At 41.2% G+C, this 109089-nt stretch overlaps 9 protein-coding genes across 11 annotated transcripts in view; 5 read left to right on the top strand and 4 right to left on the bottom strand.

Annotated features, from left to right (window-relative positions):
- Positions 1-21811: 21811 nt before the first annotated feature.
- il17c (interleukin 17c) lies at positions 21812-23303 on the top strand. The gene is made up of 3 exons (XM_072695829.1): positions 21812-21817; positions 21963-22213; positions 22962-23303. The coding sequence occupies exons 1-3, from the start codon at positions 21812-21814 to the stop codon at positions 23230-23232; spliced, it is 528 nt and encodes a 175-aa protein (XP_072551930.1). The 3' UTR covers positions 23233-23303.
- Positions 23304-24569: 1266 nt separating this feature from the next.
- tango6 (transport and golgi organization 6 homolog (Drosophila)) lies at positions 24570-49171 on the top strand. The gene is made up of 18 exons (XM_072695687.1): positions 24570-24647; positions 25086-25744; positions 26322-26432; positions 26574-26736; positions 27030-27136; positions 27922-28084; positions 28354-28439; positions 28748-28860; positions 29433-29609; positions 29690-29816; positions 30544-30738; positions 31504-31638; positions 33104-33733; positions 34794-34851; positions 37922-38080; positions 42559-42710; positions 45571-45684; positions 48261-49171. Exons 1-18 carry the CDS (start codon positions 24596-24598, stop codon positions 48435-48437), a joined length of 3378 nt encoding a protein of 1125 aa, XP_072551788.1. The 5' UTR covers positions 24570-24595; the 3' UTR covers positions 48438-49171.
- Positions 49172-51977: 2806 nt separating this feature from the next.
- has3 (hyaluronan synthase 3) lies at positions 51978-62101 on the top strand. The gene is made up of 4 exons (XM_072695018.1): positions 51978-52731; positions 56863-57492; positions 58149-58250; positions 58361-62101. Exons 2-4 carry the CDS (start codon positions 56863-56865, stop codon positions 59288-59290), a joined length of 1662 nt encoding a protein of 553 aa, XP_072551119.1. The 5' UTR covers positions 51978-52731; the 3' UTR covers positions 59291-62101.
- An 83-nt stretch (positions 62102-62184) lies between these two features.
- On the bottom strand, positions 62185-64467 carry chtf8 (CTF8, chromosome transmission fidelity factor 8 homolog (S. cerevisiae)). Its single transcript, XM_072695574.1, has 3 exons — positions 64247-64467; positions 64034-64151; positions 62185-62736 (listed from the first exon to the last, which is right to left on the bottom strand). The coding sequence occupies exons 1-3, from the start codon at positions 64267-64269 to the stop codon at positions 62503-62505; spliced, it is 375 nt and encodes a 124-aa protein (XP_072551675.1). The 5' UTR covers positions 64270-64467; the 3' UTR covers positions 62185-62502.
- Positions 64468-65269: 802 nt separating this feature from the next.
- tbc1d15 (TBC1 domain family, member 15) lies at positions 65270-75794 on the top strand. Its single transcript, XM_072695550.1, has 17 exons — positions 65270-65354; positions 66738-66836; positions 67164-67238; positions 67360-67489; positions 67744-67948; positions 68986-69088; positions 69199-69396; positions 70636-70764; positions 72110-72213; positions 72335-72429; positions 72610-72726; positions 72934-73034; positions 73232-73331; positions 73509-73606; positions 73738-73854; positions 73954-74040; positions 75196-75794. Exons 1-17 carry the CDS (start codon positions 65331-65333, stop codon positions 75397-75399), a joined length of 1986 nt encoding a protein of 661 aa, XP_072551651.1. The 5' UTR covers positions 65270-65330; the 3' UTR covers positions 75400-75794.
- A 4544-nt stretch (positions 75795-80338) lies between these two features.
- tph2 (tryptophan hydroxylase 2 (tryptophan 5-monooxygenase)) lies at positions 80339-87259 on the top strand. 2 transcript variants are annotated; one of them, XM_072695032.1, is made up of 11 exons: positions 80339-80515; positions 81288-81428; positions 81929-82112; positions 82298-82437; positions 82534-82601; positions 83510-83706; positions 84738-84873; positions 85078-85204; positions 85759-85854; positions 85934-86067; positions 86220-87259. In XM_072695032.1, the coding sequence occupies exons 1-11, from the start codon at positions 80414-80416 to the stop codon at positions 86392-86394; spliced, it is 1500 nt and encodes a 499-aa protein (XP_072551133.1). In that variant the 5' UTR covers positions 80339-80413; the 3' UTR covers positions 86395-87259. The 2 variants fall into 2 exon arrangements, with proteins under 2 accessions (XP_072551133.1, XP_072551134.1); XM_072695033.1 differs by having other exon boundaries at positions 80364-80515; positions 82337-82437.
- Positions 86912-90877, bottom strand: LOC140574943 (apoptosis facilitator Bcl-2-like protein 14). Its single transcript, XM_072695034.1, has 5 exons — positions 90430-90877; positions 90262-90348; positions 90080-90141; positions 89691-89963; positions 86912-87652 (listed from the first exon to the last, which is right to left on the bottom strand). Exons 1-5 carry the CDS (start codon positions 90626-90628, stop codon positions 87614-87616), a joined length of 660 nt encoding a protein of 219 aa, XP_072551135.1. The 5' UTR covers positions 90629-90877; the 3' UTR covers positions 86912-87613.
- A 6636-nt stretch (positions 90878-97513) lies between these two features.
- On the bottom strand, positions 97514-99748 carry LOC140575315 (uncharacterized). The gene has a single exon (XM_072695579.1). The coding sequence runs from the start codon at positions 98529-98531 to the stop codon at positions 97536-97538; it is 996 nt and encodes a 331-aa protein (XP_072551680.1). The 5' UTR covers positions 98532-99748; the 3' UTR covers positions 97514-97535.
- Positions 99749-101091: 1343 nt separating this feature from the next.
- Positions 101092-109089, bottom strand: part of LOC140575142 (uncharacterized) — an 8469-nt gene continuing 471 nt past the window's right edge. The window contains exons 1-5 of one of the 2 annotated variants that reach the window (XM_072695321.1): positions 108673-109089; positions 103675-103869; positions 103386-103542; positions 102094-102282; positions 101092-101930 (exon numbers count right to left, since the gene is read on the bottom strand). The exon at positions 108673-109089 is cut by the window's right edge and continues 471 nt beyond it. In XM_072695321.1, coding sequence (XP_072551422.1) covers positions 101735-101930; positions 102094-102282; positions 103386-103542; positions 103675-103869; positions 108673-108835 — 900 coding nt within the window. In that variant the 5' untranslated portion in view covers positions 108836-109089 and the 3' untranslated portion in view covers positions 101092-101734. The remainder of the gene's footprint in view (positions 101931-102093; positions 102283-103385; positions 103543-103674; positions 103870-108672) is intronic. The other variant, XM_072695322.1, reaches the window with a different exon arrangement.

Raw genomic sequence — 109089 nt, 5'->3', positions numbered from 1 at the left:
TTGCCAGATTTTTTTTTGTTTTTCTTCCATCAAATTGTAGCAATTTGAAAATACAGTTTTGGCTGAGAATTAGCAATTTGTGGAAGTAATGCTATTGAAACGTGGCAGCTGACAAGGTCAGCTCTAGCATGGCAAAAGTTTGAAGAATTGACTTGTTGGAAAGGTGGCAGCCTGTGATGGTGCTGCAGCCAATGTTTTTCTTTTAGGCCTTTTCTTAAACCCTAAAGTAGCAGGAAGAGGTTTCTCGGCACTCAGAATTTGAAATTCTTAGTCTAGGATTAACTTTGAGTCTGGGAAACCAGGTTATAGTATATATAGGCTCTGTGTTGTTAACCATATCAATTTCTGTTCTTTTTTTAGTAGATGCACTTAAGCCTCCAAATTACTAGGTGGTTAATTGGCCAAGTGGCAATATTCGGGATACATCCTTAATGACACAGACAACAATGGCTACTTATTGTTTAGTTGGTTTGGATGCACGTCTGTGAGCTTTTTCACAAGATGTGTGCTGTATTCCTGTTTCCACATTTTGTAATAACTGTGCACGTCCTCAAGAACTAAACCATATTGTGAATCGTTTTTTCCCTGAGGCCTGCTTTTTCTTTTGTCCTGTTTCCTCATTTCCTGTAAGGCAGTCTCACCAAGCTGACTGTTGTATATTAAGTCGGTAGTTCTGGGCTTGATGAGGTGCCAGTGTCCTATTGATACAACTAAAAGAGTCCTGATTAGTGTGTGTAATGGAAGTGGTTAGTCAGTGGTTTTGTTGATACTTTGCCACATGTCACTGCTGTGCTTCAGTACTAGTAATATTTATGGGAGAATTGCGTAATAGTTTTTTTTTATGATGAGGGTATGTAAAAATAGCTTAACATTATGCTGTAATGTGTGAGAAGTCACAAATTCATATGTATTGTGCACCATGGCATGAGTAATTATGAATATACATAAGAAAAGAGTAAACATTAATGTAATGTAATAGTTAAGGATGGGAAAAGTGTGGAAATATAATATATATATATATATATATATATATATATATATATATATATATATATATATATATATATATATATATATATATATGGATGAGGTCTGGGTACTATATCATGGCCTTAGTATCTTGGCCTTCCTCCAAAACTTAGGTCGCAGGTCCTGCTCTTGACCTATACTATATGGACACAGGGCAGTGGCAGTGGTGGCTCAGCAGTTAGAGCTCCGGGCTATTGATGACAGGGTTGTGGGTACCCAGGCTCTGCAAGCTGTTGAGCAAAGCCCTTCCCCCTCTCTGCTCCCGGGGGGCCTCATAGAAGGCCACTTCAGGATAGTCCAATGTTTTCCTCTTAGCCATTCTTGGGTGTTTTTAGCTGTGTGTTTTGGGTCATTATCCTGTTGCAAGACCCATGACCTGTGACTGAGACCAAGCTTTCTGACACTGGACAGCACATTTCTCTCTAGAATCCCTTAATAGTCTTGAGATTTCATTGTACCCTGTACAGATTCAAGACACCCTTTGCCAGATGCAGCAAAACAGTCCCAGAACATAACAGAGCCTTCTCCATGTTTCACAGTAAAGACAGTGTTCTTTTTTTAATATGCTTCATTTTTCCATCTGTGAACATAGAGCTGATGTGGCAAAAAGTTCAATTTATGTCTCATCTGTCTACAGGATATTCTCCCAGAAGCTTTGGGGCTTGTCAACATTTAGTTTGGCAAATTTCAGTCTGGCTTTTTTATGATTTGTTTTCAACACTGGTGTCCTCCTTGGTCGTCTCCCATGAAGTCCACTTTGGCTCAAACAACGACGGATAGTGTGATCTGACACTGATGTTCCTTGAGCTTGAAGTTCACCTTTAATCTCTTTAGAAGGGAGGTTGGCTACAGTCCCATGGATCTTACATTTCTGAATAATATGTGCAACTGTAGTCACAGGAACATCAAGCTGCTTGGAGAGGGTCGTATAACCTTTACTCTTAACTTGCTTGTCTATCATTTTCTTTCTAATCTCCTGAGACAACTCTTTCCTTCGCTTCCTCTGGTCCATGTTGAGTGTGGTACACACCATGTCAACAAACAGCACAGTGACTACCTGTAGCCCTATATATAGGCCCACTGATTGATTACAAGATTGTAGACTCCTGTAATGCTAATTACTGGACACACCTTGATTTAACATTATTTTCAGGGGTACTATCATTTTTGTCCAGTTTACTTTTTAAAATAGTTCTGTTAAAGCTGGTTAAAAATCAATGTCGGATTTTTATGTGTTCATTTTCATAGAATTTTTATTTATTATTACTTTTGTCAAATTCAAGTTATTTCTGTGACCATTGTGGGTTTTTCTTTCATTAACTGAGGGGTATCAACAATTTTGTCCACGTGTGTATACTATACTGGTATAGCTAGATTACCAGCACAGGGTATGTTTTTGCTGTCTGCCAGCTTTTCAACCACCTTGACCATCAAAGACCAGCTTAGACCATTTAAAACCAGCTACCAGCAAAAACTGATCTTGAGCTGATTTTTTTTTCTTATAATTAATTAATTAATTATTATTATTATTATTACAATTAATGTGCATTTTGCATTTGTCTAGCTAACAGATCACTATATTCATGGTTCTTTTTTTTTACAGGATATATTCTCAATGTCATGCTGTTCTTCCTGGTAATCATCACCTCAGTAGTGGAAGTAAGTGTTAAATGCTTTTGTTACTAAAACAATACTTCATTGTGGGTTTACTGTTTGTTTAGCGCTAGAGGGTTGATGAGTAAATGCTAGAGGAAATCCATTACTTATGCAATCAAAATCATTATATTATTTTAGTTGGATTTTTCAGGATAGATGATTCAATCCAGCTGAAAAATCCAGCTAAAACCAGATTATACTGGAAGCTGCCTGATCACTCACACTGGAAACACTGCTTACTCTACTCCCTTAAAAACAATGTGTCAAGCTTTTGTTTAGTTGTGTTGCCTATATTCTTTGTTCGCTAATGCAGACCAGGTATGAGGTAGAACAGGAGGGCGGACTCTTGAGTGTTTTGGCTTGGAGTCCGGCTTGGCTGGGCTGTGGGCAGCGCATGAAGCCAGGCCCCTCATTGATGTGGTGAGTGAGGAAAGAAAAGGAGGAGATGGGTGTGAAGTTTGCTCGAGAAGTGGTTGGACTAAGAGGCAGGGGTATCTTAAGGGTAAGAGGGTCAAGAGGAGTTCCGGGCGTGGTCCTAACATAACTCCACTTATTGTCACTTATTGACTTAATCAGCTACAGTGCTGTGAACATGTATTTCACAATTTCTTCACAATTTCTTTTATTTTTTGTATTTCTGTCATACAATTTCTTTTAATGTCAGATAAAGACAATGCATATATAATCAGACAACAATTTTTAAATGATTATTCAGTTTATTGAATTCAACACTTTTAGCACCTCTGTGAATAGGTAACCCCCACCCCCCCCCCCTTCAAAACTTAAAAATAATAACTGCTTGGGACAAATATGCAAAACTAGGAGAAATTGGAAAGTGGTACTGTGTACTTAATTAATATAAACCTTAATACATTTCTTAAACTGTTGATAAATCTCACATACTTTCATATTAAACAAATATCCCCATCCCACATACACACACACCCATACTATTAAAGTGTTCAATCATTTATTAATGAATGACTTTCCCCAACTATTGTCTCATCAACACACCCGTGATAACGGGAAGATTATTTCACAATATATTTTGGGTTTCACCACAAACATCGTAGTTCATGATAATCCTCATGATCATCATGAACCATGATCATGAGGAGGTTATGCTTTAGGAATTAGTCCTAAATTCTATTCATTCTTTCCATGACCTAGATGATGTATGAATGAAGAGTGACCATCCCATGAATGCAATAGCCAGTCACTCACCATACGGTCTTTCCACAGTTTAGGTCATAACTGCAGTGAGGATGTACAAGAAAACCATAAAAAGGTTCTGTGACACTGACAATATTGACTCCTTAATTGGACATGATTTTCACCCAGGCTTTCATGAGACATGATTACCTTATGCATATTCATAATGACTCGTGATTAATATAACAATGACTGCATCCTCACACATGACTTCAGACATGAAGTACTATTGTTGTTCCATATGCCTTTGTGGTAAAATGCTACTGTTTGAGTATATGTGTTTATGAGCTCACTACTTCCTTTATTCAGTTTCATATCTGAATGACGTCTGGGAAGCAGGGAGGTCACTTTGTGTTACGGAACTGTAATTGTTTTTAAGGTAATAAATAAATAATTTACTAAATAATTCCTAGTGGCCACTGAATAAAGGTTGAGCTGAACAACAAGCCTGCAGTGTAAATGATTAAAAACAGTAGGTTGAGGGCATATTCAGAGTTTGAGCTTTTGCTACTGTGTGCTGAAAGTCCCTTCGGGTAGATTAGTACAAAGTGGAGCAAATGTTCGGACACATTAGTCTGAATAAAAGAGTAATATACTGTCTGTGACCATATTTTGGTTTTCAAAACAGAGGGCACCGGGGACACACAAGCGTTCACTGTGGTTGAGTCATGGTGGTCAAGGGGCTTCCAGAAGGCCTAAGTTGTGGTTTTGCAAATTAGGCTGATTAGCACGATTTACAAACTTTCAGCTGTTTGCAATAAACCAAGCAAACAAAACTGATTAAAATATCTAAACATAATTAATAGAACAGGTGCTTGCTCCAAATTCAACATTAAATGACACTTTTAATGACGACTACAGTCTCAAAATTATCCAACCTCAGCAACCACCTTCTTCAAATACCACCAAAGATTTACTATGGGGTTTTTAAGTCAGGTAGCTGTGACGGCCACTCTAGAATCTTCCAGGACTACTTCTGAAACCAAGCCTTGGTGGACTTTGAGGTATGCTTGGGATCATTGTCCTACTAGAGGGTCCAATCATGCCCAAGCTTCAACTTACTCACAGAGGGCATGATGTTTTCTCCTAGGATTCCTGTTTTCTGAGGATTCATGCTTCATTCTTTCTCCTCCAGACATCCCGCTGATCCATAAGTCTGAAAAGTTCCTGAGTTGTTTTATTGCTCCACAGAACAGAATCCCAAAATTGGGTAATAATTCGGGATAAATCGAACAATAGAAATGCTTTCAATTAAATCAATTATGTGAAATAAACTTTTATTTTACATTGACTTCCATTCAAAGTTTTGCCATCTCCTGTAAAGTCACCATTTGTTTTTTGTTTTTTTATTGGACAGCGGTGATACGCTAAATTCTTTACATTAAGATTTAGGTTTTTCTGGGATAGCTGCATTTTCTGCCTGGCTAATGCTGAGATGTTCATTTTTCATGTTTCTGTAGTCTTTTTGTTGGAGAAACTATGTTTACATTAGAACACAGGATGGAATTTCTAGTTAATAATGTTTTTTTTTTATTATTTGATAACTGCATAATGACATATCCATTCTTCATTAAACACATATTAAACAAATATCAATATCAAAATAAATCACTTGAAAGTATGAAGTGAAGTGATTCAGTTGTAGAATGTAGAATTTAAACTTGCTAATATGCTACATTTTTATGTTTTTTGACCTTTTCCTGTTGCTGATGTCCATTAAACTTGAACCCCTTAGACCCTGCATGTCCTCTCTTTGTCGCTCTCATAACTATATTGCTGTTGTAATCAACAACAGTCAACAGGCCCCAAAAATAGAACCCTGTGGGACTCCACAAGATATTCTGGACCAAATGATTACTAAGAGTTTCTGAATTGAAAGGCCTCAAGGGGTATCCTTGAGCTTGTTTTGTAATGAATTAGCTTCTATTTCTTATGTACTATTTTCATCATAAACATTGAAATCTTTAAGTGTTAATAACATGTATCATTGCAAAGCCGAGCTTGTGCCTAATCAGAGCATCTCCATTTATAGATCAGTGCATTGTATGGTACGTCTACTCATTCATGCAATTATCTAATCTGTCAGTCATGTGGCCAGACTGGTTTCAGCTGACAGGTAGGTTACGGTTACTCAGATAAACGTTTTCTTGGCACATTCCAATCAATCATCACTTGAAAATGACAGCCTATTAATACAAAATATTAGGCTACCTTTTAGAAAACGTGCAGACTTTCTAGCAGCAGTTTCATTTCAAGTGGAAATCAAGTGCTTTTCTGTTTAATGTTTTACTATTTGATTCAGTTGTGTGTGTGTGTGTGTGTGTCTGTCAAATATTTTATGTTCATCATTAAGTCAAAAGGAAAAATCTGAAGTAAAAAAGGCAGCAAAATACGTTCTTTACTAGTAAAGCTATTTAACCTCTTAATGCAGAAGACCTTATTACACACTAAGATGTATTATGCAGAAACTACAGGGACTTCAGTACAAACTGGTGGGGCTATTCTTTGGCGGGCAAATGTCTGTTGTCTGTTGGGACACATTAAAATATTAAGATTTAAAGTGGAAATAGTATATTTAATGTTTATTTATACCCAGTTAATAACAGTTCAGTCTTTCTATAAGATGTTAAACTGCACTATGGTGCCCTAGAATGAAATAGTAGTTGTATGAGAAGAGTTCAGTACATCGACATAGCATGAACCTCAAACCTTTAAAAGAAAATTCAGCCACCAAAGCTGGAAAACGGGAGGTCTTGTCTCATTTTAGATACACCCCCATAATGTAACTACACCCAGCCCACTCTCACTTTTGGCACTTCAGGAGAATATAGTGGTCCAGTTAAAACAATGGAGAGCAGCACGTCACCTTCAGACTGCTAGTTATGGAAGTACAGGTTGCTACAGTCAGCCTGGGATTTGGGCCGCATGAAAAGATTTGACACTGGGGCCCTACAACTCTACTGATTCGGCCAAAATACTCTTAATATTTCGGGCGTACAGGTTGGTTTAAAGTAGCAGACCAAAGTAGGGTGGAAATGGGCAAAAATCAGATACACAAAATCAGATACAAAAAAAAAACCATGTATTTGTTTTGGTGCTAAATACAGAGGTCTTCTCTACTATACTATGCTACACAGCTCTTGTGAGCTGTCACCATGTTGAACACCAACCAATCAAAGCACAGCTCATCATTTTTGCACGTGCACTCCATCAAAAGCAAAAACAGCCTGTTTCATTCTGAGGTGAAATAACAGGGTTGTAAATAGGCTTTTATGGATTTCACAAATCACAGACTTCCTGTTTATACATCTAGAGGGTTGGTGTCCAGCACAGGTTTGGGGGACATTGTGAAGGATTTGTTAGAACTTATTTGTTAGTATTCCAGCAGAAAGAGGGGGGTGATTACAACAACAAGACTTTTTTAACCATTGGTAAGCGGAGTATTGTCGACATGTCGCATTACACAATCTGGTGTGTTGCTAAAATTAAATTTGACCATAACATACAAAGGGTCAAATAACGCTATTTTTTACGCTAGTTTTGCTTTGATTTCATATGTTTACTAATTTCTTTATATTTGTTTGCTCTATTTTTGTCACCTTATATCTTTAAAATATTTCCTATTATCTTAGGTAAAATATTACACGCTTCATGAAACACTACTTGTGGAAAACATAGATTTTGGAGGATGATGTAAGTGGCTCTGCCAGGTGTTAATGCAAATATTGTGTTTACAGTGTTACTTCCTTCATAGCATGTTTATTCCTGAGTTTAATCATTTGCTCCCACAGCCAGTCACTAAAATGAAAGAAAACAGGACATTGCATTTCCAAGAGAGCCACTTTACATTTCTAAATACAACATGTTTTTTTCATAAAAATTTTTGTCTATTTTTAGCACCTGTCCTCTGCCTAGGCTGTTTTTATTGCATCATCCAGGAGGAATTTCTCTCAATTGCTGACTGCTTGTACAGCTGTCGTGCCCTTTGGTTCTGGCACCTTTACAAACTGAAAGCAGTGTTTTGTGTTGCTCCTTTTGTAGGAGGTTCTCCTCTTACCTCATAGAGGCTATTGTTATTGTCACTTGCTCAGACTATTGTTCTGCTTTTGTCAAAAGTTAATGTGCTGGGAGTTGGTTTGAGGGCCTACGTGGTTTACGTCCTGAATAAAAGCAAAAGATATATAGAGCAGCAGTCTATGCAGCCTGCATAAGGTCATGTTTCTTTCGTTACAAGGACAAACATTTGTTTATATAAGGAAAATGCCTAAAATGTCTTCGCTCCATCCGTCTTTTACAAAGGCCTTCCCCGAAGTAGCAGTAGACTGGGTTTTTTTCTTCTTCTTTTTTTTGGCAGGCCATATCAAATCAGATAAGCTGAGCACATTTACTAGCATTACCTTATTTCTATTCCTTCTCACATTCTGTCACTGTTACCTTACTGACCAGAAATACAGTGCACTGGCTCACCTGACTCCTAAACCAGGAAGGTTAAGATTATTACAGAGTTGTACAAAGCATTCCTTCTGACGGTTCCTCTACAGAATCCAGTGTGTTAATTTAGAGCCCCCAAGGAAAACCTTAAGTGTGCCATCTTCTCAGGTATGTAGGTACGTGTGCTCAGTGCTAGACAAAGCTTTGTTTTGTTGACCTTAAAAGCTGCTATATTAAATCTCACCAGTACCCATGAGCTATCACCTGAACTCTGAACGCCTTCTGGTTTATAGAAAGGTCACATCCAAACAATGATACCCAGTCAGAGTTTGGTTGTATCAGTAATTGTGGCACTGTTAACATCATCTCCGACTTCACAGCAGTCATCTTGCAGCATTCTTTCGGAGGGAATGTCATAATACAAGTACACACAAGCGTATGATTGACTGAGGTGTGCTTAAGGCCAGGAAAGAACCCTAAACGAAGCAATACCGGAAGGCAACAAGCACGTCATGATTATTGTTGCATTGGCGCTTCCCAGATGTTAATTAAATAATTGTTGCTTTTTAAGTAAGAGCCTATTGGTAATAATATAGTATTCTGTCATTGAATTGTACTAGACAAGTTTAGTACAGGAGCATTGGAGAGTGGTAGAATTATAAATGTTAATAGGGTCAATATAGGGTAGAGCTTTAACCCCTTATATAGAGAGTGTAATAGGGCTTTCAACATTGATGGGGGCTACGCTAGCACTTTCTAGCACTTTAACCCAGATAGCTGTCCCATTGTCTTCTAGTCAGGGTCACTACTTAACAGCAGATGTGGAGAAAACTTCTCAATCTCCAAAGAGTTTGACCTCCAAAGTTGACAGGCCAAACAAGACTAGAACTCTGGATTTCTCAGGCCTAGAAAAGCAAGAACTAAAGTTCACAGGATGTTGAGATGTTGAGAAATTTCACAACCTTTTGCATTTCAATCATGTTTACTGCATACAAGCAAGGCTGTTACAGGCTTGAACTGGACTGGTAGGAGGAACCACAGGCACTTTAGGGTCCCATCCTCGGCACCATGACATCAGCATGACATCAGCAGGACATCACAGCAAATGTAAAACACCCCCCAAAAACAAAGAATTGAAGGAGGGAGTGGCTGGTGTAGCTAAGCAGGTATCAACAATGTCCTTCTCGTAGCAGACGTGGGGTTTAGTTCCCTGGGCAAGCACATCCTTGTGCAAGAATCCTAATACTACATTCACCTCCCTGTGAAACATGTGAGACACGGCATAACATTTTCATTAATATATTTACATTTACGGAGTTTAGTGGACACTTTCATCCAGAGCGGCTTATAAAAGAGCTTCACTCTTGTTTACTCCAAAAATACCCTTAGCTAGTTTGTATAGACTAGGATCATAATACTCGACACTAAACTTCGCTCAAGTACTCCTGGAAGAGGTGGGTCTTCATTCAGAGTTTAAAGGCCGCAAGTGACTCTGCCGTTCGGACACCCAGGGGAAGTTCATTCCACCACTTCAGTGCCAGGACAGAAAACAAAGCCTGGACTCTTGTTTTTTTTCTCTTAAAGGATGCCGGGTCGAGCCGAGTTGTACTCAAAGCTGGAAGGGCTCTTGGTACAGATTGGCTTTTGACCGTCGCCATCAAGTATGGAGGGGCTGGTCCGTTCTTGGCTTTGTAGGTCAGGGTTTTGAATCTGATGTGGGCAGCAGCTACAGGATGCCAGCGAAGAGAATGCAGGAGAGAAGTTAGATGGCTGAAGCTGAAGAAACCCATGCTGCTAAGTATTTGCAGGCCTGGTGTCTTTTGTGTTTGTGTAGTCCTAAAAATAGGGGGCTACTAAGGGTTCTTTAAGATAAGATAAGATAAGATAATCCTTTATTAGTCCCAAAGTGAGGAAATTCTCAGAGTCACAGCAGAAAGGGATAGCAAGACACTCAGTTACAAAAAATGTAGATAAATAATTTACACGAATTTAAAAAGCAATAACAATATTATTTACAGGTTATTGCAAATTACTCTTAATTGCACATGTATGTATGTGTGTGGGGGGGGGGTATTGCACATAGTATTGTTACTTTGAGCAATCCCATTAAAAAAAAACAGTTCCATTAAGAGCATGTTTTTGTAAAAGACATGTGAGAAACATGTGAAGAACCTCAGTCTTTTTTCACAAAAGTGAATCGTCTATGGCACCCTTTTATTTGTAAGAGTATACAGTAAGAAAGACATTTTGTGTGAGTGTGTGTGTGTGTGTGTGTGTGTGTGTGTGTGGGTGGGTGGGTGGATGTGTACTTTGCCATACAGAGGATTTATCTTCCACTACGTGTATTTTTTTTCTTTCCTCTCACCTAGTAGGTTTGTTTGTCTGAACATGTGTTGGGTTGTGTGTTTATGGATGAATTTGCATGAGATCCAGTGTCTGTCTAGTGAGACAGAACACAGCTTTGTATTTGTGGAGTGTAGGTGTGTGTGTGTGGAATACCCTATGTAGGCGGTCCATCCTGGTTTTTCAGATCTTTGGAATAAAAAGCTTTTATTGTTTGTTTGTTTTTGTTTTTTGCTAACAAAGCAACTTGGGTCGACTTATGTCATTTTTGTAACCTTTGATGAAGACTTCCCTGAGGAAACTCCTGAATCCCCTTTACTACAAAGTATGAGGTTTTATGTGGGAGTTCAGTGTTATCCTGTAACACTAAATTGTTGACACTAAATCTTATGTTGTGCATTAAATAGACTGGGCTAGCTATATAGTAAAATCTTGATGTCAGTGAAGGTCATCCGTTGTGGGTGAAGTGAAACTAACTGCCATTTCTAAGCAGAATATGAAACTGGTCTCGATAACAACATTTGAATGGTATTTTTCAAGTGATGCAGATGCAGATTTTACCCCCTGGGCAAAAGAAAGGAATCAAGGCCTTCTGGAATACACTTCAACCTGCGTCATCAAGCTGACTTCGAAATCTTACCTTTATCTTTATGGAGAACAGGACTAGTGTCGATTGCAACATGACTAGAACTTGACCCTGAGAGCCTGAAGCTATTTTCGCACTGAACATGGAAAATGCACCGCTGTGAATTCACCGCTTTTAGACACATTAGTATTTTTAAATAGAGGCGCAGCTGAAACTCCGGGTCACAAGTTCAAATGTTTTCAACTTTTGCGAACCGGCTGAGTCTCGGCGCGACCAATAGACGAGAGCTTCCTTCAACATGGAAGAAACCAGCCTGAAAACCTATCGTGACTTATCATAAAAGGTCAGCCCAAGCGGGTCTTCCACCCGAAGACTACTACAGAGAGGTAGCCTCTGGAATAAACGTGCAAGCTAACTTGCTGTCTCCAACTAGCCAGTACAGATTTTTGAGACCCTCCCTTGCTACTGAGAGTGTTTCCCACTCGACCGGCAAACACAGTGCACAAAGCTTTCAGTGTGAAAACAGCTTCAGAATGGCTTCATTGACTCCTATTAAATATTCCACATCCAGTGGCTTTCTGATCTCATGCACAATTATGCATTGGTTATAGAGTTCACTGGCATTTTAGTCGTCATCTTTATCAACATCGTTATCACTAGGTTATAAGAAGAGTGAGAAATGGTGTCGTCATAAGAAATATTTTAATGAATTAATGTTGTTCCAAGTGTCTGACATTTAGATCTCTAGGCTGAGAGTGTCACTGAAACTCTCTAAAAGAAAGTGTCAATCCTCCACATCTGAATGTATCAGAGGTGTGAAACAAACTTCATTTGTCCAGTATAGGAGCAGGAAAGCTTTATAGAGTCGTAGGTGGTTTCACACCTCTGGTCTTTCCCATGCAAAACATTTATTGACTTAAATCATAAAATACAATGCTTTGTTTGCTTCTCTTCTTTTGAATAGAGAACTTCCCCTGTCCTAAGCAATGGATGTGTGCTCTAAACCAAAGCACTGGGGCCTGAAATTTCTTTTAGTTGCATATTTGTGATTTGTTGCTTGCATGACATCTTTTAACTGTAGATGATTTGCAGCATAGTCCTTTCTGCAAATGAGAAAAGCTTCTACATCTCTCGATTCACACAGACAGGAGGTGGATGCTTCTTGAAGCAGGGATGTACCTGATGCAATGATGAAGAGATGTTACTGTAACGTTCATGAGCAAAGGGCCCGGACACTCTCCTGTCTGGTAGAGGTCAACATCGTTTTGGAATTGTATGACCTTAGGACAGAGACCCTTTCAGTTGGGCAGTCATTGTTGGGCACTCACTTTTCTCCAGGAGCTGATACAGGAACCCTAACTGTATACTGTAGCTGATCTATTGTCCAATCCATCCAGCCAACTATCCATCTTCTTATCTGTTTCTTCCTGGTTAGGTTCACAATGGCTCCAAAACCTACCCGGAATCATTGGGCGCAAGGCAGGAATACCCCCTGCAGAGGATCCACACAGGATACTACACACACCCATTTACTCACACTTATATCTAGGAGCAATGTGGCATATCTAATTTATCCATCATGTGTTTTTGGGAAGTGGAAGGAAAACTGGAGTATCCAGAGGAAATGCCGTGGCACTGTGACATTAGCGCACCAGTCGGCAGCCTTGCCCAGTATCAGTACCACAGCATTAGGATCGCTACTGCGGCATTAGCATCGCTACTGAGCCGCATGTCAGCCTCACCCAGCACCATGGAGTTAGAATTGCAACCACAGCATTAGCATCACTGCTACGGTGTTAGCGCCACTTAGACCAGCATCGCTACCATGGTGGCCACTGGACTCACCCAACTTTGCAGTCTCATTGTTAGCCTCGTCCAGTAACTATTTTGGTCCCAAACTCACCATTGTTAAAATGCCATTGACAATTCTATGCAGCCAGTGGCGGTCCTTCATACCCAGGCCTATGTCTTTTTGTGGTTATCAGGAATTTTGCACTAGAAAACCTCAATTGAACTTGGGCAGTTTGCAAACACCTCATCGATGGGTCCTCCGGGAGCATATGGATTACATTAGGGCATAATGCTTACCCTGCGCAACAATGAAACAACTCTATTTAGTGAGATTACTTTCATGTCATTTTATACAAATGTCTACCATTGGAACTGTTGTCCTACATTGTCCTACATTTGAAGCAGGAGGCAGACAATGATAAGAGGCGCCTTCCTAAAGCCAAAGAGACCCAAAACATCCCCTCTTAGCAAGATGGTAACACTATCTCCAGGCAGATGTGAGAACTGCTAGTGAGCAATCATTTGAGCATAAAAGGTCATGCACTAAAAAATACATCAAAGTTCAGCCCGTACATTTTGGGTTCTCCATACAGACGTGCATGCGTACACAATGTGGTTAGGCAACTTTTGCTTGCTTCTTTTGCACTTTTGTATTTTCAGTTCCTTAATCATAGGCCATAACAGGATGCCTGTACCCCAATCTTCCACTGGTAGAGACAGGAGAATGCCTGGACATCTCCTATTCTCACCAAGAATGAATCAGTCTAGACCTCAGTCTGTGCTCCCATAGGGTGAAAAGGGAACACTTTTGTATGTACAACCTTACATATAAATATAACCTTGTATATTTGCTCTTATAATCTTAACATTTACATTTCACAACATTGATTATTAGCAGGTGCACTTCAGACATTCAAAGCAACTTACAAAAGTGCCTAGTTGTCCGCTCAGACAATCTCAACTAGTGTGAATAGACTAGAGAGTCCAGAGAAACCTTTGAGCTTAGATACAAAGATGCACAACAATGCCCAACAGCTAGATACATGCATTTTACTGTGTCTGATTCCTAAATACAATACCAATGTCTGCAGAAATAAGACATTTAAGTGCAATTCAACTCCATTCAATTACGTTTTCCTTGAAATAGATGGTTCTTCAGTAGGCGTTCATGTCATTCTGGATCAGAAACAATTGCATACATGATGGCATACATAGGTGGGAAGTTAATTCCTTAAATCCTGTACATAGGCCAACACTTTAGTTCTTCACCCCATAACTGCATTATTGTCATCCTCAACATCAATTTCGAAGACCCTGAAATAGAACCCTGTGGGACTCACAAAATGTGTCAACTATTACCAAATAATTCACAGTTATTTCTGCATTAAGATTAATAAACTTAGGATTCAAAAGGTTAGGAGGGAGTTGCAGTATTAGCCTGTACTGTACTTATTGTAGTTAGCATCTGGGTGGCCTCTGGATATTGTCAAAAAGAAATCTGCATCCTTTTATCATCATTTAAGTAGTATATATATTTTTAATCTTTGCTACACTGCTATGCATCTCTCTCACATAAACTCAATAATTGTGATGAATAAAAAAATTCTTACAGATATATTTATGTATTGTGCAGCCATAATATACATTTTGACCTTTTTTGACCATTTTGACCATTTTGGTCTAGGTCAGGGTCATGGTTGGCCACTGGTATTATTACTATTGCTATATAGCCGTTAATTGTTTTACACATGAGATTTTGTCCTACACTCGTAGAACACCCCACTGTTATTCAGACTGTGCACACCTTGGTGGTCCTTTTATAAAACTTCCAGTGTAGGCCCACATCATCTCTCCGACATTTGGTTAACTATAAACCACCAAGGCCAGAACAGATGATGTAGTCAACTTAGTATACTGAATTGTTTGTTTACAAATGTAAAAACATTAGTCTCTATAGGTTCCCCTTTTTTTATTTTTTCCATTTATACTTAAAAAAATGTCTCCTTTGTTTAGAACGTGGATTGTCACTGAAAGGGAAAACCCAGGGATATATAGGCTACTGTGTGTGCATGTAAACCTGGTGTCTCGCACGGCATGTGTGGTCATGTGCATGTGTGATGGTAAAATAATACATATTTTGTTGTTGTTTTTTCTTATCTTGGTTCACTTTTTCATTTCCCCCCACACAGGCAAACAGTAGACATCACTGCAGAAATGAACTCTATTAGATCCTGCATTCAGATCTTCCATAGTTGGCTTGCTGACTGTAAAGCTGCTAATGTTTTGCTAAAATGTTTACATTTCACTACAAATGCTGAATCTATCAGAGATTATCTGATAATACAGTGCATGGTTTAACCCTTCCAACACAATAACTACAAAGGTAAACATAAACAAAAAGAGAACAAAGAACTAAAATAGATAAGCTGAAGCTAAAAGGCCAAACTAGGCCCTCCGGCTGTAGGCTAGAAGCTATAGCTAACAGCTATGGCTAATGACAGATAACACAGCGTCTGGGTTAAGATAAGCCATGGCTAATTTAAGGCCAACGTCTAAGCAAATGCTAAATACAAACAAGACTAGGAATCCAAATAGCACAGGGGAGAGCAGTAGTTTGGGCTTTAAATGCTACATTCCCTCGCTGCACATGATCCAGCCCATAATAATGTGTCTTTTACAAAAACTTATACTGTTATAACAACAAAAATACAATGATGTGCAGCCATTAACACATATTCATATACTGCATAGCCTTCAATGCAAGGTTATGTGTTAATGCCTGTTACCAGCTTCATATAAATAATGTATGCTCAATCTTTAGGTGTTTAATAGATTGTTACTGTGCACCAGTGTTAACTTAGTGATAACATGCTATTAGAAACCCCATAACGCACCACTAGAAATTAGCATTATCACATTATTTAATAAAGAGTGTTTGCCACTGGAATTCTTATTTTTGTGGTGTGATGATGGCGGTATACTGTACTATATTATATTACAGGGCACTATAGAGACCTGTTTATTATCACTCCAACCAAAGACTCTAAGTAGACAGCACATTACATGTGTAACGGCTAGACACAGAAATGTGAATGGTGTGTGTGTGTACTTACCTAGACACCAATAGCAATGGTGGTGATGCTGTGTATCCTTTTGTAGGGGACCAGAGTAATCCTTGGCAATTCTAGGAAGGGGGGGGGTTGGGGGGGGCGTGGGCATGGAAGCTGATGTAATCTCAAAGGCTACATTCACACAGCAGGTAAAAAAAAAAAAAGAGGCAGAAATCTGATCTTGTTCGTCATATGTGACACAGATGTGTTATATGTGTGAAAGTGTGAATGGAAATTAGTTCTGATTTGGACCGCTTTCATATGTGGTATTAAAATCTGATATATAAATATATATGTGATACACTGCAATGAGATCGGAATTCTCACGACTTTTACATAAATCCAATACAATGCTGTTTTGGGCATGCGTGTCAGTTTAGGGGCCACATAAAAAAAGTGTGTAAACAGCCTAAAAAACTATGATTTGGTGAGAAAATCAGATTTGGGCCACTTTGCCTGATGTGTGAATGTAGCCAAAAAGACAAACAATGCTAATGTGAGGTTAAGAAAATATACATTTGATAAAAGGGGAATGGTGTATAAATGTATTAATGGTGAGATGTTTTGAGATCTCTCTGTTGTATTAGAGCCAAACAGTATAATCTAGACCCTAACTACTATAATAATATACATCTAGTATAATATTGAACCAGAGGCTAGTAGTATTTAACTCTACAGGGTGTAGATTTGATGTGATGGCTGAGTAAGATCTTTGATAAGATTTATAGAGTTGGTGTGATCAGCTCTAGGCTGTTGTTGGAGTATGGAGGGTCAAGTGACTGCTCAAGATAGTAAGTTCATTTAACAGAAAAACTTCATTTTATCCTTTTCTCAAGAGTATAGATTATATATCATGTTCTTCTGTGTTTTTGTTCTGAAACAAAAAACAACTGAAGCATACTGGGAGAATTTGTGCTGTCCCATGGTTGTAAAACCACCTATTGTGTTCACGCAGGTGTCCTGGAACATCATAAACTTATACAACATGTTTCATTGTATTTTGTTTTCATGGCCTGTTGGTGGGGATTCACAAACCACCTGGAATTCAGGAGTCTGTCCATTTCAGCCATTGTGTTGAACTTTAAAGGGCTTTACAACCACTGAGATCAGCATCCACAGATCCATCTGTATTTCCATCCTTTTAGACAGTGTATATACACTGATCAGCCATAACATTAGCACCACTGCCAGGTGAAGTATGAACATTGATTATAATCATTTACAGTGGCATCTGTCAAGGGTTGGGTATATAATGCAGCAAGTGAACAGTCAGTTCCTGAAGGTGATGTGTTAAAATCCTTAGAAATGGGACACTTTGACAAGGGCCATTGTGACGGCTAGACGGCTTAGTGAGAACATCTCCAACACATTTTCTGGTTTTCTGGTATGCAGAGGTCAGAACCTATCAAAAGTGGTCCAAAAAGGGACATGATCACCTACTCATTAAAGCTCATGGAGGCTTCACCTCAAAGCTTACAGGACTTAGCAGGACGTATCTGCTGCTAATGTCATGGTGCCAGATCCCACAGGACGCCTTCAGAGGTCTTATGGAGTCCTTCCCTCAAATGGTCAGATCTGTTGTGGCAGCACAAGGGTTCCTGCTCAAAACTGATTGGTAGCCAACCTGAGGATTATGCATATACACATTCATAACTGGTCTCGCTCTCTTTGGGTGAGTAGGATGTCCTTCCCTCCTCCCCAATTAAAAAGCTAGTCCGGGTGGGCGTCTGTTAGAGGATTGAACAGTCCTGATAGTTAGTTCTCTCCTCACAGCGTGATCGGTCCAGTGACTCAGAAGAAGCACATGCAGGCCTTCAGTCTTCCAGTGTGGGTAGCATCATGACAGGGGGAGTCCTAGCTAGTGGATGGGAATTGGAAATGACTGAACTGGGGAGAAAATGTGAGAAAAATCTTTCCCAAAAAGCAGAAATTTGGCTTCAGACACCCTCCCACACTACATGACTACCATGTTTAAAGGTTTCTGCTGAATCTGTTAATATAAAGACGTACGACTTATTAATAAAAGTAATAAGATGGACTAAATAAGAAGTCCATGAAGGCTTTCTAGGCCTTACAGGTTACATATAAGTATAAGAATTGAACTGATTGAATTTAGTGGTTGTTGCAGCCCTAGTTTAACCAGGTTTAGTTCTTTGTAAAATTGCAAAATTTGAGACATTATACTAAGCTGGTGTTGCTAACAGTTGTTCAGACAGATCTGTGCTACTACAAATGACCTCCATTCCAGTCTTTTCAGGGCTCACAGCTGTCCTTCACACAATCCATCACTAATGCAGTAATACAGTGTTCTCCAACGGTTGTGCTATTTTATTCATATTATGGTCAAACCTGATAAAGAGCAGAATGGGTGTAGTCTTTCCACTGACCTGGAACTGCCACTGTGCTCTGAATGCCGGAATGTTGCAGGGAGTGACCTTGTTGATTTCCATGGTAGTTTAGTCTATATGAGTAATGCAAGTTACTGTAGCAAATATAGCCTGTGTTTTAGCTAGCAATAAGTGAACATTTACATTTCCCGTTCCCACACTCTCCCATTATATACAACATTTTTATTTTGTAGCTTCATCTCAGAGAGAGGCTGTCAGTGGGGTATGCAGGCTTCTTTGTGAGGACAGGTTTTGTGACTGAGAAAGCTTCTAGATGAACTATTTTGATAGAGATAGAGATTAGATTTATAGTCTTTTTCCTTTGTGAAATAAGAGGAAGTGCAAGGGTGTGCTGGTAAAAGCAAAGGCTTTAATAAAGATGGCTCAAATCAACTTTTCCTCTCTGGCTAAGTTTTGTGCTCTAGACTGCTTATCATGACTAAATTGTACACAACACTGACTGTATGTTGATTGCCACCAAAACAGCTCTGGCCTATGGAAGCATGGACTCCACAAGACCTCTGAAGGCTGTGTAGATTCCTTCTCTAGATGGGAAACCAGATAATTGAAACCAGATAATTAATAATTACTATGGTATAAATATAACTTATTATATTTATACCATATCAGCCATAACATTAAAACCACTGACAGGTGAAATAAGTGTAATGAATTATCTGGTTATCTTGAAGGTAATGTGTAAAATGAGGCAGGGGAAAATGGGCCACTTTGAAAAATTGGGCCAAACTGTGGTGCCTAAACGACTGGTCAGAGCATGTCCAAAACATCAGGTAGGTCTTATGGGGGGTTTTCTGGTGTGCAGTGGTTAGCGCCTACCAGAAGTGATTTGGTAGGTGACAGATCTGTGGGCAATCATGGCTTACTGATGCCCACGGAGGCCCCACCTCACAACCTACAGGACTGAACACAGGATTACAGGATCTGCTGCTAACATCTAGGTGCCAGATACCAGAGGATGACTTCAGAAGTCTTGCCGAGGTAGATATGCCTTGATGGGCCAGAGCTGTTTTGGTGGCACAGGGACGTACGGGGACCTACACAATATGTTTAGCAGGTGGTTTTAATGTTGGGTTTTAACAATTGTGTTCAATTGTTTGTTGCTGTTCAGCATATAGCAACAATGTGAGTGTGTGAGGCTGGAAAAAGAAGATCATCAATGCTGTCAGATACAAGGAATCTATTATCAATAGCAGGGTTTTCTGGTTTTACGTAGAAGGTGATGATGAAATGGTGGATGATGTGCTATTGTGTTTCATAGTAAGATGATCATAGAGATGATCAGGCCTTGAATACTGACCATCCGTGGGTGGATCTGTGGAATTTGTTTGTGTAACGTGAGGAGTAGGGTAGACGTTCACTTCTGCGATTTGGATTCATGAAGATACTGCTTCTGCTGATCTGATCTGTTATTGTGCTTGGCTTTGTTTTTTAACTGAAAGAAGTTAGAGGACTTGATTGAAACCACATATTCAGCCTAGCATCAAACACAATGATGTACAAACACTATACAACATATGGCAAAAACACCTAATGGGATGGTACTGCTATACATGTAAATTGTCGCTGTCACGCAAAAACCTTATATCTCCAAATAAGAAAATTTACAGCAGGAAAAACCTGGAAGTCAATGTAAAAAGATTTACTTCCAAGGCATTTTGGAGCATTTCTATTTGTCCAATTTTGACAATATGTAATAAAAAAAAATAAATAAAAACCAACTGTCACCAAAAAGAGAAAATTATCAAAAATGGAGATACAAGTTTTTTGTGTAACAGTGATTATATAGTGCTTCAGGTATATATAGTGCTTTTTTTTGTCCTAGCTTCTCACATTTAGCTTAATAGGTGAGTCAGGGTCTATTCTTGATGCACTGAAAACATGTAAAGGTTTATATTCCAGCATTATGCTGCTATTTTGTTTGTTTGTTTGTTTTTATTTGGAAGAAGTCCCAAACCACAAAAGTACCAAATGTCTTTCTAATAAAAAAGGGAAATTTTAACATGTAGAACAAAAAACAACAAAAACAAATATTCAACACTTTCCAAGAACAGCTATTTTTTCCATAGCCAACTGTATTTGCTTCAGTGTGTGTACTGGTTGTCAATAATCTGATCTAATATAATACATATGTATGAGAGGATTTCTGCCTTTTAATGGACAAAACTGACCAACTGACATAAAGAGGCTTTTCTTCAGCATTTCCTTGAGGGAAATCACAGAAGTGTTTGTGTGTACATAGAGAAAAAGTATGTAGAGCCTTTGGAAGCTTTTGTAAAAAAGGCAATCATGAAAGTCTGAGGTTGTGTAATGTGGGGGGAACGTGCTGGAAGCACAGTGTGGATTGGACATGTCCGAAGTGTGATATGACAAAGGTAAGCGAGGGCTGAGGCAGAGCTAAATAAAACTGCCCTAAATAAAAGTATGGCCTATGGCCCACACTAATCACCTCAGCACCTTGGGATAGGGGGAGCAGTTGGGGGTTAGGCGACTTGCTTAAGGACACCGCAGCCCTAAATATTGAAGCAGAAGAAGAAACACCTGGTGGATTGAACCAGCAACCTTCTGCTGCCCTCATACTAAACTTTGAGGAAAATATTATTTACCACTGTCATGCTTTCCTAGGACTCACCCCATCCCCTCCCCACCCCAAGTCCCCATTCCCATTTCTATTCCTATTCTAATAACACCCATAACCATAACCCCACCCCATCCCCACCTGGGGTGCATCCTAGCTGTTCCACCTGTTTGTCCCTAGGCTCATTCAGATTCCCACGCTGAATCCATTGGGGATGTTGAGGATCTGAGGATCTGAAAATGATGGAAGCAAAGCAAATACAAGAGCAATGAGGTTTAGCATTGACAATGACGTATGTGTGTGTGTGTGTGTGTGTCTGTGTGTGTGTTTATCTGTAGTAGTCATCTCGCAGGTTACAGGACCTCCAGTCTCCTCCCCACCCAGCTCCCAAAAATCCCAAAAATCCCACATTTTCTACTTTGATTCATTGCTATGTTCCGTTGTGTGTTCAGGTAAAGCCAACCTTCTCATAAACACGGCAGATGCTTTCTTAGCTTTATGATGCTCAGAGGAGGAAAAAGGAAGGACTGATCTATTTCCTTCTACAGCGGATTTTCCCAGGTGAGCTAGGCTAGCTATATAATGCCGGTTTGGCTGGCTGGCTGCTCAGGTGTGAAGCACTCAGCGCTTGGATTCAGCAAATAACTAACAGTGACAGCTCCAGCCGGCCATGTGGGTAAGTAGGCTGTAGTGGGCTTCACCTGCTGCAGCAGAACCTCAGAGGACCCTCGACTGGATTTCGTTTCAGGCGCGTGTACTGAAACCGTACGCTCGTGTTAACGGTCCGGACTAACCGTCTCTGCTGTCTCTTTGCTTTCCAGTCTCCTCTGTTCTACGGAGTTGTGTCCCTTCTCTTCGCGGGCATCGCTGCGATGTATGACAGCAGTCTGATCTCCTGCCTTCCTGAGGATAAACTGGTCAGACGTGCAAAGAAGCTGCTGGCGCGCTCTGGCGGGAAGGCAGCTGAGCGTGTAACGGGGGGCGCTGCTGGAGCGCAGTCCTGCTCCGAGTTCAGCCGCATGCACTTCTCAGCTGAGCCCAGGAACCGCTCTCTGTCGCCCTGGGTCCTGATGTGAGTAGTTTGAAGTCACACAGCTTTTTCGTGTGGTCTGCAGACACTGATCAATTTCTCCTCCTTAAGCTTTACGGTGGGATATTTTCAACTGGTGTAAAGCTTTCCTCTATAAATGAACAATAAATTAAATAATACAACTAATTATCATTTTCTAATTATATTATATTATATTATATTATATTATATATGTATAATTTGGCGTTTTAAATGACAATAATTTTTTTTTTTTTTTATTATGTTTTTTTAATTAATATTTTAAATATTTAATTAAAAATAATCGTAATATAATACATACACTAATATAATCAAGAAGAATATTAATTATAATTGGCCAATCACAAGTCTTCACTTCGTTGCAATGCCAGCTTCCACTGCACTGGCTTTCAGTCTTAATAGCACCAGTTACTATACGTGTTGCTGATTGGCTGCCTAAATGACATACAGTATGTATCAGCTAATTAACAGCTATTTAAGCCATTCCTGACTTGAAGGTGATCTAAAACAAATGTGCAAGGCAGGGACCACTGCTTTAAAACATACACTATATGACTTAACTTATAGGTTATATTGGTATATGGTAATAAAAAAACATTGGAGTCAGGATATCAGTATTTGATGAGCAAATGGACTATTGCCCATCTCAACACACCTGATCCACCTTGTAAAAAGGCCTATTATGGCAGGGAAAAGCTGAAACTGTGCAGGGTTAGCAGTGTCTGAGCAGTGTCTGTCTGTATGTTCACAGCCTTAAGGATGTCTTCCCTCTGTTTTGCAGATCTCACCCCCACCCTGACACGTTCCCTGATTCCTACCAAGTGGCAAAGTGCCTGTGCTCTGGATGCATCATTAATGGCATAGAAAACATGGACTACAACTCTGTTGAGGTGAACAAAACGATGATGTTTCTGAAGAAGGTCCCGTGTGAACTTAATAACCAGGGAGAAAAAAAATATTCCTTACAGATCGAGTATAAAACATTACCTGTAGCGTGCACATGTGTGGTGCCCAAACAGTGACCTCTTGTGGAGGTTAACATTTCCTAAGACAAAAACTGTAGAGACATGTCTCATATACTGGTTGTGTTTGTTTTAAAATACAAATGATGTTATTTTGTTTTCTAAATAACACTGTTTGATATGCTTTTTTTTCAGCTTAGGTTTTATAAGCTGAAAAAAAACAAATAGGTTCTACATTCATTTTGTAGGTGAGAGAAACGTAGCAAGTCTTCCATATATGATGTTGGCCTGATTCTTCAGTCTGACACACACTACTGTTTATTTATTTAATAATTTATTGACTATTTATTTAAATTATTTGTTTTTGATGTGTATTGCATTGGATGTATTATTGTATTTTATTCATTTTAATATAATATATTTAATGTATTATGAATTGACTTAATTTAAAGCATTACCAGAGAAATGATGAGTTAGTGTGAATGTTGTAAAAGTGATGACAGAAAATCCTCTTTTCCTTTGCTATGACTTGTGCAAATACTGTATTTTTGATTCAATAAAATTTACATTTCCGACACTTACCTCTCCATGTTGTGAATAGCATAATGATTCAGGAAATAATATAAACACAAAATTTGACTGTAGAGAAACAGTCTCTGGTGATTTCTCTAACATGCTGAATGTGATCAGATCGCCCCCTGCTGTCTGCGTTTAAAACATGGGATAATAATAAATTGAAGAACATTGATACAATAATGAGATACTATTATAAAATAATATAATAATGAATTAATAATACTACTTCTATACCTAAATATACATATTTAGTTTATACGTCTTAACACATATGCATAAATGTGGATAATTCATGCTTTCACTTTTAATGGATTAAGATGTAAAAGTGCAATAAATAGATATTTTTGTACACCAATAAATAGATATTTTTGTTCTTATATTTTGAACATTAATTATTAATTATTAATTAATATATCAATATATATATATATAAAATAAATAAATAAATAAATAAATAAATAAATAAATAAATAAATATATATATTACGTACAAGTGTTTCCCCAAAACGGACTACAAAGTCCGTCGCGCTGATGACGTCAAGTCCGCACATTCGTGGGAGCGGCGTCGGCACCACGCTGTGGGGATTGTAGTTCTGTTGTAGTTTCACCTTCAGCAAACTACAATATGCTGCTATTATATTTGCAGCTGTGCTTTGCTGTGTGGTAAAAAAAAAAGGACGGTTTTATTTCCCAATGGCAAAATGAATAGCAATTACCCTCCCTATAAAAGCTTTAAATCACATGGATATAATAACAGTAGGACTTTTACTTTGCCCGTCAGTCCTACGTCACCAGCATCCAAAAACAGGCGACTCGTTGGACAGTGTGGAGCGTTGAGGTGAGGGAAATGAGTGCTGCACTGATAAGCGCCCTGGGTCTCCTCACCAGACCTGTCCGAGGTATGAGATGGACACGTTTAATAGCCACATGTTTTGTCTCGGTAGTTAAACCTAACTGTGGGTGTTTTATGGTGTTTAGTGGAGCATTAGCACACTTTGGGAAGCACAGCAACGTCATGAGTACGGTATGATGTCATGTTATGTCATGTTTTTACACAGTTTGATGGTTAAACACTTAAATCTTATGTGAGTTTTAAGAAGGGAGACCTGATTTGAAAAGCAGAGTAACAGGAAGTGGAGAATATGGGTTAAACAGTGCAGAAGACCCCAATACCAATGAAACCCTCCAAAAATCAAATGGGACAGCACAAATTCCTCTGCTCCAGGAAGCTAGAACCCATTTCTGTTACTTGTTGTGGTTGAGTACATTTAAAAGCATTAAAACACTGAAGGATTTGTGTGCTTTGTCTATCCCTGACTATTACTGTGTTTTTCCAGAGGCCCATCTGAGTGGTGCACATACGACGCAGCATGAAGCACTTCTGTCTGCCCTCCAGAATAATCTGTCTGAACTGAGGGAGCGCCTGTTGGCTGGTGGAGAGCTGGATCAAGCCCGCCAGTTACTGGAGGAGGTCAAGAAGGAGGTGTCCTGGTTCTGCACTGACACAGAGGACCTGACCTGGAGCTTTGTGCAGGAATGCCTCCTGCTGCTGCTCTGCTTGTCACGCCACCTGACCAGTCTCCTAGAAGCCTTTAACCACGACCCGAGCCGTGCCACTCCAAACCCCCGCACCCCGGAAGCAGCCCCTCCCTTACCTCCAGATGTCCTCGGTGTGGCTCAGCAGAAGACTCTGAGCACTGTGCTGCAGTTCCTCGTCACCCTAGGCCTTTGCCCGTATTTGGCCCCGGGTGTAGGAGTGGGCCTGGATCGCCGGTCTGCGTTTGGAGCTGCGGTAGAGGCAGCAGTGCGTCGTGAGGTTGCTCCTTCCTGCGAACGCAGACTGCTGATCACCACCACTGTTCTAATGGAAGTGGCCAGGCTGTCATCACTGGCTACTCTGGTCTTTACTCGCCACTTAGGTGATCTGATGGCAGCACTGTGCCAGTTAGGCTATCGACCCCATCGTCCCGAAGGAGACGGTGCCGAAAACAGCAAGGTATCAGCAAGGTTTATACAAATGTTTACCAAATGTAAATCCACCTATGTTTGGGACTGGTCAATTTGTGCACCATCTATTTGAGATTACCTTACAGTCCTGTACTGTTTGATGCAACAGTGAGAAAAAGGACCTGCAAATGTCTTACAAAAACCTGGCATAATTGGCATAATGGGGGCTTAGTTCAGTGGACTAAGGGGCTGCCTCTATGATCTGAGGATCGCTGGTTTGAATGGGTCATGCTGCTTGCCATCGGCAGCTGGAGCCCAGGAGAGTACAATTGGTCTTGCTCTCTGTCAGGGATGGATTGATGTTACTTCCTCCGCATAGGTGTTGTATCAGAGCTGGGGAGCTGCGCCTTCCCAGCAATGCTGCATCAGCAGCAGTTAAAAAAAAGGCAGTGGCTTGCTTTACATGTGTCAGAAGAGACGTGATAGTCTTCACCCCCTAGTGTTGGGGACATTGCTAGAGATAGGGGGAATTCTCATGAATGGAGATTTGTTGTATTTCTATATAACAAAAAAAAAAGTGATCTAATGAGCAAGTGTTTTTGTGTGTGTGATGATAACGAACACAGGGCCTCACTGTAGAGCGGAAAAATTGCAAACAAGAATTGAATTGTCTTCTGAGAAGAGTTTATCAACCAATTGTCATCAAGGAGCTGCTAGTTCTGCAAGGTGGGCCAAAGGTGTGTACTTCTTCTCTTCCACTTTTTCTATTTTTTCTCTACTGTTTCTGTTTTATTATTGTGTCATGTCATCCTCATATATCATAATGTTCCATTTTTCTTTGGCATAACACGCAAGCTTACACTGGTATATGCCTCAAGGTGTCTCCAGGTTCAAGTGCTGGGGTTGGTGGAAGAGGAGGCAGGACCCTCACTCAAGCTCCTGCCTGGCTGAGGCGTCTGTGTGGTCAGCTGCTGTCTGAGAGGCTGATACAGCCGCATGGGGTCCAAGCTGTGGTCAGGGCCATTTTGGAAGGGGCTGGAGGTAAGGACTCATGTAGGTGATGTATGTTAATGTGGTTAGACTGAAGGACACTTCCAGAAATTACTCAAAGGGGTGGTGGATGGGCAAGGTGAAACATGGGCTTGCTGATGCATGGTGATGTATGAAAAATCATAAAACATTTGAGACATGGGTAAATGTTTCATCTTTGTGACAGACTACTGAGATGTAAGGATTGAGAACAGCAAGAAATCATGCTTAATATGCCCAAGGCCACAAACTGGTCCTCTGGTTAACGTCTGACATTGCCTGTCTTTAAACACTTTGACCACTAGGTGGAGACTCTGACTGGAGGAAATGTGATGCTGTTGCTAAGATCGTGGCAACCTGCCCACAACAGTCCCTCTCTGCAGAGAGTTATTACAGCCAAGTGTGCCCACAGGTAAGGAGTAGCGTCCAAAGCTGAATTTCTATGGCAGTGTGATGGGAAGTAGGTCTGGGCAATATGATGATATTTAATATAGCATTAATATGACAAATTATATAGGTAATATGCTTTTCTGAGTATATCATGGATTCTGTAAGTATTTCAATGACATTGACCTTTTTTTATAACTGTTTCGATACAGTAATTACATGTTTAGTCCTGGTGAAAGCCATTTGTACTCATAGTTGTCATAGATCTTCACTAAGAATGTTGTTAATGGCAATTCCTCAGATATTTCTCAGATAAAACCTCTCAGATATCCTCCCAAGGAAGTAATTTAACAGCAATACACAATATTTTAAGACCAGTTTACAATACTTAAGGATCTCTGAAGATCTTGAAACCAATCATTATAGAGGCTGAACCTCTAAACTCTTACATGAGGTGTAAGAAACAAGCATGAGGTGATTGTAAGGATATGGAATTTATGATTTTTTACTACCAGGAGTTTCTTGGAATTTGGAAAGTGAAAATCTATTTTATAGAAAAATGTTATGTTTGAAATGTATCTTAAGTTTGAAGTATGAAGAAAAATATCTAAAAAAAAAATATGTAAAGTTTTTTGTTGTCTTTTTTTTGTTGTTTTTTTTTGTTGTTTTTGTTTGTTTGTTTTTTTGTTGTTTTTTGTAAAGGTACTTCAGTCCAGCCTCAGATGCTTCATTTTAGTAGTGAACAGCCAGACTGGAATCTCCTAATGTGTATATTGTGTGCGTTTGTTTTAACCAAGTTACTGTTTTTAGGTACTAGAGCTTCTGCATTTCAAGGACAAGGTAACTGCGCAACAGTTCCAGCGAGTGGCCAGCACAGTGGCACTGACACTAGTGCAAGATCAGCCTGAGTTTGCCCAGCGTTTCTTGCTGTCTCCTCTCCTCTCACCTCTACAACATTGTGCAGCAGTTCCAGGTTTGTGTGTGTATATATGTGTGTGTGGAGGGGGGTGGGGGGGGATACTGCCGTTCTGCTTGATCAGCTCTCAGTGGACTGACTGATTGAGTATAGATCTCTCTGCTGTTAAAGTGTCCAGCAAAGCCTGCAGTCACTTGACAGATGGAGCTGTGTCATCAGGTTTCAGTTTGGTAAACCGATACTGGAAAGGGCTCATCCTTGTCCCGAGTCTAAATGTAACATTCTTCTTGGCTCTCAGCTTCTTTTTGTACCATTTATCTATTTAGAGGTGACCCGTGTTGCAGGAGAGGATGTATCCCAGGAGACAGTGCCTGAGAGGGAGCTGACCCGCTGTGTGGAGGATGTGTATAAAGTAAGGAACTGCTCCATGCTGAAGCACATTAAAGATGCTGAAGAATGCATTCATTGAGTATTAAAGTTGTAGTTTGATATATAAACAGTAAGTGTGTGAGTAAGTTAAAAAAAAAAAGGCAGAGATTCGGTATGAGATGACCAATAAGCACTTTTATTTTGCCTGAATGAAACGCATTAGATCTAGTCCGAGGTCAGGTCCACACTGCTGTAAAATTACAGTTTCTTTGATTATTTTGAAATGTTCTTATTTGCGGAAAATGCATTGGCTGTCTTTTAATTAAGGGCTTTGTCTCTCTCTCCCCATAGATCTATGTGGTGGGTAACAGGCCATCAGGAATGCTGCTGGATGCTCTGGCAAAAGTGGTTCCCACCATTTTCAGCCTGTTTTGTTTTACAAAACAAAATGTCTCACACCTACGGTGAGTAATATGGTTTAAAGGGATGGCTCAGCAATTTTTATAAGCAATTCTTATTTTTGTTCATTAAACCAGTGCTTTAACGGGCCTATGACCAGGGATGCTGCCATGGATTTTGTGCCCCCAAAACTCTTCTGCTAAAACACTTCATTAGTATTAAGTATTAATAAATTAAGGCCCTTATCAGTTACAAGCCCTTAGAATCGTCCTAAACCCTGCCTATGACATTTTTAAAATATCCACTTTCCACTACAGTCCATAAATGGAAACTTAATTGTTTAACCCCGCCCATTCACGTTTAAGTTCTAAGGAGTGTTTCAGCCTGGACTGCTTTTTGAACAAGGCACAATAAACGGCAACCAACTATAACAGGGGTTATTTTCATGCATGAGTCTTAAAGACACAGCGCCAAAAAAAACAGCCTGTTTTTATTATGTTTTATTCTGACTGTTTTTGGTACATAAAACTCCACACATATCATAAGTGGATCTCCTAGAAAAAATGCAAATGCATGAAAAATGTAGACTAGAATGCGAGAACCTTCAATAGCAGTTGATGTTGATAATGCTCCACAGTGCCCCCTGTCAGGAGATTCTGCTGTGGTACCTGTCTCATGCTGAACCCTCTTCAGCACTCTCTCTGCTCAAGGGCCTTTGTGTTCTGCAGGCAGATGGGGGCGGGGTCACACCTGGCTTCCAGTTCTCACCTGGCAGTGAGGGCGGGGCCAGGCTCATCCAGCGAGAGCTAGTCAGGTAACTGGCATGCACCATTATCGTGTAACATCATTTCATTCAAGTAGATTTAAAATGACTTTCTCTCCCGGGTGACTTAGAGATGAGGACGATGCTCTGTATGAGAAGGTGTCAGGAGAACAGTGGAGAGTGGAGTGTCTTGTGCAGCTGTTGTCTGAGATGAAAGACAGTGACCTGCCAGGAGACTTATTCCTCTTGCTTCTGCAGGTACGTAAACTCTCTCTGTTTAGCAGCGTTATGGCTGCATTCGCTTTACAGTACAGGTTTACACAGGTTTGTTGTTTACATTGCAGGTAATGTCCAGATCCCCCGTCCAGATCGATCTTTATTATTATTTGTACTTCCTGAAGCACAGACCACTTACTATAACATCAAAAATGCCAGTTACAGTGGTTACACCTAGTGTCTCATCTAGAAATACAAGCACATTGTGTAGGTCCCCCTTGTGCCACCACAACAGACCTGAGCATTGCTGGCATGCACTCCACAAGACTTTTGAAGTTGACGGTAGTATCTGGTACCAAGCCGTTAGCAGCAGATTCTTGTCCTGTAAGTCCTGTAAGTTGTGAGGTGCAGCATCCATGGATCGCATCAATGAGCCATAGGTGCCCCATGACCCGCTAATTTTGTACCCTAACACTTGATAAGCCAAACCTGGGGAAGAGAGTGGACGCAAGGTTAAAAGCTAACCGGCTGCAGGCTCTTCAGCTAGCTAACAGCAGATCAAGTAGGGGTTGTAAACCCTAAAGCTCCGTCTAGTGGAATTGAAACATCATTCTTCCTTTTCTCTGTTATTGTGGGTTAGAATCGCTTTATGACAACAAACAAAAGCTGTTCTGAAAAAGTAAGGGAGGCAGTGAAGTCTGCCTGCAGTCTCCCACCAGGTGCAACCCCTCAACCAGGTGATGAAATCTTCCATTATGTCTCTATGTAGGATCTGACTGGTTTGGCAGCAGAGCAGCAGGAAACAGAGGAGGAAGTGGACACATCATCCATGACACTACTTGAGCTAGAGCAGCACCTGGTGGGGTGTGTGCGTGGCCATGGCCAAAGGCTGGCCGTCCTGCAGACCCTAGCAGTTATGTGTGAAGGGCTGCCACACACTTTGCTGCTGCACAAACCTACACAGGTATGTGTGACTGTTTTTTTTTTTGTTTCCTCTGCTCAGGGCTTGGTTTGAAAACCAGAGCATTAGCAACTATCTAAATAAAACGATCAGATATGTGCATCGGCTCGCAGGCGTAATGATCTAAACCTGCATTTTAAGCATAACTTAGATAATTAACTGCTCCAGTTCTGGCCGGACTATGACTCAATCAGAAGGCCAAATCCTCTGGGAACACTTTTAGTAAATCTTGACCTTATTTGGTAGCAGCGGCTTTACTTGCCCTGCTCCTCACTGTTAAGTTTGTTGGTCTTTTAAACTCCTAGCTGGAGACTCCTTATCTGTATCTGCCTGTCTTCATCTTTGCAGCCTGGTTCCATTGAGAGTTCCTGTTTAGAGAATATGGGGCATGACGTGTCATACTTTAAGCTGTCTAAGAATAGCACACACTATCTTTGATTTTGCTCACCAAGACGCTCATAAATTCTCTTGAAGGCTTGGAGGAAAGGCATATCGTTGCTATTGTATCATTTTTGCTGGTTTTCACTTTTTGACTTAATTTAAATCTGGCAGTTGACAATTTTGTGATGAATGGACCAATAGAAATGCTCCAGAATAACTTTCACTGAAAGAAAGTTTTTGTTCATCTCCAGGTAAAGTTGTCAGTTTGGAGATTGCAGTTTGCAGTGTATTTTTATCCTCTATTGATTTAAATCACTGCTATTTTCTGTGACTATATTTATGGTAAACTTGTTTTCTCATTCATCTTTCATCATGCTCTGTTTCTAGGTAGTGGCCTTTATAGAGTCCATGCTGCGGAGGGCATGTGTAGGTGCAGAGCATGGTTCAGAGAATGCAGTTGAGAGTCAGACTCTCAGTATGGGGATGGGCCTGATTGCCACATTACTCTCTGGAGCTGCACAGGTATAACACACCTAAACACATCTACTGCAGTAATTGCTACCTCATCCTAGGATGCTCAGTATTTGGCTGTTTGTGTGGTTAGATTGTCCATGTTGAAACATTTGAGGATACCTAGCTCTTCAATATTTTTGTTACTGTACATGTTTTTGTCACATTTTACTTGTGTAAATCATATTTGGGTCAAAAGATGTTATGTGCTTATGGGCAGCTATGGTTGGCCTGTGGCATTTGTGAACTTCAAATACTTGGTGTTGATATTTCTACATGAGTACACGAATGCAAAAATCAAAAATCACCCTCAAAATCACCCTTAAATACATTAATAAATAAGTTATTAATGAATAATCAAACCTCAAATACCAGATATTAATGAATACTGGCCATTAAATGCCAATTATTAATGAAGTCATTCTTAAATGCCTGTTGTTAATGTATAATCCCCAATAAATACTAGCTGTGAATGAATAATCAAACCTCAAATACCAGATATTAATGAATAACCACCATTAAATGCCAGTTTTTAATGGAGACATCTCAAAATCACCCTTAAATACTTTATTAAATAAATTATTAATTAATAATCAAACCTCCGATATATAATAATCAAATATCCGATATTATGAATTATCACAATTAAATGGCAGTTAGTAATACACTCAACCTTAAATACCAATTATTAATGGTCACCCTTAAATGCCTGTTATTAATGTATAATCCCCAATAAATACTAGCTGTTAATAAGTAATCAAACCTCAATAACTAAATATTAATGAATAATCGCCATCATATGCCAGTTATTAATGAAGTTATCCTTAAAATTCAGCTACCAGTTAATAAAGGCTATGTAACATTGAACACATTTCTTAAGCATTTTTAGTCTTTCATCTGAAGGAACAGAGACACTTCCATCAGTGTTTCAGCCCAATAAAGCTACCATGCACTACACACACACATGCTGCACACATGTCCATTTTTATATTATTATTATTAGTAGTAGTAGTAGTATTAACTCTATAAAGACCCGAATCTTTATAGTGTGAACAAAATGTCTAACATTTTTTCCATACATTAACAACAATAATTGTTCTAATAATACAATTTTAAAAGATTTAGGCAGATAATAATCAAAATATGTATTATTAAATGGCACAATAACATCACATTTATGCTTTGCTAGTTTATTAATACTAATATACAAATACTAGTATAAGAGAATTTCATACAGGATAAAGTGTATGTAGCTTTAAAAAGCAAAGCTTCTGACTGCAGAGGGCGTGTGTAGGTGCAGAGCATGGTTTAGAGAATGCAGTTGAGTGTCAGACTCTCAGTATGGGGATGGGCCTAATTGCTGATTTACTAATCCAAGGATGCTCAGTGATTTACTGTTTGTGTGGTATAATAGAAAGTGTGTCATTTCCGAATGGGGCTAACTGCCTGCTCAGTGGTTGTATCTGATCCCTCTCAGCTATCTGCAGAAGACTACTCCTCCATGTCCAGTCTGCTGGCTCCCCTGGAGCGGCTTTCCCAGCAGCACCCTGATCCTGTCATCCAAGAGCTGGCTTCAGACCTGCGGGCCACCATCGCTACACATGGGGCTTACTGCCCAGGCTCTGTGATTAACGCCGCCGGACAGTACCGCCCTGGTGCCTCCACGCAAACGCTAAATCAGCCAAAGTGTCAGAACACAAGTGTCAGAACTCTTTCCACCCATGTTGACCCCTCTCATCCTGGTCAGCCATCATGCATTCCACACTCCACCTCAAGCACTGCAGCCTCTGGGCCATCACCACACCAGCAGACATCAGACCACAATACAGCTGTGTCAGTTGATGAAATGAAGGAGCAAGCTCAAGGTTCTGCATCTTGTCCTCAACACAGACCTGGAAAATCGTCCAGACCTGGAATTGGTGGAATGAACACTCAGAGACCTGCATACCTTACCCCTGCCCCCTCACCCAAGAAGCCCTTCTCCGAGTGGCTGCTGGAGGCCTGTGACCCAGATGTCCCCAACCGGGCCATGGCGTTGCGGGCCCTCACCCATATTCTAAGGGAAGGAGACAAGGAGGCACTACAGTCCCGGGACAAGCTGTTATCGGTAAGTCTGGGATTAAGTAGTGGTTGACTGTGAGGCTTGGTTCCTTGCAGGACTGCAGAATGTGTATACTATATGTCCAAAAGTTTGTGGACACCACTTTTAATGATTGTAGTGGCAGCTTAATTGTTTATTTATTTGTTTTTGGCCCATTGAAGCCAGTGTGCGCATTAGTAAGTAATATTATTCAGTGTGTTGCAGTAATTACATTAATGTAGTAGGTGTGATGTTTTTAATGGCACAGAGGCACGTTTATGTCGACCTTATATTAAGATCAATAAAACGATACAGTTAAAAAAGTCTCTTTTTGGTGCCATAACTGGGACATTTCTAACTGGTCTGGATTACGGCTTTGTGTAGTGTCGCACACACTAGCGACATCCTTTAGGTATGAGCACCCTCTTCAACCCCCACCCACTGACTCTACCGGTTGGTAGAGCACATGTTTTATGAATGAGTAATAATGTTTGGTGTCTAGGACCCCTAAGCCACACAAAGGTCCTTGGGGCATTCCTTATGATCTTGTTACTCATCTAATATTCTTTGTCATATGCCTCCCCCTTGGGTGCACACACTCAGACACCAGTGGGGGTGTTGGTGCATTAAGCTTCTCTTTGGAGTTTGTCTGCATAGTTGTCTGCCTGCAGATAAATATCTGCAAGAATACAGTCGTTTTATAGGATGTAGATCGTTGGTATCCTCACTCCATGTCTGTGAGGGATGAGTTATTAGAGATGGTATCGGTGGTAAAACGGCACTGGTGTATTGTTGTATCTGGTTAATAAAATATATTCTTGTTCCTGTTCTCACAAAAAGGAGTGAATCACAGCTTTGACTTTGCTGGAAATCACATTATAATCTGCTGTAGCCTCCAGCCATTGACAAGAACAAGTAGAACCAATTCAGTGGATTTAATTTGCATTCATTATTGAGTTTACCTTGAAGATATGCTGAGAACTGAGCTGGTGCCCTCTTGAATTGTCCCAGTAATAATCAGACAAAGGAATTAATTATCCCTCTCTTATTTTTGTCTCATGGTCCTGACACATTTTTTCCCTTGCAGCTCTTTTTGGAGAACTTGGAGCATGAAGACTCCTTTGTGTATCTTTCTGCTATCCAAGGTAGGATGTCAGTAACACAAGAATGAACCCATTTTAACAGTGTAATTGCAGATAACCTGTCTAATGTAGGTGCTGTGCCTAGGCAGGGTCGTGTAATGCATTCATAACTGACTCTTATCTATCAGGTCAATCGGATCTTATCTTTTCCTATAGTTTTCCTCTTTCTTTGCATGGCATGTAAACGTTTGAGCAACCCTGGTGAGAAATTTGTTACTAGGAATTAGGGCTACAGTGGTATACCAGTTTTAGGTATACCATGGTATGAAAACTGATGGTTATCATACAGTGCACATTTGCGCAATACCAGTATTACAGAAAGATGCATCTGAACAGAGAATCCCACCAATGTCTTACTCCTTGAGTTTGAAAACCAAACAGTCAATTGATTGATTAATGTAGAACAAATTCGGCAGATTAATCCATAATTAAACAAAATGGTTCAAAAAGACTCAACCTCACAAAGAGAGACATTTTACTTTCATTGTACATTGTACTTTCATTAATAATTTGTTTTAATGATAGTAAATGTTGTGTTCAACCTTTTAAGGGACAATGTATAATAATAATAATAATAATAATAATAATACTAATAATAATAAGGAGAAGAAGAGGAAGAATTGTGAATTACTGTATACTGTAATCCTGTACTGTAAAACTAATCATTTCTGAGACTGTTACCGTACTGTACAAATAACTTCATGTTGTAAAAATTCTACTGTGAATAGTTAAGTGAGTAAAAGATGACCTGATTACCAAAAAAAAAAAAAACACCCAGCATGATCAATACTTAGTAACAGTGCCCTTTGTCAAGTATCACAGCTTTTTGCTGTTTTTGCAGCAGCCAAGAGCTTTTCAAGTCATGTTTGGGGGATTTTTGGCAATTCTTCCTAGTAGAAAACATATAGTTCTGTGAGATTCTTGGGCCCTCTTGCGTGCACTGCTCTTTTTTTTTTTTTCCATGCACGGGTTGTCAATGATGTTTACGTCAGGAAAACCTGCTATAAGAAAGACCATGAACAAGCCATATTAATAACGAGCTAATTAAGCCCTTAGACCTTGGTAAAAGTTATTGGAGAGCTTAAATCTCTTCATCCTTTACTTACTCAACAGAAATTTAGACCAGACCTGGGGTGCCCAAACTTTTGCATGCAACTGTATGCTAAATAGCATCAGCATATTTAAAATAAGAGAGAGGACATTTTGAACATGGTGAACCGCCAGAACTTTTCTCACTATAAGAAGCGAAGGCTTATGAGACCTGATTGTCTTCTACTATCTGAAGATCTGGGATTCAGTGCCCGCTCTCACTTAGCTTCTTCCAGTGCAAGATTATGAAAGCTGGAAGGCCTCTGTTATGACAAACTCACTAAGTCCCTGACTGACCATCTCAGATTTGTATAATACTTCCATTAATGTCATTGTGTCTAACCCTAGTGCAGTGATTAAGATGGTATCGTCATTAGTTTCGGAGCTGTAGAGAGCTTTAGAAAGTGTGCAGGAGAGTTTTAGGAAAGTTGCTATCTCGATCCTACAGACTTTCCTGGATTCTGTAGGAGTGTCTTATCATCCCAGTCCGGACTTTGGCTTACTGTGTTCTTTGGGACATATCTACCCAGCTTCAAATAGCAGTGAAGTCACTCTTTCTCCTTCTTTCTCACAAAGATAATGTGAAGAAGTCTGGCGACACCCCAGAGGTACAAGGCTTGAACACAATCTGTTTGAATTGGCTTTGGCAGCGGAACCAGAGCAGCCCAATCCTACATTATATGTCCAAATGTTTGTGGACACCCCTTATTATGAATGCATTCAGCTACTTTAAGGTGCACCCATTGCTTACACTAATGGCAAATGTGCACACACACACAGCTTGTCTAGTCCCTGAAGAGAGGTATTGCCAATAGAATAGGACTCTCTGGAGTATTGAGCTGTGGAGCCGTGGAACTGTGTTCTCTCTATGATGATGATTCTCCATCCAATACTTTTAGCATGAGTTGGAGAATTGAGGGTGAGGTGGGGTGCTCGCTTACGCTTACCCTTACAGCAGTGCTCCTTTTCCAACCCCTCTTCATGCCTTACTGTTTAGAACTGAACAGACAGTTTTTACTGTGCCTTTTAAGGATGCTTAGACCTCTGTTCTGATTGGATGGCCTGTATTGGAATGTGTGTCCTTTGGAAAATTGCAATGATTCATCTGCTTCCTGACAGCCAAGGGCAATACAGTGTTTAACCTAGGGCTGGGTGATACGGTAAAAATAAAAAGGACTTTTCGCATTACACAATATTCATCACAACACATGTAATCACAGACTAAACACATCAGTAGCGAAAGATTCTTATAAACTACTATTCAGCTACTTTCCCGTACTAAATACAGTGATTTTTATTCAACATCTGCTGCTCTTCATCTAATTAAACCATTCTAAGTATACTGTTTGCAGTGAAACCTGCAGCTGATCAGTGTTTCTTAAGCACTAACAGTACTAACTTAGAAGAGCATATTGTTATCACAATAACAAAATTTATCACAGTACAATAAAATATCGCCATATTGCCCAGCTCTAGTTTAACCATTTTCACCCAAACCTTTCAGTCGCACAAAGGTGTGCTGTAAACCATCTGCAGTAACAACACTAGCATTAATGGCCAATAACATGTAAACATGGTTGTGGTAGTGTCTATGCAACTGGAGAGTGAGCGGCACTCTTGGAAACATGAACATGTACACCAAGCTCTTTTATTTTGAAATGTTTCCCAAAAGATTCCTTGAAAAAGACCCTTAAGCTCATTCTTGTATCCTCCAGGATCACTGGTTTTTGATGATTGAGGCAAAATAGCATTATTTTTTTGAGCGATCAGCTATACAGATATACAGTGCAATACAGATGTACACACAACCCCACTGTCCTTGAGAAGCCACTGGGGACCAGCTGGCATCTCTTTCTCTATCTTTGTTGTAGAAAGACCTCTGTTTTGCTCTGGGTAGTTGTAAAATAGAGTGGTTACACTTATTTGAGGTCATTCTCGTTGACTTTGAGTGATGTTGTGACCTATTTTCCTCCTGTGTGTGCAGGGCTGGTGGTGTTGGCGGACTCGTTCCCTGAGCAGATCCTGCAGAGGCTGTTGGCCGAATACCAGGGAGAGCTGAGTGCAGCTTCACCCAGCAGGGAGCGATCTCTAGAGACACGCCTTAAAGTGGGAGAGGCTCTGATGAGAGCCAGCAGGGCTATGGGTGAGTAGCCATTCAGCTAGATCTTTGGCCCAAAAAAATCTGGCTGATTTCAAATGTAGAAAATATAATTATTTGTGTATTCATAATTGTAAATTGTAGCACTATAGTTAGTTAATAGTTAATTCCACAATTGTTTCCTAAAGAGAAACAGGTTAATTGAATCATTGTATTCTCAAAGTAGTAAATATTGCCTCCTAAATCTGTGTATCTTAGCTGCCATTGCTCTGGGACTTGCAGTGTAGACAATGTTGATCAAACACTATTTTTCAAATTTTTCTAAAACCCTTTAAACCCTGTATGTAAGCCCACAGCTCATTACTGTCTTAATTTACGTCAGTTTCATAGGCCCTAAAATAGAACCCTGTGGGAGTCCACAAAATCTGGTAAGCTAAACAGCTATACAACAGTTTTCACTTTAGGATTAATGACTGAATCATTAACCTAGGGTTTATGGGGTTAATTCAGAGCTGGAGCTTCTGTTCATGTTTCTCCACTCAGTTCCTTCTGTTCCTATCTGACAGCTCAGGGTAGTGCCAGGTCCCCAGCTCAAGCATGGGTTTATATGTGGGTCTTTGTGTCTGTGGGTTATTCATTCTGGCCCTGGGGTGTCTGAGTTTGGCCCTGCTCCTCGCAGCTAACAGAACATGCTCTCAAAGAGTCCAACAGCTGCTTCGCTCGCTCCCAAAAACACACACACAGTCAGTCCCTCATCAGTTCCCTTACACTGCACCAGCAACCCACAGACCTCTGAGCCTTGCCGCACACTCCATCACCACAGTGGAGCTGTTGCTCCTGGCACGATGGCCACAACTCATAAGCATTATCTAATGAGTTTGAGGTTTCTATTCCTATCGCTACTAATGCAGCTGAGAGTTATAGTCGATAGCCATTTAACCACAAGATGATGTTGCTGCCCTTTCACATATAGTCTATTATTATGATTATTATTAAATTGTCTGCACATATTTGTCTTGATTAGGACTTCTATATAAACCTTTAGCTAATGAAAAGGCACAGACAGATGGTGACCGTCAGAAGGTGCAGGATCAAAGGGGAGATGGTACTCTTTTGCTGACTCCTTCTATTTTCTAAACACACTCCTAAACGTACACCTGCTCTCCACTTCCCTTTAACCTATAGTGGATAAAACGTCCTTGTGTCATGACAGCTTTTGAAGGTTACATTCTTCTCCTAAAAAAGGTCTAGCTGCAGGGGTCCTGAAAGGTTGTGCCAGGTCTAAAAGCACCTCCTACAGCTCTCTATGTGGCTAGGCCAGTGTAGTCAGCTGGCAGTAACAAATATGGTTTGGGCAAATGACCAATAAAAGGTCAAAAATATAAATACACCACAGTTCATATTTGGTTAAATGTCCCTTAGCGCGTTGTACCTTGACCAGGCACTTTTGGTAGTCACCTCAAGTTCAGTTAGATATGTTGTTTTCCTAGCACAGAGCTGACGTTTAGGCACCACATGTTTTTATCTATTCCACAACCCCTTATTATGTGTGTTTGGGGTCACTATCCTGTTGAAACGCCCAATTGTGACGTAGTTTTTGTATAGGTTACGGTTTGAGATTGTGCTGAGGAACTCTGACGTAGTCCTCTTTCTGCGTTATACAAAGTACCAGTTCCACTGGCAGCAAAACAGCCCCAGAGCATGATGCTACCACCACCATGCTTAACAGATGGTACAGCGTTCTTAACTCAGTCAAGGTTGAAGGTATTGGATTCTTGATTGAGGTTGTTTTATGCATTTGCTGACTAACAAGAAAAATAAATAACTTCATTGTTTTAAATATAGTCACTTTTATGCGAATATATAGAATAAACTAAAATAAAATATCAAGCAAATAGATTTTCCTTTAATCATTTTTTTCTGTAATTTTTCAGATCCGCCAAAAAGAAAAAAGGGAGACACATTTGAGACAGTAATTTTAGCTTTCAGTTCGAAAGTATTTTATGTTACTGTTATGCTTCTATTAGTGACTTTTCTTTTGACACGGTCTGGCTGGAGCCACTCTTCCACCTCTACTGGCATAACCAGCAAACTGATTGGTTGCTTTTGTTGAAGGGTGAGATCTGTGAACAGACGCCGATCATCACAAGAACGGCCATTTAGATTTTAACCAGTGACCGCTCTCCTCGTTTATAGCATCTCTGGGTTTACTTACTGTTAGAGTCCCTCACCTCACAGAGATAACCCTACACTGCTCTCACACACCAGAGTGATGGCGCTGCAGATGTGTGGGGGTGTTGCCTAATGACTGCAGTTGCCTAATGTACCAGTTTTATCCACATGCTCAGTTCACGTGACAGACAGCTGCTCCGGCTGTATGTTTTCACACTGTAATGGTTCAACTTTGCCGATTAATCAACAGTTCACGCGGGTCCTGAACCATTCCTAGTTGGCGTGAAAAACATGCATGATGATGTCACCAACTAATCGACTGTTAAATTAGTTGCCAACTAATCTGGTTCTCAATTAGTCGTTGCACATATATTTGGAGTAGGGGCTTCTTCCATGAGCTTGTTCCCATGTTTGCGACAGCTGCTCTTGCAGCTTGCAGTTGTTTAGCAATGGTTTGAAGAGACTTGTGTAAATCTACGATCATCCTTCATCCCAATCAGATAGCATTCTTCTCTCAAAGAGGTCTCACCACAGGGGTCCTGGAAGCTCGTACCAGGTCTGAAAGCACCTCAAACATGCTCTCAAAGAGTCCAACAGCTGTTTTGCTCGCTCCCAAAAACACACACACAGTTCCTCATCAATTCCCTTACACTGCACCAGCAACCCACAGACCTCTGAGCCTTGCCACACACTCCATCACCACAGTGGAGCTGTTGCTCCTGGCACGATGGCCACAACTCATAATGGCTTTGAGAGACTCGTGTGAATCTACGATCATCTTTGATTCATCGCAATCAGATTGCATTCTTCCCTCAAAAGAGGTCTAGCCACAGGGGTTCTGGAAGCTTGTGCCAGGTCTAAAAGCACCGCAGACGGGGCTCTCTAAGGTCAGGCCAGAGTAGTCAGCTGTTGGGGCCCAAGCCCACTGAACCCACCTGGGTTGACTCCCATTCAAGGTGGCCAAGTGCCAGACATTTAACATTGAATCAAAGCTGCCTCAGACTGATGAGCACATGATGGCGCATAGACTTGCAGGTAGTTGATGCAATACTGGCTTGCATCAACATCTGCTTGTGAGCATAGAAGCACTAATGCCCATTACACTGAGGCCTGTGAAAGCATGTATAGTCATTAAAAATGTTAGTTAAATGCCCGGCTTGTTACTATGCAGAATTATGCTGAACAACTCACAGAGTACCAGTTTAGCCTTTAGCTCATGCTTCAGGAATGCACCTCAGTCTTTTTCAGACTTTCACACAAAGATGGAGAGATTGAAAGAGGAGTGGTGATTTCAAAGCTGTGTGTGTGTGTTTGTGTGGTTAGGCGAGACAGCTCTCAGCACCTAAGCTGTGTGATATGTGACGGAACTGGAACCGTGGCTCTCTGAAGGATCAGTGTGTGTTAGAGCTGATGTAGTGGAACAGCGCTGAGTGTGAGATAATGGAAAGGCTTTTTTTTTCTTCCCCCTGAAAAAAGGCCACTAAATGATAAGCCAGCTGTGGACTTCACAGAGGGCAGGTCTTTTAAAGATGTGGAAACAAGGAAGAGAATGATTAGTCGTTGTTGTTATTATTAATGTTAAATAATTTGGGAGACTTCGGACAACTTGTGGAGTCCAGTTAGGAGGTATTGGTAGTTATCTGCTCCTGCTGTTTAGCCTCTGTGTTGTAGAGCTTCAGCAAAGTGCTGGGCGAGATGACATCAAGTCAATATCAAAATTATTTTACTGAAAGACAGACACAGCATTTTTCTGGAGTTGCTCACATGACTACACATGTGGTAGTATGTTCTTAAGGGGAGCATGCACAGTGAGGACAGTATTAACAGCAGGGCTGGATGGAGTGAGCACTCATTTGCATCACTGGATTTTTCACGGTGCATAAGAGTATAAAGTTAAATAAAAATTAAATGTTTGCTGTGAGGATTTGATTGAATTTGATGAAAAAAGCGTTAGTGGGGTCATGTTGTTGGATGATCACCACCCCACCTCATCCCCAACTCCACAACTTCTTCCAAAAGTACTGGATGAAGCACCATCATTCCAGAGAACACGGTTCCGCTGCTCTACAGCTTAGTGCTGGGGGGCTTTATACCCCTCTAGCCCACACTTGGTATTAGGCATAGTGCCAAAAGGTTCAAGAGGTCCAGAGAGTCCTGTTCTATTGCCAGTACTTCTCTACAGGGCCAAGACAAGCTGTGTGTGTTTGCATTTGCATGTCTAAGTCAGCAGTGGTTGCAGCTTAAAGTAGCAGAATGCATTTATTAGAAGGGGTGTCCACAAACATTTGGACACATTGCGTATGTTTTACTTGTTAATTGAATTTGAAGCTGAGCTGTATCTCCTTATTCAGGTGACCTGGCGCCACATTATGGCCGTCCTCTGATTGGTGTTTTCCTGAGTGGCACGCGGGACGAGGACAGCAGCGTACGCACCAGCTGCCTCTCCAACCTGGGCGAGCTGTGCCAGCGCCTTCAATTCTCCCTCAGCCCCCTGGCACAAGAGGTAATAGCCAACTGCTCACCAAAAGCCAGTAGTCCCGCTTCTGGACAGTAGATTAGATTAGTTATTTTGTAAATAATTTGTAAATATGGATTTGTTAAGATATGCAGTAAGTCAAGTGACAGGGGCTTTTTATACCCCAGTGTAAAAACTGTATGTCCAAATGTTTGTGGACACTTTTTGTATTAAATGCATTCTGCTACTTTAAGATGCACCCATTGCTGACACAAACGTGCAAATCTACAAACACAGCTTGTCTAGTCCCTGTAGAGAAGTACTGGCAATAGAATAGGACTCTCTAGAGCAGATAAACATGAGCTCATTGGCACCATACCTCCTAATCCCAGACATGGGCTAGAAGGTATCAAACCCCCCCGGCATTGAGCTGTGTTCTCCGGAGTGATGGTGCAGCATCATTTCCTTTTGAGATGAGTTCTTTTTTTTATTTTTTATTATAATACTCTTTTGGTAAGAAACAATGAATGAGCAGGCGTCCCAGTACTTTTGTCCATACAGTGTATGAATACAAGGCACAGACTCAGGCCCATATTAAGACATCATCATTGTATTGAATGAAATTTCAAAATTTCAGTATAATTTAGGATCTTTATATATATTACAACCATTTTAAAGGTATCATCACGATCCAATAAAAAAAAAAAAACATGGTGACTTTTCAGGAGATGGCAAAAACGCCCTTAACTTTGAATGAAAGTCTATTTCTATTGGTCTATTCATCCAGAAATATTTACACAGTGTCCAGAAGCAGCTACAGGGTTCAAACCATGGAGAAAACTAAAAACAGACAAACACGGAGATACATGGTTTTCATTGGACGGCAGCAGAATGCAGCTATTCGACCTGCTGTTGCATTTGATTATGACACTTTTAGTCCTTATTGAAGAAGATTAGCCTGTCAATTTAGAACTGGTTTATTATATTGTCAGTCAGTCTGCTGTCGCTGTCAGCTGATCTGTCACTAGTCATCATTGAGTCTTCAATTCCAGTTGAGGTTGGCCAGGTAAAGCTGCTGTCTAGACTGTGAGTGAGGGTCAAGGCAAGGTCAGGTGGTCAGCAGGTGTGAGCAGCAGGCATGCCTTGATCATGAAGGGATAAAATCATGTCTCAGCTCTCACACATCAGCTTGCATATTATATAATATTATCCCCCCCCCCCCATTTAGGTCCCTCTCTTTATAGAGCCTAGTGACGTATTAGCGGGTTTTATTTAGTGATGTAAACATAGCATCGCTACTTTTGAGCTTGGAGGGTGGATTGTTACTTTATTTATTCTGAAATATGGATTCAATCTCATAACTAACTTTTATTCTTTCACCCCTCCCTCATCTCCCTCAGATGCTCCCCTCTTAGCTCTTAGCTTAATCCAGCCCAATTACTGCTCAGTCATTTCCTTTATTAAAGCTTCTGTGTCCGAGCTTCGTCGTGTTTGAGGCTACAGTTATCTAAACTACACTAAGATATTATTAAAAAACCTCCTCAATACAGTTTATTAGACACATTTTAACTTGTGAGTAATCAGAATTAATCACAGAATATTATTGTGATGGACGCAATTCAACTTTTTAATCCTTTGACATCACTAATGGAAATAAATAAATAAATAAAAACTACAGCCATGTCAGTTTTTCCTAATAGTGCAGCCCTAGTAACCAGAACCTTTTTTTTTTTGGTGAAGAAAAGGGGCAAGGGTAATTGTGAACCAGTCAAATTTGACTGGTTCCATCAGTATCTGAGCTGGAGAAACCTCAGAATATAAGTAAAGTGTGAATATGTAGGTGAGCAGGCACAACCTAATGCAGTTAGTCTTTGGTAAATAATTGTAAAAGTATTTGAGAAAGATTAATGCAGATTACGCAAGCTGACAGTACATATCTGCTATTTATTGGCAATTTGGTTGAATTAGGGGGGCGTTGTTACGGACTGAGGGGATAGTTGTAACAGTCACTAAAAAAGGATGGCTAAAACTATTCAGTTTTGTTTTGTATAAACCAGACATGCATCCCAACCTCAATACATACAAATAGGGCTGGCTGGGCGATATGGTAAAAATATTATATCACCCTTTCACCCTCATGACCACAACAGCCTAGCAACTGCCTGACAGTGGGAAGCACTTAAGCTGTGCAACACTTCTGCTCTTCTGTTTTTCATTTAGGAAATGCACTTTTCTAATTGACATCTATAATGATTTTGACATATTGGTGCATAAAAAGTCCCATAAATCCCACTGTTGCATTTCCTCGGTCATTGGTTATCCCAGGAGGCTTAGTTATAACCCTGCATAGCAACAAAACCCACCAGTACCTTAGCCTGGCTAGCTCTTACTGTGTGTTCTTTATATGCTTCAAAATTGTGCTGTATTGCAGAATGTGATTAATGTACCACCAGTTTGTGTCCTGCTCTTCCAGCTATATTTGCCTCTTTGTGAATGTATGATCAGATATGTTCATTTAGTTGTGTTTGTGTGTGTGGGTGTGTGTGTATATATGGTATGTTGTTAAATGTGGCTGAGGTACAGTTCGAGAAGGGTGGGGCAGCTCTGAGCTGTTCATGAATAAGCAGCTCTGTCACTATTACTAACAGGGGTGCTTATTCATGAAAAGAGAGCAGTCTGCAACAGGCTGCTTCCACACACACACACACACACACTGTTTGTATGTTCGCTGGTGTGTTTGTGTACGTGTGAGAGTGCTCAATCATCAATCGACTCAACATTGCATCAACATGGACCACAGCACTGCAGAGCACTGCAGTCTGTACTGCACACATACAGTCATGACTTATCTCCAAGGTGTGTGTGTGTGTGTGTGTGTGTGTGTGTGTGTGTGTGTTGTCTCTTACAGTTGAGCACATGTCTCACAGCCCTGATAAAGACTGAAAAAGAGGCAGAGGTGCGGAGAGCTGCAGTTCACGCCATTGCTGTTTTACTGAGGGGCCTCAGCGATAAAACCACTCAGGTGGGTACAACTGTATGTGAGTGAGTGTGTGTGTGTGTGTCTGTGTGTGAGAGAATGAATGTGATCATTCATTAGATGCATTAAAAAAAAAAAAACAAGGGTTGGGGTTCAGTGTACTGGTGCCTTTAACCCCTATGACCAGCACACGTGGTTCAGAGGGAGGAATTCAGTGGGCAGCTGGAAACGTGGACGAGGCAGACGTGTGGAAGGGGGGCTGTCATTTACTGCTCTCTTATTTAGTCTAGCCCTCACTGAAACAACGTGTATTTTCTGCAATTGTCCTCATCTGTGTTTAGTGTGGTTCCCATGGTCCAGTGTACTCCCCAAGTCAGCACAAAGCCACACCCACTACAGTATCACTGCTGGATTACAGAACCCAGCAGTAGAGCTGCAAGTACTGTATTGCATTTGAACTATGATTTGCAATGTAACTGGATTAAGAAGACTGGCCCGGACCTAATCTATTTACGTTTATCAGATCATGTAAATGCCTTCATTTAACAGTCTGACGGAAGACTTGCATGAAAGATGTGAGACTGATGCCTGCAGCTAACCTTGGGTCAATAGTTGCTATTATTGCATATCTAGATAAATGTCATTGTCTTTTACATGCAAAGTGCATTTTATCTTATATTGCTTTCCCCCTTATTTAACCATTGCCTTAGTACAGTCATTCTAATATATGGCTAGTTAAAAATGTACACAACTATAAAATAATAATAATAGTAATAATAAAAAAAAATGGATGTTATGAAATAACCAAAATTTCAGGAGGAGGAACATGCCTGAAGTGCCTCCTCACAATCTAACATCCTATAAATACCATCTTCATCATGTTCATGTGTCTTTCACAAGTCTTAGCAACCCTCAATTACCCCAAAAAGTGCAAAACAGCAAAATCGGAGCTCATACTAATGTACCAGTACTATAACGGCAATGTATACTTTGCTTAAGGGCCAGAAAGGTAAACAAAATGGGCCAGGGTCTGGAGATTTTGGGATGATGTATGAAGCAGGGGTTGATCTCATGGCCTGTATTGGCGCGACTGAAGAAGACAGCTGTGTCTGTATTTTTTTATGTGTAACACATTTAACCAAGACTGGTACCCAGACCCATTACTGTGAAGTGATTGAAGTGGTTGACTTCTGGGCACTTAACTGGCATTCCAGTCTGGCAGACTAAAGTTATTCTATTACATTCAGGTAATCCTGTTACATAGTAAGCATGTGCCTGTGTGTTAGTGTGCTGATTGGTGAAAAATTCTGGTTCCTAGGTTGGGAGTATCATCTCAAACATCTCACATTTATTTATTTATTTATATTTTTAGATTTATTGATTCAGTATTGAGAACTTTTGGTTTCTAAGCCTTCAGAGTCTGGTAAACTCAGATGCCTCGGATTACTTCTGTACTCAAACATACTTTCAGTGGTGCTCTTAGCTTTCCCACAGTTCCTGCTGTTGAAAACACCATGTAGTTTGTGTCAGTTAATAGTAGAAGGTTGTTTTGATATTTCTGATGTCTTCATTCAGAGCTCTCGTCATGAGACAGCAGTTACGCATACTTCTGCGGTTACCATAAAGTGGTTCAAAGTGAAGCGATTAAAGCCTTGGCAGTTTACATTCCTCAAAATACTGCTTATCATCCACCAGCAACGTGTTTACTCCTTCAGATAGCCTTCTTTCTTTAATGCGTGAGGTCTTCTGAGTTAGTCTGTGGTCTGTGCAGTCCATGATACAGGACCTCAAGAACCTACCGGTTTTTATTAAGTTTCCATACAGTGTTATTGTTCCAGATGGCTCTTCTGGTATTACAGCTTTTGACAGAAAAGCAAAGCACCAAAGGGTCTTTAACAAGGCAAATGTCTTATACAGAGTGTATTTGTAAAGCCCATGGAGCCCTCGCCAAAATTCAGGTCCTATCAGTTGGAATTCTGAGGTTTCCTTGGGGACACCAGTTTACACCTGAAACACTTGCTCTTCAAACAGATCCACACTGACCTTCTGACCCATCCAGAGCCGTTAGTTTCTTTGCTATAGCATTGCTTCCCAGCATGAATCTCAAATAAGACCTTTCACCCTTCTGACCCTCTGATTTACACCCATGACCACACTTAACCACCCTCTTGATCCTTGGTATGGCAGTTTTGTATATTCTGTCCATACGATAGGATATTTAGCCAGTCTTTACTTTCTTTCTTTTTTTTTGTTTGGGATTCACGTTCCAAGGGCTAGGCTAAATAGGCTCTGCTTTGCAGGCACTGTCTGTTAGATCAATATCCGAACACTCATGAAGGACCTCCTGCAGTGAGTAATTATAGCTGTGGCTTTGCGACTGGTTGCAGCTGTTGCAGTAAGTAATGATACGGCAAAAGCAGGCAGGATGAGAGCGCTGGTGGATTCTAGTTTAGAGCTTAGAAACAGCTGCAGATTCAAAGTATCTCCTCCCCCCCTCCCCCCATTTTCTCTTTTCTCTTTCTTCCAGCTATGGGAGAGAAACAGTAGACCACCTGCCTGAGGGGGTGTGTAAAATTACCTGCCCTGTTTCACTGCCTGTTTATTATGCTCTCTCTTTGCAGGTCCTGGGAGATGTTCTGTTGGAACTCTATCGAGCTTTGAAGTGGGTGGTGCGCTCCGACTCTGACGAGGTGGCTGTGCTCCATGCTCAGCTGGCCCTGGAAGAGCTGGATGATGTCATGAGGAGGTTCATCTTCCCTCAGCAGAAACTGGAGAAGAAGATAGTGGTTCTGCCCTGAGTCTGGACGCATAACTGTTCTCGTTCACAGTTACATGACAGTTCTCAAAAGCAGGATATCTCTATTCTCTAGACAACACAAGCCAACACACGGATTGTCCACTAAAAGGTGAGCTAAGGTGAGCCAATGTTGGCTGAAGTAATCCAGGCTTGAGTTATCCAGCGAACCTGAGAAATGTTCAGTCATAAATAAAAATCATATACCATTGGGTCTCTCAGTTTTCAAACCAGGTGGTCCCGTCAAGACCTGAGAAACCAGCAAATAGCCTTTTGTCATAGGACACATAGGGCAAATAGTACACAGAGCAGACTGAGCAAAGCAGAGCACAGCATTTGCAATATTTGCCTCCCTCTGCACACACCGCAAGTCAGCATTCTACTCCGCGGCAGTAAAATAGTGCCTGTTTGCCTTTTTCCCCTCCTCACTGTTTGTGCTACATATAGAAAAAGCAGGGTTGTGATATTGCAGGAAACATTGTAAGACAAGGCAGGGCGATTTGTCACTCCTTGTAAAAGAACCATGCTCCATCTTGATGGTATTGAAAGTTTCCATGGCTGCAGTCCACATGCCTATGTCCTTCCTGCTGACCTGATGGAAGATATAGAAAAATGCTTGATTCTGAACTTTATCTATGAACATATCTGCTGTCTCATAAATTTAATTGAATGAGGGGGAAATCATTGTGCATTGGGAGTATGTAGGAGAGCTCTAAAATAAATATAAAATTTTCCAGATTTTTTTGTGCTTCCTCTTTTTCCTGTGTTTTTTTTCCATAAACGTACCCTGACACACACTGAGCAACGCAACAACCACATAACCATTGGAAGCTTGTTTTGGGTTGTTCTGCAGTATGATCACAGGTTTGGGGAAAAATCGTTCATGTATAGGCCGCTACCACCAGGTGCTTTGCCATATATTCATGTGAACTTGCTATATATTTACCAGTGGTTTGATTGCAGCATCTCTGAAGGTTGAGAATGACTCCTCTCATAGGCTTATGCAAATCATGAAAGGACAGAATTGCATGAAATCATACTGAGGTCAGATATTTAGACACAGGGTGCCATCGAACCTGGGGTCTACAGCAGTCATAATTGTTAATTTGTTCAGATTTTTTTGTTCATTTATTTCCTTTATTGCCTAGCCGGAATCACTGTGCATAGGGCAGGAATGCCCCCTGGACAAAGCACCAGTCCATCACAGGGTACCACTCACACCCTCACACTTTGGGTTAATTTAGCATGATCATGTGTGTTTTTAAAACCCAAGAGAAAATGCCCTGGGTCAGTGCACAAGGCAGACACGGGGAAAACATGGTAAACCCCTCACAGACTGTGATCGGTGGGAGGATCGAACCCACAATCCTAGAAGAACTCCTATACACTATATTGACACATAATTGAATTCAGGTGTTTCAGTCAATTCCATGGGATCCAAAGAATTCCAAAGAATGGGTCGCCTGTGCAACAAGTCCAGTTGTGAAAATTTCCTCACTACTGAATATTCCACAGTCAACCATCAGTGGTATTAAAACAAAGTGGAAGCGATTGGGATGGACAGTAACTCAGCCATGAAGTGGTAGGGCACGTAAAATGACAGAACAGGGTCAGCGGATGCTGAAGCATACTGTGCGCAGGGGTCGTCGACTCTTATGTGGCCTTCAGATTAGCTCAGGAACAGTGCATAGAGAGCTTCACAGATGGGTCTCCATGGCCGAGCAGCTGCATCCAAGCCTTACATCACCAAGCGCAATGCAAAGCGTTGGATGCAGTGGTGTAAAGCACGCCGCCACTGGGCTCAGTCGAGGCAAGTTATCTAGAGTGACGAATCGCACTTCTCTGTCTGGCAATCCGATGGACAAGTCTGGGTTTGGTGGTTGCCAGGAGAACAGTTCTTAAGTTCATAGGCAGGCGAGCGAATACTTTTAGCAATATAGTGTATAATAAAACAAGAAAAAAGAGCCAAGCCTAGTTTTGGCGGACCGCCATTGGCTGCATAAACTCAGCAATGGCACTGCAACAAATGGGAGTTTAGGACCAAAATATCTGCTCTTCATTGTGAAAATTAACTTTAAGCCTTGCTGTTAAGCCTTAACGTAAGCCTTGCCCTCAGAGTCTAAGATGTAGACCACATATTTACTAGTATGTGAAGGGCCAAGGACCTCATGAACATGGCTTGTGTCTTAACGGCAATGCTGGGCGAGGCTGGCAGTCGTCGCAATAGCGATGAAAACACAGTATTAGCAATGCTGTTTGAAGCTGACAGCCAGAACTGTAGCGATGCTGGGCGAGGCCGGTGTGCTGCTAATGTTGCAGTAGCGATATTGAGTTAGCCCTGTGAGTGCCATTATACACAATAATGCCACACTATGTCTTTGCACCACTTCCTTTTACAGTAATATTTCAAGTAAGGAGAGACAACTTAAGCTTACCTAAGATTTACTTAAAATCTCCTCTCGGCAGCGCAAGTACCTGTTAGCTTTTAGTCTTCAGACTGTCAGTATGAGAAAATGCCATTTCTAGGCAAACAAGTCCATCAGTGTCCATCAGTCAGTCAGTGAGCAGAATTGCCTCTTCTAGGCTGACCCACTAGGCAGTCCAGCAATAATATCAAAAATATTGAACAAAAAAAATGCTTACTTGTGGTTGCCCCTTGGTGACTCAGCCCTGAGTAACTGTGCATACATTTGTTTGTCCCCTGCTTGGCCCTGTTAACACATCTAATATATTTATTAATACATTTGAATACATTTTACATCATATATTTAATATTCCACAGTCCTAAAAGTATATCATCATGACTTCAAATTCATTTTGCCCTTAGTAGGAATTGACTTTGGTTCAGAGCCAAGGACATTCGCTCAACGTGGGGGCTGCTGTGATGCTGCTACAGAATTAAACCTCAGAAGCCAAGCAGAACACCCCCCCCCCTCACACCCCTCCCCTCAGTGACCCTGCTCTAGTCTTCACTGCTACCCAGCCAAGAAAGAGCTATTACAATAATTACCTGCTTGCCATGCTGCACAGGCAGGGAGAGAGATAGAGAGAGGGGAAAAGGTGATGATTTCTTGAGGGATCTATTTTAAAAACTGCACGTTTTTACTGGGCTAAAAATGGAGGTTAGCACCCAGATAGGAATGCTTTGGAGACAATGGTTCTCAGAGTGCATATTGATTGTCATAGCATACCATGTAGCCATCTCTCTCTCTCTTTTGCACGTGCTCTCTCTTTCACTCTCTCTCTCTCCTCTTTTCTTTCCTTTTATACCCTAATACTCTTTCTCTCATTGACTCTTTTCCCACCTCTTCATCAGCCTGTGTCAGACCTGCAGGCTGTCAGCAGCAGGGGTGCTGGGAGGAGGGATAGATAAATAAATAAGCCCATAATGGATGCATTGAGAGGGTGGGCGTGTGGGTGTGTGTGATTTGCCAAAGGGAGAGGGGGTCCGCTCAAACAGCCCTGAGTCTTGTGGTAGCTGGCTGCACTGCAGAGCAGGGCAGCAGAGGAAAGAGAGAGAGAGAGAGAGAGAGGGATAGAGAGAGGGAGTGCAGAGAAGTGAAGGGCAGGCAGGGGGGAGAGACAGAGAGAGTGAGAAAGGCAGGACAGTGTGACAGCAGAAACGGGTTTGCTGGGATTTAGGTTGTGCTGTGCTGCAGAGAGGTGTAGAGTGAAGGCAGGGAAGGTGGCACTGCAGTACAGCTCTCAGACTAAGGCAGGGAGAGAGCACCCATGAGCACCTGCGCCTGTCCTAGGCAGGACGCCTTTATCCGCAGGCATGCCGGGCCCAGGACAAGGTAAGTTGGATGCAGAGCAGATTCCACTTAAGGTTCTGGAGGTTCTGGAAGCTGCCGGCAGCGTGCTCCGTCTCGTTTCGCTTCCCAAGGACCAGATGAGCTGGAAGCAGTGCAGCACTCTCTCACAGACCTCTCTATGGTGCTGCCTTCTGGAGGGCTCACTGCTGAACTGAGAGGCCTTCATGCCTGAGGACTGTGCAGGGGGATAGAAGGAGAAGAGGTGGTAGAGGGAGAAGGAGGAGGAGGCAACAGGGAAGAAGAGGAGAAGGAGGAGGGTGAGGGTGCTGTATTTTTGGATGAGGGATCTCCTGAATTAAGGGCTGGTGGAATAAAGATGTAGTGTGAGCAGGAGGCAGAACAAGGAGTGCGCTGTAGTGCTGCAGCAGAGAAGAGTGGAGTCGGACAACACACACATATACACACACACACACACACACACCCTGCAAGTCTGACTCCGCCAAGGCAGAGGGAGCCCACCATCACCGCCACAGGGCTGGGAAGGTATGAAACTCATCAGCTGGACTAATCATGTGTGTGTATTGTGTCTGGGTTTTGGTTTTGGTGGGGTTTTTTTTTTTTTTTTTGGGGGGGGGGTACTGTTACATTGTCTGATGTTAGTCCTTATAAAGTTTATAGGAAAGCGTTTGATTCACAGTGTGTGGATTTTGACAGTTTGGAGGGTGTGCACGCTCAAGCTGGAACAAATGGGCTTCTGTAATCTTGTGTGTACAGAAAGGGAGCAGGAAAACCTGGGCAGACCTGGGGTTCTGTAATTGCTCTTTTGAAAATGGCCAGTTTTTGTGTTATACAGTGTCTAGGTATTCATGAAGGCATTAGTGATCTTGTTAGGGTGTTTGTCTATAGAGTTACTACATTTACAGTTTCTGTGATACGTGGCCTATTTCCTGGCACTCTTGTTGGTGTCCCGAGGCTGGCTTGCTAACGGCAGGAGCAGACAGGAACACCTCTGAATTCTGTTTGAAGATGTGGGACCTCTCCAAGGAAAATGCGGCCTGTGTAACTTTCCATGTCATGAGAGACTGACTTAACACAGGGGCCTGGTGGCCTTAGGAAAAGACCCTCCTGGGATTTACAAGTCAAGACATTAGATCTTAACAGCCAGGCCTGCCTCCGACATATCAGTTCATTAACAGTATAGCCCAGTGGGGGCTCGACTTTTCAAAGGACCAGAGACCGCTTTGATCTTGTCATAGCTGGGAATACCTTGGCGGTTACTCTGTGGTTATTGTTGTGTGGTACCTTTTGATTAGTCAGTTCACCTGGTCGGTTGTACGTCATTCATCTTTATCAAAAGGCATGCATTGATAACTTACTGATCTCCTTGCTTTCCTGAGAGAAGCTCTGCCATGCCTTTTTAGGACAGTCAAGTCATTATTTAGGCAAAACATCTGCATCTAACTGAACAGTAGGACAGTGGCTCAGAATATTTGATAAGACGGCCAAATGATCCAAAATGTTGGTCAGGCAATGCACATTTAGTCGAAGGGGTGGCAGACTGCAATTTGTTGTAGTTAGATGTTTCTGCACGTGCCTCCTAGTGGCAAGAAATGGTATTCTCAGGCATCCTGGCAGGATGAAGACTTCCTATAGAGTGCTTTTTCACCAGCTGCAGATTTCCAGTGTCTTTGTCATATCCTGATCAATTCTCTTCAGTTTTTGCCTTCCTGAATTGAGGATTATTTAAATGGTTGAGCCAGTTTCTAATCAGTGGATCTTCTAAAACTTACACAGTACCTCCAACTACCTCAGGTGCTCAAAGTTCATTTTTGAACATGGTACTGACAGAAAGCATCAACACAGTCTGAATCTCCAAAGGGAGTTGATGAATACCCAATCACATCGACCACCAACCTCTTTCCTGCCACCCCTCTTTTCCTCATCCTCTTGTTCTCAGCCCTCCCTCTCTTCCTCTCCTCCATGGGTCAAATGTCTTGTCCCACAGCCAAAATCCTCATTCACTCAGTCCCACACCTGTGAGACAGCCTGTGGAAAGGAAAGAAAAGGTTCTCCACCTGGGGCTTAACTACGCTACTCCCACTGATCAAATCTGAGCAGGGCAATTTGTACTGGATACATACTGGGCTTCGTGTTTATCGCAGACCTCCCTTCACTGGATCTGAGAACATTCTCATCGCTCCTCAAGCTGGATCTTCTTTCCTGTCGGATTCCTTAAGTTACTCATCTGAAGACCTGCGTACCTGTATCTTCTCTGGAGACTCCAGAGGTAACACACACTCTGAGACAACAGACAACACAGAACTGGTGAAATTAGACACTAGTAGATTTTAAAACTACATCAGTGATTGTTAGATACACTATATAAAGACAAAAGTATTGGGACACCTGCTCATTCATTGTTTCTTCTGAAAGCAAAAATCCTGCTTGTGTTGGGGTTACTGTCTCTACTGTCCAGGGAAGACTTTCTGCTAGATTTTGGAGCATTGTTGTGAGAATTTGATTGCATTCAGCGACAAGAGTGCTAATGAGGTCAGAATGTTGGAGGACCACCATCCCAACTCATCCTCTGGCCCATAGTGCCAACACATTCATGTTTATCTGCTCCAGAGAGTTCTATTCTATTGGCAGTGCTTCTCTACAGTGCCTAGACAAGCTGTATGTGTGTATCTGTGTTAGCAATAGTAGCAACTTAAAGTAGCTGAATGCATTCATTAGAAGGAGTGTCCACAAACATTTGGGCATATAGTGTATGTCTATGTCTGCACTATGTCCACAGCTGGATGTGCACTAGGGGCTTAACAAATGCACATATTTTCAGGTTCGACACAATGTTCAAATCTGAGGTCAAGGTTCAATTTGATTCCCAATACTTGGACATATAGAGTAGCTAAGCTCTCCTATTGTCTATTATGGTCAATGTGAGTAATTCCTTGCTGAATTACGTTAAATTATGGGCTGGGCCTTTTATCACATGTTCATTCTTATTATGTAGATGGTTAGCTCAGGGTGCTTGGACACCACTGAGGCTAGGGTAAGGTGCTGGGAAACACTAGGCAAGGTTGTCCTGAGGCATACAGAGTAGGCCGTTTTTTAAAGTGTAGACTATTCTTTACACGTCATCACTCAGGGTCTCTGTGTGTACAGCCTTTAGTAACAGAATAACTGTTGGGGTGCACTTGAGTATGACATGAGCTCTTTCTTCTTCTTTCACTAAAAAGCCTCAAGAAAAGCCAACCCTCTAATCAGGGTCAAACACACTCATAAGTGTTCCCTCTTCTGTCTATCAATCTTAAGGTTGTAAGCTTAGGTAAGCTCTCTGAAACAATCAGTGGGACTGTTCTCTTTTTATTAGCAACACCATGACATGCACGGTCCTGGCACTATTTTGACAACTGAGTACACTGCGGTTAATTGTCCACAATGATCCTCTGTATTTGAGTATATTTGACAATGCAAAGAAGGCCATTATTTTGAAACAACCCTAGATATCTGTAAGAGACCTTGAGGACAAGACCTTTGTCAGAGAAAACAATGTCCACTTTTGGAGCAGTTGGGTTTCATTTCTTCAGTCTGATCAATAGGATTGGCTGTTATGATATTAGGGCAGTGAGCAGTGAGTGAGGCTCTTTCTTCCAGTGGGCAGGGGGTGCAGAGAGAAATAAATGGGGGGATTGTTCTCTGCTCAGGATGCCACGGAGTGGCGGCCAAGCCCTTCCAAGCCTTTAATTAAGTTGTTAACCTGAGCAAGGGAGATGAAAAGATCAGCCTGATCGTTAATTCCATAGTCACTCATACTACATTCAGATTTCGGACATACAATAGCTATTTACAGAGAGACAGGCCATGAACGACAGCTGTGATTATGAGGAAGCTAGTACATAAAACTGCAAACAAAGGAAACTGTCTGTCATAATACGTTTCCCCTACAAAAGTCCAGTACATCCCAGAACGGAACAATGGCTGCATTAACGTCTTATCTATCCTCATTGAATTTAATACAGACGCTCTCTAACATCTCTATGGAACTTGAGCATCAAGTATATCAGTAAAACTGAAGCAAATTAATTCCATCAATCCTGAACACTTCACTTCACTTTCTTATTTTCTCATTAGCTTTCTGTCAGAATATACTGGATGCATTTCATAGAGCTTTTCCTCCTTCACCTCACCCATCTTTCTCTTTCCAGTTCCAAAACGTGACATTTTGAGGACATTTTGCATTTGTGTTTTTAGAAAATGGAAAAAGGGGCTCCGAGTTGCTGTCTACTGCGCTGCCTGTATGGCCCAGTGGTCACAGGTTCGAATCCTGAGCCATTGCCGGTTGGCCATCAGCAGTCAGAGTCTGAGAGAGCACATTTCACTGTGCTCTCTCCCCTCATTACTCTTGAAGCAATGCTGGCTGGCACAGGCGTCTGTTGGCTGTTTCTGCAGAGCTGGGGACCCGGGCTTTTGCTCTGAGCATGTTGGCGCCAGTTCAAAAAGAGGTGGTGGCTGACTTTGCATGTATCTGAGGAGACCTTCTTACCTCTCCTGGTGCCGGGAGCATTGCTAGTCCTAAAGGAAAATGAAAAATGGAAAGAGACTGTACAAGAGAAATCCAAATTTACTTTGAGGCCAGTCCAAACTAACCCCCCCCCCTCCAATTCTCCACAGATGCCCTCTCGCTGTGGCACAGCGGTGCGGATCTTCATTACCACCCTATTTGCAGCTGTGGTACTCTTTGCCATCCTGCTGGCCTATGTGACCGGCTACCAGTTCATCCACACCGAGCAACACCACCTCTCCTTCGGCCTGTACGGCGCCATCCTCTCGCTGCACTTGCTGCTGCAGAGCCTCTTCGCCTTCCTAGAGCACCGGCACATGCGGGAGCCCTCACGGCCGTGCCACCTGCGCCGCACCGTGGCCCTCTGCATCGCTGCTTATCAGGAGGACCCAGACTACCTGCGAAAGTGCCTGCGTAGCATACGCCGCATCTCCTTCCCCAGCCTCAAGGTGGTGTTAGTGGTGGACGGGAACCGGCCTGAAGACGCCTACATGATGGACATCTTTCGGGACGTGATGGGGGGAGCGGAGCACACTGCTTGCATGGTGTGGAAGGGGAACTACCACAGCGACGGGGCTGGGGGCACGGAGTCCGGCTCAGTGAATGCAGAGGAGGCGGCACGGGTGGCCAGGATGGTGCGTGGCTGTCGTTACTCCTGCATAATGCAAGAGTGGGGTGGGAAGAGGGAGGTGATGTATACAGCTTTCAAAGCACTGGGGAACTCGGTGGATTACGTGCAGGTGAGTCAAACTTTTGGACTTCAGAGAACAAAATGCTTCCTCAAAATAAGAGAGATGTATAAAATAGGCTGGGAAAACTGCATGAATTAAAAATAATGGTGGAAAAACCATGGCAGACTAGCACAGACCCTTACAATGACATTACTGAAAAATTCTGCAACAGCAAAAACTTTGTGAATAAGCTTAAATTTCACTACTACTTTGAGGTTAACCTAATCTATTCATTCATTAGAGCAGCTTAATTCCTGCTTTACATCCTGTGCTCAGGATCACTGTCATATAGGGGTCAAAAAGTCATTCCACTGCCTTTCCACCTGCGCTCTGCACACACCTGTGCACTGTCAGCAACCTCTCATTGCCCCTGCCCAGCCAGTGATCAAGAGCTAAAGAAAACAGATATACCTTCAAACATCTGCTACCAAACCTTTAGCCTCTCATAAGCTCTGGGCATTCTTAATTTAGATAATGTAAATGCTGAGTCTTTTCAAACGACCCTTGATTCTGGAAATCCTTTGGAAAAACTGCCCAAACTCACATCTGTAGTGAGCTTGAGTTACTGAAGTGAATCTTCACTTGGAAACCCCTTACTCTGACATCTTTGGGACATATTATTTCCATGTTATGCCGTTATGAGTCCCCCTTTTGTTTGTCCGTAGGTGTGTGATTCAGACACAGTCCTGGACCCAGCATGTACCATCGAGATGTTGAAAATTCTAGAGGAGGACCCAGAGGTGGGTGGAGTGGGAGGAGATGTACAGGTGAGAACTGATGAAAAGGTACACGCAATAATCAGTGCTGTGTTCTGAGACTGACAGAAGATCTTCATCCAATCAAAATATGTGACCATTCTCAAACTTGACTGTTTCAGATCCTGAACAAGTATGACTCCTGGATATCTTTCCTGAGCAGCGTGCGGTACTGGATGGCTTTTAACGTAGAGCGTGCTTGTCAGTCCTACTTTGGCTGTGTTCAGTGCATCAGTGGCCCTCTGGGTATGTACCGCAACTCCCTCCTTCAGCAGTTCCTGGAGCCCTGGTATCACCAGACCTTCCTGGGAAGCAAGTGCAGCTTCGGTGACGACCGGCACCTTACCAACCGGGTGCTCAGTTTCGGATACAAGACAAAGTTTACAGCGCGCTCACAGTGTCAGACAGAGACTCCTACTCGGTATCTACGCTGGCTTAACCAACAGACTCGGTGGAGCAAGTCCTACTTCCGGGAGTGGCTCTACAATGCTCTTTGGTTCCATAAGCACAGCCTCTGGATGACCTACGAGTCAGTGGTCACAGGCTTCTTCCCTTTCTTCCTGGTGGCCACTGTGATCCACCTCTTCTACCGTGGGCGGCTGTGGAACATTCTGCTATTCCTGCTTACGGTGCAGCTGGTGGGCATGGTGAAGGCCACCTATGCCTGTTTTCTGAGGGGCAGCCTGGTGATGATCTTCATGTCCCTCTACTCCCTGCTCTACATGTCTAGCCTTCTGCCAGCTAAGATCTTTGCCCTGTTGACTATTAATAAAGCAGGATGGGGCACGTCCGGGAGGAAAAAGATTGTCGTGAACTTCATTGGGGCCGTGCCTGTGACCGTGTGGGCGGTCATTCTGCTCGGAGGAGTGGCGTACACCATTTACTGTGAGACACAGGAGCCCTTCAGTGAGACCGAGAAGGTACTGCTCATAGCTGGGACCATTCTGTACGCCTGCTACTGGCTTATACTCCTGGTGCTCTATTTGGCTATAGTGGCCAAGCGCTGTAACAAGAGAGAGGAACAGTATCATCTGCCCTATGCTGAGGCCTAGCATGCCATTCAACACTACTTCAATGGTGCTGCCAGACAAAATCACTAGGATTGGTCTGAAGCTGCCCTCTTCTTTCTTGGTGCTATACTCATCCAGTTCATTAACGACAGTGTGTACACCTTCGGACTGCAAGATGGTTGAAGGTTGTCTTTTACCAGCAGTCACATATTGATGGCCCAGCCATGGAATTGTGCTTCCAAATATAAAAAGCACACATTCAAGAAATTTCCAGCAAAGGTGCTGAATTTATATAATAATATATATAAATCAAATATATAAAGACAGATTAGACACTAGCAAATCAAATCAATAGCAGAGTTGTACTAGTGCTTGGACATTCTGCATGTGAATCACACACTCAAGACTGGTCAGATGGGCACCAGCTCTGCAGAGAACCCTGTTTCAGGACCCTAGTGTAATCTAGCAAACATTAAATACCATTTTGTCATAATTTATTTAGTTAGACACTCCCATCATTCCTCAGTTCCCCTAATGTTAATGTACAATCAGCCATAACATTAGCACCACTGAGTCTAATACTGAGTGGGTTCCCCCTGTGCCACCACAGTAGATCAGACCTTTTGAGACATAGATTCCACAAGACATCTGAAGTGAACCCATGGTATCTGGCATCATGGCATTAGCAGCAGATTATTTAAGTCCTGCAACTTGTGAGGTTGGGCTTCCATGGATCACATCAATGAGCCTTATATGCCCCATGACCCTGTTGCCAGTTCACCGGTAGTCCTTACTTGGACCACTTTTGGTAGGTACTGACCTGGTACTGCATACCAGACAAAACTCACAAGTCCTGCCTGATGTTTTGGAGATGTTCTGACTTCTCACGTCGTCTAGTTATCCCAATCTGGCTCTTGTCAAAGTGGCTCAGATTCTTATGCTTGCCCATTTCTCCTGCTTTTAACATCTTTATCACCTTCAGGAACTGACCGTTCACATACTGCCTAATATATCCCCACAAATTCCCTTGAAAGATGCCACTGTAGATAAGGCTAATTAATAATTTTCATTTGACCTGGTGCTAATGTTATGGTTTAGATAAATAATAATAATGAACCACAGCCCACAGTCTATAGTTCCTTTCTAGAATAGCCTTTTTTCAGTTTCTGTGCCCATTTTTATTCTAGAAGAAGGAAGCTGGAGACAAAGCAGTTCAGGAATACTATCACAGAAGTTCATTAAGCACTCGTGTTCATTAAGTGCAGCGTCTATGGCGAGAAAAAATAGAGGGTGACTATGCAAACTGAAACTTGAACATGCAAAGAAGACACATAATACTGTATGTTTACAAGGTTTGTTCTTGAAGAGTAATGGTAGAGAACATGCCATTTTTTAATGAGGTAGAATTCCATTTCTAATAAATGCTGGTAGTTTTTTTGTATCTGGGAGATCAGTTAGATTAGCTTTTTCACTCTTTTCTTTCACAATTTAAGCTTCAACCTCAATTTGCTGGCTGTCCAAATGTCCATTCAGTATGTTAAGTATATAAACAAAGGGGATTCAGTATTAATATTTAGTTACTACTTCGACATGCAGTGTGTCTAGGCAGAGCAGAAGCAGACATAGAGCAGAGTACTGATGCTCATTTATTGAACTAAACCTCTGGTAGCTTTCTCAGTGCCAAATGTGTGGGTTTGCTGATTGCACCTCTTCATACATGCCTCCACACCTCCCCCTCTATGAGTCCTATATCTATAAGAACACTGTGACTAGTGTGCTTGCCTGTAGACTGATTTCAGTAGTGGGCTTGTGGGAAGTGATTGCCTGCTTACAGATGCTGGACAGTGGGTTAGAAGTATTATTTGACCTTTGGTGGACATTTCTTCCTGGAGCATAACTTGAGAATCTCTTCAAAAATGAATTACTGGCAATACATACAGGGTGTGTGGAAAGAACAAGGGTTTACCACCACAGAACCAGGGGTATCAAACGCATTATGGAAAGGGGTGTCATTTTAGAGGTAGATTTGCTTTACCATAATAAAAAAATAGCCATTTTTATGCCATATGCAGATCTTATTTTGCCAACTTGATGTTCAATTCAGTGTTGACTGAACTAGTTCTTTACTTATTTTGATAAGGTCAATGGTTTGGATTAGGTGGAATGGGAGAGACGCTTTGTCCCTCAATTCAGTGTTTATTTTTTCCCTATTTTGTCTCAAATAACTTACATAAGTAAATTATGCATTGCATACATTTTTAATATAAAATATTTTAAACAAGTGCAAGAATACATTTCCATTACACTTTATTTTACAGTATTTTTGTCATTGTATGGTGTGCTATGATCTATTGATATACTGGCCAGGGCCTGGGTTGTCATCTGAACTGTTTAGAGAAAGTGTAAAATGGTATACTCTACCATTCTAGGATGCTCTGGTGTGAGGCATTTAGGAAACTATCCACTGAACAATTCATTCCAGTTCAAAACAGAGCGTGGGTCAGTCAACTGCCTGTTTCACGATGCACAACACCTACAAAAACCGCAATAGGTAACTAACAGACACTTTAGAAGCTATTTCATTCATTACACCAACCTTTTATGGTATAATGGAACAAGGTCTGCTGGGACTTGACAATGGGCTGGTTTCCCAGACACAGATTAGGCCTAAGTTTAGACTAAAGCGCATTTTTAGTGGTTAATTGTTGGCTTTTGGCTTTGCAGTTTTGTCCAAGGCTAGCTAAAACGTGTCTGGGAAAGCAGCCCCTTACGACTTTCTTTGTGTAAACAACTGAAAACAGCAGTCATACTGTTTGACCTCAAATGAATTTATTGTGTAAATACTTAAATATGTAAACAAATGATTTTTAAACATTTGATATGACTATTGCAGCATTAACTGTGTTTATTTTTGCATATCTTTATTACACCTTTAAAATGTTTTTTTAAAAAAATAAACTTTTCTGAATCAAGCTTTTTCTGATGCACATGCAACTAGAACTTCGTCCAACAAACCAGTCTCTGAAACATGTATTTTTGCTCTGTGTGTGATGAACATGATTTCTGCAGTGCATGTTCAACATTTCACAAAAACCTAGCCCAACGAACAGTGAAAAAAAAGGCACTCCAACAAGCTTGAGAGACCATATTATCATCTGATGAGATGGCGCGAGGAGTTCAGTATACCTTCTGAGAATGACATGTTGTTGGAATAGACATTTGTCTCCCTACAGACCAGAGTTTTTGGCTGTTTGCTAAACTTTCTTAGGCACATTAGTGATGATGGGTTTAGGACGGGTTTTGAAGATGAGCTTCTTTTTGATAAGAGCAGAAACAGTGTAGGTGGTAGGCTTCTCTTGGCTACTTTCCATGGCTACCTCATCATCCTGAGGAAGGCCAGAGTGCTTCATCAGGACGGCAAAGGGTTTCTCCAGTTTCACCTGCTTCCCGTAGAGGATGTGATGCCCCACTATCAGCACTGGTACTCCCTTGGACAGAAGATAAAATGTGACTCAAGTCTGTGGGAATCAATACTATCTGAATTTACTGAACAACAAATTTAACAATACAGCAAAACAGATCACAGTAGGGCTCAGCAAAATTACAATCTATTGTTATTGTGATTGATTACACCTCAAACACCAAAAACCAGAATCTTAATAGTATGTCAAAAACAGGGTAGCATCACTAGATGTGCATTCATTAGTATAGTGGTTTTAGGCTATTGTTCTGAGCTTTTTAAAGTCAGGGTAAATTAGAAATTGTACTTAACATGATGCATGTCAGAGCACAAATGTGTTTTCAGGGCAGAAACAATTATAGGTAGGACATGACTTTACAATTGGGTTGGATTGGATCCTGAAAAGCGAGCTTTCCAAAACAAAATCTGACCTGGACAATAGTCTATAGTCGACCACAGGACTAATAACTAGGGCTAGACAATATTTTAAATACTGTATCAAGACATTTCACATTTTAAAATACTATTTCACAATACACAATACATGTAATCACAGACAAAATAAATGTGTGTTTAAGAAACAGATTCTTAAACACTACTATTCAGTGTTCAGTGTACTATTTTTATTCAACATCAGCTGCACTTCATCTAATTAAGCCAGTCTAATGACACTGTAATGAAACATGCAGCTGATCTGTGTTTATTAGGCACTAACAATATCCTCAATATGCTTAGAAAAGTGTAAAAATAACAAAATAAAATACATCACAATATAAAGAAAACTGTCATATTGCCCAGCCCTACTAACATCCTGCAAAACCTCTTGCTCCCACACTGGAGGAGAGGATCACTGCAACCTGACATGCACTGACTGAGCCATACATCAGGCTGTAGAGAACGGTAAGTCACTACAGTTTGATGAAAGATGATGATTAAGTGTTTTTTTTTTTTTTTTTTTTTTATATAACATGACCCAATGGACAGTGCTTGAACATGAACAAGGACATGAACTTACAAGGTTCATTTTGATTGTAGATTGACTTTACATGTACTTACATACTTAATACTACCTTAAAAAAATATCGTAACCTTTCATTTTAGACATGTTACCCATCCCGGTATGATAGGATATTGGATTCTCTCGCAGTGATCTTTCTACGCTTTACACAGAATTAGACACTTGTCTTTTTTTCTTCTTCCATACTTAAAGCACATGTACAGGTGACACCCATATAGAAAAAGGGAGACATTTACATCCCATTTACTGTGCTGTAAAGCTGGGGAAAGGGTTACAGCACATGTAGCTAGCTAGTGGAGCTGGGTACCTCTTTCGTGTAGTGCAGATCTCCCATAAGATTTCCAGCCAGGCCAGTGTTTTGTCTCGACACCATCTCTCCTTGTAACTCGACCAACAACCACTCAGCAGGACCTTCCCCAGCCTTACTGCAGGGGAACAGGGTACAGTACAGATGACCTTCATTCCTTCTCTTTTCCCACCACAATTCGTGATGAAATGCACACCTTTTTTACACACCTACCTTGAGATGACTATTTGAACCATGTTATGGGTCTTCTAGCTTCACCGTGTTTTTACGTATAGTTAAATTAGCTAAAAGTCGATTTCGGATGAATCTCTGCCTGTGGTTTTCTTTTTTAACTACTTAATAAACACAACAGTCGTTTAAGACAGTAAATAAGACAGTAAAGTACACATATATGTGTGTAGAAACCATAATCGGAGCAAGACTGTGGCGCTGTCTTCCCTCAAGTCTCCCGCCAGTTCGACCTGCCGTGTTTACCTCCTGCAAACCTTCACAGACCTTCAAAATAAAAGTCTAAACTAAATGACATTTGAGTCAGGACTTAAATTAAATTAAATTAAATTAAATTAAATTAAATTCAAGAAAAAAAGTTAGTTAATTAGTTAGCTAATTTACACTGACAAATGGATGCAGCCTGTAATTTAGTTGACATAATAGAGGTAAAACATGTTTATTACAATATTACAAACAGTGTCACTTGGATTACAGGAATTAAAACAAGTTTTTTCTTATTTTTTTATACATCATATATCATATAAATGTAACATGGCAGGTGATAAAATAGAATATAGCTAACTACTAATTTTATTTTTTGCGAAGGTAGCTACGGAGCCCCTAAATTATTGAGGTAGAAAATAATATTTAGAGACATAAGCCGTTCGTTTGATTTAATAAATTATCCCCTCATGTTGACGCTTTAGTCAAACCAAATATATTTAATTATGTTAAATATAGAATTTATTTTAATTTATTGTGTACATATAGCTAACTTCTATTAAACAAATTACATATAAAACAAAGAACACGTGCGTAAAGTGCTCTTGGAGACATTAGATATGTAATCTTGTAGACATACTATTTATATATATATATATATATATATATATATATATATATATATATATATATATATATATATATATATATATATATATATATAATTTACAATATTATATCAAAAACAATCGGGCAAATCGAAACACTTGACACCCAACAGGTCAGACTAGTGCGCCTGCGGAGTGTCGGTGCTGCGGAAGCTGAGCTGTCGGTGTTGTAGTGGAGCGCGGACGGCGCAGTGGACATGGCGGCCACAACTCCTCCCAAGGTACTGAGCTTTGGACCTCTGTTGTCGGATCAGCGGTGATAAGAAAAACAGCTCCACTCTTTTATAGAATGTCAGTGGCTAAACTTTGCCGTGGGTGCCGTGGCATGAGTGTTTGTCCTAGCTAATGGCCAGGAGCAAAAGCCAGCAGAGGGCTGTGAGTGACTAGCTAGCTACTGTTTTTAGCGGTTAGCAGTTAGCTAGCACTAGCAGACTGCACGGTAACGTTACAGCACTAAGTTAGCGAGCTAGTGCTAATGTTGTGCTAACAGCCGTCCTCTGCCAGGAATGCCACGGAGGCACAACGATCACATGCAGACAGTCAGAAACACACATCTACACAGCACACGGAAGGGCTTATGGCTTGATGTGTAGCTAGCTAAAACAAAAACATTGACCTAACCGGTCTAAGCACTGAACGATGTCTGAATTCTGTAGCTAACGAAGTCTGACAGCAGGTTATTGCTATACATGTGGGTTCACCCGAAAGGTTAGCTACATTATCTGGCTGGCTAGCTTGGTTAGCTATAGCTAGCCAGCCAGCCCTCCTTGTCAGCTGATTTGACGTTAGCAGAGTGAGCTGTACAGTATCTGTATACTCTGTTTTTTTTTTATATATATATATAAAACACAATCAATAAAAGTATCTAAACCCTGTAGGACTTGAGTATTGAGAAAAGTCATATTTAGAGATTTTTTTATTAAATCGAATAAACGTTTTAAGCATCTAAATATTATTTTTCTACCTTGATACTGTAGGGGCTCTGTACTAATCAATATTTTGCTAGTCTAAATATAAGGAGGCTGTATCCAGTTAGTTTGGGTAGCTAAAGCTAGTTGCAGAACAGTTCAACAATCTAGCACTATGTGCCCATAATGAACATGATATGCTATCTTAAGAAAGAAGTCATGCTTTAATAGCTCAGCGTTACACACTGACAGCTGTACAACTACCAAAAGCATGGAGGTCCATATGTTGGTGACTGTCGACAGTTCTCCTGGCTGCTGACGTTTCACCTAAAAAGGCTGTATTTCACTTAGGATGGGTGTGTTGGAGTGACCCCGTACTTTCTGCAGATATCACTTACACTACACTGTCAGAGTTGTTTGGGAAATAATAATAGTCAAGAGTATGGTTAGCATATTTACATGAACTCGGATGCACCCCTTGTACTAAAGCCCCAAGGATATGTTATTTACCCTAGAAGTGCCTCTGACAGGTGTGGAGGCTCACATTCCTCCACAGACTCCAGGCCTGTAACTTACTCGTCTGTCCAGGTTTGAGCTGAATGCTGCAAAAGGGAGGGACTGCCTTAGGGGATAGGAAACAGGAAGGGAAGAGAAGACACAAGTTCACGGTGCTGTTCTGTGTTTCCATCTTTTCAGGTGATATTTGAACACGAAGGAGTTTTTATCCACTCGAACACAGAGGAATTGGAAGATCAGGATTCGCTAATATCAGGGTTCCTGCGGATTGTCGATAAGGTGCTGATGGCCTGTCAGTGACAGGAAATAAACTTTACTGTGTTCCCATCGCTTTTTCTTGTGCTTCTGTGATAGTAGTTAACTTTTGAGCTTGAAGATAACGTGAGTGCATTTGAATTCTTGCACATTTTAGCCTGTAGGTAACAAAACCAGTAGTAATACAGGATTTCACAACGTAACTTTTGAGCTCTTTCTATTTTATATTCCTGTACAATCCATGTACTGAAGGGCAGTTCTGTTAAATATGTTCGTTCTTTCAAAAATAAAGACCAGACAGCAAATCTTCCCAGGCAGACTCACATGAAACTTCTTCTTTTTTTACATTAGGATGGAGAAACAGTTGTGGAATATAAGCCTTTGGAGGATACAGTTGATCCCTCAAATATGCTATGTGCCTGCAAGGTTGGTCTTGTTGCTGACTTTACAGTATTAAGGTCCTGTGTGTGAATTAGGGGTTAAACAGCTGTTTTCTTGGTTGGTAGGATATCATTTACATGCTCTTTTGTTGTCCTCTTGCATGAAGGACTCCAGCTCAGTGGTGGAGTGGACACAGCGGCCTCATCGCCCGGTGGACCAGCAGCTAAGCTATGAGACCGAATGGGACATGGTCAACACAGTCTCCTTCAAGAGGAAAGCCCACACTAACGGAGAAGGTAAGACATTATCTATGTACATGTTTGAGGGCCTGATATCTCCTAGTATGTACATATAGAAGTACACTTTACTCTTTAGTGTGTCAAAAACTTGCATGTACGGAACAGAGTAGGGATAGATAACTGATCAGTTGTATCAGTTGGGTTGGGAGCTGGAAAAAGCTGGGAACACTCTGATTGTGCAAGGCAGGGGGTACATCAGGACCAGGGCTGAGAACCAAGCGATGATGTGTTTCTCTTGTCATTTCTTTTAGGTGGTTCAAACCATTCGAATGAGCGGAACAAGGGGGCCTTCTCCTTTAATGTGGCCGATCTCAGGTCCGTCACAGTCAAATGTGAAGGCTGGTCGTACCTGATTTTCTGCCTGAGAGATGACACAACATTGCCAGCCATTCATTTTCATCAGGGAGGCAGCCAAGCATTTCTGGATGGCTTGAGGAAATCGGTGCAACTCAGCGAGTGAGTACATGCCGCTGGAGCAAAATTCAACAGGAGATTCGTATTTCTTTATTTCATGATTCGTTTACTGGCGGCCTGATGGTGCGTTGGTTTTCCACCTTACGATTCTGTTGGATAGTTCAATAAATTGAATTATTGTCACATCAGTACCTGTGGCTTTGGCTTTGAATGATGCTGAAGGGCAGGTCCTTTTTCTTTACAGACCTGGATATGACCACAGGTTCACAGCTGACTGTTTGGGACTGTGCTATTTTGGCTTTCCATCTATCAGTCTGTTTTTAGAGTAGGTGTAACTCCAGTATTTGTCCAGCAGAGTGCAGTCTTGTGTTATGGATAGGTACTATGACCTTTAGATGTTATGAATGAGCTATTAATATGAGTCAGCATATTTAATTGCTCAGATGAAGAGAATGGCTGAAACCTAAAGGATTATCTACATTTTCACCAAAAGCAGCCAGAGAGTGTGCCATTTAAGTTTCCCCTTTTGAGTCAACTGTGTTTTTTTTAGTTCTGTAAAACAGTAAAGACTTAAATGCAAAACAGTTTGTATGGTAATGTGAGGACTTTTGCTGGGGATTTCAGTTCCTCTCCAGGCGCTTCCTAAATGGCATGTGTCTCGCAGAGAGAGAGAGAGAAGGCGAAAGGGCATGAGACTGGCTGGTGTCAGGTAGGACAGCAGCTGTCCATTTGGAGTTAAGGCTTCATGAGAGAGACGAACGAGCTCTTCGTCTCCACGCCGTTAAATATCACAGCAGATTAAAATCAAGCCACGAGCATGTTCAAGGCAGCGCTGCTGAGGAACAGATAGCTGTTATTAAAGTTCTTATCTCAGTTTTAATAATGAAATGTGGGCTTGGCTTTGTTGTCTTTGCTTTTCATGCCAACAAGGAGTGGGATATAACCAATGACCATGTTGTTGTTGTTGTCTTTTTGGTTTTTTAAGTAATGTTTGTTGTTGTTTTCACACTGATGTGACTTTCAGCTTGTTACTGATGCAAACGTATGAAATAAAGGAGCCTCTTTGTTTGCCTTTGAAGGAGTCCAGATGATGAAAACGTTCTGCTTGTTGGCGCCTACAGCAAAGCCTTTTCACAGTCCTTTGAGAATCTTCTAGATGACACAAACTATGGCCTTGTTCAGGTATGAGAGGATTAGATTTTTAGATAAAACCCCTACATTGCATTGCTGTCTATGAGTGCACTGCACGCAGCGTTCTCCTTTAACTATGAAAACTCGTTTCTTCTTATCAGAAATTCAAGAAGGATCCTTACACAACAACTTTGGGTGGTTTCTCCAAAGTCACAAACTACTTCTTTGATGCTTTCCGGCCTTCCGAATCTGAGTGCCAGCAGCGGCCTGTTGAGGAAATGGCAGACATTTTAGGGGAGCTGATCCCTGGACTGGAGATTAACCAGCAGGAGGAGCCTGGTTTTGAGGTCATCACCAGAGTGAGTAGAATGTGCTTTGTCTTCGTTTCTGTTTTAGAACAGGTCATCAGTTATAGCTCGGGTTGTTTACCTTTAACTATGGCTCAGATTGGAAAATATGCTGATACTCTAGTCTTGATCACAGCTGACAACAGACTTTCGGTTTGACTTGAATTGTTGGCTTGTCATGTGGCTTTTACCTTTAAATATCCCTTAAACTTTCCCTTAAATGATGATCATTAAAACAAATCTATATCAGATAGCAAGCTAACCAACCACGACTGACCATGCGGCCAGTGTTTGTATGACAGCTACCCAGGCTGACCCTCTCGTCGACGAAGAGGACGTATTGTTAAAAAAAACATCCTTTTGGACATTAAAAAAATGGACTCCTCCATGAACACCCAGTTAAAGGCTTCTAAAATCAAGACTGTAGACTGCAGTAGAAGCTAATACGTCTCATATCACGAGTCTCGAAGAAGCTAGACTACACTAGACTACGAAATGCATGAGATCTCCCAAATAGAATAGCTCTGTCCTAACTTGTCAAATGAAAACAAGGCTATCAAATGCAAGTGAACTGGAATGGAGTGCAGATCACAAAAGCAAAACATAGAAGATACAAGAAGGACAAGTTGCTGCCTACACTGTTTTTCCCATTTGCAAGAAAATGAACTGAGCACACTGTTTGGCCCTGTCTTAAACACAATGCATCATTACATCATGATTGCTAAGATGCATCATGAAATACTACACCTCTCACATATTCAGAGTCCGTGGAGAGCGCAATAGTGTCTTCCTATGATTTTCTCACCGAACGTCTGAGCCAACAGTGACAGTTTAACAGGGCACAAGAGAAGCTAAAGACCAAGTTTATGGATGCCTCTACCCAGAGCGTCTCTTGGGGAGCCTTAGAATCCAATCTCTTTTTACGTTTGGCTCCCTCAGGGCCTATACCAAAGGGGTCCAGAATCTGTGGATACAAAACTGCCTTAGGGAGACATACTGCTAGAGGTCCAAAGGTCTGATTCATTAGATTTCTTAAGTGAAAAAAGTTGGTTTTGAGGTTGATTTAAACTTCTCTTAAAATAGACAGTCTGCTGTATGACATATAAACCACGTAACTGTGTCTCCTTGGTCAAGTCATAGTGGATCCCTTTCTGGAGGGAGAGTCCTGTTCAGGGCAGAGCAGTGTTATAGTGAATAGTTATCCAGTTTTATTGGTAAATTAAACTGTGTGTGTATTTTTGTTTGTTACAGGTTGACTTGGGTACAAGGCCAGAAGTGCAGAGGAGAGGGCCAGTGATGATGGAGGACTGGGCAAAGCACCAAGACTCAGAGGGAAGAGTGTCCAATGTGCCTCACTTAAAACACCTCATTTTCAAAGGGGTAAAAAAATAGAGCTTTTTTCTTTTCTGTTCAGAAGCTTTCTCTCCCAAACATCTCACTGGCCATCTGCACATGTTTTGTTATATTAAACTGGAAAGTAGTGATATATTATCATCCCCAAATGGTTTACCTCATTTGAATCAGCACAGACACACACTTTAATTCAGAATTTGATATGCTCATAAAGTGAGAGTCATGAAATAACTCGAATTTTGGGAGAAGGGCCACGCCTCAAACTCCTTCTCCTGGCCCCAAGCCAGTTTCTCAGCCCCAATACCCCCGTTTCTCAGTCCAACTCCTTGTGAAGCAAGCGTTGCACCCCCTCCACCCCGTCTCCTCACAATTAAATTACAATTAACAGAATGCCTATTCTCTATAGTCACATTTTTGTATTGTGGTATTACAATGTTTTAAGGCATTGGTATACACCTAATACCTGTTACTGAACACATAATACATGTTGAAGACAATAGTCACAGCACATGGCTGAGTGCCGTTCCTTTTCAAGGGACAATAAGTTATTTATAAGCATATTAGCATATTTATTTTTTATTCTTCTTCTTATTATTATTATCCAGATTTTAGTCATGTCCAGTTCCCACCCTGTACTTAGGGATGGGAGGGTGTAAGCTAACATGTGCTTCCTCCAAGTCACATGAAGCCGGCAACTTCGTCTTTTCATCTACGGAAAAGATGTTCTATCTGGGGACACTCCTCTCTGTTCTTAAGTAACTGCCATGTCTGCAGGTTTATTCCAGTTCTACACAACACGGCAACTCCTGGTTTCACAAATGAGCTGACTTCCTCAACTAAAACAAATTAGGGAAATCAAACTGTGGTGTGCTTGATTTGGAATGAGCTGATTTCCTTGACAAAGGTAGAAATCTAATTAGCGGAATTAAGCTGTAGTGCGCTTGATTCGGAGCGCTCAAACCAAAAGGCACCACATCCTTTCAGGAACCAATTTGGGTAACCCTAATCATGACTGAAACTGTATGTATTCTAATGACTTATAGCCCTCATGTCTTAATGTTCCTAGCCATAATACAGCATCACCCTTTTTCTAATGACCATAATATCATAGTGTACAGTCACACAGGGCTGTCATTGTGGCATTCACTAAAGAGAAAGCCTTGGTCTTCTTTTTTTTTTTTATGTTTTTTTACTTTTAGCCTTTAAACCATCAATTAAATTGCACCGACATTATTAATATTTGTATAGTACGATTTCATCTTTCTGTGTCTAGGAGATTTGCACTTAGAGAGAGTTCAGATCTCAAGAATCAAGTCAATACAAATGTGTTTAACATCTCTTGATTTGTGCTTGTTCTTTTTGTGTGCTTAAGGGCCTGTGCCATGCCATGAGGAAAGAAGCCTGGAAGTTTTTGCTGGGCTATTATCCCTGGGACAGCACTCATGAAGAGAGGAAAAACCTGCAGAAACGAAAAACGTTAGTGTAGATGAAGCTCTGGAGATGGCTCTTGTTACTTTAGCTGTAGAAATCATTTGATGTGATGTTATTAGCAACGCAAGTAACAAAGCTTGTTTATGTCTCTATCTCTGGGCTAAAGGGACGAGTACTTCAGAATGAAACTGCAGTGGAAGTCAGTCAGTGAGGAGCAGGAGAAGAGGAACTCAAGGTTACGGGATTATAAGAGCCTTATTGGTACGAGCTGAAATGCAGCTTCTAGTTTTTGAAAACTTGCTATATATTGTTGTTTTTTATATATATATATATATAGAGTATTAAATAAGGGTGCTAACTATTATTAATAATAATAGTTAATAAACTATATTCAAGCAATACAGGTTATGGAAAGTTTGTGTATTTTTCTTTATTTTCCAGAAAAAGATGTCAATAGAACCGACCGAACCAATAAGTTCTATGAGGGCCTTGACAACCCTGGCCTGATTTTACTGCATGACATCCTTATGACATACTGCATGTATGACTTTGATTTGGGTAAGTGATGCTGTGACATATTATAAAGAACTCTAACAAATTGCATAAAATATACATATTCCTACCAGTGTTGTGAGTAACTTGATTAATTGGTCATTTTGGCTTTAAAAACCTGTAAAATTATTCATCCTTGATTCAGGGTGAGACTGGTGCTTAATTAGAGTTTGCTCCTTCGTGTGCATGCATTTAACCCACTTTTTGGTGCAGGGTACGTGCAGGGCATGAGTGATCTGCTGTCTCCAATCCTGTATGTGATGGAAAATGAGGTGGATGCTTTCTGGTGCTTTGTCTCCTTCATGGATCAGATGGTAACGGCATCAGCTTCTCCTCTCACATGCATTGACATACAGTATGCTCTCTGTTATGTTCTGGTTCTGGCAGCTTGTCTATTTTGTGTCTTATGTATAGGGTTTATATGTATAACAGTTAGTTATTATCCAAACTATCAAGCTATCAAGTCGTATAGTGATTTAAGTGAAGTAGCAGCTGTTTCCTTGGTCTTCAGCATGAGAACTTTGAGGAGCAGATGCAAGGCATGAAGACCCAGCTGATCCAGCTGAGCACATTGCTGCGGCTGCTGGACTTAGCCTTCTGGAACTATCTGGGTAAGCTACTCTGGAGAGGCCGTTTACAGAAGCCGCACATAACGTGATATGATTTGCCACATGCATTATTGATAAGCTCCCATTACAGTGGTCTGGTGAAGAACATGTTCAGTGGCTTAGTAAATATGTGCTGTGAAGTTTCCTTTTGTGTTAAGGCCCATGTTTTTGTCTTTACAGAGGCTCAAGATTCAGGTTACCTGTATTTCTGTTTCCGGTGGTTACTAATCCGCTTCAAGAGAGAACTCCATTTTCAGGATGTACTTCGCCTCTGGGAGGTTGGTTACTTTCACCCTTCATTTCAAATAGCTACACATTAGCTTTTTTTTTTTATTTTTTTTTTACATATGTTTGGTAAAATGAATTAAATAGAAGTGCATGTGGCTGAAGTGAGTGTCTATCTTTTAAGGTGATGTGGACGGGGCTGCCTTGCCATAATTTCCACCTGCTGGTGTGCTGTGCCATTTTGGATTCAGAAAAGCAGAAAATAATGGACAGACACTATGGATTCAATGAAATCCTTAAGGTAAGGTGACTCCCACTTAAAGATATTTGTTATTTGAAGTTATTTGCATTGTTAGTTACAGTGATGGTGATATAGCAGTCTTTTGCAATGTTTTTACAGCATATAAATGAACTCTCCATGAAACTGGACATTGAAGAAATTCTTATCAAGTCAGAGGCTATATATATGCAAATAAAGAATTGTAAGGTAAGTCTTAAATCACTGCCTTGATGTGTGTTTTTAACTGCAAGGTATGTTTTTAAAATGTGGGCGTAACGGTGTACAACACATGATTTGGACATCACAGTTCAATGGGGGGATGGGGGGGGGAGCAACACAAACCTCAAAATGCATAAGGCTAGGGTTCTTTTGTTTATTTTGAACAGACAGCCGTAAAAGTTACAGTTTGTTCATCCTAGTATGGTATTGTCCCCCCCTTAGGTATTCGGTATAGCCTGCAGAAATTTACAACTTTCTGTCCAAAAACACCAATACCTGGTCTCATCCAGCATGATGTTAATGGGTTGAAATTAATAGGACAAAGGCCAGAATGTCAGTGAAATGTGATGCTTTTAAGTTATTGTATGGCAGAGAGAATAGATACCATGCAAAATTTCATGCAAATCCAGTCTTTACTTGCTAACGGTTTCCGGGCTGTGCTTGTGCTTGTAATTGTTTGGTTCCGCATTGCATTCATTAGTCTTTGCCCACAGTGTGGAAACTTCGTCCATAGCTTTCTGTGTTCTCTAAATGACTGTGATGACATATCATTAAACACCTAATGTGTGTAAGACTGTTTTGTAATCCTAACTAATATGTCTGTGACCTCGGGAAAATGTGAAAAGTCAGAGAAGGAGCTACAATGTAAAGATATGATCTTGGTTAAGTTGTAATGTAAATGGTGTACCTGCCATACCATATTGCAGAGCTTATGTTTGAATATCATGAAACCAATACAGGTACCTTTACATGGGTGTAGATTTACGAATTATATAATCTTCTTTTCTTTCTTTTAAAATGAAAGGCCAACGAGTGTTTGGCTTAAAGGACAACCAGTGTGATACAGGAAGTGAGACTATTTACTGAATGTAGACTTCTAGAAACAAATGCATTTCTAATAATGTGTGTATATGATATAATTTAGGCAGCCCATGGCTGGTATAGATTTTGTGACAAGCATTCTTCTTTGTGACAAGCATTCGGCTCACAGATGCTGATAAGACTGCTTAGATATTGAAATGGGGTATTGAAGGGCCGAATTCTTTGATACTTTGATAAATTGTTAAAGGTACTATAGTATTAAGTTTTGGTTCTTTTGATACTTTCTGATTTGCCCTTAATTTTTCTCCAATGAATGTTTAGGACTTGCCCCACTCAGTGAGTGACATTCTGGGCCTGAATGCAGTCACAAACAACTCTACATTAGAAACCAGTGAGTATGGAGTGCTTGAATCACCTCCGTCCTCACCGAGACCTGCGCACAGACAAGACCAGGCCTTTTCCAACGGCCATGGACTCTTACAAGAAGCGTCACACAACAGATGTAAAGTAGCCTTCATTTCATAGTGCACAGCGTGACATGTATATTATTACAGGTTTTGTTTTGTTTTTTTTCTTAGCTCCTGTATACCAGGAAGATGAACAGTATTGGGTATCATGTAGATATTTGCTACCAAATGTCACATTATAAAGCATCACAGATGCTTTATCTGATAAAAAGATAAAAGAATATGTATGAATGTAAAACTAGGATCGAATGTGATCCTAAAGCTATTATTTTTGTAATTTTCTTGTACCATATTGTCTTTCATTGAAATAATCATTCCTTCTCACTGTATAAAGTTTTCAAAATGTTAAGATGGGAGTTTCCATTGCTGATTTTAAGTGCTGATTTAGTTTACCCCCTAATTACTCTATTCTGAATCATCACAAATTGATTTAATTAAAACCTGTTCTCCTCATTCCTCATGGTGTTTGGGTATATTTTGGAAAGTATGACTTATATTTCTATGTATAAATAAATATATAAATAAATAAATAAATCAGCTTAGGAGTTTAATGCACTACCACTATGGCCTGGGGGTCGTAAGTTCTAATGTCGAGCCATACCGCTTAGCTGTCAACGTCTAGAGTCCGAGAGAGCATAATTGGCCGTGCTCTCTGTCCGGGTGGGTAGATGGCACTCTCTCCCCTCATCACTCTAAAGCAGTGTTGGCTAGTTGATGCTGCTAGTTGATGCGGTGGAGCTGGGGACCCACCCATATTATCCAGCAATATTGCATCAGCGGTATTGTGTCAGTGTCTGGCTTTGCATGTATTTGAGAATGAGGACATTCTTACCCTCCTAGTGTTGGGAGCATTGCTAGTGCTGGGAGGAGTTATTTGGGAGTTAAATGGGTGGGTTAATTGGCAGTACTAAACTGTGAGAAAAAGGGAAAAAATTGCCAAATTATTTAAAAAAAAATGTTGTTGTTGCCCCAGTACAAAACATTGTATCTCTAAAATATAAACATTATAAAACAAACTTTAATGGAAATCAATGTAAAAAGTATTTCCAAAAGTCATTTTGGGCAAAATCATTCCCAGTGGTCAAGTTGTCATGAGATTTGTGCAGCTGCCAGTTTAAAATGATGTCAAAAGGTAAAAAAGTGGCAAAAATGGAGATAAGATTTATTCTGACAGCGACTGTGTGTGGTTCTGCATGAAGGTTTATGTATCCTGAAGGAATGGTGATCACTTAACCATAAAACATTTAAAATGAATGTATACAATTTGAACACACCCAAATTAATCACAAAAACATTCCAGATGAAGGACACAAAGTGATAAGATTGAGCTGTTTGGCCACAATGACCAGGTGTGGTATGTTTGGAGGAATAAAGATGAGGCATTCAACCCCAAAAACACTATACCAACTGTTAAGCATGGTGGTGGTGGTGGTAACGTCATGCTCTGGAGCTGTTTTGCTGCCAGTGGAACTGCTACATTGCACAAGTGGAGAGAATAATGAAGAAGGAGGACTACCTCAGAACTCCTTAGCATAATCTCAAACCAGCAGCTAGATGGTTTAAATTTGGACACAATTCAAAGATGGTTGCGTAATATAGCATTAAGATTGGAATGGCCCTCGCAAAGTCCTGACCTGTGCCAGGTAATACATTTACATTTATGGCATTTAGCTGACGCTCTTAGGTTACTCATATTACAGAGGTGGGTCAGTGTAGTGTTAGGAGTCTGGCCCAAGGACTCTTATTGGTGTAGCGCAGCATAGTCACCCAGACCGGGAATCGAACCCCAGTCTCCCACATGGTGTGGTAGCTTAGTGGCAGGTAGTGGTGTTATCTGTTGCGCCACACCAACCACTACGATTGAAATTGAATTGAAACAATTGAAATTGAAATTGAAACAATGTTGCTTAGAAGAATCCTGCCAGAAGCTTGTTGGTGGCTTCCAAACACATTTGGTTAAGGTGCAATTAACGTATACTTTATGTATATTATTAACCTGTTGTTGTTGAAATCCCCCTAATTTGTTTTTCTAATAATGATTCTGCACTTGAAAATAACAGCACAAAACATTAAGCCCAACGTCGCCATTATGTTCATGTCCATGATGGCTGTATCTCCAACAAATATGTTTGTGAGTAGTACATTACACCAATCAGCCATAACATTAGTACCACCTACAGACAAAAAATGATGATTATTGATTATCTTTATCTACCATGGCATCAGGCAGGAAGTGAACAGTCGGTTCTTGAAGGTGATGTATGTGATAACAGCTGAAAAACCGGGGCTCTGTGATGGCTAGGCGACTGGGTCCGAACATCTTTAAAACATCAGGCAGGGCTTGTGGGTTTTCTTTTTGATATGCAACCAAAAGTGGTCCAAGCAAATGATAACTAATGAACCAGCGACAGGGTCATGAGCACCTAAGGCCTATTGATGTGATCCATGAAGGCCTCACCTCACAACTTGCAGGACTTAAAGGATGTGCTGCTGACGTCTTGGTGCCACAGGAAGGACCTTCTTCAGAGGTCTTGTGATCAGATCTGTTGTGTGGCACAAGTGGACCTACTCAATATTAGGCCGGTAGTGCTAATGTTATGGCTGGGTGGCGTACGTGATAGGCACAGTAAACAGTAGATCTATCCCTGAGGTGCCACTTCAGATGATGAACTGGGTTAAGTAATGTCAGTTTGAATTGTGCTTCTTCACTAAAAATGCACAATTGGAAATCTGAGTGGCATTTAAACTGTGGCTGTTTGATGTATCGGACTGGTTTCTGACATTCTTTTCCGTCGGTGACATTTTGAAATGTGATGGGGAAGAAAGGGGAGGGGAGAAAATCCTAACCGAGGACCATAGTATCTTTTATCGGCTCATAACAGGATTGCATGCTCACAACAAAGACACCCAGAATCGCCTCCCCAACTCCTAGCACTTTCATTTCCTGTCCCACAGGAAATTGCCTCAGCGCCGACTGATAGCTTTCTCCCCAGAGCTGTAATTTTATCTTTCCTCCAGCTTTCTTTCATTAAAGAAACGCCTGCAATCTGCACTACAGCAAACACCCCGTTCATTCAGCAGAGAGTCAAAACAGTGTGCGTCAGAGCAGAATGCTTAGCATCAGTTCTTACGTCCCTCGCTTTGACTTTTGTTCACTGACATAATGAACAGTACAGCCAGTTTAGCAGTGGATGCTCCTTAATTCTGGGTATTTTCATTTATATAAACTGTGATAATCCCATAGTTTGTGTCATTTTTTAAGGAGGGAGGCCCGTAGTTTTCATCCCAGCTTCATTTGAGTATAGATACTCATAGATATTAGTTTGAAAAATCCAAAAGCATTGGTGAGAAAGTATCCTCACATGCAGACTGCTTAACCAAGCCCATTATGTTGGCTAGCACTCACTGACCAGAAGGAAGGAAGAACTTTTGGAGGAAGGATTCATGGTCAGTCATGATTGTGCTGTCTGTTTGTGTCTTTGCTATCGTAACGACGGGACAAGTACGCCTTGCGCCACTCAAAACGCACAAAAGGCATGTACTAGGTCTCCTAATTAATCATGGGTGTGTTTTGGGCTTAACATGCAATAAACCAATCAGCGTGTAACCTGCCATTCCCTTTAAGAGCCAGGTGCGGTCTGACTTTGGCGGATTGCTATTTCAATGGTGCAAATCGGGGGTGTACGCGCGCTGGGCTGCACGCACCTGTGCTGACAATTCACTGTTGACTGTTGACGTCTGCCTAGGTTGTTTTCAGTCAGTGGCGCTCCTGTGTTTTCTGATGCCAAGATAGCAACACCCCAGAAATTGACCTGAACATACCTCATTTCGAGACCACCACGCCCATCAGCGTAGATATATACGCAAGTAGTGATGCTGTTTAAACGGCTTAGATGGAAGGCGTGAAAATAGACTGTTGGCGGGGTGTAGGATAGCAAGATAGGGCCCTGTGTAACTGTTAAGCATGGTGGTGGTAACATCCTACACTGGAGAGTTTGGCTGCCAGTGGAACATGCTCAAGTATATGAAAGTAAGATGTATGTATATATTATCTTACCATTAGTGGAATGAGTTGTGGTGAAAAATGTGTACAACTGGCCCCAAAGATAAATCAGCATAGTTGGGGTGTTTATTTTTAATCATTTAACATGTGTAGTGACTATTTCCTCTCCTGTAAATGCAATTGAGGATAGGTACAAGGTTTCCATGTCAATAATACTTGAGTACAAGTACAAACGTAAATACACATCCTTGACAGACAACACACTTCACATTTTAGTGCATTTATTGACTGTTTTTTTAACAACATAAAATGTCATGTCCAGAAATTATATTAATAATAGTTAATATGGCAATTTAAATATAGCATTTCCTGCTAATTCTAGAGCACATTTTATTCATTTGCTGAAATGCGGTATTTAAAGTGTGCCTGGTGTACAAGGGGTAGAGGATGTGCCCTCATTTTACTCCAAAATGTCAAACTAAGAATACCCTCTCAATGTGAGATTCTCACTGCATTGACTGTATGACAGTTGTCACTATAGGTACCTCATTAACTGATTCAGGCATTTAGTTTTTTGGGATTTTTTTAATTGGTCAGAGCAGAAAGTACTCAGATCTGGTCAGGGCTTTGTTGTGCAGATCTACGTAAAGTGAATTAACGCTGAAATTACATGATGAGTAAGGGCACTGACGTAACAGCTTTTCTTAATGAAGGAGGCACCAGCCCATCTGAAATCAATATAAGCACCACAGTGTGAGACGTGAGACCTTTATCAGGTTTTATCAGCATCCTTCGTCACGCTATATAAGCCCTGCTCTGCCACTGCCGGGGGAGGTGGAGTGCAAGGTAGAGTGGCTCACCAAGACAGTTCTCCCAAATGGCTTCAGAGGTGCAGAAGAAGAAGAAGGGATCTGAGGCAGTCCCCATGTCTTCCGAAATGCAGGGCAAGAACAAGCCCCAAGACACTATGCCTGTGCCAGCTGACCTGCAGAACCAGAAGAAGGGTCCAGAGATCCCCAAGTCGCCTGTGGGACTGCTGAGGAAGAGGGGTCAGGAAGCGGTCCCGAAGATGCAGCCAGCTATGATGATGTTCTCCAGCAAGTACTGGGCACGCCGAGGATTATCTCTGGATTCTGCCATGTTTGATCAGCAGCACCTCGGAAGCAATATGGTAAGGATTAGGATGGTGCTCCCGTGGTGTTCCAAAGTTTCTGATTATTTTGCATATCCCAGATGGAGTCGAGTGTGAGATTACAGGCAGTAACTGAGGTCCTGAGGTCTTTATGCAGAAAGACTGAGACTCCAGTATCTGACAGTATTTGGTAGGACTTGTGTAGAACACCTTGTAGCATGTGAAGGGTTTAGGGTCAAAAATGCATCAAAGGGCATTTTCTTCCTTTTTTATTTTATAGAAAAAAAAGTTGGGATGAGCTTTGCTTTACAATCATTGATTTGCCATTATCTGACATTAGTAAAACATTTTTTGTTTATTATGATTAATTTGTAATTCCATAATTCATGTTGGAATATAACCCTTTGTGTATCTCTAAAATAGCAACTTTAAAATGGTAAGTCAATGTAAAAATATTTAACTCTGAACCATTTTGGAGCATTTCTATTGGTCCATTTATCATTACATTTAATATAAAGAACAACTGCCAGATTCACATTATGTCAGAAAGTAAAAATCATTAAAAAAGAAATGGAGATACAAGGTTTTTGCACAACATGAAGAATATGCTCAGTCAGAAGTCATTCCTGCTATTCTACAGATGAAGCGTCTGAGAGTATGGTACTTACGGACAGGTAACTGCTACTGTAAAACGATAGTCTCATTATTTTGGTATGAACCATCACTGTGCTCAGACTTCACAGGAGCTCTGGGTAAGAGTCAAACCATAGACATCAGTCATCAGCCAGACTCTCCCCACACTTTTGTGCAGCTTCGTAGGACGTCCTTTAGTCGCATAGATGAGAAACCTGACAAAGAGGGGGGCTCCATTCTCGATTCTGGGAAGACAGCTGTGATTTTCTCTCTGAAGAACGAAGTGGGCTGTCTGGTGAAGGCCCTGCGGCTCTTTCAGGTTAGTGACCATCTCAGCTTCCCAGGAGAGATGGTGGGATGAGGGGAAAACAATGGAAATGTGACTTATACTTTACATACAAAGGAATTTAAGTGAATGTATGGCTCTGTATCAAAATCCTACTCATGTTAAATTGGAAGTATGGAGCCAAGAATGTACTTGAGGTATCTGTAAAGGTCCAAAAGCATTTCAGCTTAAGTAAAAAGCAAATGTATTAACAAAATGCCTTACCATTAGTGGGATGTGGCGTGTGGTGAATTCCAGAAATGAATAGAAATGAGCAGAGATTTGCAGAAAAATGCTATATTTAAAGTGCTTGCTGTACCTGGATGTACAGGATGTACAGGATGTACAGGATGTGGGGTGCCCAAACTTTTGCACACACCTATTTTCCAGCCCCAATAACTAAACTAGAAGCTGGGACAAATTCCCATTATTAGTGAACGACAACCTACGGATGTATTGCTCATGTGAACGTTCTGTTGGCATGGCTGCTGTAGGAGAAGCACGTGAACTTGGCCCACATCGAGTCACGCAAATCGAAGCGGGTCACCACGGAGGTGGAGATCTACGCAGAGTGCAACTGCACCAAGAAGGAGTTCAATGAGCTGGTGCAGCACCTCAAAGATCACGTCAACATTATCTCGTACAACACACCTCAACATGTGTGGTCATCAGAGACCGGTGAGTCTGTCACCTGCAGACATGAGACATGTGCACCAGCATGTTTGCATCTGAGGCGAACATCTAAAGCCATCCTGCTGTACAAACACGTGAAGGCCTTGCTATTCTGCCACAGAGAGTTTGACATTGCTACAGTGAATGGCTGTGATACTTGTGATAATGCTTCTCCTGACTCTTTATTCTAGACTGTTTGGACTGTGTGTGTGTTTTGGGTGGGTTGCCAGATGGGGAAGGAGTGCCCTGGTTTCCCCAGAAGATCTTTGAGCTGGACCAGTGCTCTCACAGAGTGCTCATGTATGGCTCGGAGCTGGATGCTGACCATCCGGTTGGTAAACTGCTAAATTCAAGGGCATTTATGAAAGCAATAATGTGCTTGGTCCACTCCTTTACATAGGTTTACGTATGTTTCCTCTCCCTGCAGGGCTTTAAAGACAACGTATATCGGCAGAGGAGGAAGTACTTTGTGGAGGTCGCAATGAACTACAAATTGTTAGTAACTCACGGATAGATGTCAAATATATGACTTTAAAATATGTGTAATTATTTTACATATTCAAATATATTGGGCATTTTTAAATATTGGGCGTGCACTACATAGACAAATCTATTGGGACACCTGCTCTTTCTTGATTTCTTCTGAAATTATGGGTATTAAAACTTTTGTTGGAGTAACTGTCTGAGCATTGCTGTAAGGATTTGATTGCATTCGGCAGCAAGGGCGCCAATTAATGAGGTCAAGATATTGGATAAATAGCACTACCTCATCCCCAACTCCCCAACTCATCCCAAAAGTACTGGATCGAGCACCACCATCCATCATTCCAGGGAACACAGCTCCACTGCTGCACAGCTCAGTGCTGGGGGGCTTTATACCCCTCTAGACCATGCTTGGCATTAAGAGGCATAATGCCAGTAGGTTTATGTTTATCTGCTCCAGAAAGTCCTATTCTATTGGCAGTACGTCTCTACCGGAGCAAGACAAGCTGTGTGTGTGCATTTGCACATCTGGTGCAACTTAAAGTAGTTGAACACATTAATTAGAAGTGGTGTCCACAAAAATTTGGACACACAGTGTTTATTAAATATATACACTGTCATTGGAAATATTTACTTCATGTGGTATATGTACATATACCAATGTAAAGATATGTATTTTCCATTATGTATGTGTGCATATGATACTTGATACAGTATGACAAAATGTATGACCAATCCTCGTGCATATGGGCATACATGGCCATATATCAGATTTCTGTACGGGTAGTATCAGAGCTCTGTAGAGCAGGGTTGTTTTTATGACCCAATGGCAGGCATCGTGTAAAGTGCAGGCGGTCAGTCCACACATAGTTTACATGTGACCCTATCCATATGCTTAGCAAATTCTTTTTATGCCACAGTGGGCAGCCAATCCCACGCATCGAGTATACGGCAGAGGAGGTGAAGACTTGGGGAGTGGTGTTCCGGGAGCTGACTAAACTGTACCCCACCCACGCCTGCCGCGAGTATCTGAAAAACCTCCCACTGCTCACGAAGCACTGTGGGTACAGAGAGGATAATATCCCTCAGCTAGAAGATGTGTCTCTCTTTCTAAGAGGTAAGTGCTTCATGCAACGCTAATCCCATCTGAGATTATATAACATGCAGATATTTATACCCTCATGAAAAAGAACAGTTGCTACAGGAATATCTACAGCAGTCCTATAAGAATCCTACAAGGAATTTAGACAATTACTGTAAATGACTAGGATGTTACACAAGTATTACACAGTACTGTAAGATCAGGAATAATATGAACAGAAAACTTGCATAAGTAAGCAGAGCTCTAAATAATTTCTAAAAAGATTCTAGAAGTTACAGTTTTAATATCAGTTACACACGCATATACCGATCTGCCATAACATTAAAACCCCTGACAGTGAAGTGAAGTGAAGAACATTGTTTATTTGGTTCCAGGTGCACCTGTCAATAGGTAGGATCTTCATATTAGGCAGCAAGTGAAACATCAGTTCTTAAGACTGACGTGTTGGAAGCAGGAGAAATGGGCAAGCATAAAGATCTGAGCCACTTTGGCAAGGGTCAAAATTGTGATGGTTAGACAGCTGGGTCAGAACATCTTCAAAACATCAGGCAGGCCTTGAGGGAGGTTCCCAGTATGCAGTGGGTCAGTACTTACCAAAAGTGTTTGAAGAAATACTTACAGGACTTGGATTTGATGCTAACCACAGAACACCTTGTTCCTTGAGGAACATTTGAAGGTTCTTCAGTTTGAAACTGTGGAGGAACCTCGTAAGGTACTTTGTTGAACCTTTAAGAAATTTCGTTTTTAGAAGAAAAAGGTTTTGTCATTGAAGGTTCCTCAAAGCACCTTAAGAGGTTCCTCCACAGTTTCAACCCTCCAAATGTTTCTCAAGCAACCAGGTGTCCTGGGGTTAGTATCAGATCCTTTTAACAGGGTTCAGAGGTTTTGTGGAGGTTTTGTGGAGACCATGTCCATGTCCAGTTCTGAGCCATTTTAGCTAAACAGGAAATCTAAACTATATCAGGCATTAGGTTTTTAGGTTTTGATGTTATGGCTGATGAGTGTTTAAAAATTTTAATTCGTAAAGCCATTACATCTGTTTCTAGAGCGGTCCGGATTTACAGTGCGACCTGTGGCAGGATACCTGTCACCTAGAGACTTCCTGGCTGGACTGGCCTATCGAGTGTTCAACTGCACTCAGTATGTGCGCCACAGCACTGACCCACTCTACACACCAGAGCCGTGAGTACTGTCCGGACCCTCATTGCATCCTTTCCCATTTGAGTGTCATTTCATAGCCTAGGTTTGAGACAGTATTTGCTTTGTGCAATTCAAAATGTCAAAATATTCAAATTGCTCGTCATTTTTTATCATACATATAAAACAGTTGTGCTCTTCCAGTTTTATTGAATAGTTTGTGTTACATATTTCACACTTGGCTCTCAGGGACACCTGTCATGAGCTCCTGGGCCATGTGCCCCTTCTAGCAGATCCCAAGTTCGCCCAGTTCTCCCAAGAAATTGGCTTGGCCTCTCTGGGGGCTTCAGATGAAGATGTACAGAAGCTCGCTACAGTAAGTGCAAGCAAAAGCTGGCTTTCATCTCATGTGTGGGGCTTTAAATGTCACCAAGCCTACCTTAGTGACAGACTCTCATCAAAATACAGTGATTATACCAAAGAGAGAAGGTCACAGGGGTTTGTGGTGGCATTTAACCAGCTTTCCACTGTCATGATCTGCCCTATAGCGGCGCATTTGCATTGAGTTTAATCTTCAGTGTGGGGCAATTTCAGCCTGGAATATTTAAAGTAAGGTTTGGGACTTTAGAAAACAATAGACTGGGACATTGAACTGAACTGCATTCTAGCTTATGGGACCATTGTATTGTGCATTGCATGTTAGCTTGGAGCTATTTTTAAAAAGTATACAGTATATGTGTTTATGTGTATTAAATCTAGTAGAAAGCCTTCTTTGGACAGTAGAGACAGGTCCATATAAAGCAGAAGAAACAATTAATGAGCAGGTGTCTCAATACTTTTATCCACATAGCATGGTTGATGGTTAAAACGTCTTGCACACCATCTGCCGTCTGTAATGCTCCTTTTGCATCATTTTCATCTTCTGTTCAGTGCTATTTCTTCACCATTGAGTTCGGCTTGTGCAAACAAGACGGCCAACTGAGAGCCTACGGAGCAGGACTGCTGTCTTCCATCGGAGAGCTAAGGGTACATGCATAGTCCTTTATTTAGCATTGTCAACACTCTCCACTACCAGCATCATAACTAGCCTTTTGTGAATCCACAGCATGCATTGTCGGACAAAGCTGTGGTGAAGCCGTTTGACCCCAGGACCACTTGCTACCAGGAGTGCCTCATCACAACTTTCCAAGACGTGTACTTTGTCTCTGACAGTTTTGAAGAAGCCAAAGAGAAAATGAGGTAAAATGACTCACACTTTGCGGTTTAGTTCACATTTCTTGGAAACACTCTTATAAAAGGATTCAGTAAATTGGGAAGTGTTGACATACGGACCGATGTGCGAGCTTGAACAATGACAAAGGACTGCATGATGCTATGGTTCCTCTTTGCAGGGAATTTGCCAAATCTATCAAGAGGCCCTTCTCTGTCTACTACAACCCCTACACCCAGAGCATCGACCTTCTGAAGGACACCAGGAGCATTGAGAACGTGGTGCAGGACCTCCGCAGTGACCTCACCACTGTCTGTGACGCCCTGGGAAAAATGAACAAATACCTTGGAATCTAGAACTGTCTGGAATTAGTCCAAGACGTATTTTAGATGCTCTGAACTACAAACTAAACTGCAGTGAAGTTGTATTACGTATAATAAACAAGTGGCTGGTGGTGTGCTTTTAGCGGGACCCAAATGGAGACAGAGTTCAATCTTCCAGTCCAGTGTCCTCATGGGTCTGCCGGCTTTCGTGACCGGGTTACTTCTATCATTTACATAGCAGCCAGTGTTACAGATGCTGTAGGCCGCATGTCTGCTCCAGTCCGTGTATGTGGTTGCTGACTGTGATTAGCACAACATAGGATTGTATAATCTAATTGTCAAAACCTCCTGCCCATTAGACCCAACTTCATTATGACTGAAAAACAGAAGGTCTGCAGACAGTAAGTCAGAAATACACCTCGCTCCGATCCAGGCAATTCACGGCACTGTCTGATTCGCAGACCATCTACTGTACTGCACAGATAGCCATTAGTCATCAACCATATGGACGGTAATGGAGGAGTGAAACACAGAAAATGATGCAGACATCTCAATTCCACAGTTTTATTGCAGTTTTACTGAGTTGGTACATTTCTACTGTTGACCAGGATTGCATTTATCATAACTGGCCTATATGAAAACTGTATTCATTCTTTGTGTCTCCATGTGAGCCTGATATATGCTTACAATAGAGTAATCATAACTGAAAATGTGTTTCATATTAAGTTGCAGCGGACAGGCTAAAGTGATTGTTATTGTGCAGGTATACATAAATTAATCATGATTTCAAAATCATGAAAACATCGCCAAAAAGCAGTGAGAATGCATACAGTCCATTTGTATGGAAATTGCGTTGTGGTGCTTGCTTTATTCATGGTGGAAAAAATTGTATGTCAAATTCTTGGTCAATAAAATACTATATTTTAAGTGTTTTAAGAATCAGGTTGTCCAGTTAATTGTGACAAATGCTTGCCACACACAATCTTAAAGACTGTTAATTAACATTCACCATAAGCCGCACTGCTCACTGTTTTGTCAGTCTTCAAAACTTGAAATCTGAACTAATATTTAACACTAAAAAGGTGCAAGGCAGGTCAGCCATGCATGCAAAAATGATCAGCGAAGCAACTTACTGTTGCTTCTGTTTCACAGAAATGGGTCGCACATTGCGACCCCCTGACGCCTGTACTGCACAGATGTTTAATCAGCTCTCAGGAGGTAGTCAAAATCAACCTTCTTGTGGTGTCCCTTTTCACGGATCATCACTTTCATCTCTGTTAAACACTTTTTCCTGTAGTAGAAAAACAAAAAAAAACAGACTTAGTGGAAAGTCAAAGTTTCACAAAACCTCAGCTGTACAGTATTCAGTAACTTATACAGTATGATATGATCAATACAATGTCCAGTTCAAATCTTTACTGAGCTTCTAACATATAGTTCAAGCTGAAACTCGTTTATGTGCACTTCAACGGGGATGGACAAAGAAGGCTAAATATTAATGTTTATATTTACATAGTAATATTTACATAATCAAGTTATAATACATAATCATTTACATATTAATGTTTTTTTGCAGAGATAATGGCATGTCAAAAAAAAAGGGTAGAAAGTTCATTTTAAAGACTGAATTACATGAACTACAGTGGAACTTCTTGGTACATCCAGCATTAATCTGTACGGGGACCAATGTTTATTTCCTGCTTTGACTTCACTAATTCACTATTTAAGGTTAAAATGCATCTTTTAAAAACATTATTCCCTCAGTAATTTATAATAAATAAAATCATTTCAATATATATATATATATATATATATATATATATATATATATATATATATATATATATATATATCCATTAATATTTCAAGTACATGGAATTGTGTAATTGTATCTACAGTGGCTAACCCAAACAATAAAGTCATCTTACATTTATAGATTTTAAAGATTCCGATTTTTTTTGCTCAAATGTCACAGTGGCTGACCCGATCAAAAATTCTTGAGTGAAATTAATTACATTGTTTAAAGCAACTGAAGATTAAAAATCTGTCTGGAAGAAGATGTTTGCCTATACTGACCCCAAACACAATGAGGAGGGTGGTTTTAGTAGCCAAAGAATCTCCACAGATCACATTTGGGGAACCTGGGGAGTTGGGGGACTTCTACCCATTTACATTTACATTTAAGACATTTAGCAGACGCTCTTATCCAGAGCAATTTACAAAAGTGCTTTGCTTATTCACCCAAGAACAACTTCAGAGCTAGTTTGAGTAGGCTAAAAAATCAAAGATACCTCTAAGTTTAGACACTACTAAACACTCTACCACTCTACTCTACTCTACCCAACTCCAATCCGACACTAAAAGTGGGTTTGGTGAAGATACAGACAGTCATGCAAACAAGTCTCTCATACCCACTTTTAGGTACGGTGGTGGAGGTGTTTTATCTTTCAGTGGTCCTGGACAACTTGTTTGTTTATTATTATGGACTACATCCCGTTCCACATAGTGAATAAAACAGCAGCAGTTTAACATTCAAGTACTAGTCCCAAATACAAAGACACTCAGGCCACATTTACATTACCAGGCTGAAGTGACTCAAATCACATTTTTTTTGCCTTAATAAGACACAGATCTTCAGGGCTGTGTGGACATATAAAATCTGACCCTTTCAAATGAGTATTCGAGTCAGTTTTATATGTGGCCCTGTTATGTATCTGATGAGTCATTTTGTCTGTATGCATGCACTTACTGCTGTTATCATTAGCCAGTACAGGCAGCACTGCAAAACAACAGAGGCGACATGCAGCAACCTGCGCATGCATACCGACATGCTGCCCACATCTGAAACTGTAATTATACTGGCACTATATTTAGGTGCCCGTATCAGCACCATTTTTGCTACAGTATCGGGATCAGTGCAACAAAGTAATTAACAATTACTGTTAATATTTTAAATGAAATCTCTAACGTTGTACAGACGTTTACCAAAAGTACAAATATTTATGGAATGCACTTTAGTCACTGCACACCTCACACCTGTGCGCCTAGAGCTGGGTCCAAAACTGTGCCCTATTCACTATCCCCTCCAGATCACTATTTAGAGCACTATTACAGAGAACAGACTTCTGCAAGGTAGTGGACGATTTCGGACACCTTCATTGTTGGCTGACAGTAGATGATAGTCTTCCCCTGCAATCTTCAAACCAATCAGAAACCGAATATTTAGCAGTGCGTTTTCAGACACCACTATAAACTCTCCAACCCCCAAAGTAGTGCACTAATAGGCCACAGTTTCTGACACAGCTTAGAGGAATATAGCCAGAGCTTACCCAGCCACCATGCTGCTGAATCCATTGTGCAAAATTCTGGTGCAGGTACTGGGCCCCAAATCCCATAACTCTGTTCATAGGTTGCAGGTCCAGAGCTCTCAGCCTGCTGGTCATCTCAAAGGTCCAGGCAATCTGAGTTTTCTGCTCACCTACATCATCTTTTTCCTTGCGGGAGGGCACCACACTGCCGATGAAGGATGAGACCAGTTTCTCAAACACGCTGTAAGAGAAGGAGTTCTGGAGATACCGCAGAAGCTCATGGTCTCTTTGAATCTGACACAGGATGAGGCAAAGTGAGAGAGGACAAGAAAGGGGAGCGCTGATCAGTGGAAGTACTAGTGCTGACCAATAGCTAGAACTATTGATGAAGGTGAACTGAGGTACATTACCCTTTCATTCAACTCGTCACCAGACTCCTTCAATAACTCGACAAGCCTCTGGATCACAGATTCTGGATTCATAAAGGAGGACCAAGCAGAAGATGTCGTCATTTACAGTATCGACTCTTTAGAGGTCTGACATAGATATAGACACAGACATCAGCATCATCTTACTGATGAGACAAACCTACCACCACCATCTGTTACCACGTCATCCGGAACCAGAGGTGCTCCATCTACAATGTGGGCCAGGTTCTCAACCACATCACCAAATTCGCCTGTTTTTAAAGAGATAAGACACTGAAATAAGTGCTGGTCATTGTAGCCAGATTTTGGTGCTCTGTGTACACCTGCATTACCTGTATCAGCAGACGAATCCGCAGCTAGGACAACCTTCCATGTTGTTTCCTGCAGTCTCTCTGGAGCTGGAGCACACATAGGGCGGATTGCAGGCTTTTCTCTGGTTCTTGACTTTCTTCTACCGCAATACTTCTCAAGGAGCAGATATTCATAACAATCCATAAGAAGCTGGCCGTCAACTGAGATGTTGGCCTCCATGTTTCCAGCTGCACACCACACACACTCCTCCCGGTACCGAAAACTGCTGCTTAAGGCACTACCGGGTAAAATCTCCTGTACAGCAAGGTTACGCTTAGCTTAAACACTTTTCACTCGTTACAGGACGTCAAACTCCAGCTCTCCAGCTCCTCTAGGCTTCAGGAAGCACGCCCTGAATCCTGGACTGCTACGAAACAGCTGGTTTTTATGCAAATCCACCAAGTTTCACTTTCAAACCAACTTCCGTTCACTGTGCGCGTGCTTGTGTCTGACTGACCTGCTTTTCACCTTAAAGGTGTAACAAACCTTTAAGTAGAAAGTGGTTTGGGTTATTATTTTTTAATTATAATAAAATGAGATATAAAACTGATGAACGCTGAAAGTCTCATATACGTTAATTAACTTAATTAACATATAAAAAAAAATGTTATCTGAGTTATTTTTAGCACCTCTATGGCGACAAGTCTCTCCTCCTTCTGTATGATTGGCCAACGGAGATATTTTTGAGTATGAACTGCAGCCAATCACAGCGCAGGAGACGATATTTGTCAAAACAAAATTCGAATTTCTGATATCAATTATGATTTTCAATCTAGCAATATTATCAGATCTACAGAACTATAAAGGTGATTATGACTAGTCACATTGCAAGGACAGTATCCTTAATGTAATTTTACCATTAATGGACATGAAATTTCATTCTTGAGTATTTTAAGTAAAAAAAATCTGCAATTACTTTTAGCAGTATAAACAATTTTTTTTTTTAAATAAGTAACATTATTGTTACTATAGTCAAAATTGTAGATATTGAAACACATTATTTCAGAGATCTGAAACTACATATCTTGATTTACATGTGGACCTGGACTTTTTACTAGTAAGAATTACAGTGTGGATATCTGGAAATCTACTGAAATTTCTATTTATGACATCATTTGACAATATGAATATGCAAACTCTTTTTTTTGTTTTTTGTTTTTTAGATTTGTAGATCTGATATCATTACTGGAAAATTATTTTTTATTTCTTGTAGGAAAACCTGCTTTGTTGAAAACTGAAATTTAAGTTACGGCCTGTATCGCTGGTAACATTATTTTCAGTTTTATAATAAATGACACCAGAGCTAATAGCTTGATACCAGTACTGATACTTGTAAATTGTAAATTGTGCATTTAAAAGGTAAATTCTTTATGATTTCTACAGCGAAAAACAGTAAATATGTCACAGTAGACAGTAAACATAAACAATTGTAGTTGAAAACATACTAAACGTGCCTGTTTAGTATGTTGAGCTGCTTCAGATTACCTCAGGTGGAAAAATAAATGCTTTAAATGCAAAACAGAGTTTTAGTTTAGATAAACAAAAGTAATATTTTCCTAAAATAACCAAAGGGCATGGTAAAGCATTCCTCTGCGAGGCTGAAGACTTGCATGTGGCTCATTCAAGTCCTTCTTGAAGTCTTTCAAGACTCCAACTAGAGCATATTTACGAACTGCTGTCAATGCAACATCAACAGACAGCCGAGCATGCTTGGAGGAAAAGACGAACTGCTAGGTATTGCTATGTGAGAGTTAATTACCCAAACAAACTAGAAGCTAGACTAGAAGACTAGAAGCCCTCCTAGAGACAGGACTTACTGTAGCAAAATATTGTTTCCTAACGAGCAGTCGTTTCTGAATGCACTCGCTGAAGACTATAAATAATGATTTGCCAGTAGACTTGTGAGACCTGCTAGTGACTTGTTTACCATTTATTCAGTATAACGCAGTAAATCCACAGTCTGAAAAGTCTGAGACTGTCCAGCCAGCCTCCACATCCCCACCTGTGCCCTGACTGAGTCACCAAACACACACACATATAGCATTGTCCTTTGTACCCTACAGACTCTTTCTTCTCGCAGTGACTGTGGCAGTCTGGAGGTTTTCCATGTGGTAAATGAAGTGTTCAAAGCTAAGATGAGCCACTGGCTCTGGTTCTGAAATGCCAGTGGCTGCCCACTCCCTGCCTTAAGAGACGGGCAGGTAATATACTCAGACTCTGAATCACTGATTTAGATTTGTGAATGCATGCTGGCATTTTCATAAGAGGATGGTGTTGGAGTGTGGTGCAGTGAGCTGGAACTTTACTGGCCCTTTTCTGGGGCATTGATCTTAGAAGGGTTAAATCCTGTAATTGTAGCTAGAGAATGTAGTGAAGGTGTGTCCATTACTGCCCGATCATCAGCTGATTGTCTATACACCAGCAGATGGCTGTAGTGGAACAGGCTTGTACTGGAGAGCGAGTGGCTAAGTCGGGTGTGCAGGCCCAGAACTCTGTGAAGGGCTGTGACTCTAAGGGTTGTCTGGGGTCAAAAGCATCCTTAGGCAGTTTGTCACATGAATATCAACTCCCTGCTTAAGTGCTGAAGCGAATGTCCTTGACTATGTTTGAGAGAACAGCTAGAATGGTGTTTGGCTTTGAACCTTGTTTTGTAAACTACCCATATAGCTCAGTGCTCATGTAGCTTGACAATGCAGCTAATAACATGTGTGACTGTGTTAGCATTAGGGTTAGGCTAGGGTGTGTGTATATGGTAGACAGAGCGAGAGAGTGATGTGATTGCTGGGCAGTTGCAGTGGTATTCCAGGTGGTTGCAGGGGTGTTACTAGTCGGTTTCTGTGGTATTCTGTTGGGTAGGATGTTCCTATAAAATTGCAGGTTATTGCTTTATGTCTATTGTTTTAGTAGGTGTTTGATTTCGGTAGGTTTCACAGGCAGTCTCTAGGTGGTTGCAGTGGTGTTCCAGGTGGCTGCTGGGGTAGTGCTATGTGGTGACAATGAATATTGCTATGTGGTTGCCAGCTAGTTATAACAATGTTATGTTTTGTGGTAGCTAGGGTGTTGCTAGATGGGGTTGCTTGGTGGTTTCTAGGGGTTCGGTCGGTGATTGCTATGGTATTGCAAGTGATTTCCAGGGCATCGCTTGGTGCTTGCTAAGAGTGTCTTCCAAAGTTGCTAGGGGGTTACTAGATGGTTGTTATGCTGTTTCTGGTGGTTACTTTGTATGTGTTTCTTCATACCAAAAAAAAAATCCAAATATTTGCTGACTGTGGAAAAGGCGTAAAAGCATAAAACTATTTCTTGACACTAAATTTAAATACTGTCTGTTATTATGCTTTGGACTGCATTACATATTCTGGCCATAACTGGCTGGAAACCGTGGTGTTAGGGCTATATATAGTCTGTGTCTGTTCACTATGCAGCATCACTCAGTGCACAAAGCCTACCTGCAGAGACACGATGGTGATGTAGCCTGGCTCTGTAGCTGAAGCTAATCAAATATCTGTCAGAGCAGAGCAGTGATATCTCCATTTGACTGACAGTTCCTGCTTTCCAATTTACAGTCAGAATCACAGAGTCCCTGCTGCAATTGAAGGTAAAAGCACCTGGTTTTCAATCTAGCAATGTGTCCACTTCTAATTTATGGCCTGCCCTGATTTCGTACTGCATCTCTAGCATAGGGAAATGAACTGCGAGTACAACAGGTCATTATGGGTCGTTATGAATATGTGTTCATTACATCAGAAATCCACTTTGTCTGCTTCCATGAGGACTAAGTAAGACAGGGTATGCTAGAGATGGACATACTATTTGGTCACATACACTCAGATAGTTCTAGAGAGTACCAGAAAGGGGTTATTTGTCTCATAACAGTAGTGGAATCCTTTTTTGGTGCTATTTAGATCCATTTTCACCAATGCAAAGAACCATTTAAGCATCCAAAGGGTTCTTTGAGTGGTTCTTTATAGAACAACTGTCTTTACGAAAGAACATTTGAAGAACATTTTTTAAAAAAGCAATCTATAACAGTGGTTCCCAATCTGGTTCCTGAAGGACCCCCTGCCCTATACATTTTAGTGTTTACTCTGCTCCTAACACACCTGATCCAGCTAATCAGCTAATTAACAAGTCCTCAACTCAGGTGTGTTTGGAGCAGTTTCTTCAGAGGGCTATAGTGAGCTATAGTTGTACTCCAGTCTTTGCTGGTAGTTCCCTACAATAAAAAGGCTGTAATACAGAAAAGACGTAGGGCCCTATTTTAGCGATCTTTTGGCGAGCCATCAACCGCACACCAAGTACACCTTGTGGGGCTCGAAATGCACAAAAGGCATGTATTAAGTCTCTTAATTAATCATTTGTGCAATCAATGTGCAATTAACCAATCAGCGTGTCACTTGCCATTCCCTTTAAGAGCCAGGTGCGGTCTGACTTTGGCAGATTGCTATTTCAGTGGCACAAGGCAGGGGTGTTTGTGCATTGGGCACACACCTGTGTTGACAATTCACTGCCAAGATAGCAATGAACGTCTGACTGTTGACGTCTGCCTAGGTTGTTTTCAGTCAGTGGTGCACCTGTGTTTTCCATTGCCAAGATAGCAACACCCCAGAAATGTACTTGAACACTCCTCATTTCGAGACCACCACGCCCATTTGCAAAGATATATTCGCAGCAAGCACTGCTGCTATTTAAACGACGCAGGCGGAAAATAGACTGTGGAGCTTCGGTGAAGCGTGCAGGACAACGCTTGTAAAAACTGCGTAACGTTACATTGTCATACTTATGTAAAATCATGTAAAATTACTCTTCCACCTCAGTCAACATACTTCTTTCATTTTCAGTTCAACAAATGCTGTGTAAGGCATGTCCTTTAGGGGGACACTCAACTGAAATGGGGAGCCCAGGAGCAAGAAATACCAGTTCTTGCAGAATGTTGCTTTAAAGATGCATAAGTTGAAACGTGATTTGATGTGAAATAAGCAATTCTACTGAGAATTGTTCTAAGTCTTATAAGTTATATGTTTTTTCAAGAATTTGTCACTGCATCAGTGGAGGTGATAGGATGTCTGATGTGTTTAATGTCACTAAAAGCTACCTCAGAGAAAGCAATTGCATTTGAGGCATTGTTCAATGACATATTTCTGGCCTAAACTGTATTTTTGAAATGCACTCAAAACAAACCCAGAAAACACGCTTTAGAAAGTTTTAGGAAATATATAGATAAGAAATATTTGTATAAATAAAAAAGGTAAAAAATGGATTTTCTTTAATGCTTTGCAATTGTTTGCAATACATTTAACAATACATGTCCACATATTTCTTTTCCAAATTGAATTTTAACATAATCAACATTACATATAAAACCCAGAAGATGTGTGCCAGTTCACTGCTGGTTTTAGATGTTAACAGAAATGGCTCCCCACCACTGTAACCATTTCACACCAAACCACTCTAAATGAGTGTGTGTTTATTATATCAAAATGCATCTTTGTTCCACCAATGCTAATATGAATAATTTATTAATTTTTCTTGGCCTTGAACTCTGTTCATGCTGTTTTTCTTTATTGTCTCAGCTGACTCTGAAACAACTTCTGTTGTTTGCGTTTCTCATATCTGGTTTTCACACTGGCTTCCAAAATTGGGGTTAAACATTGACAAGTATGAGTTCAAAGATCCCAGTAAAACTAAAGTCTTAGTTTGTCATTTTTATTATAGGCATGCATGTAAAAGTAAGCACATGTATTTATAGCGTATGTAAGCACATGTATTTATAGCATATGTAAGCACATGTATTTATAGCGCATGTAGTACACACATTTGTTTTAGCACTATTGAAATCAACAGATTAGCCATAACATTAGCACCACTGCCAGGTGAAGTGAAAAAAACATTGATCATCTTCATCTACAGTGGCATCTGTCAAGGGATGTGACAAGCAAAAGAATCTGAGCCACTCTGACAAGAACCAAACTGTGATGACTAGATGTCTAGATCAGAGCTTCTGCAGAACATCAGGTAGCTCCATGAAAGGACAACCAGTAAAAAAGGCGACAGGGTCATGGGCCCCTAAGGCTAATTGATGTAATCCATGGAGGCCCCACCCCACAACTAGCAGGACTTAAAGGATCTGCTGGACTTAAAACATCTTAGCGCCTTCACAGAGGTCTCGTGGAGGCCGTGCCTTGAATGGTCAAAGGAGACCTACTCCTTACTTGGACCACTTTTGGTAGCTACTGACCACTGTATACCAGAAACATAGCATCAGTCCTGCCTGATGTTTTAGAGATGTTGTGACCCATCAGAATTTGGCCCCTGTCAAAGTGTCTCAGCTCCTGATGCTTGACCTGGTGATTTTTTATGTTATGGCTGATCAGTGTATTTTAATTGTACTAACACAGAAAATAAATCTCAGTCAATAAAAGAATAGTGCTGGGCATCCAAACCAGTAAAGTCTTTTATCGACACCCATGATAAGCATAATATACAATGACAAGGCCAATAAAATTGCATTGGCTATTCATAAAAAATAAGAAACAGTCATTTATCTTACTATAAATCGAATATCTGTCAAATTTGTAAGGCATTTCTTCACACTCATCAACATACCTATGGGTTTTAGAAGCCCTCAACCAAGGGTGGGCAATGAGGTCCAGAGCCTAGAACAGTTTACTGATTTCCTGATTAGGTCTCTAACAAACCTACCTGGCAATTCACAAGTTGAATCAGGTGTGCTTGAAAACCTTCTGTTCTACCAGTAAAGTCCTAACCAATGAGAGAGCTCTGATTGGTTCTGATTGATTCTGATTCTGATTGGACAATTTTAAATTTAGCATTTCACAAATGTTACCCTTTTGTTGCCACTCCAAAACCTAATAATGAAGTAAGACGGCATAGTACTGTAATTTTGCAGATTTTATAAACAACCATTATTCTATTTAATAAATATAGACAAATATTATAGATCCATAATTCCTGGTAACTGATTACTGATTATGATATAAAGTTTTAAAAACTTGTAAAGACTGCACATTTGTCTTCTTCCTTATGATTCTAGTCATTTCAGCTCAGATGACTGAGAAAACAAACTACTTTAGTTCCTGTCAGTACCTCTGGCTTCATTTCTCCAGCAGCAGAGCACTTGCCTAGCCCGAGACAGGTAGAAAGAAGGGCCGATACAGACTCCAAAATTGGGGAGAACGCTGAACATCTGCAGACCATTGCACAAAACAGCATTCAAGCCTTGGTCGCCGATTGCTTCAAGCAGCAGGAGAAAAGGGGCCAAGGCCAGTACTGGCAGGTAGGTTACAGTGGAGGGTACCATTACAGCTATGATGTTCTTCAGGGCTCTCTTCTTTATAGAAGACTCCCGCTGTTCCCCAGTTGTGGCGTCACCTGGGCCCCTTTTACACAGCACCCACACAATGCCCAGGAGGGAAACCAGCATGAAGAAGAAGAGAATGTTAAGGATGAAGGACAAGGCCAGAGCCACGGTGGAGAGGGTGTAGACGTACGTGGCCGCTGCCATGGTGAAAGTGAGCAGCCAGATGAAGGCAGAGCATGCAGCGCGGTACTCCCATTTCCCTAGTCTCATGAAGAGCACAGGGAAGGATGCGGCCACATAGCGCTCCACACACATACTGGAGAGCAGAAGGGGGCAGCCAAAGTAACTGAGGATGGAGAAGGTGTGTGAGATTTGGAGGAGCAGTCCAGAGCGCTGCCTCGTTGAAATATAGATGTCTAAAGGCAGGCTGAGGCAATAGAGGATGCTGAGCACAGCCAGGTTGAGACCTAAAACTTCAGAGGGGGACAGCGGCTTTCTGTTCTTCAGTAGCAGCCAGACGAGCACTGCATTCGCAGGAAGGGCAGTTACTAGGATAAGGATCTGGATTGGTACACGCACAGGAGGAGTGCCATTTTTGTTACACTCACTTATAACCCCGGCTAAAGAGGACGCATTCCGTAAGAGCCACGAAAAGTTGGTTTGGAGAGATTCTTGTGATCCAGTCATCATGGTGGTTTGATTGGTTAGTGTGATGTTTCCCATGATGAAAAGTTCTGGATGTAGAGAGAAGGTATAGATGATCATCCACACCCTATGATAAAACTATTTTTTCAACAGCTGCTTTTGTAGTCTTCCTTACTGTGATTCATTTGTTTATTTAAATTGGTCAAAAATAAAATTAAAAAAGTAACTCAAAATAAATTCGATTAGAACTTCCCCTATCTCACAATGTCCCAAGACTGGGAGACTTTCGACAATGAATAGCTGAGCTCTGCTGGGACTTAAACTAATGATCACCTCACATTCTATGAACAGGCAGTTAGACTGTAGGGCCACTCTAGAGCTGTGAAATTGTACTGCATAAAAAAACACCATTCTGAGTAAATTTACCTGTCCATTTTTTCTTTAATGTGGAGTGACCAGCTGTGTTGTAGTGTTGACCAAATACATACTTCTATATATGGAAGCAATATGTAAGTTGACAAAACTAAGTTGAGTTAACTCAAAAATGCTCTGTAATCAGTTACTGTATGTAACTGATTTCAATATTTTGACAGTGTACATTTGCAATATTTGGCAGATATGGATAATACCACTACCTGGCAGTGAGCTACCACACCAAAACAGGACAAATTTTGATGGTTAGACGACTGGGTCAGAACATCTCCAAAAGTGTGTTCCTGTGTTCCTGAGAGTGTTCTTGGTATGCAGTGGTCAGTACCTACCAACAGTGGCCCAAGAAAGGAAAACCTGTGAACCTATGACAGAGGTCATGGGCTCCAAAGGCTCATCAATGCCCCACCTCACAACTTACAGAACTTAAAGGGTCTGATGCTAACATCTTGGTGCCAGATACCACAGGACACCTTCAGAGTTCTTGTGGAGTCCACGCCTTGAACGGGCAGATCTGTTGTGGCGGCACCACACCTACACAATATTAGGCAGGCGATATATATATACTGTATATGTTTGGTTGGTGTTGTGCAATGGATAATACCACTACCTGCCAGTGAGCTACCACACCATGTGGTAGACTGGGGTTTGATTCCTGGTCTGGGTGACTATGCTTTGCTACACCAAAAAGAGTCCTTGGGCAAGACTCCTAACACTACACTGGTCATTGGCCTTTGTAATACAAGTAACCTTGTAAATTGCTCTGGATTAAAGAATCAACTAAATGTCATAAATGTATCCAGAGTGATGTACAGATTAATTGTGGCACAAAGGCAAGGTGATAAAACACGTGATGCATCCAAAACACCCCCACAAAACATAAAACTGGACTTCAACAAAGTGTAAACTCAATCTTAATAACGATGAAAATAAGAAACTGTTTTTTTTTGACAGCCTAACGTTGTAAAAACACACACGCTTCTAATGTTGGTTAAACAAATCAACCTTAGTAAGGAGAACTAGGAAAGCAGCTGTTGAAAGAACTAAACGCGGGACATTGTCAATGCAAAACTTACTGCTGGCTTTCCATTCTAACTCCTCTGCCCACTTAGTCCATTTAAATGATTAGTCAAGCAGAACAATAGCTGAACAACCCTGATAAGCAGTAAGCCATGCATACTGACCTTGCCTTCCAGCGGAATGAATTGGAAATTTCTCCTTGTGTCCTTGTCTCTCTTTCCTTATAACACAGTCTGTATGCAAAGTATTTGAATGTTGGTGATGGACCACTGAACAAACTTCCATAGCAAATGCCACCCACAGATTGTACACAAATCACCGGGTGCCTTCAAATTCATTTATAGTCACGCTCTGGATTTGCCCATCTTGTGTAATATATCAGTGCAGTGTGTAATATATATATATATATATATATATATATATATATATATATATAGATATACACAGCAAAAGAATATTTGGATCAGACTGGGTCAGAACATCTCCAAAGGCAGGCCTGTCGGAGTGTTCCTGCCTGGTATGCAGTGGTCAGTACCTATCAAAAGTGGTTCAAGAAAGAACAACCTTACACAACTTACAGAACATAAAGGGTCTAATGATATATATATATATATGTGTATATATAAATAATTTTAGGCACATGAGTACATTGTTTAAAACTGTTTATCTTAGCAATAGGAGTGTTTTTGCGCATACAAACTCCAGCTTACATTACAACAGATGCAGGTAAACATAAATACAGTGAGGAGTATCAATAATTTTGAAGGTAGTTAATGTTTCAATGAACACAGTGACGTAAAACTACCACTCTAACTCGCTGCTGTCCAATGAAAAACATGTATCCATTTTTGTCCCTTTTTAGTTTCCTCCATCGTTTGAACTCTGAAGCTTCAATTATTTTTACATTAACTTTCAGTTACGAAGGTTTTCTCCTTCTCCTGTACAGTTGCCATTTTGGAGTTACATGTTTTTCAGTGGACAGTGATGGAATATTGTTTGTGTTTATTCTAATGTTAGTGTTTAACTGAGCAAATAAACCCTTACTGTCCAGATTATGATTGTTTATTTTTTACAAGATGCCGCATCCTGATAGAAATGCTCCAAAATGGCTCGAAAAAATACTTTTTATATTGACTTCCATTGAAAGTTAAGAAATGTGGAGATTTATTTGCGTTACAGCAACGATACATCTATATATCGTAATCAGTACTAAGCATCACTGTAACAAATATATGGACAACAGTATCACTTTATTAAAAATCACACCACTACAAAATGTAAAGCTTAATTTTGTTAGTGGGTCAATTTCTATAGAATACATTTTTGGTCAGCCGTTCACAACAAACACTGTTACATCAATGCGTGAGTCGAGAAAACTAATTCAGTGTCCCACTACAGTTCGGACGAAACACAGAACCGACCAAAGGTATGTGGATAAGGACTGTTCAGTCTAAAACATACTGGAGTCTAAAGCTGTTCATCCTAAATATAGAACATCCTGAAATTGTATAGATTGTTTTTTGGCTGTATTTACAGTCGGTTAGTAGCTTAAAGATATTGCACTGAAATATTCCATCAAGAAATAAACATTAAGCAGGCACCCCAAATGGGATATATATATATATCCTATATACAATAGATATTTCTAATTGAAAATAATTTACATTTAAATTACATTTAAAACTTTTTAACTGGTTTTACTGTAGAAAAAAAACACAAAACCATAAAAACCAAAGTGCTTCACCTGGTCACAACGACCATTTTAGTCTCCCAGTTGGGCAGGCTCTCCATTGCTTTCTAAGTGCAGTTGCCATGGCCACTTCCAGCGTGGGCCTTCATTGGGGTAATTTGTTTATGGCGGAGTCATTATCAGTCTATGAAAGGGTGACAGGGGGGCGGCGCTGAGCTTTGGCGTTGGGAGGTGTGGAGATGTGCAGGTAGACTGGAGTTGTGGGGCTGGACTGGGGGTTTGGAGCTGTTTGGACCCTCTGGAGCACCAGGTGGGGGTAGACCTGGCTGTCTGTGTGGTAGACTCCAGGATGAGGGCTCCTTAGCAGGCTCTCCTGACTCCTGTGATTCAGGAAGGTGGAAATTAACTTTATAGGAAGGTACATACTTGTGTTAGAGGTATTGGATTTATGCATTATTTAAAACATGCATGACACAAAAACACACACGAGAGTTTATGTGCAGTATGTAGGTGAGGCGTTTCTCTAAGAAACAACCTCCTCACCTCTCGTACCCTCTGTTTTCGTAGCCTCTTGTGACCCCAGGGTAAAGAGGGCTACCAGCAGGGGCTGTTCGCTCAAAACGCTGAGATACATTGAAGATTTTCGGTGGTGGGAAAGCCTCCCAGTCCAGCTCCTCCCGCACTAACCAGGACGGACTCCTTCGGGATCTTGAATGGCGTTTTTCTCTTCTCCTGAGCGTCCATGGGCACAACAAAGACTGGTTTAAAACTTAGGTGCTTCAAATGAAGGAACTACTCTTTGGTTCCATAAAAAAACATGTTTGCAAAAAGACGTGTGAGCAACCTTTTAAAGCCTTTGGGAACACACTGGGAATTTGTTTTTGTATAATACTCAACCGGGGTGTTAAGTGAAGCGTTCAACAAAGTTTACACAGAAAACACAAAGCAGAAATATAATAAAACACTCCTCAAATATCATCAAAACACACTCCTTATGTTACCATGGCAACTCATTGGGACCTCCTGTCCGTCCTGGCACCTAGCCACTAAATTCGAGCTGTTTACCCAGTCGGGGCTTGAACTTTAGCTCACCAGATTTAGCTTTAGCTTGCCAGGTTGCTCAGATTCAAAGAGAGTCATGTTAGCTTTGTGATTGGTCGGGATTACGCTGATGTATGCTCCATGACCACTTTTAGGACCGCCCATTCTACACACTCTAGGCAATACTGGTGAAATACAGCAGATGTTTATTTGACTTTGGGAAGATATTCAGAAGACTTTTTTACACTGGGGGCCCAGAGGAGCCCAATTCACTTAATAAGAAAAATAACTTGAATGTAGGTCCCCAGGGGCTTTAACCCCTCAACCTCTCAATCCTAGGCTTATTACACCCTAAGGTGTATTATCCAGTAACTACAGGGACTTCTGTACAAACTGGTGGGGCTATTCTTTGGTAATAGAAGTGTGTAATAACACTTCCGGTTAAAGGTCTAAACAATCTTGTAAAAATTATTTACCAATTTAAAGGTTCTTCATAATCACACTCACACAAACATAGTTCTTTATTGAACCTAAAGTGGGTCTTTTATGGCTTCACTCAAATTTGAACCTATATAAGAGTGTATATCTTCTAATAATTTAAAGAATATTTTAATACTTAATACTGCAGGTGCTGAAACTCATTGGCTCCTATAAAAAGTGTGTTATCAGGCAACAGGTAAAAATTACAGGAGATTGTCCAGGCACAGGAATTGTCTGTGAAAATCACCTTCATTTTGTTCATGGATGATTGAGCTGAATTTGTGATTTGTGCATAAATGAAACCAAACACCAACCTGCTCCTGCCTGACCGATGCTTCTCTTTCTTTTTGCTCATGTGTTCCTGGATGCAGCAAACGATAAAGGACACAGTCATGACCAGGATGACCACTCCACTGACCACAGAGACCAGCAAAGCCATGCGCAGGCCCTGGTCATCTGGTTTTGGGATGCCTGAGAAAGACAGAAAAAACAGAAGGACGAGTTCAAGTATTAACTTTTCACACAGCTTCATAGAAGCCATCTGCTTTGAGCCACTGTCCAAAATAAGAAAATAAATCAACTGACTGAAACAAACGGTCTTACTCTCACAAACAGGCAGGTAATTACTCCAGCGAGGAACACCTGCACGGACTATGCAGGTGATCTTCTCATTGCCCACTAGCTGGTAGCCCTCCCGGCACCAGAACACCAGGATGGAGCCAACGGACACCCCAGTGCCTTGCTCCACGTAGTAGGATCCTCTCCGTGGGGGAAGCAGAGACACACAGCTCAAGCCACCTGTGGACAGATGGACAGACAGAGACTCAGACAGCAAGACAGACTCAGACACAACAGAATGTTTAGTTTTCATTAGTTTTCTAACAGTATGTCTTCTAAAAAATGTCCAAATGTTTGTGGACACCCCTTCTGATGAAGGCATTCAGCTACTTTAGGTTGCACCCATTGCCGACACAGATGTGCAAAATCACCCACACAGCTTGTCTAGTCCATTTAGAGAAATGCTGCCAATAGAATATGACTTTCTGGAGCCTACTGGCACCACTGCAATCAGATCCTCACAGCAATACTCCAAAATCTAGTAGAAAACCTTCTTCCCTAGACAGGAGAGACAGTTACTCCAACAAAAGCAGGATAAACTCTTTTTTAATACTCTTGATTTTAGAAGAAAGAATTAATGAGCAGGTGTCCCAATACTTTTGTCTGTATATTGTCTTTATTATAGAAGCTGGTGAGTGTATTAGAAGCCCACTTATTTATAATTATAAGGTGTTTTGAAAGAACCATCCACTGACAGGTTCTGTAGTGAACCTTAAATGGTTCTTCTGATGCATCGTCTCAAATAACCATTTATGCAACCTCTGTTTTGAGAGTGTACTGCTGCGCACTGCGGACTTGGTGAAGACTCAATAGATTCCAACTGAGCAGCCTACCTCTAAAGCTCTAAAGCTCATCTTAAATCATATGCCAGTCAACTGTTTATATCTGGCTAGCAAGAGCTTAGGATGCCTCATTTTGTGTGTGTGTGTGTGTTTGCGTGTGTATACACAGCATGATCAAGCTCTGAGCTGACAGTTGACAGAGCCACAACTCCTCTCGTGACTCACGCCACATGCCAGCATTTTGCATTGCAAAACAAATCGTCACGTCAAGTGGAATCCAATCTTCCAAATGAGATCGCTTATTAAGGTTGGCACTCAAGCCCACTAATTACAGCATCTGTTCAGATCTGACATGGCCTGTCACTACACATCAAGCACGGAGACGCAGCTCAGACTCTTACATTCCCTATAGATCGTCCAGGGATGATTTACTCCTGCTTTATGACCCGCAATTGCTCCATTCAAACTGCTGGTAAATTAAATCATACCAAAACCAATTACAGTGATTGGGAGGTTTGGCGATGGGTTGCGGCTTGACTGGCGGCAGTAACTCTTACCTTGCCTTTGGCCTGTGCTAATTTGATTGGCTGGAAGTAGATGACTGACCTGTATTTGAAAGATGCTTATTTGACTTGTGAAACACGGCCAGGCAATACTGTCCTTTGGGAACTGAGGATAAAAGATGCTTATAGTGGACTTCCTTCATGGTGCACTTTCTCACTACACTGTATGGACAAAAAAAGTATTGGGACACCTTCAGAATTCATTCTTTCTTCTGAAATCAAGGGTATTAAAAAGGTTTTGTTGAAGTAACTGCCTCTTCTATCCAGGGAAGAAGGCTTTCTACTAGATTTTAAGGGGCATTGCTGTAAGGATCTGACAAGTGCGTTAGTGTGGTCAGGATGTTGGATAATCACCACCATCACCTCATCATTCCCGAGAACATGGGGGGGCTTTACACCCTTCTAGCCCACGCCTGGCATTAGGCATGGTGCCAATAGGTTAATGTTTATCTGCCTCAGAGAGTCCTATTCTATTGGCAGTACTTCTCTAAAGGGACTACAAAAGATGTTTGTGTGTGTGCTTTGGGACACCTGTGTAGTTCCTGTAGAGAGGTACTGCCAATAGAATAGGACTCTCTGGAGCAGACAAACAACATGAACCTAATGCCAGGTGTGAATGTGTTTCATCCAATACTTTTGGGATGAGTTGGAGAGTTGGGGATAAGGTGGAATGACATCACCGTCCTGACATCACTAACGCTCTTGGCGCTGAAAGCAATCAAATCCTCACAGCAATGCTTCAAAATCTAGTAGAAAGCTTGGCGTGCGGTTGATGCTTGTGCTCAGCTTGTGCTTACATAATACATCATTTATCAATATCATGATCATGATAGCATCCCATTACATCACTCACCTCGAGAGAGTAACATTGAGGCATTTGTATTAGCTTCTACCGCTGCTGCTTATGTAACTCTTCTGTTCCTTTCACCCACCCAACCCACTGTTCAATCTATCTCCTTCTCAGCAAGGAGTCCCACTCTGGAAATAGCACCTGATTAAATAAATATGAGCTCCTTCATTAATTATTCATCTATCCCACTGAGAACCTCTATTATAAACATGCGGTGCGAGAACACATTCAAGCCTTCGCACAGACCGATGTTCCGTCCAGGCTTTCTGAGCACAGGTGAGGAGAAGAGTGCTACTAAAAATACTGCTCAAAGTGCCTTGAGTAAGGTTCCACACACGTGTCAGACAGCACCGGCACGAACAATAGAGGAGAGCACAAGACAGCAAGATACAGTGTCTTACATAATGGTCCACCATCCATAGGAGCACCATCCATTATGAGCTCCACGGTTGCGTACGCTAACTGTGGATGCAAATCACTGTCCGACAAAGTGTCTTTGCACACCCGAATGATACCCTCAGATGCCTCATTTTGCGTGTGTGTGTGTGTTTGCATGTGTATACACAGCATGATCAAGCTCTGAGCTGACAGTTGACAGAGCCACAACTCCTCTCGTGACTCACGCCACATGCCTAGATTTTAAGGGACATTGCTGTAAGGATCTGACAAGAGCGTTAGTGTGGTCAGGATGTTGGATAATCACCACCCCACCTCATCTTCAACCACCCAAAAATTACTGGATGGACCACCATCCATCATTCCCGAGAACATGGGGGGCTTTACACCCTTCTAGCCCATACCTGGCATTAGGCATGGTGCCAATAGGTTAATGTTTATCTGCCTCAGAGAGTCCTATTCTATTGGCAGTACTTCTCTAAAGGGACTGAGTAAGGTTCCACACACGTGTCAGACAGCACCGGCACGAACAATAGAGGAGAGCACAAGACAGCAAGATACAGTGTCTTACATAATGATAAAATCCCACACCAAGCAAACTGGAACCTCAAAAAGCCAAGAAGGCTTCACGAATGCCAAATGTCACATGAGCGTCACGGTTGCGTACGCTAACTGTGGATGCAAATCACTGTCCGACAAAGTGTCTTTGCACACCCGAGTGATACCCTCAGATTGGGATGTGTAACACTTGTGCAGTCTTTTGGTTATCAAATGAATGGCTGCTACAAAAGCACAACATATTAATGCCATAAATCTGCTGATCATACCGACTGCCAGGTAGTAGATTTCAACTTACCACTAAGAAAGATCGCTAAAACAACTGGATTTCATCTTAAAAAGAGGGAACAAATTGGGTTGAGGGCATAAAAAACATCCAAACATCCAAAAAACATCCATAAACAAAGCTCTGAATGAAAGAGCCAGGAGTCAATGCCATTCACCTCTCTGCTGTAAAAGGCTTGTTTCCCTTTTTAATGTACCATGAATCACATGTACAGACAGGTACTGTTATACAGGTACCGGTACAGGTACAGGTATATACATGCACCTCATGCACCTTACAGCCTCAGACTCTGAGGGCAATTCCAAGAAGTTTATTTGTGTCTCCTATGGCAGTCCATGGTGGATTTTGGGGCATATTCTGGGTCTGTCATAGAAGCCATCCTCCTTTTAGCTTCAGCCTTTTAAACAGATATTTTGACTCTGGCATCCAGGATTTGCTGGTATTTTATGGAATTCATTCATGAATTCACGCCACTGGCAACAACACAAACGCCAAAGCGTAATAGTCACACCCCTCACTTCCCAGTTGGCAGGGTTTGCTCAGCATGAAATACAGATCCTTTGTTTCTGCAACTGTACCTTTGCTAATTGTGGCCAAACCATGGGTTAAACAGCTCTATTTTGACTGCATGAGTCCACAGCACTTGTTTCCAAAATGCATCTGGCTTCTCCAGATGTTCAGGGGCCAGTGCACCACCCTCTTGACTCAACCAAACCATCCTACAGGTTTTTGGTAGTCAGATGGGGGTTTTGATTTGGCTGTCTTACCAGCATGTAAGCTGTTCTCTCCAAGTTTTCTTGGCTTTCCAGATCTCATCTCAACCTCTGCAGATTCCATGAATAGCCATTGTTTTAATATTGTTCTGCACTGTAGAACTGTATATATCTATATCTATCGATCTATCTATATATATAAACATATATATATATATACACTGTACTATACTGTATATATATATATATATATTATATACACACCATATGTCCAAATGTTTGTGGACACCCCTTCTAATGAAGCCATTCAGCCACTTTAAGTTACACCCATTGCTGACCAAGATGTGCAAATGCACACACACACACACAGCTTGTCTAGCCCTGTAGAGAAGTACTGCCAATAGAATAGGACTGAAAATGAACCAACCAACTGGCACCCTGCCCAATGCCAGGCATGGATGAGAATATCCAATACTCCAAACCAATCCATCCAATACTTTTGGTATTAGTGAGGTGAGTGAGTTGGGCATGAGGTGGGGTGGTGATCAACAAACACCCTGACCTCACTAACTGCAATCCAATTCTCACAGCAGTGAGAATATCTACTAGACGCCTTCCCTGGACAGCAGAGACAATTACTCCCACAAAGGCAGGATAGATATTTTTCAAAACCCTTGATTTCAGAATAAACAATGAATGAGAAGGTGTCCAAATACTTTTGTCCATATAGTGTATCCACCTATGGTCCTGTCATGTATGTGTATTGCGGCCTCAGTAATAGAGGACAAAACCTTCAGTGTTCAGTGTAAAGCAAAGATGTCCTTTTCCCTCTCACCTGTGTCATTGCTGCTCAGGGACTCGGTGGGCGTGGTCTGTGCATCGGTGGGCGTGGCCACGGTGCTCACGAGCAGGATGGGGCTGACTGACGCTCCGTGGGCAGGGGGAGCCCCCGCGCTAAGCCCACACACAGCCCACACCAGCGGCCACGCTGACCTCATCCTGCCACGGCCTCAGGGGGGCGCCACACACACGCAGCCTGGCAGAGGGGCAGATGTGTCCTCTCTGGAGTCAGAATAATAATCCGTACAGCAAGCTACGCATATCCGAGCATTAGCATTAGCACGAGCATCCCCGCAGTGAAGGCATTAGCATCCAGGTGGGCACAGTCAGATGAGATGAGGTGGTCTCCCAGTGGTCTCAGCGCTCCGCGGAGAAGCTTGAAGCTCGGTGGAGAAAGCCCAGTGGAGCGCCC

This window comes from Salminus brasiliensis, chromosome 13 (assembly GCF_030463535.1).
Source record: "Salminus brasiliensis chromosome 13, fSalBra1.hap2, whole genome shotgun sequence".
Lineage (NCBI taxonomy): Eukaryota > Metazoa > Chordata > Actinopteri > Characiformes > Bryconidae > Salminus > Salminus brasiliensis.
This window is presented reverse-complemented; position numbering and strand designations above follow the sequence as displayed.

What these genes read in the sequence shown, in the direction of transcription:
- il17c (XM_072695829.1), top strand. An exon ending in CTGTCGCCCTGGGTCCTGAT is followed by an intron (nt 22,214 to 22,961) that starts GTGAGTAGTTTG and finishes GTATGTTCACAG; the next exon opens with CCTTAAGGATGTCTTCCCTC.
- tango6 (XM_072695687.1), top strand. Translation starts at nt 24,596, where the DNA reads ATGAGTGCTGCACTGATAAGCGCCCTGGGTCTCCTCACCAGACCTGTC. An exon ending in TTCTGCAAGGTGGGCCAAAG is followed by an intron (nt 26,433 to 26,573) that starts GTGTGTACTTCT and finishes ATATGCCTCAAG; the next exon opens with GTGTCTCCAGGTTCAAGTGC. An exon ending in GTGTGGAGGATGTGTATAAA is followed by an intron (nt 28,440 to 28,747) that starts GTAAGGAACTGC and finishes CTCTCCCCATAG; the next exon opens with ATCTATGTGGTGGGTAACAG.
- has3 (XM_072695018.1), top strand. Translation starts at nt 56,863, where the DNA reads ATGCCCTCTCGCTGTGGCACAGCGGTGCGGATCTTCATTACCACCCTA. An exon ending in ACTCGGTGGATTACGTGCAG is followed by an intron (nt 57,493 to 58,148) that starts GTGAGTCAAACT and finishes GTTTGTCCGTAG; the next exon opens with GTGTGTGATTCAGACACAGT. An exon ending in GAGTGGGAGGAGATGTACAG is followed by an intron (nt 58,251 to 58,360) that starts GTGAGAACTGAT and finishes TGACTGTTTCAG; the next exon opens with ATCCTGAACAAGTATGACTC.
- chtf8 (XM_072695574.1), bottom strand. Translation starts at nt 64,269, where the DNA reads ATGGTTCAAATAGTCATCTCAAG. An exon ending in GTTCAAATAGTCATCTCAAG is followed by an intron (nt 64,152 to 64,246) that starts GTAGGTGTGTAA and finishes GTTCCCCTGCAG; the next exon opens with TAAGGCTGGGGAAGGTCCTG. An exon ending in ATCTGCACTACACGAAAGAG is followed by an intron (nt 62,737 to 64,033) that starts GTACCCAGCTCC and finishes CTTCTGTCCAAG; the next exon opens with GGAGTACCAGTGCTGATAGT.
- tbc1d15 (XM_072695550.1), top strand. Translation starts at nt 65,331, where the DNA reads ATGGCGGCCACAACTCCTCCCAAG. An exon ending in AACACCTCATTTTCAAAGGG is followed by an intron (nt 70,765 to 72,109) that starts GTAAAAAAATAG and finishes TGTGTGCTTAAG; the next exon opens with GGCCTGTGCCATGCCATGAG. An exon ending in ATGTACTTCGCCTCTGGGAG is followed by an intron (nt 73,607 to 73,737) that starts GTTGGTTACTTT and finishes CTATCTTTTAAG; the next exon opens with GTGATGTGGACGGGGCTGCC.
- tph2 (XM_072695032.1), top strand. Translation starts at nt 80,414, where the DNA reads ATGCAGCCAGCTATGATGATGTTCTCCAGCAAGTACTGGGCACGCCGA. An exon ending in AGGCCCTGCGGCTCTTTCAG is followed by an intron (nt 81,429 to 81,928) that starts GTTAGTGACCAT and finishes TGGCTGCTGTAG; the next exon opens with GAGAAGCACGTGAACTTGGC. An exon ending in TGTGTGGTCATCAGAGACCG is followed by an intron (nt 82,113 to 82,297) that starts GTGAGTCTGTCA and finishes TCTTTATTCTAG; the next exon opens with ACTGTTTGGACTGTGTGTGT.
- LOC140574943 (XM_072695034.1), bottom strand. Translation starts at nt 90,628, where the DNA reads ATGGAGGCCAACATCTCAGTTGACGGCCAGCTTCTTATGGATTGTTAT. An exon ending in GTGACGAGTTGAATGAAAGG is followed by an intron (nt 89,964 to 90,079) that starts GTAATGTACCTC and finishes ATCCTGTGTCAG; the next exon opens with ATTCAAAGAGACCATGAGCT. An exon ending in TTCAGCAGCATGGTGGCTGG is followed by an intron (nt 87,653 to 89,690) that starts GTAAGCTCTGGC and finishes TTTCTACTACAG; the next exon opens with GAAAAAGTGTTTAACAGAGA.
- LOC140575315 (XM_072695579.1), bottom strand. Translation starts at nt 98,531, where the DNA reads ATGATCATCTATACCTTCTCTCTACATCCAGAACTTTTCATCATGGGA.